The 140005-nt window shown below is 39.6% G+C and overlaps 5 protein-coding genes across 5 annotated transcripts in view; 4 read left to right on the top strand and 1 right to left on the bottom strand.

Moving 5' to 3' along the window:
- Positions 1–29: 29 nt before the first annotated feature.
- On the bottom strand, positions 30–3429 carry LOC134004359 (caspase a-like). Its single transcript, XM_062443589.1, has 9 exons — positions 3304–3429; positions 2683–2962; positions 2417–2503; positions 1798–1883; positions 1413–1586; positions 1049–1292; positions 681–851; positions 429–538; positions 30–251 (listed from the first exon to the last, which is right to left on the bottom strand). Exons 2-9 carry the CDS (start codon positions 2951–2953, stop codon positions 132–134), a joined length of 1263 nt encoding a protein of 420 aa, XP_062299573.1. The 5' UTR covers positions 2954–2962; positions 3304–3429; the 3' UTR covers positions 30–131.
- A 17862-nt stretch (positions 3430–21291) lies between these two features.
- Positions 21292–40624, top strand: LOC134004357 (NACHT, LRR and PYD domains-containing protein 12-like). Its single transcript, XM_062443588.1, has 14 exons — positions 21292–21396; positions 21739–22018; positions 22197–22412; positions 23191–23337; positions 24154–24367; positions 24587–24726; positions 24835–25144; positions 26664–26834; positions 29063–29233; positions 33642–33812; positions 34376–34546; positions 35109–35282; positions 38009–38182; positions 39231–40624. Exons 2-14 carry the CDS (start codon positions 21748–21750, stop codon positions 39241–39243), a joined length of 2343 nt encoding a protein of 780 aa, XP_062299572.1. The 5' UTR covers positions 21292–21396; positions 21739–21747; the 3' UTR covers positions 39244–40624.
- A 7825-nt stretch (positions 40625–48449) lies between these two features.
- LOC134004355 (NACHT, LRR and PYD domains-containing protein 12-like) lies at positions 48450–94591 on the top strand. The gene is made up of 11 exons (XM_062443586.1): positions 48450–48703; positions 82781–83082; positions 83904–84074; positions 84827–85110; positions 85745–85869; positions 86009–86322; positions 87225–89073; positions 91218–91388; positions 91873–92046; positions 92735–92908; positions 93950–94591. Exons 2-11 carry the CDS (start codon positions 82788–82790, stop codon positions 93960–93962), a joined length of 3570 nt encoding a protein of 1189 aa, XP_062299570.1. The 5' UTR covers positions 48450–48703; positions 82781–82787; the 3' UTR covers positions 93963–94591.
- LOC134004356 (NLR family CARD domain-containing protein 3-like) lies at positions 55132–66382 on the top strand. The gene is made up of 9 exons (XM_062443587.1): positions 55132–55166; positions 57487–57591; positions 58684–58913; positions 59040–59305; positions 59399–60146; positions 60225–60436; positions 60554–60996; positions 64086–64200; positions 66347–66382. Exons 1-9 carry the CDS (start codon positions 55132–55134, stop codon positions 66380–66382), a joined length of 2190 nt encoding a protein of 729 aa, XP_062299571.1.
- A 20277-nt stretch (positions 94592–114868) lies between the features above and the next one.
- Positions 114869–140005, top strand: part of ptpro (protein tyrosine phosphatase receptor type O) — a 39812-nt gene continuing 14675 nt past the window's right edge. Inside the window, exons 1-17 of the mRNA XM_062443585.1 lie at positions 114869–114898; positions 115641–115899; positions 116563–116718; positions 117395–117547; positions 119854–120354; positions 121921–122082; positions 122691–122887; positions 125046–125166; positions 125521–125714; positions 125876–125987; positions 126304–126467; positions 129458–129578; positions 130379–130512; positions 131224–131362; positions 133680–133800; positions 136788–136856; positions 139095–139178. Coding sequence (XP_062299569.1) covers positions 114869–114898; positions 115641–115899; positions 116563–116718; positions 117395–117547; positions 119854–120354; positions 121921–122082; positions 122691–122887; positions 125046–125166; positions 125521–125714; positions 125876–125987; positions 126304–126467; positions 129458–129578; positions 130379–130512; positions 131224–131362; positions 133680–133800; positions 136788–136856; positions 139095–139178 — 2717 coding nt within the window. The remainder of the gene's footprint in view (positions 114899–115640; positions 115900–116562; positions 116719–117394; positions 117548–119853; positions 120355–121920; positions 122083–122690; positions 122888–125045; positions 125167–125520; positions 125715–125875; positions 125988–126303; positions 126468–129457; positions 129579–130378; positions 130513–131223; positions 131363–133679; positions 133801–136787; positions 136857–139094; positions 139179–140005) is intronic.

Raw genomic sequence — 140005 nt, 5'->3', positions numbered from 1 at the left:
TATTTTATCTAACCACAAAGTAGAACCTCAAAAGGCACTGCAAGAATAGTTGAATGAAGGAATACATTTAAATGAATGAAGCATGGCAACAAAGTCCAATGACCAGTGTTGCTACAATGCTGGATCCTGTCTCAAAGGCCGGGAAAGAGGTAGAACTCCTTAAACAGACTGACTCTGTCTTTGGTTGGCATCTGTGTATCTTCTCCTCTCTTCTTGGTCCAAACTGAAAACTTCTCAAAGCGTTGCATGACCTGTGAGGTTGAAATAGTGTATGACATGAAGTAAGGCAAATAAAACCAGAACATTATTACTGCTTGCTTTTTTGTTGCGTTGCCTCACAGCTAGTGTTACTTCCCACTATATAAATTATATTCTACTCTACATGAACATTTTACACCCAGATAAGAGTTTGCACTTGCAAAACTTACTTTTCTGAAAAGTTTCTCAATGTGATCCTTATGTGCGAAGGTGTTCAGTATTTCAACGATACACTGGATAAAAACAGACCCAGTGACTGAAGATCTATATGAGACAGTACCTGCAGGAAAAACACACAGACAGTTCTTATTACATATGGTAATAAAAAACATAACTACTCTCAGCTGTTATCAATGTAAATGATTGAAGTTTATGTTCCTGAGCTGTAAAATAAGATTTGATAATATTTCAGACAGACTCACCGGGAGTGGAAGAGCGAAAACATATGAAGTGTTTTTCTTTGTGTGCATGTCGCAAAAAATCAGCCTGAATGTCTTCCTCACCATAAAACAGTGATAGGTATGGCTCTTGTGTATTATCACTGACCACAGCTGCTGTTGCTTGATCAGTAACAAACACAGATCCCTTCTCGTCTGCAATAAATGTGACAATACTTTAAATACAGATCACAAGGGCCTTGTCACTTAATTCTGCTATTGTCACATAACCATGACATTAGCAGACGTATAAAAGGCTGTATTATTATACAAAAAATAAAGCTATTAAATATACAGTAGGTCCTACAAGAATGTCAATGTTTGGTGTATCTGTGATAAAACAGAAGAATCACCTCCACTGCAGGCCTGGATGATGATGATCTTGGGTTTGTTCCTCAGCTTTGGACAATTCACTGTGTTCAAGTGTGTGAAAATGTTTTTAATGGGGAACTTCTGTTCTGTGTCCTGTTGATTCCCATTAATGTTGACACCATGGACAGTGTTCTGGTCCCCATGAGACATGATAACCACAAACACACTGTCTGTGTCTTTCAGATTTTTATGGTTGGAGAACTCCTTTACATCTTCTTCAATCTCCTATGAGAACACAAACAAGTCAGATGCTGGTTACTGTATCGCTCAATCAGACAACACATAGATAACATTTTTCATTTAAATACTAACATGAGAAAAATGTGTTTTTTTAATCAAAAGTACCTGACCAGTGCGGTTTCTTTTTCTCACAACCTCATAGTTCAGCGCTGTGAGCAGTGTCTCCATGTCCTGCTCATCCTTCTCTGCACCGCTTCTGTTTTCCATCTTCTCAAACTCTATGTTAGTGATTAGCAGAGCCACACGCTTCTGGATGGATTTTTTGGTCGCAGCGTAAACCTGAAACATTTACAGGAAAATGTGATGTAGACAGTATACTTAAAAAATTAAACTCAAAGAACACCATTTTATTTCTTGATAAATAATGTGTAAGAAATCTACTTCATGAGTGTTTGTGCATCAAATCATTTACCTAATAATTCCTATAAATACCTGAAGGTAAATTTATCAATAAAAACGTGATATATTTGATAATGCTTTTATGACTGACATCATCATTCTGTTTCTTCTTCCAGAAGGTTTCTGTTGTTGGGATGAGTGTGTTTGACCACTTCTGCTCCTTCAGGGCCACAGCAGCTGTGAATGGTGATAAATCACAGGTATGAGATCCTGAAGATGAATATAGCACTTAAAAATATTTACAAAAAGTGTCTTCAGGTCTACATTTGAAACTCAGAATAGGAAATTAATATCTGACATGAAAAATATAAGTATATGTTCCACATGGTTAAATTACACTGTAATGTTAAATAACGTGTCAGTGGTGGAAGGAGAGATCAGATCCTTAATTAAAATATACGTTTAGTTAAGTTACACGTTTTAGAGTGATATATCATCACATATGATGTTACTGGATTATATTAATGATGCATAAATATAAAGATGTCTGACTACTATTGTTACTTTGCAGTTTAAGATTTTACAAACATACATGATAAGTTTCACGTTATAATGTGAAGTTTCAGTATCACATTATAACGTGAAACTTATGACGTTATAATGCGATACTCATATTTGAATGAGGAAACAGTGAGAATGGATAAGAATGTGATTCATTTACACGATTTAAGTTGTAGTTAATGTTTGGGTTGAGACACATCATGACCAACCTTCTGCTGGTTGCTCTGGTTTACTCCCACCATCAGAAACATCTGTGTTAGGGTTGATACTCCTGTCAGTGCCACTGCCCACTGCTCCTAGAGTATAGGATGGGTCAAATGCAGAGTATCAACTTTGTTTTAATGTATTTGTTCTGAGAAATGACAATGCAGGAATCTTTATCTAAAATGATTAAAACTATATAAAGACACAGGCTGTTTCTCCTCAGATCTGATGTCTGGATGTGATGTCATGTTTGTCTCTTCCTGTGACTGACCTTCTGATCGTGAGCTGATGTTTGATAACTTCTTCACCAGATCATTCCTGTTGATGTTCTTTAAAACGCTCTTCATCACCTCCACAGCTCCAGCAGGTTCATATTTCTGCACCATCAGATCCACCACGTCTCTCCTCTCTGCTTTCTCCAGCTGGCTCTTTTTGATGGGTTCGATATCGCCCAACTTTTCTCTCTCCAGGTGCCACTTGAACTTCTCAAATTGATCATCTGTTAAATCTTCCAGAAGGTTAAGGAGGTCTGCCTTCCTCATCTTGGCTCTCTGTTAAAATCAGAGAACATTGATAAGAGAACAGTTGTGTTTCTGTCAGTCTGCCAATAGAAACTCATTGTGTGTTTGTACTGGATCTGACTCATTTGACAAACAGCCCAGTTTGGCTGCAGTCGTTTAAATGTCAGAGAAGCTCAAGAGGATCTTCAGTAAAAACATCTTACTACACATCTACTCAGAAGCTGTTCTGGAGCTTTCTATCACATCCAGTGTTCTCAGTTATAGACATGTATGTGTTAAAATGTTCTGTTTTCTGTCTTTAATGTTGAGAATAAAAACTAAAGTGTAATCTCAGCACAAGGTCCAGTTAGTGTTCTGCTTTCACAGCTCACCTGTTTGTTGTGGTTCAGTGAACTCTGGTGTCTTCACACGTTCTGATTGGTTCGTTAACGCTGGTGTGAAAACTGTCAACAGAGAGCTCCTGAAGATGAAGCAAAAAGGACAAAGCAGGATTTTAATAGTAGGATACATCTGTGATTTAGCCTTAATTGAAAATGAAACTACTGTTAAATCAACCTGAATTCAAATCTATCAAACGAATGTTACACGTGATCAGTAAGCCATCAGTTCCCCAATAAAAGTGAAACTGTCATGTCCAAGAAGACACGTTAAGTTATGTTTAGTTTTGTCTGTATCGTGACTTCCTGTTTTATTTTGAAATCTAACTCTCCTCTCATTTCAGGTAACTTCCTCCTTCCCCTTGTGTGTTTCCCACTGGTCTGATTGTCTGCCCTGCCCTGATTGTTTCCACCTGTTTCCCATTACCTTGTGTGTGTATATATAGTCTGCGTTTCCCTTTGTCCTGTACCAGTTTGTTTTGTCTTGTCATCATAAACCAGCCACGTTATCCCAGGTCAGTCAGGTTTTTAATTCTGTGTTATGTTTTTTGCTATAGTCTTGCTTAATATTATTGTGATACTTTGTCTTCGTGCTGTATCCTTGTTGGTTTTCCTCTCTGTGTGATTTTTATTTGTATACTTTGATATTAAAATATTGTTAATTTGTACTTTGTCTCGGAGTCGTGTATTTGGGTTCAAGTCCTAGTTCAGTTGTGACAGAAACAAGTGACCCTTCCTTTCCCCTTTCTCTTCTCTTTCTAACCAATTTTATTTATTTCTTCTTACTCATATTAATACTTTATTTTTACTATACTATAATTAACTTTATTTTATATTATTTAAACTGCCAGAGATAATACTGCCATTGTTTTTTCATTTATATTTAATAAAACTCACCAATCAGGATTCAGAGTTGTTCAGATGTAGAAAGATGAACGGTTAAATGATCTCATCAGCTCTTTAGTCACGCAGAGATAGTTTATCCACTGCTCACTTCCTTCTACCTGTTGAACTCTTACACCGCCCTTCCTGTTGAACACCCCTCCCCCACCAGCCTCTAGTATTTATATTTTATAAACAGTCCAGAATATTGTTGGATTACAGTAAAGAGGAAAAAATGATAGAAGTGAGACTGTTTGAGAAATGACGTATTAATACTTTGATGATCATTGTTCTGGTCTAGGGTCAACTTTGCCTTAAAAAGATCATGATGATCTTATCTATGAGCTTTAATATGCTGTCACCACATTGATCTGTTGTAAGTCAGATGTCTCACAGCTTGTTTGTGTGGATGAAATGAATGTTTTTTATAAGGAAAGAAGAAACAGAACATGTTATTCCAAGCTGTAAAGGTTGAAATATTGGACCTAAATTCAAGAAGTGGAAGCAGTCAGAAACAATGGAGTTATTCATTATCTAACAGGAAACAGATCTGAGAACAGATAAGTGTGCTGACAGTGGTGTTGTTATCTTTTTCATGTCCTCTTCTCTTCCTGCAGAGCTCAGATCTCATATTATGATAAGTGGCTGATCAAAACAGTCAGTGCTCAGAGTCACTCCTTCAACCTTTAATTTTTATGATTGATTGAGGCTAATCTAACAGTTGGGTTATTCCTGGTCTCCATGTGGTGCACCAAGTTAATAACAAGAATTGATCATTCTTAATTCCTTATTAATTATGAATAATTATTCATGATAATGAACTATTATTAATAACCAAACTCTCTTCCACTTTTACATGTATGGTTGCCTTGTAAGGAGGCTTCACTCCCAACATAATGGTTTCACCGTGGTGAGGCTATTAAGGCACAACATAGTGATAGTGCTTCTACTGTTACTGCTACTGAGTGTTATTACAGTAATATTACTGTTACTGTATGAAGCTGCACATGAACGTAATGCAGGTAGAAACCTTTGTATGAGAGAGAGAGAGAGAGAGAGAGAGAGGAGAGAGAGAGAGAGAGAGAGAGAGAGAGAGAGAGAGAGAGAGAGAGAGAGAGAGAGAGAGAGAGAGAGAGACAGAGAGACAGAGAGACAGAGAGACAGAGAGACAGAGAGACAGAGAGACAGAGAGACAGAGAGACAGAGAGACAGAGAGAGAGAGACAGAGAGAGAGAGAGAGAGAGAGAGAGAGAGAGAGAGAGAGAGAGATTTATTTCTCTTTACTCATATTAATACTTATTTTATCTTTATTATTTTATATTATTTAAACTGCCAGAGATAAAACTGCCATTATTGCCTGAATAGTTATTGTTTAAATAGAAAACGGAAAATTTAAATTCTATTTTTAAAATAAGTGAACCATGGTGACTGTCCTCCTGTAATATCTCACTGTTTCATCCAGTTTCATCCTTCCTGTCTGTCTCTACTTATGATCAACCAGCTTCTAGTCTGAATGATGCTGATAATAAGTTATTTCTCTTTGAGAAGATCAATAAACTCAGCAGGTTCACTCTGTGATTTTAGGATTGTATGAAGAGTTTTGAGAACTCAACACCTTTTGGAGCTTTTTCTGTTGTACAAATAAGAAACACAGTTCAGGTGTTCAGTGGCGGACTGGGGCAATAACTCAGGCCACTCTTTTCATGCAGACCATCAGACCTCTAATTTTGTGTTTTAACCCTATTTCTTGATTTAACGCTGAAAATAATTTTTGGGAGTGATCCGTAAGTTCTCCATTTGAAAACAGGTCTTTCATTGAAAACCCTGTATTCAAATGTTATAGCAATGGTTCACGAGGAATACAGCAGTCATAGGACACACAAATGTACGAGGAACAAAGACACAGAAAACAGTAAGCCCACATTTTGAACTGCAAGAAACACACTTCTAATTTATATTACTGATCCAGTGATCCTGAGGGGAAGTGCAGAGACAAAAGCTCCTGTATTTTCTCTTCTTTCATACTTTTCACAATAGTTTCCAAAAGTTTTAATACTTTTTTCCTGCTGTTAAAAATGCATCTTAACTGACAATGAATTATAGTCTGAGTATCCTCAGTACCAGAGGAACAGACTCATTTATTTAACTTTTTATTTTCATTTCCACTGATGGAAACAACTTGTGGATAATAATAATAATAATAATAATAATAATTATTATTATTATTATTATTATTATTATTATAATTATAATAATAATAATTATTATTATTATAATAATTATAATAATAATAATGATAATTTATAATAAACTTCCTAAGACATGAACAGCAAGGATTGTTCAGACCAGACTGGAGAAAGAAATCTTCCCAAATTCAATTCAATACATATCTAAGAATGTTATACTTGAACACATAAATATGTTTTTTCATTTATATTTAATAAAACTCACCAATCAGGATTCAGAGTTGTTCAGATGTAGAAAGATGAACGGTTAAATGATCTCATCAGCTCTTTAGTCAAACAGAGATAGTTTGTCCTCCGCTCACTTCCTTCTACCTGTTGAACTCTTACACCGCCCTTCCTGTTGAACACCCCTCCCCCACCAGCCTCTAGTGTTTATATTTTATAAACAGTCCAGAATATTGTTGGATTACAGTAAAGAGGAAAAAATGATAGAAGTGAGACTGTTTGAGAAATGACGTATTAATACTTTGATGATCATTGTTCTGGTCTAGGGTCAACTTTGCCTTAAAAAGATCATGATGATCTTATCTATGAGCTTTAATATGCTGTCACCACATTGATCTGTTGTAAGTCAGATGTCTCACAGCTTGTTTGTGTGGATGAAATGAATGTTTTTTATAAGGAAAGAAGAAACAGAACATGTTATTCCAAGCTGTAAAGGTTGAAATATTGGACCTAAATTCAAGAAGTGGAAGCAGTCAGAAACAATGGAGTTATTCATTATCTAACAGGAAACAGATCTGAGAACAGATAAGTGTGCTGACAGTGGTGTTGTTATCTTTTTCATGTCCTCTTCTCTTCCTGCAGAGCTCAGATCTCATATTATGATAAGTGGCTGATCAAAACAGTCAGTGCTCAGAGTCACTCCTTCAACCTTTCATTTTTATGATTGATTGAGGCTAATCTAACAGTTGGGTTATTCCTGGTCTCCATGTGGTGCACCAAGTTAATAACAAGAATTGATCATTCTTAATTCCTTATTAATTATGAATAATTATTCATGATAATGAACTATTATTAATAACCAAACTCTCTTCCACTTTTACATGTATGGTTGCCTTGTAAGGAGGCTTCACTCCCAACATAATGGTTTCACCGTGGTGAGGCTATTAAGGCACAACATAGTGATAGTGCTTCTACTGTTACTGCTACTGAGTGTTATTACAGTAATATTACTGTTACTGTATGAAGCTGCACATGAACGTAATGCAGGTAGAAACCTTTGTATGAGAGAGACAGACAAAGAGAGAGACAGAGAGAGAGAGAGAGAGAGAGAGAGAGAGAGAGAGAGAGAGAGGGGGAGAGAGAGAGAGAGAGAGAGAGAGAGAGAGAGAGAGAGAGAGAGAGAGAGAGAGAGAGAGAGAGAGAGAGAGATTCAGCTTCCTCTTTCCTTCTCTCAGCACCTGGAGAGAAACATGTGATGTGCCAGCATCTGGCAGACACTGTACCTGAATAACAAGAATAGTGAGAAACCCAGCTGGTACAGAACGCAGCCGCTTGTATCATAACCAGAACCCCCTCTATTGAAAACATCACTCCTGCCCTGCAGCAACTTCATTGGCTCCCTATCAAATCCCGCATTGACTTTAAGATTCTACTCCTCACTTTCAAGATCCTTCACAACCTGGCACCATCATATCTCTCTGAACTTATTCACATCTACACACCTTCCCCAACTCTCCGATCCTCCTCCGCCAACCAGCTCTTTGCCCCATCTGCCAACTTAACTACCATCATGGGGTCAAGAGCCTTCAGCCGATCTGCCCCCCCGCCTCAGGAACTCTCTCCCACCAGACATTTGCACTTCGGACTCTGTTTCTACCTTTAAATCCCGCCTGAAAACGCTCCTATTCAGAGCTGCATACTCTGTCTCACACTAACTATGCAATCATGTTCTTGTTTATTTATTGTACTGATGCTTTATAGTCACATTCATATTTATTCTTTATCTTTGCACTAAATGTTACCTGATTTATATTGTTTGATGTACTGTTGTCGTGTTTTATGAACCTTGTAAGGTGCCTTTAAATAAAATGCATTATTATTATTAAACCCTGAATGTGTGACACTCCACAGGTTAGTATAACTCATATGAACCAAGACAACAGGACAAAGTGAAGCTATTGTAAACAAGGCTGGTACATGCTTCTATACTTCAGAAATAAGTGTGGAAAAAGTTTCATGTGAAACAAAAATGCAAGTACTGCATTATTATCATAAAGCAAAAATATGGTTTATTATGCAGCTACTAAATTTGTGAGGTAAATGAGGTATAGAAAGGTTTTCATGATGGACCCCTGTGGTACAACACAACATTGTTAAGTTTCAGATATCCGCTGCATTACTACATAACTAATCAGAGAGAAATTACTAGTGTTAGATGAATCAAAAAGGATTGTGAAGGATTGTTAAGACTGATGTTTCTGATGTGTGATTATAGACAGAAACTGCTGTCAAAACAGGAATGAGGATGTAATTAGAAAAATAATAATTCTGTTTGTGTCTGGCAATAAATCAAGAATGTATTTGTACTACATTCTGATGGTAGGTGGGGAAAAACAATGCAACGCAATGAGGAAGTAAACATGAAAGGAGCTGAGGTGGTTGCTGTATTTCTGGTTTGTGTGTTCGTGTACATGGCGGTGGACACTATGTACTTTTTTCTGGCGATGGATGCTTTCTATTACTATTCTTCTTCTGCTGGGTTTTAAAAATGCAGTTTATTTTGGCGTTTTCTGTTGATGTCACATCCCGCTTTGAGAACACCTAATCAGGACAGAGTCAACCCCACCCAGGAGTTTTTCAGGGCTGCTCGGAGTACTTACCCCGGGGCAGAGACTCATTTAGCCCCTGTAAAAGTTCCGGGAGGTTGTCCTTCAGGATTCAGGATTATTCTTCCCCGAAAACGATCCCATTTGTGTTGGCCTAAACGTGCCTGAAAATTCACAAAACTTTGCACACATGACAGACCCGGTGAAATGTAATATTTTATGGTTTGTTGAAATCTACAGGGCCACCTAGCCAAATAAAATGAGCCCCTCATTCTAGAATGACGTAGAAGAACGGAATTCAGTACACATATGTATTAGGGTTGCACATCTCTCTGTGATAAACGATTCGATATGAATCTAGATACACAGGTTACGATTCAAAAACGATATCCTTTTATTACAGACCGATTCGATACAGTGTAAGAACGATACGATTTGATTCTACGGTTAATATTTGTTGTAGATATTTTAGAAGCAAATTATTTCAACAATGCTTAACACACAGTGACAAGTGCTTTATGAAAAAAATTAGAGAAAATAAATACATATGTATAAAATAAATCAAACTGCTGTTTTTTGACCTGGGAAAGGTAATCTGATCCAAAGTGCTGCCCTACATTTATATTCTCATATGGCAGTTAAGTCTAACTGATAAGTCAACAAGTAAACTACACAGTAAAGTAGTTCACTTACATTTTCCCTGTTGTCACATCCCAACCTGCAGAAAGTCATTTCAGCAGGTACCTTTCCAGTGAGGTTTCTGTATTTCACAACCTCATAGTTCAGCGCTGTGAGCAGTTTCTCCATGTTCTGCTCATCCTTCTCTGCACCGCTTCTGTTTTCCATCTTCTCAAACTCTATGTTAGTGATTAGCAGAGCAACACGATTCTGGATGGATTTTTTGGTCACAGCGTAAACCTGAAACATTTACAGGAAAATGTGTGTGTGTGCATCAAATTACATTTACCTAATAATTCCTATAAATAGCTGAAGGTAAATTTATCAATAAAAACGTGATATATTTGATAATGCTTTTATGACTGACATCATCATTCTGTTTCTCCTTCCAGAAGGTTTCTGTTGTTGGGATGAGTGTGTTTGACCACTTCTGCTCCTTCAGGGCCACAGCAGCTGTGAATGGTGATAAATCACAGGTATGAAATCCTGAAGATGAATATAGCACTTAAAAATATTTACAAAAAGTGTCTTCAGGTCTACATTTGAAACTCAGAATAGGAAATTAATATCTGACATGAAAAATATAAGTATATGTTCCACATGGTTAAGTTACACTGTAATGTTAAATAACGTGTCAGTGGTGGAAGGAGAGCTCAGATCCTTAATTAAAATACACGTTTAGTTAAGTTACAAGTTTTAGAGTGATATATCATCACATATGATGTTACTGGATTATATTAATGATGCATAAATATAAAGATGTCTGACTACTATTGTTACTTTGCAGTTTAAGATTTTACAAACATACATGATAAGTTTCATGTTATAATGTGAAGTTTCAGTATCACATTATAACGTGAAACTTATGACGTTATAATGCGATACTCATATTTGAATGAGGAAACAGTGAGAACGGATAAGAATGTGATTCATTCACACGATTTAAGTTGTAGTTAATGTTTGGGTTGAGACACATCATGACCAACCTTCTGCTGGTTGCTCTGGTTTACTCCCACCATCAGAAACATCTGTGTTAGGGTTGATACTCCTGTCACTGCCACTGCTCACTGCTCCTAGAGTATAGGATGGGTCAAATGCAGAGTATCAACTTTGTTTTAATGTATTTGTTCTGAGAAATGACAATGAAGGGATCTTAATCTAAAATGATTAAACTATATAAAGACACAGGCTGTTTCTGCTCAGATCTGATGTCTGGATGTGATGTCATGTTTGTCTCTTCCTGTGACTGACCTTTTGATCCTGAGCTGATGTTTAACTTCTTCACCAGATCATTCCTGTTGATGTTCTTTAAAACGCTCTTCATCACCTCCACAGCTCCAGCAAGTTCATATGTCTCCACCATCAGATCTACAGCACCCTGCCTCTTTGCCTTCTCCAGCTGGCTCTTTTTAATGGGTTTGATGTCGCCCAACTTTTCTCTCTCCAGGTACCACTTGAACTTCTCAAATTGATCATCTGTTAAATCTTCCAGAAGCTTAAGGAGGTCTGCCTCCGTCATCTTGGCTCTCTGTTAAAATCAGAGAACATTAATAAGAGAACAGTTGTGTTTCTGTCAGTCTGCCAATAGAAACTCATTGTGTGTTTGTACTGGATCTGACTCATTTGACAAACAGCCCAGTTTGGCTGCAGTCGTTTAAATGTCAGAGAAGCTCAAGAGGATCTTCAGTAAAAACATCTTACTACAAATCTACTCAGAAGCTGTTCTGGAGCTTTCTATCACATCCAGTTTTCTCAGTTATAGACATGTATGTGTTCAAATGTTCTGTTTTCTGTCTTTAATGTTGAGAATAAAAGCTAAAGTGTAATCTCAGCACAAGGTCCAGTTAGTGTTCTGCTTTCACAGCTCACCTGTTTGTTGTGGTTCAGTTAACTCTGGTGTCTTCACATGTTCTGATTGGTTCGTTAACGCTGGTGTGAAAACTGTCAACAGAGAGCTCCTGAAGATGAAGCAAAAAGGACAAAGCAGGATTTTAATAGTAGGATACATCTGTGATTTAGCCGTTAATTGAAAATGAAACTACTGTTAAATCAACCTGAATTCAAATCTATCAAATGATATTACACGTGATCAGTAAGCCATCAGTTCCCCAATAAAAGTGAAACTGTCATGTCCAAGAAGACACGTTAAGTTATGTTTAGTTTTGTCTGTCTCATGACTTCCTGTTTTATTTTGAAATCCAAAATAATACGTTTCAGGTAACTTCCTCCTTCCCCTTGTGTGTTTCCCACTGGTCTGATTGTCTGCCCTGCCCTGATTGTTTCCACCTGTTTCCCATTACCTTGTGTGTGTATATATAGTCTGCGTTTCCCTTTGTCCTGTACCAGTTTGTTTTGTCTTGTCATCATAAACCAGCCACATTATCCCAGGTCAGTCAGGTTTTTAATTCTGTGTTATGTTTTTGCCATAGTCTTGCTTAATATTATTGTGATACTTTGTCTTTGCCTTTGTCCTGAATCTTTGTTGGTTTTCCTCTCTGTGAAACGACACACTTCTAATTTATATTACTGATCCAGTGGGGCTGAGGGGAAGTGCAGAGAAAAAAGCTCCAGTATTTTCTCTTCTTTTCATACTTTTCACAATAGTTTCCAAAAGTTTTATACTTTTTTCCTGCTGTTAAAAATGCATCTTTCTGCTTCTTTAAAAATAAGTCTTAACTGACAACACTGAATTATAGTCTGAGTATCCTCAGTACCAGAGCAATGCACATTTATTTAACTTTTTATTTTTATTTCCACTAATGGAAACTTGTGGATAATAATAATGATAATGATGATTTATAATAAGCTTCACACGAGATGAACAGCAAGGATTGTTCAAACCAGACTGGAGAAAAATCTTCACAAATTCAATTCAATACATATCTAAGAATTTTATACTTGAACAAAGATAAACGGAGGATCAGCCAATCAGCAAACTGATTCAGTAATGTCAGTTATACAACAATATGTAACATTAGCTAACATTAATGCATCATTAATATGATGTGACAGTTTTGGTCATTAACTGCAGACATTAAGCTGATATTATATTGATCCATACTGAGCATCTTAATGGGGAAAGTCTTTTTTCTTCTTCAGTGGTTTAGTCCATTGACTCTGAGCTGCACATTTAAAACCTTATAACAACTTTATTATTCACTCTGAACTTCTTTCATCTCTTGCTGGTTTCAGAAATTATTTTATGATAAACTGGCTGACATATTGTTTTTAGGAGCCCTGAATTTATTTAATGAAGCTGAGGCTTTTTTTATTTCATTTATTTTTTTATAATTGTAAAAAAAGCATACATACAGTATACAAGAAAGACATTAGATAACAGATGAGCCAGGGGTAGTTACAATAATAAAAATGTTGTAATAGGTACAGATATTTAGCGTTTTAATAGCCTTTTGATTAGTCAAATTATCAAGTAACTTAAAATAATGCTCAATTTCTTTCTGAAAAACAACAAAACAAGGTTCTTATTAAATTTACTCTTATGGATATAAAACTTTGCCAGAAATAAAATAAAATCTATTAAGAAATAACATTTTTCTTCCTGCTTAGGATAATTATGGAAGTAGAAAAATCTTTGAAGAGATGATCAATAATAAATCTGCTGAGGTCTGCCCATCATTTTCTTTGTAAAGCTGCCAAAAAAGCTGAGACATTGTTCATGCAGCCCTCTTTGGAGGCAGGACTGAACCATTTCATGTAAACAGAGGGGGATCTTTGGGCACTACAGAGACTTTGGATGGTTAATTGTTTTGTCAAAATAGACAAAAATAAACCATTTTTTTAATGAGTGTATATAGTAAATAAAATATTATATTCATGTCTATTAATGATGAAAACAATTAAATAACATTCTAATAATTGTTTTAGGACCCTGTGAGTCATGGGTGCTTAGAATAGCCCTCACATTTCCTCCCTCCCTGGTATGACAACGTGTTTCAGCTTTTATATGCAGAAATATGATGTTAAAATGAACAGTTAATATCTCCTAATTTAAGTTATTTACATTAAGCTGTAAACACTGATCAGCTAATCAGATGTCTTTATAATTATAACTTTATTTAGTATAGCACCTTTCACAGGAATAAAATTCACAAAGTGCTTCACAGAATACAAAAAGATCATAAAAACATACAAACATCAATCAATCAGAAGCAAGAAAAGCAAAAACATAAAGACCAATAAAATAAAAGCAAGGCTTTAACACCTGTTTCGGTTAAACCAGTAACCGTGTTAACTGGGGACTTTCAGGGAAACATGTTGTGGTTAAAAACACCAACAGAACATGTTGATGCCCTATTAAAGTCCTAAATGTGGGTCAGGTCTGCCCATAAAACCAGATACCTGACCAGCTAGTCTCATGTGGTGATGTGGCTGAGTGATCAGGAACAGGAAGGAAGAAAATGTTCTAGCCTTTAAAAGTGATCTCTGAACATGTTTGATCAAATGTTTACATTTTAAGATTGTGAATTATTAATATTTTCACATCTTCATTGAAAAAGGCACAAAAACAAGTTAAATGTCGTTTTAATCAATTGTATTATAGTTTACTTTCTGCTGTATTTGTGTGTAAGACAGTAACACAATGTGTGTTTACAACCTTAAATGTTCTTTAAAAATATTTTCAGTGATTATCACTTACAATTTTGAAATTTTTCTTGTTTGGGTTCCTGGTGGATTTATACTTTGTCAAACTGACAGAATGATGAGTTGTGACAGCTAACAGTAACAGCTGAGAGAACAAAGATAAAACTTAATGCTAAGAAAGCTTCATCTGAACCAAAATGAAGCTGATCTCCAGGCGGTTGAAACTAAGAAATAAAGACATAAAATTCAACAATAAGAAGTTTAATATCACATGTTTTGTTCTCTCATCTGTTGTTGTTGCAGCTGAAAAGTCAGCCTGTCTAGTTACGTGATAATAAAGATCATTAAATACCAGAGATACATTATTTTCCTGCAGTCTAATTGCTTTTAATAAACGTACACATACAGTCTCTCTGAGCTCTGCAGGAAGAGGGGAGGAAATGAAAGAGTTAAAAAACAGTTTGTAGTTTCAGCCTCCAACCAAAACCACCATCAGAACACTTCTGTCCTCAGACCTGTTTCCTGTTAGACACGTGTCATAAAGGTTCTGTGCAACTTTCAGTTACTCCTAGTTCTCCTTTTCTCTTTTTTTAGTCAAGATCACCAGATAATATTTTCTGTTTCTTCTTTCTTTATTAAAAAACATTCATTTCATCCACACAAACACGCTGTGTAGGACTGTACAAAATGAGGACAAGAAGAGTTGTGGTTAGTGGAAGATGAACAGCTTTTGAGAGGAGGGGGAATTCAACTGTGAAAAAGAGTGAGCTGAGGTCAAACAGCATCTAACTCTATGACTAAGAGTTAGAAAAGGTTGTGTTTGGCGTGAGAGGAATCCCTGATGATGATTGTGGCTCTGATGACGTAGCATCCAGGGAAGGTAGTGGGAAGCCATTCACTTATTCTGCACATCTAATCACTTTTGTTTGTCTGCATCGAGCATCCTGCACATTAGCACTGTGATGCTGTATGTTAGTAGACTGTCTGTGGTTGTTTGGTTGAAGGCCGCCAGTAGCTTCCTCTTTGTGTTGTTCCTCCTCAGCACTCTCAGGAAGGGAAGTCTTTGTTGCTCTCTTAACAGTCACAGTGGTGTTTGATGACCAGGAGAGGCCCAGGAATTTAAAAGTCTAAAAAAGTCTTCCTAAAGTGCAGGATGAACTCTTTAGTCTGTGGTGTTTGACAGTCTCTGTATCTCGTCCCTGCATGCCAACTCCTCCCTTTCCTAGATCAGCCTAAAGACTGTTGTGTTGTCAGCAAATGTAATAACGGTGTTGAATGAGTGGACTGGAATACAGTCATAGGTGTACAGGGAGCAAACCAGTGACACCCATGTATATCTTTGCTTTAAAAGAAGTAACTGAAACATACAGAAGACATTTTAATTGGCTTTTTTGATGTCTATTAGGATTTTGATAGAGTTGAGTTGTTTAAGAAATGAAGTCAAAGAGGCGTGTCTGGCTGTGTGATAGGACTCCTGGCTGGCTGGTATGCCAATCAGAGCATTCAGGTAAAATAGGGCAGTAGAGTCTCCACCTACTTTAGCGTTGTTAATGAGGGAGGCTACTTTCACCAGCACTCTTTAACCTGTACATGAATGATTCATCTGAACTGTTAAAAGGCTGCAAAACTGATATGTAGAACAAAGGAGGACCTCAACTACTCAGACTCTTCTCCATCAGGGCGACTGCTTTCTGTTTGTAATTAAAAAAAAGATCCATAGTCTGGTGTTGATGACATGTATGTTCTCTCCCTTGCAGGTGGATGAGCTGGGCTGATTGCAGTTACTCATGGCACCTGGGCGACTTCTGGGTCTCATTCAGTGCTGATTGTCTCTCTTCTGCTTCACACCACAGACCGCAACCTTGGTTTGGTTTCCAGCTTCAGTTAGTTATTTTTGCTTTCTGCATCTCTCAACACCCACACAACCCCCCCCCCCCCCCCCCCCCCCCCCCCCCCCCCCACACACACACACACACACACACACACACACACACTCACACAAATACACACACAAAAACACACACACCTACATTACTTTTGGGCACAAGTTATAACTATGTTAATCTTAGGTAAAGTAGATATATTTTGTAATATTTGCCATAGTGTGTCTCCATGTAGTTGTGGCCATTTGAGCAGGTCATTATAAGATGTTATATTGTCAGGTCATTAGTTTCATTAGTGTTTGTGAACAGTCAGTAAATGTAGCTGCTTATGGATGTGAACCTGACAGCAGCAGATAGCAAAGAGAGGCAATATTGATCAGTTGAATATACTTCATCACTGTATTAATGATCATCCAAGCATTAATACAATAAGTCATTTCTCAAACAGTTCACTTCTTATATCACTTTTTCCTCTTTACTGTAATCCAACAATATTCTGGACTCAGTGTTTATAAAATGTAAACACTAGACACAGAAAAGAAATATTAAAAGCTCAGCAAAGTGTGTGTGTTGTGTTAGAGTGGTGATGTGGTGAATGACGAACATAAGCTTTTGAACATGGGGAGGGGGGGGGGAGCGAGGTTCAACATGAGGAAGAAGTGAGCTGAGGTCAGACAGCATTTATCTCTATGTGAGTAAGGAGCAGACACTTTTAATTAAATGATTTAACTGTTCATCTTTTCTACATTTTTTCCCTTTATTTGTAAGTACAGTAGTATCATAGAGGCCGACAGGAAACAGAGAGAGAAGGGGATGACATGCAGTAAAGGTCCTCTGCCGGAGTCGAACCAGGGATGCTTGGATTATGCAGCATGTGTGATAATCACTTGGCTACTAATACTCTCCCATCGTTCTACATCTGAAGAACTCTGAATCCTGATTGGTGAGTTTTATAAAATATAAAAAAAACATTTATCTGTGCTCAAGTATAAAATCCCTCTATTGTTGGTGTTTTAATTGTAAATGTGATTCTCTTTCTCTGCATTTTGATTGAATTTGAGAGGATTTTTTCTCCAGTCTGGTCTGACCCAGTGTACGAACTATATCACATCTTTTCGGGGAGCTAATAAGCTCTACGACGCTATAGGCATATATGATAATCAATCAATGAATACAGAAAATCATACATCACTGTATGATACAATACAGCTAAACATGTACTATATTCTATAGTCTATCAGCAGAAATAAGACACAGAGAGGTTTAGCTGTTGAGCTGTTACCTTCATCTCCTATTTAAAGCTGAATTAACTGGTTTAGGTGGTCGGGGGACAGACACAGTTTCTATATGTAATTGGGTGGGTAACTGCTCAAGTGAAAGCACAGAAGCGTGTAAGACTGCAGCTCTGTCTCCTAGTCTGGACTCTGGGTTGTCATGGATTCGGGTAAATAAATTCAGCCATATTTCTAGATATGAGAGCAGCTCCATCCAAAGTGGGATGTATGCCGTCTCTCCTAATCAGACCAGGTCTTCCCCAAAAAGTCAGCCAATTATCAATGAAGCCCACATCATTATCTGGACACCACCTCGACAACCAGCGGTTGAACGATGACATGCAGCTATACATGTCATCACTGATCAAATTGGGCAGGCGCCCAGAGAAAACTACGGAGTCCGACATTGTTTTAGCGAATATACCGACTCAACGTTCATTTTTGTGACCTCCGATTGGCGTAATTGGGTGTTGTTTCCACCGGCATGTATTATAATCTTACTGTATCTACATTTATCCTATGCTTCATGCTTCATGTCTGTGCTCACGTAGACTGTAACTGAATAAGGAACTAAGCAGGCTGGGTTTGTGACAGATGCATATCAGCTTTTTAAGGCTGCAGCAGGGGAATTCAACGGGAAGAAGAAAGTGAGCTGAGGTCAAACAGCATCTATCCCTACGTGACTAAAGAGCAGAAACTTCATCTGCAAACTGAAAGGAAACTTTTAGTTAGTGTCAGATTGAATAATTTAATTGTGTTCATTTTTCTACGAGATGCATTTTTAACAGCAGGAAAAAAGTATGAGGAGGACTGTACATGTGGTGTGATACAGGTTGCAGGTAGTGATGAAGACACAGTAAATGATTAGCACACTCTGCACTTCCTCTCAGCTCCAATCACACTTTTACACACTTTGAACTCATTGTGTTGCTTTGACACATTTAGAGACTTGCTGGTGAATAAAGTGGAACAGTTAAAGAGATTCATATTTATAGACGTGGACAAAGACACCACTCCAAACTGAAGCTAAGCTAAACTAGACCAGGTCTAAACCTCGTATGTCTGGACTGTGTGGTACAGATCAGGCCAGGTGTGTCTGAATATTAAATGATCATCTGTAGTGCTCCCAGTAATATGTGTTTATACTGGAGTAGCATCACATGAGCTGGTTAAACTATGTTTGAGTCAAAGGAAAAAAACAAGTTATAAATGCAGCTATAAGAACAAAACTTTCCACTCTTAGTTTTAGTTCAGTTATGAAATCCAAACGCACTGATGGTGTTTTCCCCATGATTGTTTTGGGGGCAGGTGGTAAGTCCCTGAAACTACTAGATTTGATGGTGGTCATGCAGGGTTTTCTCTGGTTTAGGAGAAAACATGTTCACTGATGAAGTAAGCGAGACGGCTTGAAGTCATTGTTAGATTTTTGTGAGTTGGAGAGAGCTAGATGCAGTTGAGAAGCTTTTAGCGAACTTAATTTGGATTTAATTTATTGATGTAGTTGCAGCTCCTCGTGTCATCAGGTAGGTCATTCCAATGAGTTGTGGCTTTCAGAGATAACTGACTGTCCAGATGTAGGGAGATGAAATGGTTTGGTCCAATCTGTTATAGAGGATAATCTGGAGGATGTAATAGAACGTACTGAGTGAGTATACACACAGCCACACAGTGCAGGAGCCAAAGCATTTAAAATGTTATAAACTAGACACATTTAAAAATTATATCAAATTCTTAAAATACATTTAATTCTATTTCTCCAGTAACAGTGATGGTGTTTTAATGTTGACAAAAAGCTTGTTAAAAAGTTTTATTCATCTTTTATTGAGTCCATTTTAACTTTTGCTTTGATCTGTTGGTTTGGTAACCTCAGCATTTCAAATAAGAACAATCTGAGGAATGTGGTCAAACTCTGCCAAAAAACAATCAGCATTAAACTGAATGATCTTGAATATCTGTATCAAGCTAGAGCCACTCAGGGGGAAAAGGCCATCCTGGCGAACCCTCTCCATCCTCTTCATGTAGAGTTTCAGCTTCTCCCGTCTAAGAGAAGCTATACTTTCCCCTGTAGCGCCAAATCAAACAGGTATCTTAAATCATCAAAATGGCATCTGCCATTAGGTTTTTAAACAAGCTGTAGGTGAGCTTGTTGGGAACGTTATACCCATTAAACTGTGATGACTGTATGTATTTATTTATTTGTATTATTTATTTATATTGTTATGTACGATTCATTGTGTTGTTGGCATGCTAGATATGCTTGTTGTTACTTCTGTTGCAAACCAAATTGCCCCTTCAGGGACATTAAAGATTTTCAAATTCAAATACAGGTTTGTACCAAATACCTTTATAACCATCTCTGAATGTAAATCTTTAATTGAAAGACAGAAGGTCTTTGAGGCAGTGGTTTCCAACCTTGGGCTCTGGACCCCTGAGGGGTCTCTACAGTCTGGATACTTTAACTTGTTTTTGGGCCATTATTAAAATGAAACACTCTGAGAGGTGAAATCACACTTTGGTTGGACTCAGCCATTGTAAACTGTGATAAGGAACAATTAAAGTTTCACAGTAACTCTTTGGGTGAGCTCTGAGTCCAAAGATGGAGGAAGCTATTGTAGCTTATTAACAATGATTCACATTTATTGAAGCTCCTCTGTCAAAGTAAAAACTGTTTGACAAAAGAGAAAATGTTTGCAGACAGTTATGAGACAGTCTGTGTTTCACATGTTTCTTTTGAATAAACTAGCAGACTGTTAGTAAGCTGGTTAACTCAGACAGCTTCGTTTTCCCTCTGCAATACATTTTATTAAACTTCAGTAAGAATGTGTCATGGTGAAATAAACCGAACATTTCATTCAGACTCCAGGCTACAGTCAGTGGAGCAAAAGTAGGAAAACATGACGTATAAAGCAGAGTAAGTGTTAATACCACATTACTATTAATGATTAAAGTCTTTGTCTCCATGTGGACTGTAGAGAGAAGACGACTGCTGGACACATTTCTGTGTTTGATTCTAAATACATTTTCACTGTTTACCAAACTACTGAGAGAATGTAAAACTTTCTGTTGACACATGAATAATGTTATAAAATGTATTGAGTGCTTCATGTTTGAGTGTAGAAGCAGATCTGTGTGAAGGTGGCAGAGTTTGAAAGATGTTTAAAGCCAAAGAGAACTTCCTGTTCTCTCATTACTGAATGTGACACTTGTACAGACTGTTTGTCTTTAATATTTTTCTCTGAGTTCAGAGTTCATGCTTTAATTGTGCTGATAATGGTTTATGGTTATGTTAATGACTCACTTCATTTTTCATTGAAATGTCTATAATTTATAACATCAGACTACATGTATTCATCAGACTCTTCAAATAAACTGTGAATTTACAGGAGATAAATATTCAGTTTTAGATAGAAAAAGAAGCACAGAGCTGATATTCAGACTTATTTAAACATGTTTATGAAAATGTTGTAAAAGTAGAATATGAGCTGATCACTTATAAGATCATTTTATTGCAGTTTTGAAGCAGATTGATTTAACAGTAGTTTAATTCTTAATGGTTAAATCACAGATTTATCCTACTATTAAAATCCTGCTTTGTCCTTTTTGCTTTCACAGAACATAAAAACACACAGCAGTTCACTGTGAGACTAGACCCTCATCTTCAGGAGCTCTCTGTTGACAGTTTTCACACCAGCGTTAACGAACCAATCAGAACGTGTGAAGACACCAGAGTTCACTGAACCACAACAAACAGGTGAGCTGTGAAAGCAGAACACTAACTGGACCTTGTGCTGAGATTACACTTTAGTTTTTATTCTCAACATTAAAGACAGAAAACAGAACATTTGAACACATACATGTCTATAACTGAGAAAACTGGATGTGATAGAAAGCTCCAGAACAGCTTCTGAGTAGATGTGTAGTAAGATGTTTTTACTGAAGATCCTCTTGAGCTTCTCGGACATTTAAACGACTGCAGCCAAACTGGGCTGTTTGTCAAATGAGTCAGATCCAGTACAAACACACAATGAGTTTCTATTGGCAGACTGACAGAAACACAACTGTTCTCTTTATTAATGTTCTCTGATTTTAACAGAGAGCCAAGATGACGGAGGCAGACCTCCTTAACCTTCTGGAAGATTTAACAGATGATCAATTTGAGAAGTTCAAGTGGCACCTGGAGAGAGAAAAGTTGGGCGACATCCGACCCATCAAAAAGAGCCAGCTGGAGAAGGCAAAGAGGCAGGGTGCTGTAGATCTGATGGTGCAGAAATATGAACCTGCTGGAGCTGTGGAGGTGATGAAGAGCGTTTTAAAGAAGATCAGCAGGAATGATCTGGTGACGGATTTGTCGAACATCAGCTCAGGATCAGAAGGTCAGTCACAGGAAGAGACAAACATGACATCACATCGAGACAGCAGATCTGAGGAGAAACAGCCTGTGTCTTTATATAGTTTAATCATTTTAGATTAAGATCCCTTCATTGTCATTTCTCAGAACAAATACATTAAAACAAAGCTGATACTCTGCATTTGACCCATCCTATACTCTAGGAGCAGTGGGCAGTGGCACTGACAGGAGTATCAACCCTAACACAGATGTTTCTAATGGTGGGAGTAAACCAGAGCAACCAGCAGAAACCCACGCTGACACTGGGGAAACATCTAAACTCATCACAGAGACGACCGGGGACAACAAGGGTTCAAACCCAGGACCTTCTAGCTGTGAGGCAACAATGCCAAACACTGAGACACCTCACTGCTCACACAGTAAGTATTTCGACAGTTATGCATTTTTTGTTTATAAGGCTCATATTCAATTTTAAGTACAATAACTGATTCTGCATTAAAGTTTCAGCATTACGTCAATATAGAAAGAACTGTGTGAGAGATACAGACTTTTTAACACAGTGTCCAAATTAGAGCTTTTCAACAGTAATGGGACAGATACTCTAGACTAAATGATTGTATAACTGTGTGAATCTATTCCCACCTTAAGTCTGATTTTTATCTCCACTGACCAACAGACATACAGTACTTCCTGCTGGATGGAGAACTTTGATTTCTCTGCCATGTAAACACATAACATGAACCAAAGACTGAATGAAAGTAGAGATCATTACAGTGAGTTATCCTTAAATTTAAAGTCCATCTAAAACTAACTAACACAAATGATCCTCTAGAAATCTAAATAATTTAGTTTCCACCACTTAACATTTGACTGTTTGTTGAATTCAGACACATTCAGGCTGTGAGGAAAAGTTCTGACTCAGACACACAGAGCAAAGCAGATAAAAAGTCAGGACTGATAAACGTCTTCTGTTACTAATACTGATAAAATAAGAAAGACATGCTTTGAGAATAAAGTCAGTGTAGAGGAGAAATCTGATCAGTGATTTGTTGCTTGTACAGATTGACAGTAACCAGTACTGTGCATGTTAACATGTTCCCTGATTACCCAGCTAACCTTTCTCTGAGTAACCTGCTTACATTAATACACGTAAACACACTGATAGATGCTCACATCGATATTTGTCTTCTCTTTCAGCAGAAAGTGGAAATCAGGAGGGTTTAGATGAACATCACATCATTCTGATAACGAGATGTCAACATCTGACTGAAGAAACTGATGAAGCAGGAAGGAAAATCCTCTTCAACAGCTCCTTCACTGAGGTCTACATCGCAGAGGGAAAGAGTGAAGAGGTTAATACCCAACATGAGGTGATGCAGCTTGAAACAGCTTCGAAGATGAAGACCCACCATGACGCTCCAATCAAGTGTCAGGACATCTTTAAAGTCTTACCTGACCAACAGGTAACTGAAGAGGTTAATACCCAACATGAGGTGAGGCAGCTTGAAACAGCTTCCAAGATGAAGACCCTCCATGACGCTCCAACCAAGGATCAGAACATCTGTGAAGTCTTACACAGAGTCAGAGTGGTTCTGATGAACGGTGTCGCTGGCGTTGGAAAAACCTTCACAGTGCAGAAGTTCACTCTGGACTGGGCACAGCGCTCCAACAACCAAGATATCTGTGTGCTGATTCCACTTCCATTCAGGGAGCTGAACTTGATCAAAGATGAGCCGCACAGTCTGCTCATGCTGATCCATGTTTTCTATCCAACATTACAGAAGCTCACAGCAAAGAAGCTCGCTGTCTGTAAACTTCTGTTCATCTTTGACGGCCTGGATGAAAGCAGACTTTCACTGGATTTCAACAACAGTGAGATCGTGTCTGATGTCACACAGAAGTCATCAGTCAGCGTGCTGTTGACAAACCTCATCAAGGGGAATCTGCTTCCCTCGGCTCTCGTCTGGATAACTTCCCGACCTGCAGCAGCCAATCAGATTCCTCCTTCATGTGTGGACAGGTTAACAGAAGCACGAGGCTTCACTGACGACCAAAAGGAGGAGTACTTCAGGAGGAGATTCAGTGATGAAGAGCAGTCCAGCAGAATCATCTCACACATCAAGACATCCAGGATCTTCGACATCCTGTGTCGCATTCCAGTCTTCTGCTGGATCACTGCTACAATTATGAAGTCAATATTGACTCCAGGCCAGAGAGGAGAGCTGCCCAAAAGCCTGACTAACCTGTATTCACACTTCCTGCTGGTTCAGACAAAGATGAAGAAGAACAAATATGAAGCACACAAGACAAAGAGTAAGAACTGTGAAGATGAGCTGACAGAGCCTGACAGGAAACTTCTTCTGAAGCTGGGGAGGCTGGCGTTTGAACAACTGGAGAAAGGAAACATCATGTTCTACCAAGAAGACCTGGAGCAGTGTGGTCTTAATGACCCAGACAACTCACTGTTAACAGGACTTTGTCCAGAGATCTTCAAAATAGAGAAACTCGAGAAGAAAGCAGTCTACAGCTTTGTTCATCTGAGCTTTCAGGAGTTTCTGGCTGCAGTCTACATGTACCACTGTTACACCAGCAGGAAGACAAAGGTACTGAAGGACTTCCTGGACTATGAGGAGGAGGTGGAGAAGGAGGAAGAGGAGGATGGTGACAGAGTTAATAGCCATTACTCTTCTCTGGATGACTTCCTGAAGAGAGCCATGGAGAAATCTCTCAGAAGTGAAAATAGCCACCTGGACCTATTTGTCCGCTTCCTTCATGGCCTCTCTCTGGAATCCAACCAGAGTCTCTTAGGAGGCCTGCTGGGTCAGACAGACAACAGTCCAGAAACCATCCAGAGAGTCATCGACAACCTGAAAGAGATGAACAGTTGGAATATCTCTCCTGACAGAAGCATCAACATCTTCCACTGTCTGATGGAGATGAACAACCGCTCAGTACATCAGGAGATCCAAGAGTTCCTGAAGTCAGAGAACAGATCAGATAAGGAACTCTCTGTGATCCACTGCTCAGCTCTGGCCTACATGCTGCAGATGTCAGAGGAGGTTCTGGATGAGTTGGACCTGAAGAAGTACAACACATCAGAGGAGGGACGACGGAGACTGATCCCAGCTGTGAGGAACTGCAGAAAGGCTCTGTAGGTCCAGATGTGATTAACATTATAAATCAGTGTAGATTAGTAGTTTAGTTCTTCAAATATAAATAATATACAATTCTTATTATTGGTGCCACGGGTGCGCAGCTCCGAGGCACTCCTACAGCAGTAATGCTGCAGAAGGCTTCGACCCGAGGCATCTAATCTTCGCTATACTTATTTTTTTAATTAGTGCCACGGGTGCGCAGCTCCGAGGCACTCCCTCTACAGCAGTAATGTTGTCGGGGAAATTAATGGGAATTTTTTGAAAAACCCACAAAATGTTAACTTTTTTCGGAGTCACCTAGCTCTTTCATACCTGTACGTAGAAATGTGATTCAAACTTAAAACGGAGGAAAACATGTGCTCTCTCTAAAACACCAAACTGTTTTTACATAAAATGTAAACTTTTCAAACTATGAGCAGTCAAACGAGGAGTGGAAATCACTTTTTCTTCAAAGTTAGAGTGGAAGCGTCAGTTAGCTTGAGTGCGAGAAGCAGTAAAAAATAACCTTCATTTTTATTTTTAACTCGAGCTCACGGCCAAACTGTAAAAAGGAGACAAATATTTTTTTGTCAAAATGTAGACATATGTGTTGGGATTCATAAAATGTGATGTTGACAGGCGTTGTCTGCACAATATTTAAACGGGGGGGGGGCCGAGACCGGCGGCAATACCTGTCTCGCTCCCCATTGACTCTAATGTAATTGTCTTCTTTTTTTTTTCCATAAGACTCACTCTGTCTTCGCACTGAGCTTACTCGCTCATTTTAAGGAATATCTGACTAAAATAAACACTGTCAGAATCTGCTGGCTTCTGTGTCTCTCACAGTGTTTTCGGTTTTTGGACAAAAGTTACGGTTTTCTCACAGTTTGCAATTGTTCAGGACCTTGTCAGAAGCCAAATTCTGGGGTATTTTGAGAATTTTTTCCAAGCAGATTCTCAAATCGCCGTAGCAACCCGTAGGGCCTTAGCTGTCCTTAGAAACCTGTTGCTGGGCAGAAACTGACCTACTTTTTTGTGATTGGCTAATTCCTGTCTGTCTGTTTTGCCAGTTAACCAAGCTAGCTCGGTCGCACTTACAAAGACACAACAGGAGTAAAATCTCCTGGTTAAATGTTGAATAATGCAGGGGTTATATTCTTAGTTATATATAATATTTGTGGATTACTGGATTTTAATCAACAGTAAGTTTTAATTTAATTTAATTTAACTAACAGTGGACCTTTTCTACACTTTCTTTAAGAATCAGTCATCTTTTATAACTACATACTAAACTTTCTACAGTAAAAAATGATGTGATGAAAATGTTTCTTTTCTTTCTTTGCTTCATTTGTTTGTTATTGTCTAGCACACATTTTTCCTCATCCATGCACTTCCCTACACTACTGATTCTATATGAGTAAATAAGTAACTTTAATAAATTATTTTTGTTTTTGAGATTCATACATGTGTTCTCCTTGTTAGTCTGAACCTTGATCCAGTTCATGATAATATGTTGTAATATATGTGTCATTACAGACTTACTGACTTTGGACTCTCAGAGACTGACTGTGAAGTTGTGACCTCAGCTGTGAAGTCCAACCCTCATCTGACAGAGCTGCACCTGAGTCTCTACAAACTGTCTGATTCATCAAAGAAGCTTCTGTCTGCTGTACAGGAGAGTCCACACTGTAAACTGAAGACTCTAAGGTGAGTTCACTGACTGTAGCTTTGATAAACTTCTTTTCTATCCATTAAATTAAAATCCTTCACTGAAGTTTCAAATGTTTGGTTCATAATTTTCAGGATTTGTTTGAATCCGCTGAATAGATGAAAAGAAAAAAGTTACAATATTTGTACAAGGTGCATAATCTAAGAGATGAAACAAAATAATGAGCATGACATTTTTTTCCAATGCACACTAAGAATAATAAACATATCATAAGCAGAGTATCATAAAAACAGAGTTCCATTACCAGCAGCGATGCTAACGGGCATGATGACTTGAACAGCTACCAATGTGAATTTGTCCAGTCTGCCCTGTTGCCATGATGGGCCATAGCCAGCAATGCTAGAGATCAGGACTAACTTGTACTTATTAAACTAGGCAGTAACATACAATGATGATTGAACTCAGAGATGATTGGAAGCTCCAAGGAGCTCAGCAGTGACCAAAGATTAGAGAGCAGCTAAAGAATGGTGAGACTAAACATGAAGCACCAACCACCAGTTATATGTAGAGCTTACCATAGCTGTTAGCTTTACACACCTTTGAACTGTCATTTATTGAAGAGCCGTCAGGATGCTGTAGATGACCAACAGCCTAGATGTTGAAGAGGAGCTGATAATGACCTCACATGTCTGCTGAATACATTACATCATTAATAAATAACCTGAGAGAATCTAAACGCTGTTAGAAGCAGTCGGTAAATCAACGTGCTCCTTCTTTTACTATCGTCTTTAGACCTTATTGAAGGATGAATAAATAGGTGAATGAATTCATCTTCACAAAGAAAAAGGGTCATTGTTAGTCCGTCCACCCTCGACAGTAACTATCCACCTGACTGTAATCAAAGGACACATCCACTCTATAGACCACATCACCAATCTACATCATATTGTCATAATGACAGTGACGCTAAATAAAATGTATTTTTGTTTGTGCTATGCTGCTGATGCATCTATATCATCTATATATTATTATTATCTATATATCTATATATAAAATAGAAACAGTGTTAAAGGCATGAGCTAACATAGCTGCTGCTGAAGACAGTGAGCTGAATGATGATCTGTATGAATAGTGATGAGTTACTGATGCTAAACGCTGATGATGATGCAGTCCTTACTGATGAAGTACTGAATACATTCACATTTGATGTGTTTGCTGACTGAGAAACTAAATGTAGTGTCCTCTTTGAGATGAAGAGTCCACATTAGAAAGCTGCCAATCCAGTTGCAAGACGAGTGTCAGGATGTGGCAACATGCTCTGAATTTTAGACTCAGATGAATGAAAAGAAACTAAACTCAAAGACGAACCATGAAAATAAGTGTTTGCTGTCCAGAATCATCAGTATCAGAGGAGCATGGTCAGCTCTGTGCAAATGTTGGGAATAACATACAACTCTAATACCGATCAAAGTCAATTAGGACAGCTGATCTAATCTGTGTGGGACTTGACTTTTGAACAAAGGCTAGGTAAAACTATTGCTGCTTGAAGAGAGGAAGTTAAAGTGATGCAGACAGCAACACAGATACAATATCTAGATAGAAATCCAAGTACTAGGCTACTAATATTTGCACACACGTTCCCACAGCAGCAGAGAGCAGTCACGCTGACTGAACACTGCTTCAATGAACAGGCTACAACTGATAAACATGCAGTGAGTACAACAGCAGACTGAGCTGGTTGGCAAAGCCTGATACTTGACATTTCTCCCAAGAGTCAACTACTTGAATCTGAATCATCCTGATATGCAGCAGCTCTGAAAGCTCTGAGCAGAGAGGGAGAAACATTTAAAAAGACAGCTGCAATATGATAGGCTGACAAAGAAGGTGTGTCAGCGTGCTATTGGTCAGATGTGAGCAGGTAATGTGAACAGCTGATGTCTTAATTGATGCCCCAGAAATGACAGAAAGGAAATGATGAGCTGTGAGAAAGATCAGAATGACTGAGGGATGAGAAATAAAACTATAGATGTGAGCATGTAAAAAAGATGCTCTTCCTGTCTGAACTTTCTCTGAGCTTCATTTTTACATTTAAGGAATAAAATGCATCAGAAAAAATAGATTTAAAAAAAGATGTGAACCACTGATGTGAAGAACAAATGTTCATCAAAATAATGAGCATCAAACTGTTTCATCATCAAATGCATGAAGTAAATATAAAGTGTCCTCTTTCATGATAACATATGTTGTAATATATGTGTCATTACAGACTTATTAACTGTGAACTCTCAGAGACTCACTGTGAAGTTGTGGCCTCAGCTCTGAAGTCCAACCCTCATCTGACACATCTGGACCTGAGCTGGAACAAACTCTCTGATTCATCAGTGAAGCTTCTGTCTGCTGGACTGGAGAGTCCAGACTGTAGACTGAAGACTCTGATGTGAGTTCACTGACTGTAGCTTTGGTAGATTTTTTTTCTATTTATTAAACTCAAATTCTTCAGTGAAGTTTCAAATGTTTGGTTCATAATGCCCTGGTAGAATGTGCACATGATCTGCATACACATCTTGTAACATGTGATTATGGCCTCTTGAATACAAATTTGGAGACAGTTTAGATGCCATTTTAACCTACAAAGAGATGTGAAAAGAGATGTTATGACTTTGTATGATTTTTCCTAATGGGAGCATATAAAGACTGAAAAGAAGTGGACCTAAAACTGAACCCTGTGGAACCCCACATGGAATATATGCTGGTGTGGAGGATGAGCTGCCTATGGAGATGGTATATTGTCTGTCTGAGATGTATGAGTGGAAATAGTCAAGGGCGGGCCCCAAGATGCCAGCCCAGCGGGTCAGGCAATCCAGGAGAATATTGTAGTCGACAGTATCAAAGGCTGCACTGAGATCAAGGAGAATTAAGACCACCTGCAGCACGGAGGAGGTCATTTGTCACACTTAGGAGAGCTGTCTCTGTACTTATGGTGTTCGTGGAACCCTGACTGGAACTTTTCAAAAATATTGTTTTGGTTTAAAAAAGGAAAAATCTGATTAAAAACAATCTTTTCGAAAAGCTTAGATAAAAAGGAAAGCTTAGAGATTGGCCGAAAGTTATTTGGAATAGCAGGGTCAAGACCAGGCTTCTTAAGGAGAGATTGAACAATGGCATGTTTAAAACAAGACAGGACTGTGCCTGTGGCTAGAGAACTATTAAAAATTGTCAATATGCTCGGGCCAACTATTAAAAAAGGCTGTTTACAGAGCCCTGTAGGGACAATATCAAGTTAGCAGCTGGTGGACTTCATGCGTGCGAATGTGCAATCAAGCAGGGATAAAGTGACCGGGTGTAAATTGTTAAAAGCAGGAGGGTCCTCAAGAGCCAGTGAGAAGACTTGTGTGAAATATTTGACTTAATGCGGTTGATTTTGTCTTGAAGATGGGTAGCTGGGTTAATTACGGAGTTAATGGTGCTAAACAGGATACTGGAGTTATGACTGCTCTTGATGATGATATGCGAGAGGTATTTGGCCTTGGCATATTTAACAGAAGCTTATATATTTCATAGGAGACATGCTGTCCATCTTTTCTCCATTTTCGCTCTGCTTTCCGACAATCCCTTCTGACAGAGTGAGTTGTTTCATTCATCCAAGTGTCTGTCTTAGTCTCCCTAGCTCTAGTTCTAAGACGGGCGATAGAGTCTAGGATAGACAGACAAGACTTACGGAAGATGTCTATTAGCTCATTTGTGTTTAAGCGGGAAGAAGATAATTCAATAACTGTGACTGCGGGGTCAGTACCATAGGCACTAGAGAACTGGCCGGGTGTCATGGAGTTCATTTTACAGGAGCGTGTTGAGGCAGTCAATTTCGGTATAGACAGAGGAAGCTGAAAGTATATTAAATAAAATAATCTTATGGTCAGGCACACAGATGTAATGAAGAACCAAATTATTGAGCATAAATCCAAAGGAGTGGACTAAGTCCAGGATATGATTTTTTACATGCGTTGGGCAGGTAACAGATTGCACTACATTAAAACAATCAATAAGATGTAAAAAAAGAAAAAAAAAAAGAAAAAAAGGTAACCAATGTATTTGTAGGACAGCCATGTATATTAAAATCATCTGAGATTAAAAGTCTGTCATATCTGGACATGACAAAAGAAAGGAGTTCAGAGAATTCACTGAGAAAGGCTCTGTCTGGATTTGGTGGTCTGTAGAGTTTAATGCACAATACAGGTAATTTATCATTTAGCGCATAGCCCAGATATTCAAAAGTAGAGAAGCCACCAAAGGAAGCAGGAGAGCAATTAAAAATATTTTTATAGATGACAGCCACCACTGCGACCAGAAAGCCTGGGCTGATGTAGATATGAATACTTAGGGTGTGTGGCTTCTATTAGTGGAATGATATCTGTATTTAGCCATGTTTCCGTTACAAAAAACATATCCAGCATAGTGGATGAGATAATATCCTGGCATATAAATGATTTGTTTGATAAGGACCTGACATTCAGTAGGGCAACTCTAGTTAAGGTTTGAAGAGGTAAACGGATTGGTTTAATTAGATTATCAGAATTGACACCTCTGATCAATGGATTGCCAAAAACAGACTTTGGGCGGAGGTGGGAACCAGGTTATGTACAGTCTGTGATGATGGCTGAGGCTCTGTTGAGATAGCGGTTACTGGTGATGTCATCAAGGGAGGGGAGAGAACAGCCGATGATTTTTTATTACCCTCTGCAGAGCCTTCTTTTCAATCGATGAACAGCCAGCATGCCAGACTGTGATGCAGTACACCAGTATGCTTTCAATGGAAGAACTGTAGAATACCACCAGCAGCTGCGTATTCAGACCATCTCATCTCAGAAGCCTCAGGAAATGCAGGCGTTGTTGAGCCCTTTTTACTGCAGCCGTGGTATTGACAGACCAGGTGAGGTTATTGGAGATGTGAATGTCAATAAATCTGAAGTTCTGACTCCTTTCCACACATAACCCTAACCCTATGAATAGTGGAAGATGTTCCCTGCTGCGCTTCCGGAAATCAATTATGAGTTCTATAGTTTTTTTTTGTGATTAGTATTAGCTGAGCATGACCTCACTAGCCCTTGGACCTCATCCCGGTATGCAGACTCATCTTCTCCTGATATTAGCCCCACTACTGTCGTGTCATCCGCAAATTTGATAATAGTATTTGTGGAGTGAGCAGGTGTGCAGTCGTGGGTGTACAGTGAGTACAGAGTTGGGCTCAGCACACAACCTTGTGGTGAGCTGGTGTTGAGCGTGATGGTAGAGGAGAGATGGGGTTCACGCTTGACAGTCTGTGTCCAGTTTGCTAGAAAGTCTTTAATCCAGGTGCAGGTGTGGTTGGGCAGGCCGAGGTCAGATAGTTTGTTGATCATTATATTAGGGATGATTGTGTTGAATGCAGAGCTATAATCAACAAATAGCATTCTCACATAGCTCCCACTATGTTCCAGATGGTTAAGCGCTGAGTGGAGAGCTATAGCATCTTCTGTTGATCTGCCCTGCCTGTAGGCGACCTAATACTGGTCGAAGGCTCGGGGGAGACTGGTTAGAAGGTGTTTCAGTACCAGTCTCTTGCAGCACTTCATGATAATGGGAGTTAATGCAACTGGCCTATAATCATTTAGACTGTCAATGGTGTGTTTCTTTGGGACCCTGATGATGACTGCTGATTTTAGGCAGGGTGGGATAATGGCTTGTGCTAGGGACAAGTTGAAGATGTTAGTGAAGACAGTGCAGAGCTGGTCAGCACATACCTTGAGTACCTTCCCAGGTACCCCATCAGGGCTGGCCGCCTTCCTCGGGTTCACCATGCTAAGTGCTCGTCTCACTTCATGTTCTGGTAAAGTGAGTGCTTGAGGCATTTGTGTTGGTGGGTGTGGCGCTGCTGCCCTTGTAGTTGGTAATGTGCTATATGCCCTGCCATACCCTTCTTGAATAACAATCCAGCTGTCTCCCTATTGGCTGGTGAAACACACTATTTTAAGCGCAGAGAGGGACATCATCCTTTAGTCTGAGCAGATACCTCAACCTGAGAGCACGTGCTTGTTCTGAGTGCATGCACATTAGATCTGAGCGCGTAGACTCTAGATTTTAGCGCGTGGACTTTAGATCTGAGCGCGCACAGGACGTATTTGAATGCGAGCGAAATGTTTGTGTCCAAGAAGAAGAAATGTGAGCGCAAGCATGTGATTTTTGAGTTCAAGCACACATTTTGAAAGAAAGCAGCAGGCATCTCAGTGCGAGCACAAAATCTGAGCAGGAGAAGGAACTGTGTCAATGAAAAGGAATAAAATCATGCTCTCAAACTGAAAATCTACACTCTTGAATAAAGATAGGATCATTCTTCCATACGGAAGAAGCTGGTGAGTCGGGTGTGCATGGTTTTTTGGCTATCTGTGAACGTCCCATGGTGCAGAGTCGGTTGTAACAGTTGTCAATGTAATCCTCAAGGTGATCCAGGTCTGCTTTATAATCCGGTTTGTGAAATTAGGGTGAAAAAATTAAAGAAAGATGAAAGATTAAGGCGGAAAGGAAGAAGAAGAAAAGTTTGTTTGTTTTTGTTGTCTAGCAGGAGGCTGCCATGATGGATCACGCATGATGGATCGACAGTTCAGGCTGCTGTTTTTTAATATCATTTGTACCCATGTGTAAAATAATCCTACTTCAGGGTAGGATTTGATTATGTTTCCTCCATCACTACAGGATAATACGTTCATATGGCTGGGCTAAGTTAGGAATAAAGACTGTGAGGGATCCATCGGTAGACACTATTTTTGCATCTTTTCAGCAACTAGTTAATTTGTTTTCATGTGTCATTACAGACTGTCTTGGTGTGGACTCTCAGGGACTCACTGTGAAGTTGTGGCCTCAGCTCTGAAGTCCAACCCTCATCTGACAGATCTGGACCTGAGTCACAACAAACTGTCTGATTCATCAGTGAAGCGTCTGTCTGCTGGACTGGAGAGTCCAAACTGTAGACTGAAGACTCTGAGGTCAGTTCACTGACTGTAGCTTTGGTAGATTTTTTTCTATTTATTAAATTCAAATCCTTCAATGAAGTTTCAAATGTTTGGTTCATAATTTTCAGGATTAGCTGAACACAAATGTGTAGAATTTAAATGTTTTCAGGAATTTAAAATCCACAGTCTTGTTGTGAGTAAAAATGACTTCCAGAGTTTAAACTAATATGAAGCTTCAGCAGTCTGAGTTCCACATATCAAGTAAGTATGTATGTGTTTCTTCAGCGTTTCCTTGCTGAGCTGCAGTGGAGGGATCCAAACTCAAAGAGGGAATTTAGTTCTAAATATTCAGTTTGAAACTGATCCAGTTTACTTGATGAAGGAGAAATAATTTCATTATTATATTCTTTAATGTGTTTTAATGAATAATGTCTGATTTGTCTGATTTAATAAAAAGATGATGTGAACCACTGATGTGAAGAACAAATATTCATCAAAATAATGAGCATCAAACTTTTTCATCATCAAATGCATGAAGTAAATATAAAGTGTCCTCTTTCATGATAACATATGTTGTAATATATGTGTCATTACAGACTTTCTGACTGTGGACTCTCAGAGACTCACTGTGAAGTTTTGGCTTCAGCTCTGAAGTCCAACCCTCATCTGACACATCTGGACCTGAGTCACAACAAACTGTCTGATTCATCAGTGAAGTGTCTGTCTACTGGACTGGAGAGTCCAAACTGTAGACTGAAGACTCTGATGTGAGTTCACTGACTGTATCTTTGGTAGATTTTTTTCTATTTATTAAATTCAAATCCTTCAGTGAAGTTTTAAATGTTTGGTTCATACATTTTCAGGATTTTCTGAACACAAATGTGTAGAATGTAAATGTTTTCAGGAATTTAAAATCCAGTCTTGTTATGAGTAAAAATGACTTCCAGAGTTGAAACTAATATGAGGCTTCAGCAGTCTGAGTTCCACATATCAAGTAAGTATGTTTGTTTCTTCAGTGTTTCCTTGCTGAGCTGCAGTGGAGGGATCCAAACTCAAAGAGGGAATTTAGTTCTAAATATTCTGAAACTGATCAAGTTTACTTGATGAAGGAGAAATATTTCTTTATTATATTCTTTAATGTGTTTTAATGAATAATGTCTGATCATTGATATTGATCCTTCAGAACACACACACACACACACACACACACACACACACACACACACACACACACACACACACACACACACACACAAAGATCAATGCAAGTGTTAAAGTTTGATTGGATTATAAATGGATTTTAATCTACATAATTTATTCTTTGTTCAGATTGAGGTGGTGCAGTATGTCCGAGTTCAGCTGTGATGATCTGGCCTCAGCTCTGAAGTCCAACTCCTCCCATCTGAGAGAGCTGAATCTGAGTGTCAACAACCTGAAGGATTCAGACGTGAAGCAGCTGTGTGGTTTTCTGGAGAGTCCAGACTGTAAACTGGAGGATCTGAGGTCAGTTCACTGATAACGTCCGCCGGCTTTTGCATATTATCTCTGATACCAAAAAGACAGGCTTCCCCGGTGGACTCCTATTTCTCGATGCGGAAAAGGTGTTTCAATAGCTTGATATGGAGATATTTGTGGAATGTTCTGGAAAAATTCAAATTCAGCCCACATTTTATTAAAATGATACAAGTATTATATTCTAATCCCTCAGCTAGGGTTGTCACAGCTGGGCACCTTTCCGATCTTTCCAGTATATGACGCGGTTCTAGACAGGGGTGCCCAGCATCTCCCTCCATCTTTAATTTGTCACTCGAACCATTAGCCCAATACATATGGAAAAGCACATTAGTTGCTCCATTTCTATGTACGCTGATGATACACTTGTTTACTTCTCTGATTTACGATGGTCCCTCCCAAATGTACTAAAAATCATAGAACACTTTGGTACACTGTCTGGCTACAAGACCAACTATCCCAAGTCGATTTTGCTGCTGTTGAACACAGATCTGAAGAATTTGAATATCCAATCTTGCATATCAGTGGCGAAAAAGGCAGTCCCTTCGTCAATGCCCGCCAGCTACATCAAAATGAATATTCTTCCATGTATAAACTTTATTAGCTCTATGCTCCCATTACCAACCCCAGCAGGGTATTGGCAGAAACTTGAATCAAAGCTTAAAAAGTTCATTTGGAATGGGAAGAAACTGCACATCAAATGGTCAACATTTCAACGGGATAAATTGCAGGGTGGATGGAATTCAAGTTGTATCATTGGGCATTTGGATTACGTTCCTTTAAATACTGGTTTGATGCAGAATTAGTTTTTCCTTGGAAAACACTATAACAGGAGCTGGTTCATCCCCTGAGACTTCAGGATGTGGCTTTCTCTGGACTAAAACATAAGAAGTGTATCCCAAGAAATTCACAGTTCCTCTACTTTAGGGTAAGGTCAGCACTTAATTCACTCAAGGTTCCCTGGGGGTCTGAATTGAGGACTCACCCTATAGTATCTCTCATGGAAAGAGTGCCCCGAAAGAAAACAGTCTCCTTCATTTATAGCAATCTCATTTCATACACCGCTACAGAATTACCCGGTTATAAATCATGGGAGGCAGATATACCTCTAGGAACAGAGATCATTGATTAGGAGGTGGTGTGGAAAAATGTATTTGGGTCTTCTAAAAATCAAAATCACCAGTTAATCCATTACAAAATCTGCCACAGTACTTATTTAACACCACGTAAAAGACATCTGTTGGGTTAAGCGCCCAATCCCTACTGTACATTCTGCAGTCAGGACATTATGGGTACATTGATGCATGTCTTATAGGAGTGTCCAGATATACAACGATTTTGGGTTAAAGTTGTGGATAGGGTGTTCGATCTGATAGGGAGGAAGCTCCCACTGGAAACTGCACTTCTTCTCTTAAATGGTGACTCCAGGCTCAAGATCGCTAAGATAGAACGTAAAATCTGGTTGGCTGGCATGACTGAAGCGAAGATTGTTCTGGGGTGGCTTCCACCGCACCAGTTATCAATAAAACATTGACTATAAGCTCTTCTCGAGGTGATCTACCTGGAGTGGTCATCAGCTCGTTTTAATAATGCTAAGCGCAATGGTGCCTAATCGTGCGTCGAGATTACATATAAAGTCAATGCAAAGACGCGATTAGACACAAATTCACGCCGGTTTTGAAGTTTTGAAGAAGAAAAAAAACCCAAAAAAAACCAAACTGGCTTTCCAGGCATAAAGTTACTGGTTTACTAGATTCAACAGTTAATTTACGTCTGTTTTTGTCAGTTGATATGTGTTGCAGGAAATGGAAGAGCCTCAGGGACACATATTAGAGAAAAGAGGAAGTGATCTCAGCCATGGTTGATGATTGAAGAAGCAATGTTGTTGTTATCTAGTGAAAATGGGCGGGCTCGCTACTCACGCGATGACGCAAATTTTACATTATGGTCACGCGTCCAAACTCGAGCTATAGCGCGACGGATTCTTGTTTGTCGCATTTGGTCTGAAAACCCCTTAAGTCGTTGTGCTCTTCTTCAGAAAGCGGCAAACAAAAAAACAACTTGCATACCATATGTTAAGGGTTTCACTGGAGTGTGCACGCCTTTACTGCAAATGGAGGATAAGCAGAACTTACTCGAATCATCTTTAGCCTCTTGGCATATTTATTTAACAATAAAGTGCGGACTGATGTGTTGTCATCTCATCATCATGGCTCACACAGAACAACCGGGGCTAACTGGGAACGTGGATCAAAGAAGCAGATTTAAAATGTATTCATAAACTCTACCTAACTCCAATAAAAATGCATAAAATCTCCAAAAATATTTCACCACTCTGCCCTCAGATGTAAAACAGAACACGGAGCTTTTATGCTCTTATTTTGGTAAATCATTAAAACATTTCTGGATTTCAGTTAATCATTTTACCAAATCAGTACTATGATTACAGTTTGATTTAAATCCACATAGATAATAAGAAATGCAGACTTTTAATAATTATATCATATTTTGCTAAAAATGTGTACTTATCCTATGGAGAAATGTATTATCTCCTACCTTTTAGATGTTTATAAGCCACCTTACAAAATGTTTTTCCTTAGAGACTGACATGTGAAGAGATCCGTGTTGAATTGTGGAGGCCTTTTTGTGTGTGTGTGTTTGTATACATGAATAAAAGGGGAAAGGATTTTAATCTTCATCATTTATTCTTTATTCAGATTGAGTTGCTGCAGTTTGTCAAAGATCAGCTGTGATTATCTGGTCTCAGCTCTGAAGTCCAACTCCTCCCATCTCAGAGAGCTGTATCTGAGAGGAAACAACCTGCAGGATTCAGACATGAAGCAGCTGATTGATCTTCAGGAGAGTCCAGACTTCAGACTGGAGACTTTGAGGTCAGTAGAGAGTTGGAGTCAGTCTGTGCTGGTTTCAGCAGTTTAGTATTAAACACAGTCAGTATCAAAGCAAAGATCCAGTATATCCTGGTGAACCTCCAACCTTCTCAGTGCTGCTTTCCTCAATGAAGCTGTGAGAGGAGAATGATGACAGGCTTCAGGATTGGACAGAAAGACAGACAGAGAGAGAGAGAGAGAACAGTCAGCCAATCAGATGAGCCAGAAGCTTGTTGCGATCATGTGTTTGAGTTGATGTGAAGACGATCTGTTGTTGTTGTTTTGATGTCTGCAGGAAATAAAGCTGGATTACAGCTGACGGCCTTACAAGATGTATAGAGACAGTGGTCCTCATCATCAAACTGTCACACCATCAAATCTGATCTAAAAGTGTTTGTTCTCTCATTTCAACACTAAACTATTGATCAGTTCATCTTTGTCACAGCTCTAAGATCAGTCTGACTGCAGCCTGCAAAACACTGGCTCTGATTTCACACAAGCATCATTACGTTTAGTAACCATGTGGTCTTTATACAGACCAGAACCTCTGCTGAAGTCCAGGAATCACAGCAGCTGTTTAGCTGAGAGCTCTGACTGATTGTCATGTGATGATTTAACAGCAGGAAACATCTTCAAATCCCACAGAGTCTGTAGCTTTAAACTTTGATAAGAGTTGACATGTATCAGCAGTAAATCCATCAGTAAACTGATGAGTGAATGTCTCTGTTTCTGCAGTAATGATGTGTTCATGACTCTCAGCACTTTATTTCCTCTGTGTACTTGAGTGAAATCTGCAGAGGAAACACACTTGATAGTAAAAGTGTGTGCAGGTGTGTGAGCTTGGAGCTCAGTGTGTTCACTCCAACACGTTAACATGAGAGCTGAAAGGAAGCAAGCTACGCTGCACAGCTGTTCCACTTCTGGTCTGAACAGGACTGAAGTCCCTGCTGCTCTTTATACTGGATGTGCTGCATCACTGACTGACAGCTGATGAAGTGAGTCTCACTAAACACTCATTTATCTCCTCTGTTCTTTCTTCTTCTCTCATCAGATGGAAGGATTGATCTCTGTCAGAGTGAGAGTGAACATCCAGGAGTGTTGAGAGGAAGCAGTTTGACTTCCTGTTTGTCTCTGATTGGCTGTGGATGAGCGAGCAGACAGCCAACAGAAAAGCTTTGATGAGCTGGATGAAGACAAATGGACATTTATCCAGATGTGTTTGTTGGTGTTATATTTTCTGCTCTTTCTGTTTGTTCCTTTATCAGTTGAAGATCTACCAGTTATTTAATTTTATGTGTTGTTCATCTTACATTTGAATCTTCTGAGTTTTCTGCTTTATTTTCTTGCTGTATGTTTGTTAGTTTTGGGTAAAGCGTTGTGTAACGTTGGTTTGAGGAGTTTTTCTAGGCACCTGAAGGGAGGCTGGTGATAATAAACAAAGACCAAATTCTGATAAACGTGTAAATAAATGAAGAGTCAGCACTTTTATCCTGCATGGAGCTTCAGCTTCATGTATAACAAATATTTTTACTGTAGTTCTTTTCTTTGTGAATAAATGGAAAATAATCAGAATAGTTCCACATTCTGTTTGATTAATCTGATAATCGCAGCAGCTCTAAAGAGGTGATTTATTTTAGTAAACTTACATTTGTGAATGTAACATTTTGTAATATTAAAAATATATTATCTTCCCAGACTTCTATCTATCATGGCTGATAAAACAAAAGGTTTAGTATGTTGTTACGACACTCTGAAACAGCTCGACCAAGAGGGACAAACGTAATTACCAGATTCAGATTTTCAGCCAAAAATAACCAATCAACAGTCTCCTATTAAAGCTGATGGTCCTGTCAAAATAAAGAAAAAGAAGGGAAAACACCCAGACCAGCACACATAGAGCAGTAGGATTGGGTCTCTTCCCTCTGACCTAAAAACAGATAGAAAAAAAACAACTAAACTAATAGAAGAAAAGCTGCAAAAACACGACTACTGGTCCCATCACACCAATAAAAAACTAACAGAATCAACACAGAGAACACAAGCTGCTGCTGGCAGTAAGAGAGAGAGATTCAGCTTCCTCTTCATTGGTCCTGCATCACTCGAAAACATACATGTGAATAATGTGATGCAAAGTTCTTTCCAGCAGGGGGCAGCATGTAACACTGTGTTGTGATCAGGTTAAGATGGCTCCTCTTTAGATCATGTTACACTCTTTATTCTGCTGCCTTGTGGGTCAGGCTTAAAAAGGAAAGCATGCAGAAGCTTCAGGTCGCCTATAATAACTACATGCAGATATTACTAAAAAAAACATTAGATGAGTTCGTGCAAGAAACTTGTTCTATAAGGCTGGAGTCAGTTTAGGTTCTACTGAGACACCTGATGTACAAATCTAACTGTAAACTGGATTATTCCCAGAATGTCATTATGGTCATGTTAATAAACCCATGTTGTGTTATACTGGTTGTGTTTCTGAGTATTTTACAGTTATCAGTGAATGCAGTAAAGTTATTACTACATGAGCAGCTTCTGTAAATCATATATAATCACACACTGTTTTTAACACTATGATTAAGAGTATCAAATAAGATCTGTTTCATTTTACAAAGAAGATTTCTGAAGTCAGAGAGAATTGCTTTCATCATCATTTTTTTTTTAAAGGTTTCTGAGACATTTCATAGTGAGCACGGAGGATCAGCCAATCAGCAAACTGATTCAGTAATGTCAGTTATACAACAATATGTAAAGTTTGCTAACATTAATGCATCATTAATATGATGTGACAGTTGTGGACATTAACTGCAGACATGAAGCTGATATTATATTGATCCGTACTGAGCATCTTAATGGGAAAGTCTGTTCTTCTTCGAGTCTTTGCAGTAGCAGTTACTTATTGACAATGTTTTCAGCGGAAAAACTCTGCTGCATTTCCATAACTTTGTTAAGTAAATGCATACAACCCGAAAATAACTGACTTTACAACCTTCAGGTTGTTATATGATGGAAATCAAATCTTAACCGATAATTCTATGGTTCTCTGCTAAGTGCCATGAGTTTAATATGTGTTTAATGATGTTCTCTTGGTTAACAGGAAGTGTGTTTGCCTGTAGAGTATTTTAAGAGTGTTTTTATTGTTTAGCAGTGAAGAAAGGAAAATGAATGGGATGTTTGTGCTAGAAAGAGAAACAAAGTGTGCGTGACAGGATTTGGCAAGAGTTCATACTGCAAAAAATCGGAACACATTTTCAAATCAAAAAATTAAATAGCCTACTGACTGATTATTTTGTTATTTGTTTTGAATCTAACACAAAAAAGAAAGAAAAATTGCTTTTCATATTTCAATTTTAGGCTCAGATCAATTATACGAAATGGAAAAACGTAAACCACTGTATTTGATTTTAGGCAAGGCAAGACAAGGCAACGCAGCTTTATTTATATTAAAATAAACATTTGACAGTGAGAAATTAGAAAAAAACGTAAAAACAAGGAATTTAAAGGATGATTAACCTTTCATTTGATGCTGGTTTGAATATTCTCACACAAATTATGCTAAAGCTGAGAATAGTAGTTCAGCGTCTGCTAATTTGTGAATTGTAGAATTGTTGAAAAATGTGCAAGCCAACCCCGGTCTATTCAGTGCATGCTGTAAGTCAGGTAAGCCCATCCACTTTATTAGCATTATCATTGCTTAACTTTTTGTTTGGGCTTAATGGACTATTTGGTTCCATTGCCACACAAATCACGCAAGAGTGTTCATGGCCGTTGCAACTACAGTACTTTCTGAGAAGGGGTGCGGATTTGGCGGGGTATGCCAATCAGAGTATTCAGGTAAAATGGGGCAGTAGAGTCAACACCTACTTTAGCGTTGTTAATGAGGGAGGCTACTTTCACCAGCACTCTTTAACCTGTACATGAATGATTCATCTGAACTGTTAAAAGGCTGCAAAACTGATGTGTAGAACAAAGGAGGACCTCAACTACTCAGACTCTTCTCCATCAGGGCGACTGCTTTCTGTTTGTAATTAAAAAAAAGATCCATAGTCTGGTGTTGATGACATGTATGTTCTCTCCCTTGTAGTCGGATGAGCTGGGCTGATTGCAGTAACTCATGGCACCTGGGCGACTTCTGGGTCTCATTCAGTGCTGATTGTCTCTCCTCTGCTTCACACGACAGGCCGCAACCTTCGTTTGGTTTCCAGCGTGCTGCTTCAGTTAGTCACTTTTGCTTTCTGCATCTCTCAACACCCACCTACACACACACACACACACACATATCATCCAGCACCTACATTACTTTTGGTACAAGTCATAATTTGGTTAATCGTGGGTTAAATAAATGTCTTTTGTTTAATGTTTGCCATGGTGTGTCTCCATGTTGTTGTGGTCACTTGAGCAGGAGCCTGTTTCAGGAAGCAGGTTGACCTAGTGATGGGACGTTTGACACTGACGCACCGAAGCTTGTGTCACTCCCTCGAAGCACACTGGTTCGAAACACCGTGTTGGAGCTTGTATCAAATTGAAATAAGCACGTGACTGATGACGTCCGAAGCTTTGAACGTCACTGAAACTCCGGAAGGGTTTGCTGGATTCAAATTTTTTGACGCTGCACCGATACCCGGTGTATAAAAGACGCACACACCCAGCGAAGTTTTGTTGTGTTTCATCGAGTAGACTTGCCAATTTCAGAGCCCGTTTACTATATTAGAAAGACAACATGGACAACACTACAACAAACGCAAGGAAGCGTTCAAGAGTGTGGGAACATTTCGACCTATTATCTCCGAATATGGTAAACGGTTACGTTTTATGGACTGTTGTATTATTAGGCCTATATGATTATTATTATTAATATCGTCAGTGTCATTCAGACATAATCTGGTTAACAAAGTAGATGCATGAAAGTAATTCAGATCCAATTGCCTATTCTTACATATCAGTCCAAGTTTTTATTTTATTTCAAAAGTCACACTCATTTCATTATTTTAAGGTTCAGTGTTTACTATGCCCACAAGAACTGGCATACAGTAATAACACCTCTTCAATGTTGAGGCACCTCCGTGCAAAACATGAAGCAGCAGCAGCAGCACCACCAGCCAATGCTCCCCCCAGCAACAACATTCAAGGCAATGTTAATTCTGGTCCTTCATTTGGTTTGTTTAATTTAGTTTCATTATTGTTCTTCATGGCTACATTGTTTGTCCCAAACACTGGCAGAATGTTTTCCTTTGATAAAGCTCAGAATTCACATTTAAACACCCAAAAAGCAACTGTCAGATTTCTTTACTTTTTTATTATTGATATACTTCCATATACATTTGCTGCATAATAATTAAGTAATGAACAACAATGACTTTTGTAATTTATGACTCTTTTTGTGACAGTGTCCAGAAAACAACAACTAGATGAAGCCTTGCTGGAGATGGTGGTGGTGGACTGCCAGCCACTGAGCATTGTAGAAAATGCAGGATTCAAGGCCTTCGTTAATCTCCTGGATCCCACATACATTATCCCTGGGAGGAAGACCTTGAAGGCAATGCTGAAGAGGAAGTACGAGGTCACCAAGGAGAAGGCTGTGGCTGAGCTCGGGAAGGCATCCACAGTTAGTTTGACTGCAGACATGTGGACCTCCCTACACATGGATGCCTACTTGGCAGTGACAGCCCACTACATCACTGAAGAGGTCAAGCTTGCCACTGTTCTTTTAGGAGTGAGGAAGTTCCCTGACACACACACAGCAGCTAACATCGCTGAAGCAAAGTCTGCCCTGATGACAGACTGGGGAATTACAGGGAAGGTGACAAGCTTGGTGACTGACTGTGCGTCAAACATGATCACATGTACTACTCTGTTACATCTCCGTCATGTCCCCTGTTTCGCACATGTTTTAAATCTTGTGGTGAAGAAATCCCTGACATTAACCCCTGAGCTGGAAGAAATGCGGTGTCGTGCACGCAGCATTGTACATCTTTTTAAGTGCAGCACAACTGCTAAAGAAAAACTTTGTCAAATCCAGCTACAAATGGGTAGACCTGTGTTGAAGCCAATTCAAGAGGTGGATACAAGATGGAATAGTACCTATGCAATGCTGCAGAGGATGTATGACCTGCGAGAGCCTTTGGGAGCATCTTTGGCTATTCTGAACACTGACATAACTCCATTTTCTGCAGAAGAGTTCGAATCTATTCAGCAGTGTCTGGTTGTTCTGAAACCATTTCACCTAGCCACTGTCGAACTGTCAGAAGAGAAACGAGTGTCTGGGTCCAAAGTCATTCCAATGGTGAAGATGTTAAGACATCATACAGGAAGACTTTGCACAACTATGGCAAACCAGTTGGCGCTGAAACTGGCCAGTAACATACGAACTACGCTGAATGATAAGTTTGCCAGTGTTGAAAAAATGACTGCTCTCAGCGTGGCAACTCTTGTGGACCCCAGGTAAAGTACTCTAAATGATCAATTTGGCATAGTCAGAAAAATGACTGCTCTCAGTGTGTAAATTTAAAATGACTGCGCTCAGTGTTGAACTTCTTTTGGACCCCCAGGTACAAGGAGATGGGGTTCTGCAGTGCAAACTCAGCTCAGGCTGCAGTGGACAGACTCGCCAGAGAATGTGCAAACATCATTCCACCACCATCACCACCACCACCACCACCATCCTCCTCCTCCTCCTCCCAGGTGTCTTCAGAGCAGGAGGACAATCTCTGGGGCCTGCTTGACAGCCACGTTGGCACACAACGTGTATGTAATTCATCAGCCAGTGCCATTGCAGAGGTCCAGAGGTATAGTGTTATTGGTGGTTTCCCTGCAGACATAAAAATATGTATAATGAAATAATTGTATTTTCCCTCTGCTTACAGGTATTTGAAAGACCCACATATACCAAGGTCGGAGGACCCACTTCAGTATTGGAAAAGCCACCAACCTATTTTTCCAAATGTCTTTCAAATAGCCATGCGCTGTCTCTGCACCCCAGCATCGTCAGTGCCATGTGAGAGGGTGTTCTCCAAGGCTGGGGAAGTAGTCAGCAGCCGAAGAAACCGCCTAAAACCAAGCACCGTAGAACACATCTTGTTTCTCAATAAAAATCTGGATATAAACCCAAGTACACAATAAGCATTCCCCAAACTGTCATTCACAATCCCTAGCCTACAGCACACCTTCCCCAAACGGTCATACGATCTCTGGTACAGCACAAGCACATTCCCCAAACCTCCTTCGTATACAAGCACCTGTATATGCATATACCTGTAACACAAGCACTTTCAACAAACCCCAATATGCTTTCTGAGTTGTAGTAAGCCTGTATAAAGCCTATGCTTCTGCTGCAAATGTATATTAGGCTAAGCCTATTGCTCAAAACGTGTTGCCACATGTCTAGGTTACTCAGCAATAATTGTTGTAAAATAACTGTTGCAACAGTTATAGCAGAATAAACTAGACGCGTATGATAAAGCTATTAGCACGGTACATCAGCTCCACATAACGGTAGTGGGAATCATACCTCAGTCATCAGATTTGCAATCCATATCGTTGCCTTTCCTCCGAGCAATGTTGCGAGACGAGATGAAATTACAAAGGCATGTGTAGGCATTCATAAGCTCCTCTCGCTTCTTGCCGCTGTGCGTGCTGGCCTGTTATAGGATTCATGGGAACGTCGCAGGGTTTATGAGTGTGGCTTGCAATTTATTTGATTAGCCTATTAATGGAAATCAGCCTTACATACACCTGTACGTAATTCTACATAGCGGTAGAAGGTGGCATTGTTGCTGCAGTTTATTGAATCCATAAAGCCTAATTTAACAACAAATCCTGGTCACAGTAGTTTATATTATTATATTATGTTATATGAAACATATAAAACATAGGCTATATATTTTTAATTCTGTCATGTCATGTTCATGTCATGTCATGCCATATGAATGCGTTCATTCTATGTTCATGTTGTGCTTCGTTCGGCGTGTCGAGTTTATAGCCGTAGTCATTTCTGCTGACCACCAGATGTCACTGTGTTGTATTCGATGCTTTGATGCTTCGGATCATTTTGCGACACAATCAGGAAGAAGCTTCAAAGGCTTCACAAGGCTTCGTTTGCCCATCACTAGGTTGACCAACTCTGAAGTGTCAAACTCTGAGTTTAGGTTTTCAGAACAGGTGATAACGGTTAGTTCAATCAACTCTGAGTCAAAGTAACTCTGAGTGAAGCTCATTCATGAGGAGATACCAAGCCTTCATCAATGGAGCACAGATAACATGAGTCACCATGGCAACAGGAGAAACAAAGGGCTCAGTCCTCCTACTTCTCCCCATTGGAGTTAGACATATTAATGAATGCAGATGATGAGAATATACTTAAGAAAACAAGCAATACAGTAGCAGCAGCAAAAGAACATGAGCTGATGTGGCAGAAAATTACTGACAGTCAATGTGTGAGTATTAATGAAAAAAAGAAAAGTTTTGTCTCGAGTGGGAGACTTATTCAACATTTATATTCTGTGTGTATGTGTGTGTTTGTGGCACATTTAATATTCATGCAGACCCCAACAGGTACAAAACGCAGGCCTACTTGGCAGCAACTGAAAATGAAATATAAAAATATAGCTCAAATAAGTCAGGTATCATTTCATTACAAGCGGCTGTGATGTTGTTTATCCTGCCCTCATTAAACAGCATTCAGAGGCTACATTCAACATGTGATATATTTCAGTACTTAGTGAAATCTTCTAAGCAAAAAAGAAAGTCAATTTTTCAGCCACCCCAACACTGCCAGTATTTAATGTTGGATATTTGAAAGTAACACCTAAATGCCTTTATACATACAACACTACAAAAGTGTAAATGTTACAGTGCAAGAGTCACATTTAGTTTTTTTTAATTTATCCACATTCTTGTTCTGTGTACTTCTATACATAAAACTAACACAATGCAGCTGCTGCAAACCAGGAAAAGAGATCATACTTCTCTAACTAACATACTTTACTCTACTCTACTCTACTCTACTCTACTCTACTCTACTTTAACCTATTTCTATCATCACTTCACTGGTTAGCTGTTTGTTTCAGGATTGATTTAAAGATTCAAGATGACATTTCAGAGTATCTCTGTGTGTACGTATTAAAGGTAGAAGTATCTAACTTTTATATCCTAAAATATGATGTCAAAGTAATTTGCTTCAGGCTGTAAGTAAACACTGATCAGGCAATCAGGTGGATTTAAAAATAACTATATAACCGTTAAACCAAAGCACCGTTTCGGTCTGATCATGTCTAACCAGCCATCATCTGCTGTATCTTTAAATATATCTCTCGCTCTCTGTTCTAGTCTGGCATGCAGCTGTTACACCTGCACCACCTCCTCCCCATCTCCACCCAGTCTCCACAGCAGTCCCATCACCTCATTGGCCATCATTCTCATCCCATGTGATCAACCACCACCGGTGCCTGGACTCCATTTTGGACTCTATCTCTGCTCTGGGAGTTCAAGTACCAAAGACTTTATGAATATCATTCCTATTCATATAACAAATGTATTTTGTTTTCATTTACTTGTTTCCTGATTGAACTGCCTTTAATAAATGTGTGCATAAGGCCTCTATGTGCTCTGCAGCAAGAGAGGAAGCCAGGAAACAGCTCACACAAACACTTTCTGCCTCCACCCAAAAAAAACGTTACCACAAGCACATCGTGTGCACATCACACTTCTCTGAACTCAGACCTGTTTCCTGTAAGATAATGAAAACAACTCCATATATGTTGTTTCTCTTTACAGCTTCTAGTTCTTGAATTTAGTTCTCCCTTTTAAACCATCACTTCTTCACAATCAGGGATCACCACGTGTCAGATCACATTTTCTGTTTCCTCTTTCTTTATGAAACATTCATTTCATCCACACAAACAGGCTGTCATAGATAAGGTCATCATGTTCTTTTTAAAGCAATATTGATCCGTTGAATATACCTTTAAACTGTATTAATGGTCATCCAAGCATTAATACAATAACAGTCATTTCTCAAACAGTTCACTTCTTATATCACTTTTTCCTCTTTACTGTAATCCAACAATATTCTGGACTCAGTGTTTATAAAATGTAAACACTAGACACAGAAAAGAAAAGAAATATTAAAAGCTCAGCAAAGTGTGTGTCTTGTGTTAGAGTGGTGATGTAGTGAATGACAAACAAGCTTTTGAACGTGGAGGGGCGGGGGGGGGGGGGGGTGTTCAACATGAGTGAGCTGAGGTCAAACAGCATCTATCTCTATGTGAGTAAAGAGCAAAAACTTCATCTGGAAACGTGAACATGTCGGATTAAATGATTTAACTGTTCATCTTTTTACATTTTTTTCCTTTATTTGTAAGTACAGTAGTGTCATAGAGGCCGACAGGAAACAGAGAGAGAAGCGAACGACATGCAGTAAAGGTCCTCTGCCGGAGTCGAACCAGGGATGCTTCTTTTATGCAGCATGTGTGATAATCACTCGGCTACTAAAACTCTCCCATCGTTCTACATCTGAAGAACTCTGAATCCTGATTGGTGAGTTTTATAAAATATAAATGAAAAAAACATATATGTACTGTAGTATAGTAAATCCCTCGATATTGTTGGTCTTTAAATTGTAAACATAATTCTCTTTGTCTGCATTTTGGTTGAATTTCTCCAGTCTTGTCTGACCCAGTGTACGAACTATATCATGTTTGGCGGGAAGCTCACATTTTCCGGGGGGCTGACAGAGCACTGACATCGTATATATACAATATGACCAAGCATGTACTATATTCTATAGTCTATCAGGAGAAATAAGACAGAAAGGTTGAGCTGTTGAGCTGTTACCTTCATCTCCATCGTTAGTGGCAGCTAAAGAGATTCCTATTTGTAGACGTGGACAAAGACACCACTCCAAACTGAAGCTAATGTTGATCAGTAGCTGCTGTATAAACTCACTGTGTGCTGCATGTTTGTTATAAACTTGTATTGTTGTTAAAGGTTGACTGCTGTAAGGACTGATACTTACTGTTGTCATTTTAATAACTTTATAATGAGAACAAACTGATGTGTAGATGTCCAACATGTCTGCATTGAGCTTTAGTGCATTACTGTAAATAAGTCATGGCACCAGCCCTGTTCTGCGACTCTGTTCGTTTGTCTTGGTGCGTGGGGCTGTTTATAGTCTTTTTATTGCCCTCAAGCATGTTTTTTAAAGTGCATTGAACTTCAGAATCAGAAATGCTGTGGTTAAAAGATTTAGTGATCGGACTCTTCCTGTGGTTGTTTTGGGGGGTCTTTTGGCCGAGCATGCGAGTCCAATGTGAAGGGGCTAGATACACTTACTGTACAACTCTGACCTACTGCAATGAAACGTTTGTCCCTGGATCTACCTGCTGAAATCAGGCCTGAAGAGACCTGAGAGGAGGCACACAAGTGAGGAATGGGCTGCGACGGTATAAACCTGTTTAACAGTGTGTAATTATGGGCAATGTGCAAGTAGTTCAACTTTTCACCTATCAGACATGTAGACATAAAAATTATATTAACTTTCTAATTTTTTGCTCCTATAATTGTAGTAATAACCATTGTTGGGGGTAACGTGTTACAGTAATATATTACGTTTAGGCAGTAACAGATGTGCACAGGTGTGCACAAGGGGGGGGGCAAGGGGGTGGTCGCCCCCCCTAGTTGCCCAATTGCTGAAAAACGCGCGCTAAGGTGCCCTCTTCAGTGGCGAGAATGTATGTGCCCTTTTTTTTTCTTTTCGCCCCTGCCCTTCAAATAGTCTGTGCACGCCACTGTGCGTTACTAACTATATTTTGGTAATATTATTACAGTTACTGAGTCCAGTAATGCCTTACAATCCGAGCTGTCACACAGGCGGAGGTTTCGAAAAAACAACCCAGGTGCAACAGCTGTAAATAAAGAGGAGAAGAAGACGGTTTGGTTTGGAGATGGCAAGATGACAACAACTGATAATTCAATGTTTTCTAAGTGGTTATACTCGCAGTATTTTGAAGACACATTTTATGTGCTGGTGGGAGGCAGAGGGAACTGTCTACGGCTGGAGAGAGAGCACAGTAACAAATATTGCGTGCCTTCATTTTGTAATGCCTTGTCCTAAATGTTTATTTTGGTGAAAGTAACTAAAAAGTAATGAGTAACTTATTACTCTACACAGAAGGTAATATTGTAAAGAAACGTATTACTTTCAAATGCAAGTAACTAGTTATATGAAATATATTACATTTTGGAAGTAACTTGCCAACACTGGTAATAACTAAGATGAAGAAGGTTTATGTTGCTGAAGCAGAAGGAAGCACATCTCCCTCCATACATGACAATTATGTTTTCTACTTGTTGGTCTTTTTGGAGGTTTGATGCTTCGTGTCTGTGATCACGTAGACTGTCACTGAATGTGGGAACTGAGCATGCTGCAGTGTACAAAACTGAAAGATGAGAAGTGATGGTTTGTGGTTTTAAGAGCGAGGGGTTCAACAGGAGGAAGAAAGAGCGAGCTGAGGTCAAACTGCATCTATATACGTGACTATAGAGCAGAAACTCAACCATAGAAACTCAACGGAAACTTTTAGTTGACGTGTCAGATTGAATCATTTAACTATTTTAATCTTTCTGCAACGTGCATTTCTTTCCACTCTCGCCTCTCAGACAGGAATCATAGTGACAATAAAGTTTGAGTTTGATTTTAAGGGAAATGTAAGCAACTAACAATCAGGATGTGATCACAGGGGAACCAGAGTTTAGTTCCTTTTAATAAGGCATGAGCTTCCCTGGAAACTTGATATATGAAATTTTGGGGTTTTTTTCCAAAATGTTGACAACATCTTCATCATCATGAATAATGTGTAAAATTAGGCTACTGTTGACATATGACTCATGCATTCACTTTATTAAAGGTACCATCATGAATACTATTCTTCCATCACCATTGAAGTGTGGTGGCACAATATGATAAACTTAACTCACTTTAGTTCAGAGGTAAGAAACCCCCCCCCCCCCAGCATATTTCACACCCTGCTAACAATAATGATGAGGTGACAGAGACAGGAAGTACAACATGTACTAAACATGTCTTCATGTGTGGTTAAACCTGTAAATATTCTCATGAGAAAGTTTCACTCTGCAAAGTGAAGTCAGATCTTTCTCTGCACATTATCAGCATCAGTCTGTGCTTCTCACAGTGTGCTGTAGTTCAGCTTTTCACCTATCAACCATGAGATGGACACTTTCTAACTTTCTGCTTCTATAACTGTAGTAATAACTAAGATGAAGAAGGTTTATGTTGCTGAAGCAGAAGGAAGCACATCTCCCTCCATACATGACAATTATATTCTGTTTTTTACTTGTTGGTCTTTTTGGAGGTTTGATGCTTCGTGTCTGTGATCACGTAGACTGTCACTGAATAAGGAACTGAGCAAGAGGGCTGTACAAAACTGATAGATGACAAGTGGTTGTGGTTATTAACAGATACACATATTCAACAGGAGGAAGAAAGCGAGCTGAAGTCAAACAGCATCTATCTCTATGTGAGTAAAGAGCAGAAACTTCATCTGGAAACTTTGAGTTGACGTGTCAGACTGAATCATTTGACTATCTTAATCTTTCTGCAACGTGCATTTGTGTGTGCAAGTGTCAGATTAAATAATTTAACTGTGTTCATCTTTCTACAACATGCATTTTTATCAGCAGGAAAAAAGTATTAAAACTTTTGTAAACTATTGTGAAAAGTATGAAAGAAGAGAAAATACTGGAGCTTTTGTGGTCTGTGTGATAAAGTCTCAGATGAGTTGAGTTGCATTTACCATGCAGGTGTTGAACAGCTGCACTGCTGAGAAGCCATGAGATAAATCATCATTAAACATATGTGTATCATTGACATTGTAATGTGAACAAAGGATCAGATGAGGACTGTACATGTGATACAGGTTGCAGGTAGTGATGAAGACAGTAAATGATTAGCACACTCTGCACTTCCTCTCAGCTCCAATCACACTTTTACACACTTTGAACTCATTGTGTTGCTTTGACACATTTAGAGACTTGCTGGTGAATAAAGTGGAACAGTTAAAGAGATTCATATTTATAGACGTGGACAAAGACACCACTCCAAACTGAAGCTAAGCTAAACTAGACCAGGTCTATAAATTATCATCTGCAGTGTTTCTGTAGTGCTCTCAGTAATATTTTTTTTATACTGGAGTAGCATCACATGAGCTGGTTAAACTATGTTTGAGTCAAAGGAAAAAAACAAGTTATAAATGCAGCTATAAGAACAAAACTTTCCACTCTTGGTTTTAGTTCAGTTATGAAATCCAAACGTACTGATGGTGTTTTCCATATGATTGTTTTGGGGGCAGGTGGTAAGTCCCTGAAACTACTGGAGTGGATGGTGGTCATGCAGGGTTTTCTCTGGTTTATGGAGGATTTAGCTGCTATGGTTGATTATCATTACAATATTGATCAAAGTCTCAACACAGGTTGACGTTGTTCAATGTGCACTGAGAGAAAAGTGAAAGGAACATGTTCACTGATGAAGTGAGCGAGACGTCCTGAAGTCATTGTTAGATTTTTGTGAGTGGGAGAGAGCTAGATACAATTGAGAAGCTTTAGGGAAACTTTTTCATTTGGTTTTAATTGACTGACGTACTGCAGCTCCTCGTGTCATCAGGCAGGTCATTCCACTGAGTTTGGGCTGATAATAATTTGATGCTGATGATCCAAAAGATGAAGTATTTCCTTATTTGTGAAACCGATACTAAAGTATAACTTCACAAGATGCTCAACATTCTTCATTTTAACGCAGAGGAAGAGTTCTCTTAAAATTACTACTTTATTCTCATAATATTATCACTTTATTCTCGTAATTTCCACACAAAAAAAAGGTTCCCCCTCTTAGTCTGGCCCTAATACTCCGTCGTAATTATCTGATAAGCCAGTGATTAAATAATAACTTAGTTATTCTTTCTAGTTTGTTTGTACATTTCAGAACAATTGGTGTACTAGAGCATTTTGCAATCCTAGTTGGGCAATATTAGTTGTCCTTGATGAAATTGATCTTTGATCATTTTGAGTCTTCCTCAGATTTATTCTCCCTGTTCATATTAAATGTTTGTACCAAACAGGAGAACAGTCACAAGACCTCACAAAGCTCTTAAATTAAATTCACCACTCACACACACACACACACACACACACACACACACACACACACACACACACACACACACACACACACACACACACACACACACACACACACACACACACACACACACACACACACACACACACACACACACACACACACACACACACACGTGACTTCCAGTAAAGCAGCGGGAACAAAAAGACAGGAAGTAAAAGTGAAAGTATTCAGACTGACTCCATTTTACAGTCATCAGAGCAGAAGGAGGAAAACAGAAGGTTGAGGCAGGTGAGATAATGATTACTGTCATTATTGATCAATCTGATGATTATTTTTCATATTAATTATTTAGTTTATGAGATTGTCAGTGTGACTGTTTGACATCTTCAAAGTCACTGAGTGAACCTGCTGAGTTTATTGATCCTACTTAGAAAAGTGTGGCTGGGTTTAAATACTTGTATCTGACAGAATAAAGACTAGACAGTAGCAGAGATGGATTCACCTTGCTGGAGGACCTGAGGACACTTCAATAAAACCATGAAGTTAAACCTAAAATACTCCCAAACCCTCTGAGCTGCCTGTTCCACCAGTACACACTGACCTCTGGTGGCTGTGCTGTGTACTACAACACATCACATCAGTACAGCTTCTCTGGATCAGTCAGTAAGAGCAATAGGAGCCTCTGTGTTTTTGATGGTATTAACAATCATATTTCTAAATACTCTGTAATACTTTGATACCAGCCAAACCTGATCTGGTGTCACAAATAACTCAAAGATAAATAATTTACTATCATCAGTCAGGAATGTTGAATTTGAGTGTAAATGACAGAAAGTATATATAAGTATGAAACTACAACACCAAAACATTTGAGCTCTTTTGTTTTTGGTGTCTTGTAGTAAATGTTGTTACAGGATTGGATCATACTGAGGGACTCTGCAGTATTTATAACATCTGGACTATAGTCCTTCTTCTAGGAGAACCAGTAAACATACTGTAGTACTAGTACTGTAGTAGAAACCTGCTTTAATCACTGATATATGATCTGGTTACAATAAGACCGTTATATATATTATTACTGATAAAGAACTAAATAATGGTGTCTGAAACAGATGTTTTCTTGTAGTTTGTGTATATTGAGGGGAGGAGTTGGACAGGAAGTGTGACAGTTGTTGCTGGCAGAGGAACATTGGTGACCCAGTCTGAGTGTTACAGTATTATGATCATCACTGTCAGAGGGTTTAGTTTAGTCTCCCTGTGGACTGTAGCTGCACATTTATCTGTTTGACTTCATCTGTTAACACAGAACACACCTTTACTGGAAAATAAGTATTTTTACTACAGTGAGGAAGTCACATATGGTTGTAGTTAAAGTCATGTAAACTAATAAGAAGCTACTAAGTTGAGAGGCAGGACTGGGTTCATTATACTGTGTATGTGTGTGTGACTCCAGTGTTACTGGTTTACCTCTCAGACTCCAGAAGATGAATGATTTGGAAGAAGAGGAGGACCGAGCAGAGTTAAATAAGAGGAGTGACTCATCCAACTATGAACCTCCAGACTTCAGTAATGAACCTGGACCATCAAACACAAAGTAAGAGACTGTTTCTACTGTGACAGTCCAGCATCAGGCAGCAGTTCCTTTTCCTTTGACTGTCAGAAAATAATCTGTGATATAAAAACCTCTACAAGAACTAATGATATGTGTAAAATAATTGTTGTTTCCACAGACACAGAGCAAAGTTTCCATCATCCAGCTGTCTGTCTATGAAGAGTGACCGGTCTGAACCTATACCTCCAGACTTCAGTAATGAACCTGGACCCTCAGACACAACGTAAGAGACTGTTTATATTTAAACTGACCTGAAGATGATTCAGGTTTTATATCTTATTTAATAACTTACATTACAACAATATTATTTTATAATTCTATTTGTTTCTATTCAGTCACTGATCTCTTTGTTGTTTGAGTTTTTACTGCTTTATTTCTTTGTTTATAGTTTTAATTTTGTGGAAAGACAGTTTGATGCTTGATTGTTGCTCTGAAATATTTATTAGTTGCTTCAATCAATATTTACAGTTTTTTCTTGATTTCTAAAACACATCTCTTGAAATAATTCTCCATTTCCTGAAACTCTAAACACAAATATATAACTTCACACTCATTTTTACAAATCTCAAACTTCTCTGTCAAAACCAAACTGTCGATTAAAAACCAGATAATCTTCATCTAAACTAAACGTTGTGTTTCATCATCACACAGCAGCCATCAAACACACAAACACTATAAACAGCTGTTACACACTGAGATCAACTCTGAACTCTTCTTCTTCTTCTTCTTCTTCTTCTTCTTCTTCTTCTTCTTCTTCTTCTTCTTTTTCTTCTTCTTATTCTTCTTCTTCTTCTTCTTCTTCTTCTTCTTCTTCTTCTTCTTCTTCTTCTTCTTCATCTTCTTCTTCTTCCTCTTCTTCTTCTTCTTCTTCTTCTTCTTCTTCTTCTTCTTCTTCTTCTTCTCTGCCTTTGCTGGTACATTGTTGTGCCTGTTTAATTACTTTTGAAGTAGAGAGAAGTCACAGTTAAGAAGCACACACATGTTTATCTGAAGTCTGTTTGTTGGATTTAAACCAGAGTCAAAGTTTCTCTTTGTGATGACTAGAAAACACACATGCTTGTAGTTAAAGTCATGTAAACTAATAAGAAGCTACTAAGTTGAGAGGCAGGACTGGGTTTATTATACTGTGTATGTGTGTGTGTGTCTCCAGTGTTACTGGTTTACCTCTCAGACTCCAGAAGATGAGGATGAGGGAGAAAGAGGAGGAAGAGGAGGAAGAGGAGGACGGAGCAGAGTTAAATAAGAGGAGTGATTCATCCAACTTTGAACCTCCAGACTTCAATAATAAACCTGGACCCTCAGACACAAAGTAAGAGACTGTTTCTATTTAAACTGACCTGAAGATGATTCAGGTTTTAAATCTTATTTAATAACCTACTTTACAACAATATTCTTCTATAATTATGTTTTTTAATTCAGTCACTGATCTTTTTATTGTTTGAGTTTTTACTGCATTATTTCTTTGTTTATAGTTTTAATTTTGTGGAAAGACAGTTTGAAGCTTGATTGCTGCTCTGAAATATTATTAGCTGCAAAGACACATTCCTTTAAATGATTCTCCATTTCCTAAAACTGTAAAAACAAATATATAACTCCACATTCATCTTCACATACTTTAAACTTCTCTGTCAAAACCAAACTATCCACTAAAAACCAGGAAATCTTCATCTGAACCAAACGTTGTGTTTCATCATCACACAGCAGCCATCAAACACACAAACACTATAAACAGCTGTTACACACTGAGATCAACTCTGAACTCTTCAGTAAAAGCTGTCAGTGTAATGAATAATGTTGTTTATGATTTTCATCCAGAACATCTTTACATGATGAACTCAATATAAAGACACAACACTGGTAGACTTTGACTTTATTTAAAATCCTGAATGTACTTTGGTACATTAAACTAATATTGAGTGAAAAAGTAAATGTACTGTAAATTATCCAGCTGATACATAAAGAACATAAATACAGTAAAATCATTTCCATGTATTTACCAACATGAACCAATGGAAAAGACAGTTTGTACATAAAGTAATAAATCACATTTATTCTTCTTATCATTCATTTATTCTTATTATTCTTTGTGGATCAGTTGTTCCAGAACAAGGTAACTGACCCACGGTAACCTTTGTTATCCGTTGATGATACATGTGTAAGCAATTGAGAAAAAGGTTAATACAGGTTAAATAGCAGAGGACAGATTGTGTTTGTTTTCTAGACAGGAACAAGTTCATGTGACAGTCCAGCATCAGGCAGCAGTTCCTTTACTTTAACTGTCAGAAAATAAACTCTTATATAAAAATCATTTGTTGTTATTTGGTATTTTCACAGCTCACATCAGACTTTGTGTTCTGAAACATTTAGATGTTAAAACTCTTTAAAATAATGGATCCAGTTTGCAGCTGTAGATAAAATGTTTAGAACATGTAGAAGCAGATATGAACACAACTATTTATTATTATTATTAAATCATGAACCCTTGATGTGTTTCATGTTATCTGATCTTTACAAGAACTAATGATGTGTGTAAAATAATTGTTGTTTCCACAGACACAGAGCAGAGTTTCCATCATCCAGCTGTCTGTCTATGAAGAGTAAATGGTCTAATTATGATCCTCCAAACTTCAGTAATAAACCTGGACCCTCAGACACAAAGTAAGAGACTGTTTCTATTTAAACTGACCTGAAGATGATTCAGTGAGACGCTTTCATTAAGGTTGTAGTGTAGATATGAAGGAAACACAGTGGAAAGAAATAATGAAGTAGCTTCCATTCAGCTGTAATCTACAACAGATCTTCATGTTCATGTTAACCAGAGACAGAGACAGGGCTGGTATTGCTGTTTGATTTTCCAGTCAATCAATGTAAAGTAGCAGCAGGTAACCCAGGGTGATATTTACTAAGGATTTACTAACAAGTCAAACTGTGTCTGTCCTTATTTACTAAAGGACTGCAGCAGCAGGTACAATGTTTGGTCTCATGTAATACAGACTGTGGGAAGAGGTCATGTAAATGTATAGAAACAGCCTGCTGCAGCTGATTTATCACTGCAGACTGACCACTGCAGCAGAGGAAACTGAGTCTGACATTTAACGTTTGGGAAAAGTCAAATGTGTCAAACTGTTGTATCACACTCACACAGAGGGAGAGAGACTATAGCAGAAACAGAGAGAAAGAAACACTAATGAAAAGATGCATTATGAAGATATTTAGCAGAGCTCTCTGTTCAGCAGCACAACACAAAAGAGCAGCAGTCTGTTATTTTTCAGTAGTGGACTTTTCTGTTTGGCTCAGTTTCCTCCTGCTTATTGTTCCTGACTTTTAATGTCTCAGAGTAGCTTAAAGGAGCCTGTGGAGTTTTCTTGTTAACAGACTAAAGTCATGTTCACATTGACTTACTTACCAAAACACATTGTGTGTCTCCTTGTGGTCAAACTAATGTGTTGAATCCACTTCCCTCCTCATCAAACATCTATTTTAAATCCTGCATTGTTTACATGTTTACTAGCTTGCAGTCTTCTTCTCTGCCTTTGCTGGCACATTGTTGTGTCTAGTTACTTTTGAACCCATGTAATTTTAGTATGTATTATTTTATTTCAAATTAAAAGAGGAACTATCCAAATACTAACAGTCTGGACTGTTTATGTGGGGAAAGAGCTGCATGCAGCTTGTGAGCTGTCGGTTGGCCTCCACTAATGTCATGTGTCATAAAGAATGTGTTCATGTCCACAGAGAGAGTAAGAGGAGGAAGAGGAGGGCTGTTTCTGTGGAGGAGCTGCTGTCCTGCTGTTCTTTGTGTCAGGACGTCCTGAAGGATCCAGTCTCTACCAGCTGTGGACACTGGTTCTGCAGACAGTGCATCACCTCATACTGGGACCAGTCTGCTTCATCAGGAGACTCCTCCTGTCCCAAGTGTGGAAAAAGATCCAGAACCAGACCTGGACTGCAGATAGACAGTCAGACCAGCAATGTACAAAGTAAGACTGAGGATCTGTCTGCTGATGTCATCATCTCTGAAAACAGGAATCTACCTCCTCTATCCTGCTGAACATTAACAGTCACACTGATTTCTGTTTCATTCTACCTTTTTTCTTCTCTTTCAGCAGAAAGTGGTCTGCAGGAGGTTTTAAATGAACATCACATCAGTCTGAGCAGCACATGTGAATGTGTGACTCAAGGAACTGATGAAGCAGGAACTAAAATCCTCCTCATCAGCATCTTCACTAAGGTCTACATCACAGAGGGACAGAGTGAAGAGGTTAATACCCAACATGAGGTGAGACAGCTTGAAACAGCTTCCAAGATGAAGACCCTCCATGACGCTCCAATCAAGTGTCAGGACATCTTTAAAGTCCTACCTGACCAACAGGTAACTGAAGAGGTTAATATCCAACATGAGGTGATGCAGCTTGAAACAGCTTCCAAGAGGAAGACCCTCCATGACGCTCCAACCAATGATCAGGACATCTGTGAAGTCTTACACAGAGTCAGAGTGGTTCTGATGAACGGCGTCGCTGGCGTTGGAAAAACCTTCACAGTGCAGAAGTTCACTCTGGACTGGGCACAGCGCTCCAACAACCAAGATATCAGTCTGCTGATTCCACTTCCATTCAGGGATCTGAACTTGATCAAAGATGAGCAGTACAGTCTGCTCATGCTGATCCATGTTTTCTATCCAACATTACAGAAGCTCACAGCAGAGAAGCTCGCTGTCTGTAAAGTTCTGTTCATCTTTGACGGCCTGGATGAAAGCAGACTTTCACTGGATTTCAACAACAGTGAGGTCGTGTCTGATGTCACACAGAAGTCATCAGTCAGCGTGCTGTTGACAAACCTCATCAAGGGGAAGCTGCTTCCCCGGGCTCTCGTCTGGATCACTTCCCGACCTGCAGCAGCCAATCAAATCCCTCCTTCATGTGTGGACAGGGTAACAGAAGTACGAGGCTTCACTGACCCCCAGAAGGAGGAGTACTTCAGGAGGAGATTCAGTGATGAAGAGCAGTCCAGCACAATCATCTCACACATCAAGACATCCAGGAGCCTCCACATCATGTGTCACATCCCAGTCTTCTGCTGGATCACTGCTTCAGTTCTGGACCACATGTTGACTACAGACCAGAGAGGAGAGCTGCCCAAGACCCTGACTGACCTGTACTCACACTTCCTGCTGATTCAGACAAAGAGGAAGAAGAACAGGTGTGATGAGGGACATGAGACGAGTCCACAGGAGCTGACGAAGGCTGACAGGAAACTTCTTCTGAAGCTGGGGAGGCTGGCGTTTGAACAACTGGAGAAAAGAAACATCGTGTTCTACCAAAAAGACCTGGAGCAGTGTGGTCTTGATGTCACAGAGGCCTCGGTGTTATCAGGAGTTTGTACACAGATCTTCAAAACAGAGAATCACCAGAAGACAACAGTCTACAGCTTTGTTCATCTGAGCGTTCAGGAGTTTCTGGCTGCAGTCTACATGTACCACTGTTACACCAGCAGGAAGACAAAGGTACTGAAGAACTTCCTGGGAGAAGACTACAAACACAAGGAATCAAAACCAAAGTCTTTCCTTGAGAAAATGTCAGCACCTTTCAACTGTAAACCATCTCTGGATGACTTCCTGAAGAGAGTCATGGAGAAATCTCTCAGAAGTGAAAATGGCCACCTGGACCTGTTTGTCCGCTTCCTTCATGGCCTCTCTCTGGAGTCCAACCAGAGTCTCTTAGGAGGCCTGCTGGGTCAGACAGAGAACAGTCCAGAAACCATCCAGGGAGTCATCGACAACCTGAAGAAGATGAACAGTGGTGATATCTCTCCTGACAGAAGCATCAACATCTTCCACTGTCTGATGGAGATGAACGACCGCTCAGTACATCAGGAGATCCAAGAGTTCCTGAAGTCAGAGAACAGACCAGAGAAGGAACTATCTGTGATCCACTGCTCAGCTCTGGCCTACATGCTGCAGATGTCAGAGGAGGTTCTGGATGAGTTGGACCTGGAGAAGTACAACACATCAGATGAGGGACGATGGAGACTGATCCCAGCTGTGAGGAACTGCAGAAAGGCTCAGTAAGTCCAGATGTGATTAACATTATAAATCAGTGTAGATTAGTAGTTTAGTTCTTTAATATAAATAATATAAATGTTTTATTATTGTTACAATAGTGAGCACGGAGGATCAGCCAATCAGCAAACTGATTCAGTAATGAAGTAAAACTCTCAGCTGTTTTCTCTCTTGTTGGTGTAGAGAAGAGTAGTATCAGGAAATGCACAGAGGTCTGATCAATATATAAATTATATATTGCTGCTTATGGATGTGAACCTGACAGCAGCAGGTAACAAAGAGAGATGATCTTTATCAACTGGAACTGTTCACTGAGCTGAACTGAGTCTAAATATCCTGCAGTCACATTAAACATAGTGGACAGTAAAAGTGGTTTTCTAATCAAGATGTCCTCATGTTAACTTTGTGGAGACAGACATGGGATCAGATCACACAGACACACTGTGCACATTATGAAGCCTCAATGTAACTCCATGTTCTCTCCTTCATCTGCAAGATTAAAGCAAAACAAAGATTAAAAGTTTGCAGGTCTGAGAGAGAGTGATGAGAATGATTGTTTCATTCAAGCACAGTGAGACCATCAGCTGAACTGGGAGTGTTCTGGTAGCTTACTGGTTAAGATGCTTCCAGTATAACTGCAGCATCCACTGATCTCTCTCCTCTTGTTTCCTGTTTATCTCTCAACTGTTCAATTAATCAACTTCACATTAAAGGAATAAAATGAAAAAAAGATGTGAAGAACAAATGTTCATCACAATAATGAGCATCAAACTGTTTCATAATCAAATGCATGAAGTAAATATAAAGTGTCCTCTTTCATGATAACATATGTTGTAATATATGTGTCATTACAGACTAAAGTACTGTAAACTCTCAGAGACTCACTGTGAAGTTTTGGCCTCAGCTCTGAAGTCCAACCCTCATCTGACAGATCTGGACCTGAGTGGAAACAAACTGTCTGATTCATCAGTGAAGCGTCTGTCTGCTGGACTGGAGAGTCCAAACTGTAGACTGAAGACTCTGATGTGAGTTCACTGACTGTAGCTTTGGTAGATTTTTTCTATTTATTACATTCAAATTCTTCAGTGAAGTTTCAAATGTTTGTTTCATAATTTTCAGGATTAGCTGAACAAGTGGACTTATACTAATAATGACTTCATTTAAAACATGTAAATGTTTCCTGATCTCCATGGTAACCCAGAGTAAATGTAATATTTAGAACAATTGTATTCCATTACCTTTATTTAATATAAAGTTATAATGTAAGATCATGCCAAACTAGTTGATATGGTGTTTTATTGACTATTTACTGTTTTTAAGCAAGTTTAATTATTTGGTACAAAGTTTTTATGGTTACACCACTTAGACATTTTTGCCATAATCCTCTAATATATTCTCTCTAAATGGATTAAAAGCAGAAATTTGATGCTGGGTCCACAAAAAAAGAATGTGTGCAAGTTATTCATACGTTTATTTTCACATTTTAACCCTTTAAATTTAAATAAACCACATGATGGAAGGAGCCAAGTAACAGAGATGTCAGTCATTGTTTCAGGGGGCGGTTTGGAAAATGGGATAAGACAATCCTGCTTTTCCTCCTCGTCTTCCTCCTCGTCTTCCTCTGCTGACAGCTGCTGTTATTGATCACTGATTTTGACTTCAGGGTTAATCTGTTGTCAACGAGGCTCAGAGACCTTTAACCTTTTATTTAAATATTGAAGAATTAGAGTTATCAGTGTGATGGAGGAGAATTCACCTCCTCCTCCTTGTTCTTCAGTGTATCAGACTGTTCACCAATAATCATGTTAACTTCATCTTAAAATATAACTGTGTTTTATTGTAGAAAATAGAAAAATCACCTGACGACAACAACTCATAACTTGTCTTATATTGTGAACACAGTCTATAAAACTTCAGTCTGACCATACAAATTTTGGATAGTGTATCTTTAAAATATGTGTGTGGGCAGAGAGAGAGAGAGAGAGAGGAACTTGTTCCAGTCCTACTTCATGAGTTCAGAGGTTCTGGATCAGAGATGATGTTATTATATTATAAAGAGGTTATTAAGAGGATATTTGAACCCCTTTAAATTTGACTAAACCACATGGACACACAAAAAGTACTGTCACGTCATTTACCCATAAACATTCACACACAAACAGACACAGACAGCAGCAGGTAGCAAAGAGAGATGATCTTTCTCAACAGCAGCATTTTATCACAACATATATCAGTATGTTACAGTTATCAGTGAATGTAGTAAAGTTATTATTACATGAGCAGCTTCTGTAAATCATATATAATCATACACTGTTTTAACACTATGATTAAGGGCACGCCCGGTTCGTTTGACCAGTGTGATCGCTCCGAACCGTGCCCGGATCAAGAGGTGGGCTCTGGCACAGAAAGTCGAACATGATGTCAATTATGCGACTGTCGCCAATAGCAACAAACCAGCATAATAATGGGTCTGGGTCTCACATTGTTGATGAACGTGAATTGTAGTCAGTGAGTAAAGATGAAAATACCTCCCTCTACATCCACTGCCTCTGTAGAAATCTTCATATAGGCCCAAAACGACTCAAAGTAAGCCAAAAGGAGTAAAACGGTTAACTCCATTGTACTGTGTGACAGCTGTTTAACCAACACAAATATCCTGTGACGACGAAAGCATGCCTGGGCCCAGATCGTTATATACAATGTGAGCGCAGGCCAGCGGGGGAGGGGAGGGAGGGGGGACAATCGTGCTCCAGCACGATTCAAGCCAACCAGGCCTAGTGTGAGTGCGCCCTTAGAGTTTAAAATAAGATCTGTTTCATTTTACAAAGAAGATTTCTGAAGTCAGAGAGAATTGCTTCATTGCATCATTTTGTTCTTAAAGGTTTCTGAGACATTTCATAGTGAGCACGGAGGATCAGCCAATCAGCAAACTGATTCAGTAATGTCAGTTATACAACAATATGTAAAGTTAGCTAACATTAACCAACATTAGCCTCCGTAAACTACTGGTCATAGAGACTAAACCCCTGAGTGTGTTGAACCGAGCAATGGAGCCTTTTATTTCTCATCAATTGTAATATATGTGTCATTACAGACTTTCTAACTGTGGACTCTCAGAGACTCACTGTGAAGTTGTGGTCTCAGCTCTGAAGTCCAACCCTCATCTGACAGAACTGGACCTGAGTCTCAACAACCTGTCTGATTCATCAGTGAAGCGTCTGTCTGCTGGACTGGAGAGTCCAAACTGTAGACTGAAGAGTCTGATGTGAGTTCACTGACTGTAGCTTTGGTAGATTTGTTTCTATTTATTAAATTTAAATTCTTCAGTGAAGTTTCAAATGTTTGGGTCATAATTTTCAGGATTAGCTGAACACAAATGTGTAGAATGTAAATGTTTTCAGGAATTTAAAATCCACAGTCTTGTTTTGAGTAAAAATGACTTCCAGAGTTGAAACTAATATGAGGCTTCAGCAGTCTGAGTTCCACATATCAAGTAAGTATGTTTGTGTTTCTTCAGTGTTTCCTTGCTGAGCTGCAGTGGAGGGATTCAAACTCAAAGAGGGAATTTAGTTCAATCAGGAGAGACCAGAGAATGAAGTAAAAGAATATTTATTATGTAGATGATATTAATGATTAGGTATTGTCAAAGTCTTTGGCACTTGGACTCTGCAGGGAGAGTTTTTGAATGGAAGAACATTAGTCCTGATCAGCAGCATGATAGATCCCCCCATGGAGCCCAGGCACTGGTGGTGGCTGATGACGTCGAACCATCAATCTCTCGCCAAAATCACATCAAAAGTCATCTTGAGGCACCTTTCATAAGGAGCAAGACTGTATTCACTGTTTAATTTACAAAGAGACCCAACATTCCCACATGAGCACTGACAAGAAATAACTGCCCTCAGACAGAACCGGATTCTAGGTGGGCGGCCATCTGCCTTGACCAGTTGGGGTTAATGGGAGAGAGAGACGGAAAGAGACAGAAGGAGAAGAGAGAGAAAGGGACAGAGTAGAAAGAGCACAGAGACAAACGATACCAATCCGACTCCGCTGAGATTGATCAGCTGATGAGGTTGAAGTGTTGCATTGAGGAATCTCAGGACTGGGTGGTGATGGGGAGGTGGTGGGTCGCGCAAAACAGCATCAAGACAGCACTAAGCAGAGAAGGAAAACATTTAAATAGACAGCTGCAATGTAGGTGTGTCACTGTGCTATTGGTTCGACTTGACCAGGTGATGTGAACAGCTGATGTGTCAATTGATGCTCTAGAAATAATAGCAAGTAAAATATGAGCTTTGACAGAGATCATTATGAGCTGTGAGAAGGATCAGAATGACAATAAGGGTTGTCTCGGTTGTAGCATAACACAACTGGAACTGTTCACTGAGTTGAACTGAGTCTAAATATCCTGCAGTCACATTAAACATAGTGGACAGTAAAAGTGGTTTTCTAATCAAGATGTCCTCATGTTAACTTTGTGGAGACAGACATGGGATCAGATCACACAGACACACTGTGCACATTATGGAAGCCTCAATGTAACTCCATGTTCTCTCCTTCATCTGCAAGATTAAAGCAAAACAAAGATTAACAGTCTGCAGGTATGAGAGAGAGTGATGAGAATGATTGTTTCATTCAAGCACAGTGAGACCATCAGCTGAACTGGGAGTGTTCTGGTAGCTTACTGGTTAAGATGCATCCAGTATAACTGCAGCATCCACTGATCTCTCTCCTCTTGTTTCCTGTTTATCTCTCAACTGTTGTTTTACATTAAAGGAATGAAATGAAAAAAAAAATATCTGAACCAGTGATGTGAAGAACAAATGTTCATCAAAATAATGAGCATCAAACTGTTTATTCATCAAATGCATGAAATAAATATAAAGTGTCCTCTTTCATGATAATGTGACCACTGTGTTGTGTCTTCTGCTTAAAAAGGAGCTGCTCAGGGTCGTGGTAACAGCAGGTTTATTGTTCTGCATTTGGAGCAAAGGAATACAATCAGCAATCGTCTTGTCTTGTGGGTATACAGCGCATGCTCTGTCTGGAAAGAAGCATGTGTATAACAGTTAGCTAACTGTGCTAAGTTACTGGCGATAAAACATAAAAAAACACAGGGGGTAACTTACAAAAAACATGGCGAAATTAATGTAAGACAAATGATATGCAAATAAATAAATTGTCTAGGTGAATCCTCTGCTGCTTTGAGGATTACCCATGATCCCTTGTTATTACTCCCTAATGCAGGTAAATAATTAACAGCAGATGGCGTAGTTGTCCCATTTAGTGGGATTTAACCTGAACCTTTTTAACCATGTTACAATAACATATGTTGTAATATATGTGTCATTACAGACTGTCTTGGTGTGGACTCTCAGAGACTCACTGTGAAGTTTTGGCCTCAGCTCTGAAGTCCAACCCTCATCTGACAGAACTGGACCTGAGTCACAACAAACTGTCTGATTCATCAGTAAAGCTTCTGTCTGCTGGACTGGAGAGTCCAAACTGTAGACTGGAGACTCTGAGGTCAGTTCACTGACTGTAGCTTTGGTAGATTTTTCTATATATTAAATTCTAATCCTTCACTGAAGTTTCAATTGTTTGGTTCATAATTTTCAGAATTTTCTGAACACAAATGTGTAGAATTTAAATGTTTTCAGGAATTTAAAATCCAGTCTTGTTGTGAGTAAAAATGACTTCCAGAGTTGAAACTAATATGAGGCTTCAGCAGTCTGAGTTCCACATATCAAGTAAGTATGTTTGTGTTTCTTCAGCGTTTCCTTGCTGAGCTGCAGTGGAGGGATCCAAACTCAAAGAGGGAATTTAGTTCTAAATGTTCTGTTTGAAACTGATCCAGTTTACTTGACGAAGGAGAAATATTTCTTTATTATATTCTTTAATGTGTTTTAATGAATAATGTTGCGGCTGACTGACGATCACTATAAAACCGACACGCCGCAGGAGGCTAAACACGGGAGATAACTATTGACATGCCCATAAATTAATTCACATTCAATCCTTTGACTCAATTTATTGCTCTTTATTATCATATCACGACGCTGTGCAGCTAATACATTTCAACAGATGCTAACACATGCGCTAGTGCAAGGTAAAAATGCAAATAAAAAGGTCCATAATGTCATGTTAAGCGGTCAACAGAAAGTTTCTCTCCTGACTCACACTCCTTCGTGGACAAAACCAGAACAGAGCACAGGTGAGCATAAGTATCTGTAATCAGAGTACACCGCACAGTGACACACCCACCACCCAAGCACCAATGGCGTGTACTTACCCACATCACATCGACATCCAAACTTACCAACATGACACACACACACACACACACACATATGGTTCCTAAAAAATAATGTCTGATCATTGATATTGATCCTTTAGAACACACACACACACACACACACACACACACACACACACACATACACACACACACACACACACACACACACACACACATACACACACACACACGCACACACACACACACACCATCACCCAGGATTTTAGGCCCTATGAAAAGATATCCCATTGGGCCCAACCACCAGACACAAGCAACAACAACCAATGTGTAATTCGTGTAACCGCACTACTAACTGTGCAGGCTTGCAACTCTTTTGTAGTTAAATACTAACCGTACAATATTTACTGACACTGATGAATGATGATGAGTTACTAAAGAAAATCCCTAATGCTCCAATGTTTTAGGCCCTTTGTCAGTCATGGGCTCTTATCCCTCTAACTTTTCACACCTTTATGGCTCCTGGTCACACATACAGACAGCAGCAGGTAGCAAAGAGAGATGATCTTTATCAACTGGAACTGTTCACTGAGTTGAACTGAGTCTAAATATCCTGCAGTCACATTAAAAATAGTGGACAGTAAAAGTGGTTTTCTAATCAAGATGTCCTCATGTTAACTTTGTGGAGACAGACATGGGATCAGATCACACAGACACACTGTGCACATTATAGAAGCCTCAATGTAACTCCATGTTCTCTCCTTCATCTGCAGGATTAAAGCAAAACAAAGATTAACAGTCTGCAGGTATGAGAGAGAGTGATGAGAATGATTGTTTCATTCAAGCACAGTGAGACCATCAGCTGAACTGGGAGTGTTCTGGTAGCTTACTGGTTAAGATGCTTCCAGTATAACTGCAGCATCCACTGATCTCTCTCCTCTTGGTTCCTGTTTATCTCTCAACTGTTGTTTTATGGAATAAAATGCCTCAGAAAACAAAGATTTCAAATATTCAAAAAGATGATCTGAACCACTGATGTGAAGAACAAATGTTCATCAGAATAATGAACATCAAACTGTTTCATCATCAAATGCATGAAGTAAATATAAAGTGTCCTCTTTCATGATAACATATGTTGTAATATATGTGTCATTACAGACTAAAGGACTGTGGACTCTCAGAGACTCACTGTGAAGTTTTGGCCTCAGTTCTGAAGTCCAACCCTCATCTGACATGTCTGGACCTGAGTAGAAACCAGCTGTCTGATTCATCAGTGAAGCTTCTGTCTGCTGGACTGGAGAGTCCAGACTGTGGACTGAAGACTCTGATGTGAGTTCACTGAGTAGCCATACTGTTTGAAACTGATCCAGTTTACTTGATGAAGGAGAAATATTTCTTTATTATATTCTTTAATGTGTTTTAATGAATAATATCTGATCATAGATATTTATCCTTCACAACGCCTGTTTATGTTAAATCTAAATAATTCAAATGGATGGAAATTTTATATGCAATTGAAATACATAAATCTTATGAATGATTTCTGTGAGTGTACCTGATGTCATCACCGACCTCATGTCTGTCTCCTTCACCCCTTGCCTGTGTTCTTTTCCACTAAGTCATATTGTCAAACAAGCATTATTTAATAGCTTTGAATAAATTACACATCTTGCTAATGCAATTTTTCAATATAAATAATATTTAGAAATTAATCACTTGGTATCAACTGGCTGTCCTTACACTTCCACCTAATATTAGACCAACCTGTCGCCTTCCCCTGTGTGTCCTGATTCTTTCTTTCCATCCTCACACCTGAATGACATGAACTTTGTGTTAAGGAGGTTTCAAAAATACAGCAGTCAAACCACATATAAAACACATGAAATATTAATTTTAAATGATATCCTTATTGGATATCAGTTACTGATTGGACGCTGCATCTGATCAGACTTATCAGATACAGTCTCCGACTGGAGACATTAAACTCAAGTGTATCACTCCCAAGTTCTATAATTTATCTGTTTTATGATTCACGATTTATGATGTTAAAAAAATTATAACTGTCTGAACAACAAAATAACCACAAACAAGTTCTTGTTCATGATCTGTTATATTGTAAATACTGATCAGTTGCAAGACAACAGTAACCTGTCGTTTTACTAGTAGCTTTAGCTAACCTGAATATTTACAAGCCTCCTCTTGATACACTGACATAACTTACCTACTGTCTTTCAACCACTTTGAAAAGCTTTTTTTCATCCCTACGAAATCTTTCCCTTTCTCCCTCTTCCGTTTTCTGTTTTGTGCCCCCAAGAGCTTTATTTTACTCCTCTCCATGTTATTAGGTCCCTGTCATCAAATGACAACACGATTCAAATGAAAACACTCCTGCTCCAGCGCATGCTCGAGGGGGCGCGCACCGGAGCGCCTGTAGTGTGGAGAGGTGAACGGAGGGGAGGCGGAGGGGCGCCTAATCAGTGACGTGCCTCTGTTATTGATCATATCATTTACTACACATGCACAAACACTGTTATATACAGAGAATGCCGACTCGAAATAATTTTCCCCCCATCGATTTGGCACCCCTATGCGCCGCATATAGTGCATACCCACTTTTTGCGCCACTGGTCCTCATCATCAAACTGTCACACCATCAAATCTGATCTCAAAGTGTTTGTTCTCTCATTTCAACACTAAACTATTGATCAGTTCATCTTTGTCAGAGCTCTAAGATCAGTCTGACTGCAGCCTGCAAATCACTGGCTCTGATTTCACACAAGCATCATTACGTTTAGTAACCATGTGGTCTTTATACAGACCAGAACCTCTGCTGAAGTCCAGGAATCACAGCAGCTGTTTAGCGGAGAGCTCTGACTGATTGTCATGTGATGATTTAACAGCAGGAAACATCTTCAAATCCCACAGAGACTCTGTAGCTTTAAACTTTGATAAGAGTTGACATGTATCAGCAGTAAATCCATCAGTAAACTGATGAGTGAATGTCTCTGTTTCTGCAGTAATGATGTGTTCATGACTCTCAGTACTTTATTTCCTCTGTGTACTGTGAGTGAAATCTGCAGAGGAAACACACTTGATAGTAAAAGTGTGTGCAGGTGTGTGAGCTTGGAGCTCAGTGTGTTCACTCCAACACGTTAACATGAGAGCTGAAAGGAAGCAAGCTACGCTGCACAGCTGTTCCACTTCTGGTCTGAACAGGACTGAAGTCCCTGCTGCTCTTTATACTGGATGTGCTGCATCACTGACTGACAGCTGATGAAGTGAGTCTCACTAAACACTCATTTATCTCCTCTGTTCTTTCTTCTTCTCTCATCAGATGGTGGCCACCTCTGTCAGAGTGAGAGTGAACATCCAGGAGTGTTGAGAGAGGATCAGCTGGATCCTGATGATCCATCTGGAGTCTGGATCTGGATTTTGTCGTCTTCACTTAAGTCTCTTAACTGACTACAAACTGAACAGTTATCTCTGGATTTAGCTGAAGTCACTTTACAGATTAGTTCTACATGAGCTGTTTGATGCAGAAAAGATAAAAACAGGTGTTATAAGTCAGACTGTGAGCCTGGGCTCATATTTATCAAGCGTCTCAGAATCACACTGAGAGTTAACGAGGACTAAAACTAATGAATGAAGCAGAAGTCATCAAGCGTTCCCAAAACATCTGTCCTCTCAGGGAATATCTCTGCCTGAACTCTCCTGCAGCTCCTAAATATCAGCACACACAGGAATCATTTAACAAGTGGAAATGTATAAAACTCTTTTCCTCTAAAAGTAGGAGCAGAGATGTGTCACTCTGATCATTTTTGGACAGTTAGGAATGATTGCCTGCTCAGAGACGCTTGATAAATACGAGCCCAGATGTGACAGATGTGACAGACTCATTTCATTCAGTTAAACTCTGAAATAATTTCTCATTGGTCAGAAAACCTTTTTATTTTTTAGCTCGATGCTCTTACTTTCTTGTCTTGGAGGCGTCTAACTCTTGTTTAACATTTACTTGTATATAGATGTTTGTGTTGAGGCTGTTTGTCATGTTAAGAAATATTATTATAAATACTGAGACTGTTGTTCAGGATGAAAGAAACCAACAAATGAAGAAATGTAAATGAACAGACAAGAAGCTTCAGATGGTTCATCTGACAGAGGCAGGAGCTTCACTTCTGATAACAGAGATAAAGTGAATCAAACGGCTCATTGGTCGCAAATAAGTAACATCACACCCACAATGTGTGAACAGACTATTTTTACTATTTACTCAAAGCTCAAATCCTGCTAGCAGTTGAGTATTGATTATATTGATTGTAGATTTTAAAACATTAGTGTCTTAATTAGTCTGTAGTCTTTCAGGCTAATTTTTCAGAGTTGATAATAAGTTGCATCCTTTATATTTTTTGAGCATTTGTTTTCTTATTTTTAATGATGATGCAGTGTTCTATGAGAAGTTATAAGCAGTGCCGGTCCTGGCCTCTCTGGGGCTCTAAGCAACATTCTGCTAAGGATGAAGTAGAAACAATATTTATTGAATATAAGAAATATAAAATGTAAACAAATGTTCAAATAAGAAATCTGATAACATATAACATATTCTGTTCTTATTTACTGTGAGAGATGTGCATCCATATTGCCTAACTATTAACTTATTAACATTTTGAAATTAATATTTAACCAATAGTCATTGCTCCAATATCCTCCTTTATCCAAAGTTGTAACTAACTTAAGTTAACCTCGACTGAGAATAGATCATTCTCTTGTTTTTAAATGATGTGCAAATTATTTTTGTGCACTTCATATCAAATAAGCCTATTCTCTGGAGCACAGATGTTGCTTGATGCAGCCTGAGTTTAACTTCTATTCAAGGTGCAAGCGTGCTGGTGGATGCAAACAAATGCACCTTTCTTTCCAAGCTGCAATTCACAGTTGCTTGTTCGCATTCATCAAATAAATACAGTGTATCCCCAAGCAGTTTTGGCCACTTTTTGCTCTCCTCACATTTTTTTCACTGGTGGTTGGTTCATTTTTCACTGCACATGCGTCCTGCATGTCTAGCCAGCAGTACAATCATGACTAGAGGTGCAGCCTGTGTAGTCTGCGTCTAGACAGGACCGGCTCTGGTTATAAGTGTAATGTCTATATGTATATCTTTAATGGACTAGGCAGAATGTATTTACCATTAGTTAAAGACCACTGATGGATTGTTTTTCACATCTAATGGACTTAAGTATGATAAGCATATTTACTCTTTGATGGTTTTAAGGAGACTTAATATTGACTGTTTTCATGATTTCACTCATTTATTCCTCTATGAAAGATTATGTATATAGCGATTGAGCCTGAAGCTGGGGATTGATGCTCTTTTCATTTTTTACTGTCCACTTTGCTGCTGCTATAATGTAAATTTCCCCACTGTGTGACTAATAAAGGAAATATTATCTTATCTTATCTTGCAGTCAGGAATTATCTGAGGTGATCAGATTTTAAATCTCTTCTTAAACAAACTTTTATCGAAGAGCCTTTCCTGATTTTATTTGAGTTTTATCTTTTTATCCATTTTTTTTAATCTATCTAGTTTTATCTTGTATTGTAGAACCCCTGTTTGCAGGGTAAAGGACTTTGAAACACTTTTTTAAAAAGTGCTCTGTAAATAAATGAAGATTTTTTATCTTATCTCATCTTATTGAAATGGTTTAAAAAGAGGCTGCAACAAAAGTAATGAAAGATCAAATAGATAGATCTTTTTTTTCAAGTTTGTGGAAGTCAGGTCATTGTTGTGGTTATTTGTCTGTAATCATATAAGCTGATATGTTTGACCAATCACAGATCATTTCCTTGTTATTCAGAAACTATAATAGATTAGATTTGTTTGTTAGTTTTGTGTAAAGCATTGTCTAACTTTGGTTTGAGAAGTTTTATACATGTCTGAAGGGAGGCTGGTGGGATGAAGCTGATAATAAACAAAGACCAAATTCTAACAAATATGTGGAAATAAATGAAGTGTCAGCGTTTTTGTCCTGTGTGGAGCTTCAGCTTCATGTTTAACATCTATTTTTCTTGTAGTTGTTTTTCAGTCTTCGTGTATAAATGTCATATTTTATTAACTTCACTGTAATCTTATGTTTAATTGTATTCATTGTTTTATTTTTCTTCTTTTTACCTTCCTAATATTGTTTTGTTGTTGATGTTTCTTGACACTGTTGTAAATGAGGATTCCTGCTCAGTGATCTTTGGAGGTAAAATAAAGCTTAATAATAATTGAATCTGTGTTCTTTGTTTTAGATCTGTTAGATTTTCTTGTCTAACCAGAGGGACACGATATCTGAGTTAATGTCACTTTATTTTAAAGCTCCATTATTCTTATCATTTATTATTAATTTCTATTAGTTTCAGGAAAGAATAGTCTGTGTAATTTGGTGATATTTATAGATTTACATTTCCACCATTTCCGTCATTTATTATTGGAACCTTTATTCTCATATAAGTTGAATTATATATTTGCATGTTTGTCTGAGCTGCTGTGAACTGATTGAAAGACTTTAGCTTCTGTTAGCTTAGCAACCTGAATTCATTCATATGAAGTGTCTTTATTTGACCTGTAAATGAGTTATAAAGTATTTGGTTCTTTGCAGGATATTGACTCACTTTAGATCGTCTGTTTTCTTTATTCTTTGACTTTATAGCTGGAATCAAAACACAAACAAGGAAACAGCAATCCTTACAGCCTGAACACACAAATAGGAGAAATAAATACATGAAAAAAGATTTTTTAAAGTAGGAGAAGATTGTCAGTTTAGTTAGAAATGTCTCTATGAATAATTTTATCTTTGAATATTTAAAAATAGAAAAAAATGAAGATTAAGAGTGAAACTGGTTTGCAGTGTGTGTCCAAAACTTCACATCCACAATAAAAGAAACAAACACTAAAAAGAAAAAAGCAATCTATGACAGAGTCCACACATGGCACACATCCTTCATAAAATACACAAAACTACTACACAGCAGCGTCCAGCAGTTCTCCTGGAGTACAAAGATTCAATGTGAGAGAAGACACAATGCAGCCCAGAAATATCCACAGTACCAAACTTTCCACTCTGCAGCTCTGACTGCAGTACTGCTGTGAGTACTACGAGTGTTTATGTGCAGGACACACACACACACACACACACACACACACACACACACACACACACACACACACACACACACACACACACACACACACACACTAATAATAAAAAAGTCACAAAAAGAAGGAAAAGCACTTTTACTTCACTGTAAATAGAAATGACAGTTACAGTAATCAGCTGCTTACACGGATCAAGAAGCTCCAGACAGAATCATTCTTATACAAATGCTGTTTAAACAATTCAATCTTTTGCCCTTTTTAGTTATGACTCCTTCATATTCTTCATAGTTTCATCAGCAGGTTTGTTCAATGCTGAGAGGAACACTGCTCTAGCTTCTGCTTCTTTTTCTGACCTCGTATCTTCTTTTCAACAATCGACTATTTTAGTCTCTTTATGTTCTCTGTGCATGTTCACAATGTAAGATTATTAAAGTCTGGATAAAGTTAGTGTTAGAACCATTTTACTTTATCATGATTTACTTTATTATATTATGATATTATTGTTTGATTAATTACCTTGATGGGTGTAAGAGGACTCACCTAATTATTATGATATTATTTATAGATATGTATGGGTGAATGGGTTTGTCTCCCCCTGCTGGTCTTAATAAGTATTGCATGTGTGGTAGAGAGGTGGGAGTGACAGATCCTATGAATGAAAGAGTAATTAGAGACAGGTGAGTTGAACTCATGATGAGAAGGGGAGATCAGTGAAGTCTTTTCAACACACTCGAGCTCTTTAGATATTTTTATAAGGAGAAAGTTTAAGTTTATGTTTTGTGATACTGAACGCATTACGGAAATAAATGGATGTGACGCAACGTAACAGAGATGTCCGTGATTGGTCGAAACAAGGAGTGGTGAGTCAGAAACCGCTGACAGAGGAAAGTGTTTTTATTCCTTCATAATACGCTGAGAAGACTCTACAGTTAGCTTTGATTAGAAACGACTCAATCATGTTAGTTGAACAGTTTGAAGTTGACGTTAATTCAAGCTGATCTATTTTAAGTAAACTCAGCTTTCTTTATCTGTGTTGATGTAAAACCCCGCTGATATCCATCTTTATATTTATCTATTATATGTTGAAGTTTGGAGTTTCTCTGTGGATATCAGCTCTGATCAGTAACAATCAGTCACAGTGTATGATGAGAGCAGAAAGGTAGAAGAGATGGAAACACAACACACACGTCCGTGAAGATATCTAATACCAATATCAAGACTAAAAGTGATGACTAATAAATCTTTAGTTTGACAGTAACAGTGAGACTGGTGTGTAGTTTATTACAGTGTTTTTCATGATGTGTTATTTTTAGTGTTAGTGATGTAAAACAGGAAGCTGCTCTGCTCTCAGCTCACCACACCATTATTTAATCAATCTCATTATATTATTTAATCAATCTCATTATATTATTTAATCAATCTCATTATAATTCTTGCAACGTTTTACATCCATAAATGTAAATTTGCCAAAGTAAAACCTCTTTTCTGTGTATTTATGAAAGAACTGGAATTGTATTTTAAGTCAATATCCTCTTTAAAAACAAGAAAGCTATCAAAACTATGAGACTGTGCTCCCACTTCAATATCTTTAATTCAATTTAATGTTTCTTTACTCGTGACCCCTGGCATATTTTTAATTTTGTAATATTTATTTGTTTGTCATTTATTATTAATGTAATGTTTATCCTTTTATTTGTATGTTTACTGCACTGTTACTGTGTATGTTTTATAAGTTAGTGATGAATAAAGTTTATTTTGAAAGAAGAAGAAAAAAAAGCACCCAGCAGTGAAGTTACACAGAGAGCTGCAATGACACGCTTCAGCCAGCAGGTGGCAGCACAGGTGTCTCTCAGATAGTTTCAGGCTCAGAAATAATTCAATATCAGCAGCATTTATGTTCTTCTCTATTAAAGCCATTTCTTTTCTTCTTTACTACGTTTATTTTCTTAGTTCTCCCTCAAACTGTCACCACAAAGCTACAGAATGAAGTAAGAATCCTTAAAATGTCATTAATGGATCCTAAACACCCCTAAATATTTGTTTGTTTGGTAGCCAGAGTTGCCTTTATTTATCCATTAATTTACATTTACAAATTAATTTTACATATTTGACAAATTACTTGATTGTCAATTTAAGGTAAATTTTCAAGAAAACCTTTAAAAGCTGAATCTTATGCTTTTTTAGCTCAATCCATTAATTAATTTATGATAATAGTAATTTGTTTATTGTGATCATGTACAGTGTTTAACATAAATCTTAACATTTGATGTACTGTACCAGAATTAGCTCATAGTTAATTTTCATTTGCAGTCTTTTCATTAAGTCAATATTAAAACAGCTAACAGCTCAATGACAGAGAGCACAAAGTAGCCTGGATCTACCACACAGGGAATCTGATCAAGTACCTTTTTTGTTGTTTTGTTTTAGTTGGGTTTCACATAAATAGTCACACTCTCTTGATGTTGATTATTATTGTCGTGTGAAGAACTTAAAGTCTCATAACTGTTTCATTTCTCAGTTTGACAGCTGGGAAAGTGATGATTGGTCAGCAGGTCACACTGTGGTTAGTTTATCAGCTGGTGTGTGGGGAAATGATCACTTTGCAGAAAATGGGCCGTGCCAGCTGTAACCAAAAGCCCCGTGAAGATGCCAAAAGAAAGAAAAAAAGGAAGAGAAAGAAGTGACTGCAATAAAAAAATCCCTTGAATAAAGTTGTATTCACAGTAAGGAGACTCGCTGACTTTGCTAAGGAAAAAAGAAGAATCTCTAACGGTAAGAACCATTATTCTGTGTGTGCATTTAATAGTGATATATATATTGATAGATAGATATTTATATAGACATAGATATATTATATAGATATAGATATATATACCGTGTGGGGGTTCTAATCCAGCCTTGAGTACAAAGTAAAAAACAAAGAGGACACATACACAATACAAAGATACAGATAATATGACATCACATACAATGTAGAGTCAGTGCTTACAGAGCTGAGAAGCTTTTAACAGACTTTTTAATTTGGTTTTAAGCTCCTCGTGTCATCAGGTAGGTGAGATGAAATGGTTTGGTCCAATCTGTTATAGAGGATATTCTGGAGGATGTAATAGAATTTACTGAGTGAGTAAACACACAGTCACACAGTGGAGGAGCCAAACCATTTAAAATGTTATAAACTAAACACACATTTAAAAATAATTTAAAAAATTATCTAAAGTCAGTAAATGGTATTTCTCCAGTAACAGTGATGGAAGTTCACTGGCTAAATAGAAAGGAAAGGGACTGTGATCATTTCAGTTAATTAATGGAATATCTGCATCATTTACAGGTTTGTACCAAATACCTTTATAACCATCTCTGAATGTAAATCTTTAATTGAAAGATAGAAGGTCTTTGAGGCAGTGGTTTCCAACCTTGGGCTCTGGACCCCTGAGGGGTCTCTACAGTCTGGATACTTTAACTTGTTTTTGGGCCATTATTAAAATTAAACACTCTGAGAGGTGAAATCACACGTTGGTTGGTTGTAAACTGTGATGAGGAACAATTAAAGTTGCACAGTAACTCTTTGGCTGAGCTCTGAGTCCAAAGATGGAGGAAGTTGTTGTAGCTTATTAACAATGATTCACATTTATTGAAGCTCCTCTGTCAAACTAAAAAATGTTTGACAAAAGAGAAAATGTTTGCAGACAGTTATGAGACAGTCGGTGGTCCACATGTTTCTTTTGAATAAACTAGCAGTCCACCAGTGTTAGTAATTTTGTTTACTTTTTCTTTACACAGACATTTTCAAATAAATACATAACACATAGTCTTTTGCATTTATATATTACACTTTATTTCATTAGACAGGTTTTTGTTTTCTAATTTGGGTGCACAAAATTTAGTTAACATTCTGTCTTTTGGGTCTTTTTGTTGTGAGTAAATACTTTCTTTGTTCTCCTGAGCTCCTGGCAAAGGGCCGGAGACCTTTGTATACCTGCTTGGTCATGGTGAAATAAACTAAACATTTCATTTCAGACTCCAGGCTACAGTCAGTGGAGCAAAAGAGTGAGTGTTAATACCACATTACTATTAATGATTAAAGTCTTTGTCTCCATGTGGACTGTAGAGAGAAGACGACTGCTGGACACATTTCTGTGTTTGATTCAAAATACATTTTCACTGTTTACCAAACTACTGAGAGAATGTACAACTATATTTTAACTCATGAATGAATAAAATGTATTGAGTGCTTCATGTTTGAGTGTAGATCAGATCTGTGTGAAGGTGGCAGAGTTTAAAAGATGTTTAAAGCCAAAGAGAACTTCCTGTTCTCTCATTACTGAATGTGACACTTGTACAGACTGTTTGTCTTTAATCTTTTGCTCTGAGTTCAGAGTTCATGGTTTAATTGTGCTGATAATGGTTTATGGTTATGTTAATGATTCACTTCATGTTTCTGTTGTAGACTCAGGGTGAACTTTGATTTCTCTGGAACTGTCATCAGACCAGTCCGACCACATTCTTTGATGCTGTTCACAGTAATCTTTCATCCGTAAAGTTATGAGCAAACAGCAGCCTGCACACACACAGTCTGATTAGCAGAGTTTAGCTGTGTGTCTCAGTGAGCAGCAGACCAATCCACTGGAGGTTCAGTCCTTCACAGTCCCCTTTTTATACTAAGTGTTTTTACTACAATGAGGAAGTCTTTGTGTCTGTTTTTACCAAACAGCAGACAGACAGTCAAAAAGCGTCACAAATATCATAAATGACAGTCATGTGACTTCCAGTAAAGAAGAAGGAGGAGCAGACAGGTAGGGTGTGGAGCCAGTCAGATGCCATTTCACAGCAGAGCAGAAGGAGGAAAACAGTCTGAGGCAGGTGAGTGTTAATATCAGGACTGTAGATAATGATTACTGTCATTATTGATCAATCTGATGATTATTTATCACATTCATTGTTTAGTTGATTAAATATGAAATGACAGAGTTTGAGGTGTTCAAACGTTGTTTCCTGTTGTTGTTTCCTGGTTTGTTCGTCCTCACAGCGATGTAACGTGACTCACTGCTGCCTCTAAATAGAGAGAAGTCACAGTTAAGAAGCACACACATGTTTATCTGAAGTCTGTTTGTTGGATTTAAACCAGAGTCAAAGTTTCTCTTTGTGATGACTAGAAAACACACATGGTTGTAGTTAAAGTCATGTAAACTAATAAGAAGCTACTAAGTTGAGAGGCAGGACTGGGTTTATTATACTGTGTATGTGTGTGTGTGTCTCCAGTGTTACTGGTTTACCTCTCAGACTCCAGAAGATGAAGAAAGAGGAGGAAGATGAGGATGGAGCAGAGTCTCTAACATCCAGCTGTGTTGATGAAGAGTGAGCAGTCTGATGATGATCCTCTAAACTTCAGTAATGAACCTGGACCCTCAGACACAAAGTAAGAGACTGTTTCTATTTAAACTGACCTGAAGATGATTCAGTGTTGAGATGTCATTTAAAAACAAACACTGACTGACAACACACTCTCTACTAAAGCATCTCCATCAGTTATTAGTTTAGTCTGAAGATCTTCTGTAGCAGGTTCAGCATCTTAATATAAAGAGTCAGCTGATGTGTTTATCAAAGCTGTGCAGCTCATAGACATGTGTGTAAATGATTCAGTCAGACTACATGCATGCTTCAGACTCTACAAACACACTGTGAGTTTACAGGAGATTAATATTCAGGATGTGTCATATTCATTCACAGTTTACACATTTACAAGTTCAGATCTCTTTATTCTCACGTCTTCAGCTTTAGATACAAGAAGAAGCACAGAGCTGATATTCAGACTTATTTAAATGTGTTTATGAAAATGTTGTAAAAGTAGAATATGAGCTGAAATGATGAAGGTCTTAAGGAGGATTATAATGCGTAATAGTTTAATCAAAAATAAAAAGGCTGTGAACCATTTATCTTACCTGACAGTTATGTTTCGTATTGTATTTCAGTGGACTAAGGACACCAGTCAATGGTTTGGCACCCAGTATAGTGGAGGAAGAGACTGAAAATTGTGACCCGTCTTCTATTCACGATTCATCATATCATAGCCTCTCCTCAGGTAAGGGTTCGTATTGTCTTCAAGACTTGTTTTTTGAAACTGAGAAATTACACAGAACAAAGTTTCTGACTTACTCTTACCAGTTTTAATGCATCTGACATAAAGGTTAGTCTATATTGTATGTATGTTTATATAAATTCGGGTGTGGCTGGTTTGACTACATACGCACAGTGTGTAGGAAGTGGCGTAAATAAATATAAAATTTGCTTGAATCCCAACAGGCTAGTTACATTTTAAAAGCCACATTAGCTGATTTTGCAGGCAAACGTATCCTCATCCTCTTTTCGTACAATATCGTACAAATTTAAATATATGCAGTAACACGAGTGATCAGTGTGCCAGCGCAACCAAGTCTCACAGCAGTTCTTAAAATAGCTCAGAAATTGTATCTATTCATTCATGTCCACAAATCCACAATATTATGACCATCAGTTTTAATTATTTCACCTTCGATTGTGAGAAATACGTTTTGTTTCTGCTGTTTCTGACATTAGTGGGAGTGGCTACGTTAGCCTACCCATGACCCTCAGCGAACGTTACTTGTTGTGAGGAATAAAAAGAGTTTGTGTCTAAAATCTTCTGCTCATAGTTGTGTATCATCATCAATTCATACACTAAGAGGATAATAATAAGGATGTGAAACAAGAGTTTATATCATTGGGCATTTCCAGTAATGTCATGCGCTGCCAGAAGTGAAAACCCTCCGTCCCCTCCCACTTTTTTATATTTCAATGAGAAAATTTGGGACAGGAAGTACGTCACTTTGTCTCCTTCATCACTCCACGAGCTAGACCCACAGCGACACCACGAGTGTCTTCATTGAAACTACATCTTCATTAATTTAAACTTGGATTATAACGTTTAGACCAACAGTCTCACAGCAGGTGGTGAGATGTTCATAAAACAGTTCATATTCTGACCTTTCACAGCATGGAGCGAGTCATTTTTGACTTAAGTATTACTTTATAATTAGCCCCTACGGATTTTTTCATATCTCATTAGTTGCTATGGTGGTTGTTAAGAACTCAACCCGGTTATAACGTGCAAATCCTGTTTTCGCTGTAATATCTGGAATAAAGAAACTTACTTTTTCTTAACACAGATCATCTTGATGCAGTGCAATTATTAATTCGGCTGTAGTAGATACTTGATATATTCAACCTATTTTACAACACAACTTCGCAACTGGGAAGAACTACCGTCTTCAAAACGTCATTTCTGGAATACTACCTAAGGTAGCAGTTGTAAAGCAACATCTTTACTTTTTTTTTACACAGATCATCCAGATACAGAGTAGTTACTGTTATGGAGAATTTGTTTGTCAATGCTGACACAAATGTTTTTTTTCTCTTTTTATTCATCACAACAAGTTACGTTCGATGAGGACCATGGGTAGGCTAACATAGCCACTCCCGCTAAAGTCCAAAACAGCAGGAAAAAAAACGTATTTCTCACAATCGAAGGTGAAATAATTAAAACCGATGGTCATAACATTTACACAGCATTTCATTGAGTTATCCAAGACACTTTCTTGTTTTTGTGTTAAGAAATGTTGAAGATATAAATAAAATCGACAGTGAATTATCTGGTCTTCCAGGGACATATAAAGACACAACAAGGGTAAAATCTCCTGATTAAATGTTGTTTAATCAATAACGTTTGACAGAGTTATTGAACAAGATTGAATGAATGAATGAATGTTGTGCTTTTGATGCGGTGTGCGGAGGCCGGATGAGGGATATGCCGCAGCGCCCGGGCAGCGACGAACCCCCTAGGAACCTAAGCGAAAGGAGAGAAGAACAGAAAGAGAGAGGGCGAGGGGGGGGGGACTCGAATACGAGAGCGAAAGAGGGGGCAGAGGGTTAGGTCTGTTTATATAGGAGGAGGAAGGGGTGTAATTGGTGTGTTTTCCCGCTCCTGAAACTGCGCTTATCAAGCTTCGAATAATTTAGCAGTTATATTTTCAAAGTACTATATAATACATGGGCTATTTTATGAACTGCTGTGAGACTTGGTTGCGCAGGCACACTGATCATTCGTGTTACTGTATGTATTTAAATTCGTATGATATTATACGAAGAGATAATGAGAATGTCCTGCACATGCAACTGAATTAGAAACCTGCTGCCTGGGTGAGGAGGCTAGCAAATGAAAAGATAATATGTTCTCTGACCAGCATTTATAGCAACTCCACTACAATAAGTAACAAAAAAAAAAAAAAAGCAAACAGGATCTGACGCTAAACAAATAAACTCTGTTTTGACTGGTGTTTGGCTAGTTCTTCTGAATGATCTTGTTTTTAATGTCTGTTTATCTCAGATCCATCATGTCAGCCAAAGACTCAGTAAGAGGTAATAAAAGTGCTTTACTGAGGATTTTGTGTGGAGACCGCAGGCTAATCCTCAACAAGGTTTATGAGAAGAAGATTATAACCCAACGTGAGTACAACAACCTTGAAAGCATAAACAAAGAAGATGTAGAAGGTCATGTTGATGCACTTCTGAAGAAGATCATCAGGAAAGGAGAGGTGACCTGTCAAGCCTTCCTGAAGCTCCTGCAAACTGATGAAGAAATTAATTCGACTTACCCAGAGTTGAAGAACATGCAAATGAACACCTGTGGTAGGTTAGCATACACAATATTAGCTGCTAGCATTCGTCAAATAGAAGCCCAGTGTGTTTCACATGAAGTTAGCAACTTTAAGCTTCATCAAAAGTTGTTTTATATTATTAGTATATATTATATTTGTGTGTAAGTGTAATTCTGTTTTACAAACACTCATACATTCCCCTTGACCGGAGGAGCAACAAGTCAGTTATGCAACCATTTTGTGTAATTATATCTTAATATATACAATAATATTTAACTCAAATCATACATTGTATTACTACATAATAAACTCTGTTACAGTCACCCCCTAGAATTACACAAAATTCTGGATAGTAAAACAAGCCACGTTCACAAACACACTGGCCTCAAAGTGAACAAAATCACAACAAAGTGGGATGAACTAGCAATATGAGCTTCCTAACTAAAGGATCAGAGGGCAAGAGACTTGCTCGGTGCCTAGCAAGAACTCGGTACCAGGACACAATGGAAGACATCTGTCAATTTTGCATTGTGGCGCAAGGTCACAAGTCTCTTTGTGGGAATGAGGATCTTCATAGGACCCAGTGATCTCCCCACATGGGTACCACTACCCGCCCAGTGGCCCAGAGAGTAGACTGCTAAATCTAAATGTTGTGGATTGTTTGATTGATTGATTTTGAAGTTGTGCCTTGTATTTATCTTGTACTGCCTGAGCCTGTATGTTTCCTTGCTGTATGTTGGCTGTCTTGTGATGGGGTGACATTCAATTTCCCCTCTAGGGGATTAATATAGTACCCCTTATCTTATCTAATGTTATCTTATGTTATGTTATCTTATCTTAACCTTAACATAGATGCTACTGATGGCGCGAGTAAACCAGAGGGCCCAGCAGAGGCCCAAGCTGTCATGGGGGAAACATGCAAACTCATCAAAGAGAGGACTGGGGACAGCAAGTGTTTGAACCCAGGACCTTCTAGCTGTGAGGCAACAGTGGCAACCATTGAGGCACCTCACTGCTCACACAGTAAGTATTTTGACAGTTATGCATTTTTTGTTCAATTTAAAATAAAATAACTGATTCTACATTAAAGTCTCAGCTATAATTTTAGCAAATGTATATACAGAAATGTTTGGAAGTTATTTTTAACACACAATGTACAAATTACAGCCATTCAACAGTAATGGGACAGATACTCATGAAATCAGACTAAATGATCATATAACTATGTGAATCTATACCCATATTAAATCTGGTGATATCTCCAACAGTCAGTTTTTTGTTTTGTTTTTTGTTTTCTATTTTTTTCTGGCTTCTCTATCTCCCGGTGTTACCATTAAACCAAATTTTAATCTGAGCATTTACGTGAACAAGTGTGCTGAAAACTCTTCCAAGCCAATTAGGTATAGTTCAGCAGCACTTCTGGACATCAACAACAACATGCCGAACTCACTCCCACCGGAGCTCAGGCCAGCACTTGGCAGACTGCAGCTCCTGAGAACAGCTGACTGGCGTAGCAGACAACTGTGGTTCAGAAGCAAGCAGAGGCGGTGTGCAAGGAAGCAGAAGAGAGGCAGGAGGGCCGGCCTGCTGGCCAAACTAAAGGCTGATGCTAGTAGATCAGCTGTTCCATCACTCTTTCTGGCCGACGTCCGTGCACTGGATAATAAAATGGATCTACTAGGGTTGAGATTGATTCACTGTGCGATAATGAACTGATGCTCTTGTTTTTGCTGACTCAGTCTTCTAACTTGATGGGCTGCTTCTCTTTCGGGCAGACCGTAATCGTCTGTCAGGGAAAACTAGAGGTGGTGAACCCCTCATTTATATTAACAGAGGTTGGTGCAGTAACTGTATTCTGGTTAGCAGCGACTGCTCTGAGGCAGTAGAACACCTAGCAGCGAAATGCCAGCCACACCACCTGCTACGTGAGTTTACAGCTGTGTTTATAGTTGCTGTTTACATCCCTCCTAGCGCTAATGCTAACGATGCACTCAAGGAGCTTCATTATGGCATCGGCTCACAAAACAAACACCCAGAGGCCCTCTATGTGTTTTTGCAGGTGACTTTAACCATGATCATCCGCGAAACATCCTACCATCAACACGTTACTATGGCACACTTGATCATACAGAAACAGAAAGGGGACATACAGAGCCATTCCACGCCCCCTTCTCGGCCTCTCTGATCACATCTCCATCATGCTGGTCCCCCTGTGTTAAAGTTCAGGAAACCAGCATATAAGACCATAACTGTGTGGCCCAGCGACACTGCCCCCATGCTTCAGGACAGTTTTGAATTTTGAATGCACTGACTGGCAGATATTCAGAGAGGCAGCATCAAGTGAGGGAAATGTGGACCTGGAGGAATATGCGTAATCTATCATCAGCTACATTAGGAAGAGTGTTGATGATGTTACAACCACCAGAACAATCACTATCCATCCTTACCAGAAAACCCTGGATGGTACATCCCTGCTGAGAGCCTGGGTCCAGTGATGCTCTGGCACTTAAAGCAGCAATGAGAAAGCTGGTGGAAAGTATAAAGAGGACAAAATCCACCTATGTTCTCAAAATCCAAAGTCACTTCTCCAGTGACCCACGGAGCTTGTGGCTGGGCATTAAGAGCGTCAGGCAGAGTGTCCCACAAACCTGTCTCTACCTGATGCTCTTAACTCCTTCTATGCTCGTTTTGAGGCATCCAACACCACTCCCATCTCCAGGCTCACCCGTCCACCAGGTGAGCTGCCCCTCATCATGATAGAGGCAGATATGAGGAGGACCCTGCAGAGAGGGTCAACTCCCGCCAAGCTGCTGGCCAGGCAAAATCCTGGGCAGAGCCCTCAGGGACTATGCACAACAACTCTCGGAGGTACTGGCAGACACACTCAATACCTCACTGTCCCAGGCAACTGTCCCGACTTGTCTGAAGACTTCCACAATTGTCCCTGTTCCTAAAAGCTGGACACCACAATCATCAATCACCTCCGTCTACAGGTGTGTGGTGGAGAGCATCATCACCTCCTGCATCACCGTGCGGTATGGCAGCTGCCTGGCTGCAGAGAAGGTATCACTGCAGCGGGTGGTTAAGTTGGCACAGGGAACTATCGGCTGTAGCCTGCCCACCATCACAGACATCTACTGGCCTCCTGCATCATCAGAGACTCCACCTACTCTGCATATGACCTGTTTGCCCCCCCTCCCCTCAGGCAGGAGGTTGCACAACATCCGGGCAAGAACCACGAGGCTGAAGAACAGCTTCTTCCCCGGATGCTGTAATACTGATGAACTCTGCTCCACACTTCCTAGTTGTAACACCACATACACACTGAGCTACATTTCATTGCTGCTGTAATGCCTCTCAGTATGTGAAGATTTTCTGACTGCACACCTCTATTTTAGGCTGTTCTTATTTTATTGATATTTATTATAGATGTTCTTATTTTATCTCATATTTGTGTATGCATGTATACAGATATGTAGTATATGTTTATACAGTATGTATATTAATATATGGGTATGTGTATATACATCATTGATATGTTAGTATATGAATGTGTATGTGTATATATTGATATATGTTTAATTCAACGGGACCATAGTACTGTAATTCGTTCTTTCTCTAGATAGACAAATAGATCCTTTATTGTCATTGTCACAAGTACAACGAAATTTAAAGTGCTTATTGAAATATTTTGGATGCAACTGTGGAAAACATGGATGAACTCTTGTCAGGTGGGCATTGATGTAATTCTGACAGGTGGTCCTACAAAGTAGTGTTATTGGTTACTGTTATCAAGGTTGTAGATCAGAGAATCTTCAGATTCGCTATAAATGAAAACTGTGGTACGAATTCATTTTTATTATTTAATTAATTTTATTGTTTCCCCAGGTAAATTTGTCCTGGAGAATGTTGATTTCACCACCATGTAAACATGTAACATGTAATGAACAAAAGACTGTAGAGCAGCTCAGAGTGACAGCAGTTGAGTGAAAGTAGAGATCATTACTGAGTGTGAGTGATTTCTCCTTAAATTTAAAGTCCAACTTAAACTTAAAAAAACAAAAAATATCCTCTAGAAGTCTATATAAATTGGTCGCCACCACTTAACATTTTACTGTTTGTTGAATTTAGAGACATTCAACATTTTAAATCTATATTTGTCTTCTCTTTCAGCAGAAAGTGGAAGGCAGGAGGGTTTAGATGAACATCAGATCATTCTGATAACAAGATGTCAAGATGTGAATGAAGAAACTGATGAAGCAGGAAGGAAAATCCTCTTCAACAACTCCTACACTGAGGTCTACATCACAGAGGGGCAGGGTAAAGAGGTTAATACCCAACATGAGGTGATGCAGCTTGAAACAGTTTCCAAGAAGAAGACCCTCCATGACGCTCCAATCAAGTATCAGGACATCTTTAAAGTCTTACCTGACCAACAGAAACGCATCATCAGAGTGGTTCTGATGAACGGCGTCGCTGGCGTTGGTAAAACCTTCTCAGTGCAGAAGTTCACTCTGGACTGGGCACAGCGCTCCAACAACCAAGATATCTGTGTGCTGATTCCACTTCCATTCAGGGAGCTGAACTTGATCAAAGATAAGCAGTACAGTCTGCTCATGCTGATCCGTCATTTCTATCCAACATTACAGAAGCTCACAGCAGAGAAGCTCGCTGTCTGTAAAGTTCTGTTCATCTTTGACGGCCTGGATGAAAGCAGACTTTCACTGGATCTCAACAACAGTGAGGTTGTGTCTGATGTCACACAGAAGTCATCAGTCAGCGTGCTGTTGACAAACCTCATCAAGGGGAAGCTGCTTCCCTTGGCTCTCATCTGGATAACTTCCCGACCTGCAGCAGCCAATCAGATCCCTCTGACATTTGTTAGCAGGGTAACAGAAGTACGAGGCTTCACTGACCCCCAGAAGGAGGAGTACTTCAGGAGGAGATTCAGTGATGAAGAGCAGTCCAGCACAATCATCTCACACATCAAGACATCCAGGAGCCTCCACATCATGTGTCACATCCCAGTATTCTGCTGGATCACTGCTACAGTTCTGGAGGACATGTTGACTCCAGACCAGAGAGGAGCGCTGCCCAAGACCCTGACTGACATGTACTCACACTTCCTGCTGGTTCAGACAAAGATGAAGAAGAACAAGTACAATGAGGGACATGAGAAGAGTCCACAGGAGCTGAAGAAGGCTGACAGGAAACTTCTTCTGAAGCTGGGGAGGCTGGCGTTTGAACAACTGGAGAAAGGAAACATCATGTTCTACCAAGAAGACCTGGAGCAGTGTGGTCTTGATGTCACAGAGGCCTCTGTAACATCAGGAGTTTGTACAGAGATCTTCAAAAGAGAGAAACACCAGAAGACAACAGTCTACAGCTTTGTTCATCTGAGTGTTCAGGAGTTTCTGGCTGCAGTCTACATGTACCACTGTTACACCAGCAGGAAGACAAAGGTACTGAAGGACTTCCTGGGAGAAGACTACAAACACAAGGAATCAAAACCAAAGTCTTTCCTTGAGAACATTTCAGCACTTTTCAGCCGTAAACCATCCCTGGATGTCTTCCTGAAGAAAGCCATGGATAAGTCTCTCAGAAGTGAAAATGGCCACCTGGACCTGTTTGTCCGCTTCCTTCATGGCCTCTCTCTGGAGTCCAACCAGAGTCTCTTAGGAGACCTGCTGGGTCAGACAGACAACAGTCCAGAAACCATCCAGAGAGTCATCAACAACCTGAAGGAGATGAATACTTGGTATATCTCTCCTGACAGAAGCATCAACATCTTCCACTGTCTGATGGAGACGAACGACCGCTCAGTACATCAGGAGATCCAAGAGTTCCTGAAGTCAGAGAGCAAACCAGAGAAGGAACTCTCCGAGACTGAGTGCTCAGCTCTGGCCTACATGCTGCAGATGTCAGAGGAGGTTCTGGATGAGTTGAACCTGGAGAAGTATAACACATCAGTGGAGGGACGACGGAGACTGATCCCAGCTGTGAGGAACTGCAGAAAGGCTCTGTAAGTCCAGATGTGATTAACATTATAAATCAGTGTAGATTAGTAGTTTAGTTCTTCAAATATAGATAATATACAATTCTTATTATTGTTAAAATAGTGCTCTACTTGTTTATAGCTGAAATAACATGTCTGTTATATTTTGTCTCAGATGATCTTGAGCTGTTTAAATGTTGTTTGTTCATTGTGTTTATACTGAATCAATTAGTAAGTTGAAAACCGAATGTCATGCAGTCATCTGTCATGTACATCTAAATATTGTCAGGTCATTAGTTTCATTAGTGTTTGTGAACAGTCAGTAAATGTAGCTGCTTATAGATGTGAACCTGACAGCAGCAGGTAGCAAAGAGAGATGATCTTTCTCAACTGGAACTGTTCACTGAGTTGAACTGAGTCTAAATATCCTGCAGTCACATTAAAAATAGTGGACAGTAAAAGTGGTGTTCTAATCAAGATGTCCTCATGTTAACTTTGTGGAGACAGACATGGGATCAGATCACACAGACACACTGTGCACATTATGGAAGCCTCAATGTAACTCCATGTTCTCTCCTTCATCTGCAAGATTAAAGCAAAACAAAGATTAAAAGTCTGCAGGTATGAGAGAGAGTGATGAGAATGATTGTTTCATTCAAGCACAGTGAGACAGCATCAGCTGAACTGGGAGTGTTCTGGTAGCTTACTGGTTAAGATGCATCCAGTATAAATGAACTGTCCACTGAATTGAAAATTCCTCAGAATTGTTTTTAAAGATGATCTGAACCACTGATGTGAAGAACAAATGTTAATCAAAATAGTGAATGTCAAACTGTTTCATCATCAAATGCATGAAGTTAATACACTGCCTGGCCAAAAAAAAGTTGCCACAAAGAAAAGGTCACACCCTCTAATATTTCGTTGGATCGCCTTAAGCTTTGATTACGGCTCGCATTCGCTGTTGCATTGTTTTGACAAGCTTCTGCAATGTCACAAGATTTATTTCCGTCCAGTGTTGCATTCATTTTTCACCAAGATCTTGTATTGATGATGGGAGAGTCGGAGCACTGCGCAAAGCCTTCTCCAGCACATCCCAAAGATTCTCAATGGGGTTCAGGTCTGGACTCTGTGGTGGCCAATCCGTGTGTGAAAATGAAGCTGCTCCTCTTTCACTATTTGAGCCCGATGCATTGTCATCTTGGAATATGCCCATGCATGCCCATATTAAACATAGCCCTGAGTTCTACTGTTGTTTTTCTACGATTTGATTTCACCAAACGTTTAAAAGCAACAGTAGAACTCATGGCAATGTTTAATAGTGAAAGTAAGAGCATTTCCACACGCACAATGCAAAGGGAACTCAAGGGATTGGGACTGAACAGCTGTGTAGCCTTAAGAAAACCACTAATCAGTGAGGCTAATCGGAAAAAAGGCTTCAATTTGCTAGGGAGCATAAAGATTGGACTCTGGAGCAATGGGAAGAAGGTCATGTGGTCTGATGAGTCCAGATTGACCCTGTTCCAGAGTGATGGGCGCATCAGAGAGAGGCAGATGTAGCGATGCACCCATCATGCCTATTGCCTACTGTACAAGCCTGTAGGGGCACGGCTATGATCTGGGATTGCTGCAGTTGGTCAGGTCTAGGTTCAGCAACATTATGTGCCCAAAGAATGAGGTCAGCTGACTACCTGAATATACTGAATGACCAGGTTATTCCATCAATGGATTTTATCTTCCCTGATGGCACGGGCATATTCCAAGATGACAATGCCAGGATTCATGGGGCTCAATTTGTGAAAGAGTGGTTCAGGGAGCATGAAACTTCATTTCCACACATGGATTGGCTACCACAGAGTCCATACTTGAACCCCATTGAGAATCTTTGGGATGTGCTGGAGAAGGCTTTGCGCAGTGGTCCGACTCTCCCATCATCAATACAAGATCTTGGTGAAAAATGAATGCAACACTGGACGGAAATAAATCTTGTGACATTACAGAAACGTATCGAAACAATGCCACAGCGAATGCGTACCGTAATCAAAGCTAAAGGTGGTCCAACGAAATATTAGAGTGTGTGACGTTTTCTTTGTGGTGACTTTTTTTTTGGCCAGGCAGTGTATAAAGTGTCCTCTTTCATGATAACATATGTTGTAATATATGTGTCATTACAGACTTTCTGACTGTGAACTCTCACAGACTCACTGTGAAGTTGTGGCCTCAGCTCTGAAGTCCAACCCTCATCTGACACATCTGGACCTGAGTGACAACAAACTGTCTGATTCATCAGTGAAGCGTCTGTCTGCTGAACTGGAGAGTCCAAACTGTGGACTGAAGACTCTGAGGTCAGTTCACTGACTGTAGCTTTGGTAGATTTTTCTATATATTCAGTTCAAATCTACTGAAATGTCAAATGTTTGGGTCATAATTTTCAGGATTTGGTTGAGCACAAATCTGTAGAATTTAAATATTTTCAGGAATTAAAACATTTAAAATCCACAGTCTTGTTGTGAGTAAAAATGACTTCCAGAGTTTAAACTAATATGAGGCTTCAGCAGTCTGAGTTCCACATATCAAGTAAGTATGTTTGTGTTTCTTCAGTGTTTCCTTGCTGAGCTGCAGTGGAGGGATCCAAACTCAAAGAGGGAATTTAGTTCTAAATATTCTGTTTGAAACTGAGTTTTTATTGGTGCTCTTTCTGTTTATGCTATCCACTTAAATGTTAAGGAATTTTATGAAGACATAGTAATGTTGAACTTTTCATTTATTACACACATCTGATTGGTTATATAAATGAATTTAAATCTACATCATTTATTTTTTATTCAGACTGAAGAGCTGCAGTTTGTCAGAGATCAGCTGTGCTTCTCTGGTCTCAGCTCTGAAGTCCAACTCCTCCCATCTGAGAGAGCTGGATCTGAGCGTCAACAAGCTTCAGGATTCAGGAGTGAAGCTACTGTGTGATTCTCTGAAGAGACCAGACTGTAAACTGGAGACTCTGGGGTCAGTTCACTGACTGTCTGTTACTATTGTTGATCTTAATGTTTAACAACTGAACCTAATTTATGTTCATACATAACTTACACCATGAAGTTCATTTGTTTCCATATTTTCATTTTTTACTGTACAAAGTTTAGTGTGTAGTAATAAAAGATGACTGATTGTTAAAGAAAGTGTAGAAAATGTCCACTGTTAGTTGTTAAAGTCAATGAATGTTTATAATTGTTGGTAAAGAGTCACATCTGTATACAGAAGATCCTCTCAACTAATATCTGTTTGAAACTGATCCAGTTTACTTGATGAAGGAGAAATATTTCTTTATTATATTCTTTAATGTGTTTTAATAAATAATGTCTGATCATTGATATTGATCATTCAGAACACACACACACACACACACACACACACAGACAAACACACACACACACACACACACACACACACACACACACACACACACACACACACACACACACACACACACACAGATCAATGCAGGTGCATTTGGATGATGTCTGTAGAAGGCTGACATTATGATGATCCACAATAACACAATGACAAAGTCATTGCTCATTTTAGAGAAAAGCTCATTGATGAGGACATAGTAATGTTGAACTACACATTTAAAACCTGAACACATCTGATTGGATTATAAATGGATTTTAATCTACATCATTTATTCTTTATTCAGATTGAGTTGCTGCAGGTTGTCAGCGATCAGCTGTGATTATCTGGTCTCAGCTCTGAAGTCCAACTCCTCCCATCTGAGAGAGCTGGATCTGAGCTACAACAAGCTGCCGGATTCAGACATGAAGCAGCTGATTGATCTTCAGCAGAGTCCAGACTGCAGACTGGAGACTCTGAGGTCAGTAGAGAGTTGGAGTCAGTCTGTGCTGGTTTCAGCAGTTTAGTATTAAACACAGTCAGTATCAAAGCAAAGATCCAGTATTTCCTGGTGAACCTCCAACCTTCTCAGTGCTGCTTTCCTCAGTGAAGCTGTGAGAGGAGAATGGTGACAGGCTTCAGGATTGGACAGAAAGACAGAGAGAGAGAGAACAGTCAGCCAATCAGATGAGCCAGAAGCTTGTTGCGATCATGTGTTTGAGTTGATGTGAAGACGACTGTTGTTGTTGTGTTGATGTCTGCAGGAAATAAAGCTGGATTACAGCTGACAGCCTTACAAGATGTATAGAGACAGTGATCCTCATCATCAAACTGTCACACCATCAAATCTGATCTCAAAGTGTTTGTTCTCTCATTTCAACACTAAACTATTGATCAGTTCATCTTTGTCAGAGCTCTAAGATCAGTCTGACTGCAGCCTGCAAATCACTGGCTCTGATTTCACACAAGCATCATTACATTTAGTAACCATGTGGTCTTTATACAGACCAGAATCTCTGCTGAAGTCCAGGAATCACAGCAGCTGTTTAGCTGAGAGCTCTGACTGATTGTCATGTGATGATTTAACAGCAGGAAACATCTTCAAATCCCACAGAGACTCTGTAGCTTTAAACTTTGATAAGAGTTGACATGTATCAGCAGTAAATCCATCAGTAAACTGATGAGTGAATGTCTCTGTTACTGCAGTAATGATGTGTTCATGACTCTCAGCACTTTATTTCCTCTGTGTACTTGAGTGAAATCTGCAGAGGAAACACACTTGATAGTAAAAGTGTGTGCAGGTGTGAGAGCTTGGAGCTCAGTGTGTTCACTCCAACACGTTAACATGAGAGCTGAAAGGAAGCAAGCTACGCTGCACAGCTGTTCCACTTCTGGTCTGAACAGGACTGAAGTCCCTGCTGCTCTTTATACTGGATGTGCTGCATCACTGACTGACAGCTGATGAAGTGAGTCTCACTAAACACTCATTCATCTCCTCTGTTCTTTCTTCTTCTCTCATCAGATGGAAGGATTGATCTCTGTCAGAGTGAGAGTGAACATCCAGGAGTGTTGAGAGGAAGCAGTTTGACTTCCTGTTTGTCTCTGATTGGCTGTGGATGAGCGAGCAGACAGCCAACAGAAAAGCTTTGATGAGCTGGATGAAGACTAATGGACATTTATTCAGATGTGTTTGTTGGTGTTATATTTTCTGCTGTTTCTGTTTGTTCCTTTATCAGTTGAAGATCTACCAGTTATTTAGTTTTATATGTTGTTCATATTACATTTGAATCTTCTGTGTTTTCTGCTTTTTTTTCTTGCTGTATGTTTGTTAGTTTTGTGTAAAGCGTTGTGTAACGTTGGTTTGAGAAGTTTTTCTACACACCTGAAGGGAGGCTGGTGATGATAAACAAAGACCAAATTCTAATAAATGTGTAAATAAATGAAGTGTCAGCACTTTTATCCTGCGTGGAGCTTCAGCTTCATGTATAACATCTATATTTACTGTAGTTATTTTTATATCTTTGTGTATAAATGGAAAATAATCAGAATATTTCCACATTCTGTTTGATTAATCTGATAATTGCAGCAACTCTAAAAAGGTGATTTATTTTAATAAACTTACATTTGTGAATGTAACATTTTTGCAATAATAAAAACTAAATTCATAAAACAAGAGTCATTCTTTCTTAAATCTGTTTGCTGTCTCAGGTTTGTTATGATTCTGGTTGTAATGTGTTGGTTTGGACAGCAGGTGGCGCTGCTGCATCAACAATGAGCTGAGACTCGAACATACAACAGAGTGTTTTTACGAGCTGGGTTCAAACCTGTGACATGGAAACAACTCCAATAAATATATATAAATATCAGCTGTGAAACGGGAAGCTTTGACACTTTATTAAACTCTTTTAATCCAGTTTCTACTTTATATTTCACCTTCAGGAGGTTTAAGCTTGTAAAACTGCAGCAGCTGCATTAGATTCAGTTTCAGATCTTTATTTCCATTTATTTCAGACTATAATATAATCATCAGGTAGTTGTATTTCACCTGAGTACACATTTAATTCTACTTTATACTTTTTACTCCACTTGGTTTTGGTGCAAAGTGTGAATGATGTCATGAATTAAAACCAACAGATATGACAGGTGTGTGTTATTCAGATAAAATATATTAAAATATATTAAAATATTAGCAACAGAAACAGTTTATTCTGTATTAAAATGTCACAAAAACATCAATACGTTTTTTTTACTGAATGTTTGAGCTGCTGTTGTTTTTATGTAATGACTGATTTCCACCACCAGGGGGCAGAGTGAACACGTGTGATCAGAAACCTGAAGAAAGAAAGTAAATATTCTGGTATTTCATCCTTAAATATTGATCTGTGAACACATTGAACATGTTTATAGTTGCATAACTTCAGATATTTAAAGAAGAAAAACTCAAAATTCTCTGATTCAGCTTCTTAAATGTGAATATTTTCTGTTTCTTTATGACAGAAAAAAGATCTTTGACACATTTGAGGATTGAGAAACTGATCAACGTTTTCTCAACCAAACAACTAAATGATAATTAAAATAATAATTAGTTGCAGCTTGAATATAAACTAACACTCTCAGCTACAAATATGAAAATATTCATGAATTTAAAGTAAACAGAAGTTTGTGAAGCTCAACACAAGACGAATAGAAATATAAGATACATAAACATAATGATACGGATGTATGTTGGACAATATGCAAGTTTCAATTAAAGAGGTGAAGATGATTCAACTAGTAGATTGAAGGAATAATCAAATATTTGGTATAATAATAATAATTTAAGTCATTTTTAAAGGAAAAGTGTAAAATATTCTCTGCTTCCAGACTCTTAAAGGTGATAAATTGTTTCCTTTCTTGGTCTTTTATTAATATAAATGTGATATTTGTGAGTTTTTTGGACAAACTGTTGACTCCAGGATGTTATGATGGACAAATGTTCAACATGTTCTGTAATCCAGTGTTTATTAAATAAGAACACAAGACCCAGATAGTTAGTTTAGTCCAGTGGTTCCCAACCTAGGGGTGGGGCCCCTCCAAAGGGTCAGCAGATAAATGTGAGGGGTGGTGAGATGATTAATGGGAAAGAAGAAAAAACTAAGTTCTGATACACAAATGTGTTTTCAGTTTTTGGACTTTTTCTCTAATCTTTGATTTTTGCTGAAATATTGGATCATTTGAACATTTATTGAAATGAAACTAAATGTTTTGGCTGAAAATCAACTTAATGTATAATTAACTTTTAACTTTTAACACAAAGACAAAACCTTTAAGATAAAGTGTAAAATTAATATATTCCCTTGTTAAATACATCTTCTTCTTCACCTCTGGCTGATGATGATGAAGAGGAGGAGAGAGCAAGAAGAGGAGGTTCAGGATGATAATGGTGGAGGAGGAAGAGGGTGATGATTAAAAGGAGGGAGAGGAAGCAAAAGAGGAGGTTGAGGAAGATAATGGAAGATATAAGGAGGAGAAAGAGGAAAATGAGGTTGGTGAGGAGAAGGAAGAATAGGAGGAGGAGGAAGAAGAGGAGGAGGGGGAGGAAAAGGAGGAGAAGGAAGAAGAGGAGGAGGAGGAAGAAGAGGAGGAGGAGGTGGGGGAGGAAGAAGAGGAGGAGGAGGAGGAGGAGGTGGGGAGGAGGTAGAGGAGGACGTGGAGGAGGAGGATAAGGAAGGAGAGGAGGAGGAGGTAGAGGAGGAGGAGGAGGAAGAAGAAGAGGAGGAGGTAGAGGAGGAGGAGGAGGAAAAAGAGGAGGAGGAGGTAGAGGAGGAGGAGGAGGAAGAAAAGGGGGAGGTAGAGGAGGAAGAAGAGAAGGAGGTGGGGAGGAAGAAGAGGAGGAGGTAGAGGAGGAGGATGAGGAAGAGGAGGTAGAGGAGGAGGAGGAGGAAGAAGAGGAGGAGGTGGGGGAGGAAGAAGAGGAGGAGGAAGAAGAGGAGGAGGTAGAGGAGGAGGAGGAGGAAGAAGAGGAGGAGGAAGAGGGGGAGGAGGAAGAAGAAGAGGAGGTAGTGGAGGAGGAAGAGGAGGAGGAGCAGTGTGTCTGCAGGGAGCGCAGGGCGGGGCTTCTCCGTGCAGCAGCAGCTTCATCACCGACCTCCTGCTCGTCTCCAGGCCGGGGCATGGACGCCGGAGCCCGGCCTGTTCTCTCTGAATCACAGCCGGTCCGGTTCGAGCTGCGGTCGGTGCGGATGATAAGAGTATCGATGATGATGAAGAAGAAGATGAAGATGATGATATATTAAATGATGAAGATGATGATGGCGTGCATGTAGAGAAAGAGAGACACACAAGCAGCAGACTGGATCCGATCCGATGCAGCAGAAAAATCGCCATTGTTTGGATTTGCAGCAGACTGAGAGGAAAAAGGCCGAAATCACTGCAGCTGTTTGAGCCTCACACATCATGCTTCCCCCGCTGCTCCACGCCGTCTGTCTGCTTTGCTTCACCCAGGTAAGGACGCCTTTCCTCGGAGGAAATATCCCGCTTTACAGCCTCCTGCTGCTGGATGAAGAGGAGGAGGAGTGTGTGGCTTTGTTTAGTGAAAACACACAACAGATAAAAAATGTGTTTATGAGGACAAGAGGAGTTATATAAGAAGTGGATGATGAATATTTGAGTGTGTGTGTGTGTGTGTGTGTGTGTGTGTGTGTGTGTGTGTGTGTGTGTGTGTGTGTGTGTGTGTGTGTGTGTGTGTGTGTGTGTGTGTGTGTGTGTGTGTGGAGATGGACGTGTTGTGGCACCGCAGGTCGGGCTGTGAGGCAGCCAGCAGCAGCTCGTTTTGTCCTGCAGAAAGTGGGTCAGTGATTCCCTGCATGTGTGTCAGCATCACACACACACACACACACACACACACACACACACACACACACACACACACACACACACACACACACACACACACACACACACACACACACACACACACACTGATGCCTGCATCAACACAAACACACCACAGGAACCTGGTGAGCAGCTCTTCATCAGTGTGAACAGCAGGAATCAGAAGAACATCAGTATTGATTATTTCTGCAGCTGTATGAAGGTGTTGGTTCTGATTGGTCAGAAGGAATATTCTAGATATCAGCTCTGTAACTATTCTCAATTTATTTATTTGTATGTTTTTTTTGCACGTAAAGATATTAAACATAAATCAGAATCATTGGTGACAAACCATTACATTAATAACCAGCTAGTTTTATAATTAAGTGCTTTGAGTCATTTTTTAAAGTCGAAAAATGTCCTCAATCTTTGTCTCAACTTCTTAAATATGAATATTTTCTGCTTGTTTATTCTCTGTGACGGTAAACTGAAGATCTTCGACACATTTGATGAAACTCTGATCAACATTTTTCACCATTTTCTGACATTTAATAAACCAAACAACTAACTGATAATGAAGATAATCATTATTTGCAGCTGGAATATAAAAACAGTCTCAGCTACAAATATAAAACTGTTCATGAATTTAAAATAAACAGAAGTTTGTGAAGCTCAACACAAATTAGAAATATATAAAACAGATAAATGTATATAATGAGAGATAGAAAGAAGTTCAAGAGAAGAATAAAGATGATTCAACTAGTTGACTGAAAATCATTAAATATTTAGTTTTAATTATCATTTGAGTCATTTTTCGAGCAAAATTGCCAAATATTCACCGATTCAAGACTCTTAAAGATGATAAAATGTTGCTTTTCTTGCTCCTATGTTACTGTAATGTGACTTCAGGATGTTGTGATGGACAAAGTTTGACTGTTTCTGATGTTTTATTGACCAAATGATTGATTTATTGATCATTTAATTGTTAAAAATAAACAGCTGCAGCTCTGCATGAAACAGCTTCTGTAACTACATGAACATTTATCCAAACTGAAGTTTAATCTGCTGAATGTTTATTTTGATCATATTTTAAACATTAAACATCATCAGCAGCAGTCAGGAGAATCTGAGTTAATTAAAAACAGAGAAACGATCAGTACGATGCACAAAATGATGTTTTATTCTCAGACTTTTAATAAAGCTGCAACTAACATTTATTGTCTTTATTGATTTAATAAACCAGTAATGTTGCTTCACTGTTAAAATGGTAAAAAAAAGAAGAAGAAAGCCAATAAATCAGCTGGTTCAGATCAGCTGATAAAGATCAACAACAACAAAATGAAGCTAATCTTATCAGAAATGTTTATTTATGTTACAGAATATAAAACATAAAGTAAAGCTCTAAAATATAAACGTGAGTATCAGACTTATTGATCTGATCTTTATCCTGATCAATAGTTTCCTGAAGTCTGAACACTCAAAGATATTTATCAGTTTATTTATAAAGAAAAACAGAAGATCTGAAGACGTTTGAGATCAGAACCGAACAAACAGAATCTTCTTCTTTATTACATTTAATAAGATATATTTAATATATTTCTCTCTGTTTCTGGTCTCAGGTCAGTTTTATCTGATTCAGTTTCTCATTTCCTGTTTTTATATCAGTCAGGATTGAAATCTCACTGATGAAAACATGAAGTCACACAGAGAGAAAGAAGCAGAGACTCCTCCTCCTGAACTATGCCACGAATAGTTAAACCAACAATTACTGTAAGAAAAGACACAAGACCTCGAGTCAAGGAAGGAAGGAAAGAAGGAAGGAAGGAAAGAAGGAAGGAAGGAAAGATGGAAGGGAGAAAAGATGGAAGGATGGAAGGAAGGAAGGAAGGAAGGAAGGAAGGGAGAAAAGGAAAGAAGGAAATGAGGAAGGAAAGGAAGGAAGGACGGAGGAAAAAGAAGGAAGGAGGGAAGGAAAGAAGGTAGGAGGAAGGAAAGAAGGAACGAGGGAGGGAGGAAGGAAAGAAGGACAGAGGAAAGAAGGAAGGGAGGAAGGTAGGGGGGAGGAAAGAAATAGAGAAGGAGGGAAGGAAGAAAGAAGGAAGGAGGAAGGAAGAAAGAAGAAAGAAAGGAGGGAGGAAGGAAGGAAGGTAGGAGCGAGGGAGGAAGGAAGAAAGGAAGGAAGGAAGTAAGGAAGGAAGGAAGGAAGGAAAGAAGGAACAGTCAAAACAGACGGGGTCAATTTGACCCGGGAGGACGACACAAAGGTTAATGATGTCATGAAGCACTGTGGGATTATGGGAGTTGTTGTTTTCATCCGTTTCTCTCAGGATGACGTCATCGTTCAGGTTAAAGATCTACAGAGTTTTCTTCCTCTAAAACAAACATCTGATGGTTAAAACCAATAAAATCGCTGAATGAAGCAGTTTCATGTTTAATAATCAGAGTTTCTAACGTTTGTTCAGCTCGTTTCTCTGATGACTGAAGATCCAGATGTCACATTATTAAAATCCTTCATCTGGTTAAAAAAAGATCAACTTAAAAACAACAGAGAGTTAAAAGTTTATTATAACAATGTGGATTAAAACTGGATAAAAGTCAATGTAGGAGTTTCTGTTAGAGATGAGTCACTAAAACTGAATAACTGAGTAATATTTCACTGAGCTTTGTAGTTTAGTGTTCAGGTTAAATCAGGTGGGGAGTTCCAGTCCTCTGAAATGAGGCCAACCAGGAAGTAACTTAAAACTGCATTCTATCAAAAGGCCACCAGGGGGCGACCGTTTTGGTGTCAAAAGGACTTCCGTCTCTATACAAGTCAATGGAGAATTCACCAACTTCTCACTTGATTTCTAACCTCAGTAAACGTTTTCAAAATGTGTTTATGGTCTCAATCGCTAGTTTAAAGCCTTCTTCAATGCAGTATGATGTTCATTTGGGACATTTTGGCCTCCCTGATTTTATATGTGACGATAAAGCAGGGTATGCATTAGGGCGTGGCTACGTGGTGATTGACAGGTTGAATGGTTCACAGGTTCAGTAGGGCGCCTCATGCGTCCATTATATATACAGTCTGTGGTTCATTAGCAGCTGCTTTCAGCCAGTAGGAGGAGCTCTAACAGTCTAACAGAGTGAATAACTGCTGCTCTTGGCTGCTTTGACCCGGTAGTAAGTTTTCCTGCTGACTGGTTGAACTTGATGCAGACGGAGACACTGGAGACAATGTCCAGCTTCAAGTTATTTTTTGACTCATTATCTGTTTAGTACGACGGAGTATTAAGGCAACATGATGAAAAACATTGAGACGAGATTAAACTCAACATGACGACTTTAATCTCAGCGTGTCGACATTTAAGCCGACATGAAGAGATTAAAGTCAAAATTTCGTCAATAAAGTTGAAATATCATGCTGACTTTAATCTGGACAGTTTAACCCGTCTGTGCTGCAGGTTAACCATCGATATCTTTGCATCTGCTCGGTTACAGCTGTTTCAGTTTGCAGGAATGAAGCCACTGTGTCTGGTTTATGCTTCTGATAAAACAGTTTTCAGCTCAACCTTTTCAACGTTCTCACACTGATGATAACATCGTGTTTCTGAAAGAGCGAGAAGTTCTTTGTTGCTTAAACCGGTTCTTTTTATTCATCTACACAAGACGCTTCTGTGGGTCAACCGATTGAGTCTGAGGCCAACTGTCCGGATTCAGCATCTGAGGAGCGATTCTTCCGAGTTCTGTCTAGATTAAAGTCGGCATGATATTTTAACTTTATTCTCGACATTTGTCATGTCGAGTTTAATCTCTTTTTCCCTCATCTGGCCTTAATACTCCGTCTTAATTTAGCCTTTGTGAATGTCATCATGCAGCGACTATTCAGTTAATCATCAGTTATACCAACCATGTTAATTACAACACACAGTGGAAAGTAACTAAGTACAGTTTGAGGTACTTGTACTTTACTGTAGTACAGTTTGAGGTACTTGTACTTTACTGTAGTACAGTTTGAGGTACTTGTACTTTACTGTAGTATTTCCATGTGACCATACTTAGTTTTTTCTTCTTTCCTCTCCCATTAATCATCTCACCACCCCTCACATTTATCTGCTGACCCTTTGGAGGGGCCCCACCCCTAGGTTGGGAACCACTGGACTAAACTAGCTAACTGTATATAAACTTCTTTCAGTCTGTTGACGCAGCAGGAAGCAGTTTTCTGACATGTGACAGGCTGCATGTTGGGACTCTTACTGAGCGCTGCGTAGCTCAACAATGCGCTGAGTGTCCTGCAGTGGGATCCCTGCTGCTGCTGCTGGTTTTTATGGTGATTAGTGAGATAAAGATCTTATTACCACCATGTGAGCTCATTAATGCTGTTGGGCTGCTGCAGGGTTTAACTCATCTCCATATGAAGAGCAGAAAGAGTCATTAAACAGCAGCCAGGATGCAGATATGTGATAATGAGATAATTAATGTAATAAATCCAAACGCTGAGTCTAATGTAAAGTATTGTATGAGTCGGGTAGATATGCAGATCAATGCTCTCATGTGTTGTAACAGGAAGAAGGGGTGAGCAGCTGTTTAATCTCAGACTCTAGTTAACATCACAGCTTCCATTGGTTTGTTGAATCCTGTTTTGAAAACCTGAATTTAGCATTTTGACGTCATCATCTTGAGATTTTGGAGCCATATTTGGACGAGTGGTGGAGATTTGTAGCGCAACTGAACACTGAATGAAACTTTTTCCAGGCATCCAAAATATTCTAATTAACTTTTAATGAACTGGAAACACACTTAAAGCTGCAGTTGGTAACTTTGAGGAGAGAGAGGACTTAACATCAAATTTGAAGAAGTACAACTTTCAGATCCCTCCCCCTCCCTCTCCGCTGCACTCCTGCTCTGCCTCCAACGTCCCTCCCCCAGAGGAGGCTGACGTGCTGTTGTTGGTAACGGAGGTATAGGTAGTTTTGTCCATTACTTTCTCTACGCTCCTGAAGCCCTCTCCCGAGCTGAGGAGGAAGGGGGAGGGGCTGTGTGCGTGAGCAGTGATTGACAGCTGTCAGACACTCCATCAGACACCATCCTGGCTCTGATTGGTTCTTGTTGTCCGTCGTTTTAAACTTTATTTTTGTAAAGCCATTGATTTTACAGTATACATGAAAGAAAAGAGAAAAAAAGGAAGGAACAAACTAAAAAACAAAAACAGAAAAAGCACAGCTGTAGTGGAAGATGAACCATAAACATGTGTACACTTTAAGAGATAGATCTAGGTCCTGTCAAGCACAGACCAGCTGGACTCAAATGCAGAGACACAGGGACAAAGGGATGAAGAGTTCTCAATAGTTTAATCGGTCCAGAAGTCAAAAACCGGGAAATCCAAAACACAGGGCAGAAGTACAAAATCACGAGGCAAGACTCAGGATCCAAACGGCAAAACTGGTCGATAACACTAGAAGATATAACAAGGTATGAACGCCGGAACTCTGACAAGAAACTGACAAGACGATCTGGCCCAGAAAGGAAAGAGCACCTCATATAAACCCTGCATAACAACGAGGCACAGGTGTAATACATTAGGGGAAGGGAGGCAAACAGGAAGTAGACAAGACAAAAACTAAACCTACAAAATACATAACAACACTCCTGGGCCCTGACAGGTCCAGGGTTTAGAGACATTTCAGTCCTTTAGTTCCACTTGTGGAGAGGATTCATTTCTGATGGCTAATCTCTGGCTAATCTCCAGAAGCATCACGTGAAGGTTTGAAGGGTTTCAGTCTCTGCTGAGTGTGACGCTTGTTATCTGTGAAGCTTCTCCTCTGATCTCTGGAAGAAGAAGAAGCTCCCTCTCCTTCCTCTCTGTTTACTGTGTGTATAAAGCGTCCAGTCATTGGTGCAGTTCTGCTTAATGACCTGTTTGGGCTCATTAAGCTTCCTGGCAAACACAGAGGACTGAAGGTCTGAGGCAGCGGAGCCGAGCTGGCAGCTTTCTGTCAGCTTCGTTAGAGATGAGACTCTCTGGCTGCTGGAACCATGTTTTTATAGACGGATGTAAATATGAACCGTTATATAAAAAGATAAGAAAGGCTGAATGTGTCAGTTTACTGCTAATAATAACAAATCAGCTTCTTCTTCTTCTTCTTCTTCTTCTTCTTCTTCTTCTTCTTCTTCTTCTTCTTCTTCTTCTTCTTCTTCTTCTTCTTCTTCTTCTTCTTCTTCTTCTTCTTCTTCTTCTTCTTCTTCTTCTTCTTCTTCTTCTTCTTCTTCTTCTTCTTCTTCTTCTTCCCCCCTTCACTCCTTTCCTTCCTTCTTCCACCCTTCCTTCCTCCCTCCTTCTTCTTCTTCTTCTTCTTAACCCTTTACATACTGTTCATATTCTATCCTCATAAAAAGTGTTTATACCAAACATTGAAGCACAGATGTGTTTAGAAAGCATCAATAGTCTCACTGACTGATCAATAAATGTGATTAAACCTTGATTCATGTGTCAGAGAGCAGAGAGAGTGTATTTTTTAGCTTTTACACCACTAAACATCCTATCACACAATATCATGTCCTATTTTACCTCAGACATGAAAATATAACATAGCAATAATGATGGAAATGTTATTTTATTGGTAGTTTTGAGTCTCTTTAGTCACTTTATCTCATAGTTACCATGGTAACTAGATGGCAGCTGTCACTCAAACTAACTGTAGGTTGTTTTTAGTCATTTTTATGTCTCTTTTTGGCCGTTTTTAAGATTTCTTTAGTCAATTTAAGTCTTATTTAGTCATGTTCTCATCTCTTTTTGGTGGTTAAATGTTATTTTATTGGTAGTTTTGAGTCTCTTTAGTCTCTCCATCTCATCTGTTTTCATCTCTTTTTGGTGGTTAAATGTTATTTTATATGTAAAGTATAAAATGAGCAGAGCTTTATGGAGCTGTGGGGTTTATTGTAGAACCATTAGAGCCATCAGTCTTCTCTGCTACATCATAACAATACAGCCTCATAACTAAACAGTCTCATGAGGCTTTTTAGGACCAATACTGATCAATACTGTGATGTGATTAGTATTGATTGATTGATAACGATCTGAACTTCCTGTGCTTAGAAAGGGAGTGATGACATCATTCAGATTAGTGGTAGAAAAAGCAGCAGAAGATGAAATAATATCACCAATAATCAATCAATAAATATTAGAAATGAGATTAAATGTTTGTTTCCTTCATGATCAGTTTCCACTAGAACAGGAACGATCAGAGTTATTGATCAGCTCAGAGCTTCCTGCTGGAGTCAGAGCTGTGGTGGGGGGGGGGGGGGTGTTAGGGTTAAGGTCGGGGGGGTTAAGCAGTCATTGAGTGTGTTGACGGGGGGGGGGGGGGGGGTGGTTGGTTTATCCTGGTGAAGACTCGATGTGGGAGGAACAGTGTGACTCCTCTGTGTTTACTCTGATTAAATGCCAAAGCTGGTGGTGTGTGTGTGTGTGTGAGTGTGTGTGTCAGTGTGTGTGTGTTTGCGTTAGTGTCTGTGTGTCTGCGTATGTGTGTGTGTGTGTGTAATTACCTCCCCTTCCCTCCTCAGTTTTCATTAATTAAAACATTGTTTTGTTCTCAGGAGGAAAATATTTTGTCAGAAAAGGAAAAAAAACACAAATCTGAAACATCAGCAGAAATGAAAAAAAGCAGATTCCTCATTTTTTAAATTTAGACTGTTTCCTGTCACATGATCAATAATCTGCATAATTATAGTTGAAATGAGTCATATATGAACATTTTGTGTTTTTGTGTATTTAAGTGTGTGTGTGTGTGTGTGTATTTGTGTGTGTTTGTGTATTTGTGTGTGTGTGTGTTTGTTTTGTATTTGTGTGTGTTTGTGTGTCCTTCCTCTGCGTGCTAAACTCAGATTAAACTCGTGTGAGTATCAGCTTTAATCATCGCCTCAGTGGGAAACTTCTCCATCTGTTGGTGCTCAGACTATTATTAGAACATGTTGATGATATCAGATTATTAATATATATAAATTGACTATTATAATTCATTTTCGTGACGTTCTCAGTCGGGACCATAGACTGTATATATAATGGACGTAACATCCGTGACGTCACCCATTGGTTTGTGGACTGCTGCTCGGAGGCCAATAGTATCGGATCTGAGCAGCGCCATCTTGAAAATTTCAGGTGCATGCTGGGAAAAATAAAAACAGGGATTCTACTTATATGGGCATCAAGAGGAGCATGAGGCGCCCTCCTGAACCTGTGAACCAATCAACCTGTCAATCACCACGTAGCCACGCCCTAATGCATACCCTGCTTTATCGTCACATATAAAATCAGGGAGGCCAAAATGTCCCAAATGAACATCATACTGCATTGAAGAAGGCTTTAAACTAGCGATTGAGACCATAAACACATTTTGAAAACGTTTACTGAGGTTAGAAATCAAGTGAGAAGTTGGTGAATTCTCCATTGACTTGTATAGAGACGGAAGTCCTTTTGACACCAAAACGGTCGCCCCCTGGTGGCCTTTTGATAGAATGCAGTTTTAAGTTACTTCCTGGTTGCCTCATTTCAGAGGACCAGAACTCCACGCCTGGTCGGGACAAACTTTCCACTTTAACACGTTAACTTTCATCATCTGCAGATGAATTGATAGTGAAAATAATAAGTTTATCTACTGTGTGATGTATTTAACATTCTGTTTATTAAATGAAGCTTATTGTTCGGTTTAGTTGCATCAGTGATATGAAGTGCTGGTTGGAGGGAAAACTGCTTTCCTTCAGACTCCACTGAGAAAAGTTGACATTGTGTTTCTCTGCTGTTATTGAGCCAGTGTGAAGTCACTGTTATCACTTTTAATCTTTATTATCGTGAAACTTCCTGAAAGCTGAGTTAACTTCTTTAAATATCAGATGTGGTAGAAATCAGAGTAGTTTCATCTTTATAAACACAGAAGCTTGATTCATGTGTGTGAAAGTTACATTTTGACCTTTTAAATAATCTATAAAATCATCCAATGAGGAAAACTGAGAGGTGGTTAAAGCTAGTAAGTAGACTTTGAGTTCAAGGTTTTGTTCTGAATGAATGAATGAATGAAGGAGAGAGATGTCAATCATCTGATGTAAAGTAATGAAATGAAGAACGAGGGTTTTTAATCTCATCAAACTTCACTGAGAAAAAAACTGGAAAATTAGGAAGAAAAATGTTGTTAAGTTTCTCCACAAATACCAAAATTCACTTTTCACTGCTTGTAAATTCTCAGTTAAAGTGACTTTCAGATTTACATGGAAGCAAAGGAAGCAGGGAGGAAATAAGGAAGGAAGGAGGGAGAAAGGAAAAGAGGAAGGAAAGAAGGACAGGGGAAAGAAGGGAGGGAGGAAGGACAGACGGAAGGAAGAAAGGGAGGAAGGAGGAAGGAAGAAAGAGAGAAGGAAGGGAGGAAGGAAGGAAGGAAGGAAGGAAGGAAGGAAAGAGAGAGGAAGGAAAGAAAGAGAGAAGGAGGGAAAGGAAGGAAGGAAGGAAGCAAGTAGATTTATGCTTTTAGGAAAACAGTGAGATATGATGAAAGCTCTGGAAACAGGAAGTAGTTTTAATGACTGTAAAGTAACTTCAACTAAAGAGAAAGCTTCTTCAGACTTCATTGAGGAAAGTGCTGATTCTGCAGCCTCGTCCCCCCCATCATGCCCCCCCCCACACACACACACACAAACACACACACACATCATGCCCCCCCCCCCCTCTGCCCCCCCATCGCCTCCTACACAGAAGGAAACAAAAACGGTGAATGTTTGCATGATAATGTTGCAGCTGCCTGAGGGCGACGCCTCCCTGCCCCCCCCCCCCCCCCCCACACACTCATTCACAGGGTCACACACTCCTTTCATTCAGCAGACTACACACACACACACACACACACACACACACAGTCGTACTTCTGTCCTGTTAGAAACCAAAACGAAGGAGAGAAATAATGAAAGTTTAGTTTGAGCTCAGAATAAAAGACGTTGAGTCATGAAGAGAAACTCAGACTAAACAAAGCAGAAGTAAATACATGTTATTTATCCAGACTTCACTCTCTGAGACCAGCAATGAACATTTAACCCAAAGTCAGTCCTGTAGTCAGACATTCAGACAGAGACTCAGACTCAGCAGAGGATTCTTTACTCAGAGGAAGCGGCTGCATGTTATTAAAGAGACTCACACATATAGTATTTAAAGTAAATTCTGTTTTAAAGTCAGTTTGATATTTAACAAGATTTCCTAAAACATACAATGAATGACATAAAACAGATTCATTCATGACTTCACAGCAGATGATTGACAGCTCGCTCCTTCATTCAGAAACTATGTGGAAGCAACATTTATTTATTTATTTAAATTATCTCTTAAGAAACCAGAAAGATCAAGTTTAGTGATCATATAAAACAAAGACAGGGATGAATAATAAAGTGGTTTAAAAACAAGGTAAACCTCTCTGAATATACTTAGATAGATACTGTAGCTCTTTAACTCAGTAGTTTCCATGATCACAAATTAACTTCCAATCTTTACAAAATTAAAAGTTTCTGAATAATTAAATCTCTCAAATGTGACTTCATGACTATTTAAGGCAAGGCAGTTTTATTTATATAGAGCATTTCATACACAGTGGCAACTCTATGTGCTTTACATAAAACAAACATTCAACAGAAAAAATTAAAAAACAAAAACATGGAATTTGAGAAATAAAAATAAAACCCAATCATAGTAAACACATACATACCCCCCCCCCCCCCCACACACACACACACACATAATAAAAACAAAGTACAGAAACATAGAAAGAGAGAGAAATAAAATACTAGAATAGAGCATTAAAATAAGATTGCAGCATAAAATCATTAAAAGGACATAGAGTGCAAATGAAAGATTAACATTTAAAATGCTTTGAAATAAAGAGTTCAATCATAAGCAGAGGAGAAAGAGACGTGTTTTTAACCTGGTCTCAGTTCAGCTGGTAGTTTGTTCCAGTTGTGTAAAAGCTGCTTCACCATGTTTAGTCTGAACTCTGGGCTCCACTATCTGACCTGAGTCAGTAGATCTCGAGCTCTACTGGGTTTATATTCATGTATTCTGGACCTAAACCATTCAGTGATTTGTAGACCAGTAGCAGAACTTTAACATCTATTGTATAGCTGACTGGGAGCCAGTGTAAAGACTTTAGAACTGGAGTAATGTGCTCTGATCTGTTTGTTCTGGTTAAAACTCGACCTGCAGCCGTTACAGTAGTCGAGTCTACTGGAGATGAAAGCATGAATCAGCTTCTCCTGGTCTGTTTGGGACATAAAACCCTTCACTCTGGATATGTTGTTAAGCTGATAGAAGGCTGTTTTGTGATTGATTTGATATGACTGCTGAAGCTCAGATCTGAGTCTATCAGCACGCAAGGTTTCAGACTTGGTCGCTAGTTTACTTTTGGTATTTGGGAACAAAGTGGACACTAAACAGCTCTTCCAGCATTTCTCTGTCCAGTGTTTTAGGGTTTATATAAAGTGATGATGAGGTATGAAGTGTTTTAAAGGTTTATATAAAGTGTGATGATGAGGTATGAAGTGTTTTAGGGTTTATATAAAGTGATGATGAGGGTATTGAAGTGTTTTAGTGTTTATATAAAGTGATGATGAGGTATGAAGTGTTTTAGTGTTTATATAAAGTGATGATGAGGTATGAAGTGTTTTAGTGTTTATATAAAGTGATGATGAGGTATGAAGTGTTTTAGTGTTTATATAAAGTGATGATGAGGTATGAAGTGTTTTAGTGTTTATATAAAGTGATGATGAGGTATGAAGTGTTTTAAAGGTTTTATATAAAGTGATGATGAGGTATGATGTGTTTTAGTGTTTATATAAAGTGATGATGAGGTATGAAGTGTTTTAGGGTTAATATAAAGTGATGATGAGGTATGAAGTGTTTTAAAAGGTTTATATAAAGTGATGATGAGGTATGAAGTGTTTTAAAGGTTTATATAAAGTGATGATGAGGGTATGAAGTGTTTTAAAGGTTTATATAAAGTGATGATGAGGTATGAAGTGTTTTAAAGGTTTTATATAAGTGATGATGAGGTATGAAGTGTTTTAGTGTTTATATAAAGTGATGATGAGGTATGAAGTGTTTTAGTGTTTATATAAAGTGATGATGAGGTATGAAGTGTTTTAAAGGTTTATATAAAGTGATGATGAGGTATGAAGTGTTTTAGTGTTTATATAAAGTGATGATGAGGTATGAAGTGTTTTAGTGTTTATATAAAGTGATGATGAGGTATGAAGTGTTTTAAAGGTTTATATAAAGTGATGATGAGGTATGAAGTGTTTTAAAAGGTTTATATAAAGTGATGATGAGGTATGAAGTGTTTTAGTGTTAATATAAAGTGATGATGAGGTATGAAGTGTTTTAGGGTTAATATAAAGTGATGATGAGGTATGAAGTGTTTTAGTGTTTATATAAAGTGATGATGAGGTATGAAAGTGTTTTAAAGGTTATATATAAAGTGATGATGAGGTATGAAGTGTTTTAGTGTTTATATAAAGTGATGATGAGGTATGAAGCTGTTTTAAAGGTTTATATAAAGTGATGATGAGTATGAAGTGTTTTAAAGGTTTATATAAAGTGATGATGAGGTATGAAGTGTTTTAGTGTTTATATAAAGTGATGATGAGGTATGAAGTGTTTTAAAGGTTAATATAAAGTGATGATGAGGTATGAAGTGTTTTAGGGTTTATATAAAGTGATGATGAGGTATGAAGTGTTTAAAGGTTTATATAAAGTGATGATGAGGTATGAAGTGTTTTAGTGTTAATATAAAGTGATGATGAGGTATGAAGTGTTTTAGTGTTTATATAAAGTGATGATGAGGTATGAAGTGTTTTAGTGTTATATAAAGTGATGATGAGGTATGAAGTGTTTTAAGTGTTTATATAAAGTGATGATGAGGTATGAAGTGTTTTAGGGTTTATATAAAGTGATGATGAGGTATGAAGTGTTTTAAGGTTTATATAAAGTGATGATGAGGTATGAAGGTGTTTTTAAAGGTTTATATAAAGTGATGATGAGGTATGAAGTGTTTTAAGGGTTTATATAAAGTGATGATGAGGTATGAAGTGTTTTAGTGTTTATATAAAGTGATGATGAGGTATGAAGTGTTTTAGTGTTTATATAAAGTGATGATGAGGTATGAAGTAGTTTTAGTGTTATATAAAGTGATGATGAGGTATGAGTGTTTTAAAGGTTAATATAAAGTGATGATGAGGTATGGAAGTGTTTTAGAGTGTTTATATAAAGTGATGATGAGGTAATGAAGTGTTTTAGTGTTTATATAAAGTGTTGATGAGGTATGAAGTGTTTTAAAGGTGAGCAGTTAGTGAAAGTGAACAGAGGAACATTAACATTCAGGCTGCAGGCGCTCCGCTCCGTGTCCATGGTAATCCTGGACTCAGACAGACATAATGAGCATCTCCTCCTCCACCCCAAATGTGTCTCTCCTTTCATCTCGGTTGCCGTGGCGACGGCCGAGCAGCAGCAGCGGCGGCGGCGATGAATGAAACTGGTGTAGATTATTTTCTCTCTCGCTGAGCCTCAAAGGAAGAGATCAGGTGTTCATCCGCTGCTGAAAATAGTCCCTCAAAATACTCATAATACTGCAGTACTTTTACTGTAATACTGCAGTACTACATCACTCATAATACTGCAGTACTTTTACTGTAATACTGCATACTACATCACTCATAATACTGCAGTACTTTAACTGTAATACTGCATACTACATCACTCATAATACTGCAGTACTTTTACTGTAATACTGCATACTACATCACTATAATACTGCAGTACTTTTATTGTAATACTGCATACTACATCACTATAATACTGCAGTACTTTTACTGTAATACTGCATACTACATCACTATAATACTGCAGTACTTTTACTGTAATACTGCATCACTCATAATACTGCAGTACTTTTACTGTAATACTGCATACTACATCACTATAATACTGCAGTACTTTTATTGTAATACTGCATAACTACATCACTATAATACTGCAGTACTTTTACTGTAATACTGCATACTACATCACTATAATACTGCAGTACTTTTACTGTAATACTGCATCACTCATAATACTGCAGTACTTTTACTGTAATACTGCATACTACATCGCTCATAATACTGCAGTACTGTTACTGTAATACTGCATACTACATCGCTCATAATACTGCAGTACTTTACTGTAATACTGCATACTACATCACTATAATACTTTGAATGATATCCAATTTTCAGATGTTTTATCATTTTAATTGATAATAAAAGACAAAATATAAAATAATATCAGACTGGTGCAGCAGTGGTTCCTCCTGGTCGTCTCCTCTCTAATAAAGCTCAGTGTAATTTAGCAGAGAGGCGGCTGACATTTAAAAAGGCTGAGAGAGAGAGAGAGAGAGAGAGAGAGAGAGAGAGAGAGAGAGAGAGAGAGAGAGAGAGATGAGAAGAGAGAGATGAGAGAGAGAGAGAGAGAGAGAGAGGAGAGAGAGAGAGAGAGAGAGAGAGAGAGAGAGAGAGAGAGAGAGAGAGAGAGAGAGAGAGAGAGAGAGAGAGAGAGAGAGAGAGAGAACCCATAAAACATTGTGAAACGTAAGATGTTTTCTTTTCATTAATGTGTTTGAGTAAAGAAACAGAGGCTGATTATCATTTAAATTAATACTAGTTTGTGCAGTTAAAGCTTGTTCAAAGTTATTTTTTGACACATTAAGTATTTAACTCTTGTGAATGTCGACATGCAGCAAATATTCAGTTATGAGTCATAAACACCATGAAAACCTGAGCTGCTCATTCATCACAGACACAGAAACACTGACAGATAAGACCGAGGTCAGCTGGTGCAACACTGATTCATTCTGAGAGATAAACACAGAAAAACAAAGAGCTTCATGTTTTTACCTTGGGACTCATTATAGAAAAACAGAGCAAACATTTAAGGTTTATTTCATCACTTTGAGCAGATCTTCATATTTCAGAAAGATCTCTTTAAAAATAATCTGTGATGTTTCAGATTAGAAATGTGGGTCACAGATTATCTGATGAATAAAAGTCTTTATGAATCTTTGAGATGTTTAAAGCTGATTCATGTTGATGTGTTTCTATTTTAATCTGATCATAAACCAGCCTGTAAAACACATCAATGTGCCGTCAACAAACAAACAAACAAACAAACTGTCATGCTCTCAGGTTAAGAACTACACTTCCCAGAATGCTTTGGAGTTAAAAACAGGACATGTAAACAACCAGAGCCCTGATGTCTGTAGAGCAGATTAGTTCATATTTGGGGCTTTTCCATTATACAGTTCTAGCTCTATGCGACTCTACTGGGTTTGGTACCAGGTTGTTTTCCATTACTTCATAGTTCCTCCTCAACATGAGTGAGGTCGTCATAGCAACGTTGCACGAAACATATATGGCACTTTTCCAATATACAGTTCCAGCACGAATCGGCTCGACTCTACTGGGTGTTTTGCGTCTCCATCGGGGATAGTACCTGGTACCTGCTGCTCCTCCATCAGGGATAGTACCTGGTACCTGCTGCTCCTCCATCAGGGATAGTACCTGGTACCTGCTGCCCCTCCATCGGGGATAGTACCTGGTACCTGCTGCTCCTCCATCAGGGATAGTACCTGGTACCTGCTGCCCCTCCATCAGGGATAGTACCTGGTACCTGCTGCTCCTCCATCAGGGATAGTACCTGGTACCTGCTGCTCCTCCATCAGGGATAGTACCTGGTACCTGCTGCCCCTCCATCAGGGATAGTACCTGGTACCTGCTGCCCCTCCATCAGGGATAGTACCTGGTACCTGCTGCCCCTCCATCAGGGATAGTACCTGGTACCTGCTGCTCCTCCATCAGGGATAGTACCTGGTACCTGCTGCTCCTCCATCAGGGATAGTACCTGGTACCTGCTGCCCCTCCATCAGGGATAGTACCTGGTACCTGCTGCCCCTCCATCAGGGATAGTACCTGGTACCTGCTGCCCCTCCATCAGGGATAGTACCTGGTACCTGCTGCTCCTCCATCAGGGATAGTACCTGGTACCTGCTGCTCCTCCATCAGGGATAGTACCTGGTACCTGCTGCTCCTCCATCAGGGATAGTACCTGGTACCTGCTGCTCCTCCATCAGGGATAGTACCTGGTACCTGCTGCTCCTCCATCAGGGATAGTACCTGGTACCTGGTACTTTTTTAGTATCTGGAGGCGATGATGTACTTGCTGCTGTCCAGGGTGTCATTAACAGTGGTGTGAATCAGCAGCTCCTGTGATGATCTCTGAGATACTGAAGATGATGGAAACATGAAGGTTCTCTGGCAGCTTCAGTTTTCTCTTTCTGAGCAGATTCATGGAGGTTTATTGTTGGTGAATCAGAGATAATGAAACCATCAGGATGTGAAAGTCACTCTGAATAACTTCTATGTGTTTAATATCTGTGTTCAGATTTTTCGGAGTTATGCTTTAAAGAAGAAAGACGAGTTTAAACAAACATGATAAAACCTCTCTGAGCCCTTTAACTCAATACTAAGCGCCTGTGGCGTGCTGTGATGTCATCGGTCTCCTCGAGGGCGGACAGATGACGGCCGGCGAGGCGTCGACTCTCCTGCTGTGAGATTTAATGAAAGAACAGCAGAGACTCACCTGAGCTGCAAAAACACAGATCAGCTGATGTCAGAGAGGCTGAAACTGTGTCAAGAAAGATAAATCAGAGTTTATATTGATTAATGAGCAGATGTCAGCTGAAGGAGCGTCCAGGGACTGTGGTGCAATTCCAGTAAATACACAAAGCCAGTGGGGAGTTCAGTAGCTTACTGAGTACAGTAGTGATGACTTACATATCAGTAAATACACAGAGCCGATTGTTAGTTAAGTAGTCCATGGAGTGTAGTCATGTCTTCTCTCCAGTAAATACACAGAGCAAATGGTTAGTACTTAGAGTATAGAAGTGATGGCTTTTCTCCAGTAAATACACAGAACCGGTTTTTACTTTGTGGATTATAGTGGTGATGATTTTCATTTCAGCAAATACACAGAGCCAACTGTTAGTTAATTATGGAGTATGGTCGTGATGTCTTTTCTCAGGTAAATACACATGACCGGGTTTTAATTCATCTAGTACAGTAGTGTTGACCTCTGTTTCAGTAAATACACAGAGCCGGTTGTTTAGTTCTTAGAGTATAGCAGTGATGGCTTTTCTCCAGCAAATACACTGAGCCGATTGTCGGTTCATTGACTATATATGTCGTCAGAGTCGGTGGTTAGTTCATTAGTTTATGGAGTAAAGTTATGATGTTTTGGAAATGGAGATGAGTGTTGTGGCGGTGTAGTGTATGTAACGGCAAGTTTTTCATTATGAAGAATATTTAAAGCGTGTTGTGTTACTATGACAACCGGTAGTCGTGTTCAGCATATATCACGGTCTGGGTGAATACTCTATTCTGATTGGCTGCATGGTGACCATTAACTCCTGATAATGGTCACTCTATCTATCTATCTATCTATCTATCTATCTATCTATCTATCTATCTATCTATCTATCTATCTATCTATCTATCTATCTATCTATCTATCTATCTATCTATCTATCTATCTATCTATCTATCTATCTATGAATGATTATCTATCTATCTATATCTATCTATCGTGCACTTCAATCAACAGTAAAATCATAACTTTTGCTTCATTTTTAGTTTTAAAACTTTCTGATGTTGATTCGAAGCAGATATTTGATGTTTGTGGTTGTAATAAAGATTTTAACCCTCAGCAGGTCGTCATGTTTTCATGTCTTCATGTTTCCTGATGAGACTTCCTGTCTGGTTTTCAGAGCGTGGCGTTCCAGGCGACCCTGAGCGATGGCGGTCTGACGGTGGTGACGTTGGAGCATTCAGACCTGCAGGACAACGTGACGGCGTATGCGGTTCAGGTCTCTGCAGGACCTCGACTCAGCGTGGTTCAGTTTGTGAACGTCAGCGAGCCGCTAGTCCTCAACACCTCGTTACACGGTCTGTGCTACAACCTGGGTCTGATCCTCCTACAGGGACAGTCCTGGTCCAGACCCGTCAAGACCGTCTCCGTCCTCACAAGTAAGAAACCAGGCCAGGCCAGACCAAACCGAACCGAACCAGACTAAAACAAACTAGACCAAATCGAACCGGACCAACCGAACCAGACTAAACCGAACCAGACCAAACCAGATCAAACCAAGCCAGACCAGACCAGATCAAACCAGACCAAACCAAACCAAACCAAACAGTTCAAACTAAACCAGATCAAACCAAGCAAGACCAAACCAGACCAAACCAAACCAAACCAGTCCAATCCAGACCAGACTAAACCAGACCAAACCAGACCAAACCAGACCAAACCAAACTAAACCAGACCAAACCAGACCAAACCAAACTAAACCAGACCAACCAAACCAGACCAAACCAGATCAAACCAGACCAGACCAAACCAGATCAAACCAAACCAGATCAAACTAAACCAGATCAAACTAAACCAGACCAGGTATCTACAGTCTATCTGTGTAATAATTAATAATGATGAGCTGTGTTGTTATTGAACAGTAATTCTCTCTGAGGAGGAAAATCAAACAGCTCAGAGTTCATTATCATCTTCATACTATAGAACTCTCAGTAAACTCATTAATAATGAATTATTATATTTAAAGTATTTTTAATGTGAATTTAAGGAGAAATATTTAACTGTTCCAGATGTTTGATGTTGGTCCTGTTTTGTGTCTTCAGAGCCGCTGCCGCTTCACAGCGTTCACATATCGGACTATAAAGAGTCTCCAGAGACCGGCGTTGTGTTTGAGATCGAGCCTCCAGCCGGAAACGTGTTCAGCAGAGTCAACATCAGTTACACCGAAGGACAGGAGAGACGCTCCATGCTCTATAAAGGTAAACATGCTCCAACATTCATTATTCATGTTTCTTTATGTCTTCAATAGTTTAGAATTGTCCTAAATGTTTTCATGCCTCAGGCATAAACTTTCTTATATTGTTGTCTGACCCTCAATATACTGACTATGAAGTTATTACTAAAGATTTCTGAGTATAAAACAGTTATTAATAATGTTTCCTTTGTTAATCAGAACTCATTTCCCTCCTTTATAAAACCTCTTAAATCACAGAGAAAATCTATTAAAAACTCCTTAATATAATCCAACATATGAATTTATGTGAAGTCTGTGAGCTTTTTTACTTTTTCATGTAAAAAATAAACTTTAATTAAAATTTGTATCAAACTTAATGTGTTACACTGTTTAGATTAACGTGTTTTTAGACATAATTGAAGGATAATCATGTCATTTACTGTATAAAAAGTCTAAAAAAATGGTGTGTTTTGGGGTTTTTTCACTTAATAAAAAATGTTATTCAACACCAATATTACTCTCGTACATAATGTTACTATTTTTTACTACTATTATTTTTATTGCATGTGTATTTATTGTTCTTTATTCTTTTTCTTGATGCACTTTCTATTACTACTGTAAATGTACTAGTGGGACTAATGAAGGAATAATCACACAGATTCTTTACTAAATATATTTCTGTGTATTTTGTGTGTTTGTAGATTTCTATAAGGGGAAAACGGTGTTCAAGCACTGGTTACCCGGCATGTGTTACCGAAACATCACCTTCCAGCTGATCTCTGAGGCCACCGTGTACCAGACCGCCATGGTTACTCAGAGTGATGTCACACACACACCTCTGCATCACCGCACAGGTAACACACACACACACACACACACACACACAAAGTTCATCAAAATTAATTTTGGCATTTTGGTCGTCAAAAGAACTCTGGTTCAGTATTTTGTTGTGATAAAAGTCGGATGTTCAGTTTTTCCGATAACATTTTGTTTTAAAAGTTTTCGGTCTATTTTTCATCTATAAATGACAGGAACGACTGTCTGTTATTCGCTCATCTCTCGAACCGGTCATCCGATTGATGTCAAACATGACATGTGTCTGGCTACGGTCATGAGTAAGTGCAGTGCCAAGTTTGACATTGTTTGGATAAGAAATGTAAAAGATATAGATAAATATATCAGTAAAAGAAGCACACATTTGCTCTGAGGGGTTGACTCAGTTTTGGAGGGAGCCCCCAAGTGGCCGTTCAAGGAACTGCAGTTTTTGGCACTTAAGCCCCGGAGGTCGCTCCTCTGGGTAAAAATGCTCTTTAAGTCAATTTGGCTTCTTGGTTGCCTGTAAAACTCGTTGTTCAGTGATTGGTTGTGATAAAAGTCGGTTGTTAGGTTTTTCCGGTAAGAACGTTTTATTTTAAAGGTTTGACTCACTTTTTGAGGCAGCCCCCAAGTGGCCATTCAAGGAACTGCAGTGTTAGGCGCCTCTTTCCCAGAGTTCGCTCCTCTGGGTAAAAACACTCTTTAAATAAACTTAACTTGATAATTAATGTTTTAATTTGAGATATTTGGCGCTACAGACGCAGCTCGTGATCCTCTGAGTGAGTCGTTTATGTTTGTCTCTCAGAGCTCGTTCATCAGTGTGAGAACAGTAATGAAATGTCTGCTGGTGTTTATATCATATCAATAATGCAGAACCCAGCGGGGGAGGGTGGGGGGGCGGAGGACTCTTCTCTATGAGTCAGAGTCTCATTAGTGTGCTGATGTTTTTATAATGACGCTCCGCTGAGAGGATGACATTTTATAAAACATAAATCAGCAGTTTATTGTGATGATAACATTTCCAGAAAGTTGTTTCCATCAGCGTCACATAGAGTTTATATTCAAGTATTAAGCAAGAAAAACAACACAATGACAAATACAGGTGAGTTATGTGATGAAAGTGTCAGTATGTAAAACTCAAACAGGAAGTCGTTGTATTAATAAAGTCATGACACGACTCCATCTTTCAGTAAAAGTGGATTTTTGGAGACTTATTGAATATGAACTGTTCTCCATACTTCTTGGATCCATATATTATATGTGTGTGTGTGTGTGTGTGTGTGGTCCAGTTCCATCCATCTAATGGTTTTACATTTTATTGCTGCTGTGAATAATATATTTAAGAGGAATGTCTCGGCTTCCTGTCTATACGCTGATCGGTATTAATACCGCTGCAGGACTTTGTGGAACATCAAGCTTGAAAACGTCTTTGAGGGAAACAGATATCATGTTCAACTTCTATCTGTGGAGCTGCGCTGCTTGTATGAGCACAATACAGCAAAATGTGTTTTTATCAACTGGTATTTCTATCAATGGTTAACCTGGATGGAACTGGTTCAATGACTCAAACTGGGGTGTGACGTCTTTCCCAGTTAGGTAAATGGAAAGCAGTACTAACTGAAGCAGCTTATTGTGCAACATTATTAGTGTTTTTTTATGCTAGTAATATCTCCAGAATAGACTGAGCTAAGAACACAGCCAGAATAAATGAGTGTGAGTGTAAATGTTCCTCCAACATGAACTAGGATGTGTTGTCTGGTTATTTTATGGTGTTCTGAAAAATCACAAGACGAGCATTTTGTCTTTATTAACCTTCTGGACTAGAAACAGTTTTAAAATATAGTTTTTATTTTAATATCATAACTCAACTCTCGGGCCATGACACATACAGGAGTGGACACAACGGCTGGTGGTTAATTTAAAGGTGTTTATTGTAATAAATAGAGAGTCGGTCCAGGAATCTGAATCTGGTTGAATACTGAAAGTCTGATCAGCATGAAAAATGTGAATTATCAAGTTAAATTTACACATTGATAAATAAAATGTGCTTCACAGAGAAATGTAAGATCCAGTTAAACATTATCCTTCGTGTCGTCCTCCTGGGTCAAATTGACCCCGTCTGTTTTGACTGTTCCTTCTTTCCTCCCTTCCTTCCTTGTTTCCTCCCTCCCTCCTCCCTTCCTTCCTTCCTTCCTTCCTCCTCCCTTCCTTCCTTGACTCGAGGACAACAGGAGGGTTAAAGCTTTTATTTGTTTCTGTCGTCTCATTGGTTCAAGCAGCTCCATATTTTACTATTTGTGTCACTCACAATATATTTTACATATCCCCTGTTCCTCCTCCACAGTGCCGTTCCCCCCCCTCAACATTTCCCATAAGATCGTGGACCTGAGCCAACGGGCGGCGCCGAGCGAAGCCCACCAGGAGAGCCGGCGCTCCTCCCGCCCGGCCCGCGACGTCCCGCTGATGGAGGAGCAGGTGGAGGAGGAGGAGACGCACACAGAGGAGGGCGAGGAGAACATGTCTGAGGAGGCGCTGGGAGACGCCACCCAGCTCCCCTCCAACCTGACGGGCAGCGCCGACAACGCCACCCAGACCACGGAGGCCGACCCTCGGAGCGCGTGGCTGGAGCCCACCGAGGAGACTCTGGTGGACAAAGACGACGAGTTCGTGAACGCTGAAGTCCCGGAGTACGAGGACTCCAACGAGCCCGGCTCAGCCATGGGCGTCCTCCCCGAAGCCTCGGTCCTGCCCACCAAGCTGCCCCCCATCCTGCTGGAGCTGCGCTGGCTGCCACCCAGACCTCCAACCAGCTACGATGGCTTCAACATTTACATCTACAGAGACGGTGAGCAGAGAGGAGGAGATACTGGTGGTTCATAGTCATATTAAAACTGAAATAAAACATCACATAGAACTCATATGGCGCTTTTCCACTATACAGTTCTAGCTCTACTCGGCTCGGTTTGGTACCAGGAACCTTTTCCATTACTATAGTTCCTCCTCAACGTGAGTGGGGTCGTCATAGCAACGCTTCATTAAACTCATAAACACAAACAATGGAGGACATGGAGGCGATGGTGTACTTGCTGCTGTATGAGGCTTTCTGTCTCACACAAAGCAAGAGAAGAGAAACAAATCTCTGTAACGCTGTTGTTGGTATTTAAAAATGCCGGGTTTGATTCTTGTGTGGGACGGCTCATGACTCTTCCAGTGACTATCGGCTCGGCTCGCTTGGAACCTCGGCAGAGCAGATACTAAAAAAGCAGCAGGTACCAGGTACTATCCCTGATGGAGACCCAAAATAACAGAGTGGAGTCGAGTCGTGCTAGAACTGTGTAGTGGAAAAGCGCCAATACCTAACAACACAGAACTCATAAACACCAAAATGCAATAAATCAACTCGTGCAATATTACTGTGAAATGTGCAAATGTATCTATGTTGACACTCTTTGCATGACTGAGTATGTATGTGTGATGTAGTGTTGCTCAGGGTAGGCAGGCAGACTCAGGCTGTTGTTTGAATAAGTAAAAACTGATTTATTCAGCCTGAACAGGTGCACATAGCTACACAATCATCCTCTAAACCTACACCTCTCCCCTTAAATAGCCCCTCCTCTAAATTAGGCCGAACCATTACTGCAGGGGTGTCCTCTCCCTTTAACCAATTGGCTCTCAACAATGCTACTTGTATCAGTCAACACTGTTTACCAGCCATCATTCCCAACATTTCCATAAGCCAAAACAAGAATAAATCAAAGACCTGAAAACCCTTTAACTTAGTAAAATAAATCCCCCATGCTTAGCCCAACCCTCTGACATCACCAGTGTATAAATACAGGAAGTAGTTGGGCGGTTCTTCCCTTTGTTTGTTAAGCACATGGTGGCTTTGGTAAGTAACAAAGAAACACAATGCATAACTTATGAACTCAGAACTAAACCCAATAAAGATTAACCTTAATACATGTCTGTCTTACTTTGACCAAATGTGTGCTGAATGTAAATTGTAACCAAATAAAATGCAAAACAATCTGATAACTGGTTTAAACAAACAAGCAGAGTAACATTAATAAGTTAACTGGTGTTGATGGTGAAAGAAAAAGGTGATAAATGATGAGTTTCACCCACTTTGTCACAGTATGTGTCTGATTGTGTGTGTTTAGTATGGTTTTATTTTACCTGTTATTATTTTACTATATTACTTTTAAATGAGCTCCGTTCTCTGCCTTGGGTTTTGAGTTTCGTTGTATTCTGTACAATGACAATAAAAGGAATCTATATCAAATATAATCTGCAATATTTAGATGGTAGAGTTTCAGTATCAGACTGTTGGCATGTTGTTGGTTTCAGGTGATTGAGTGAGTTTTAACATCAGAACCAAAACCCATTTTTTTCTGTATTTTGTGTTTTTCAGGTAACTCGACAGAAACGGCCACCGTGGATGAAAACACTCACGAGTTCTTCACCGAGTTAACGGAGCCGGGAACGTACCGAGTGCAGGTCACCACGCTCAGCTGGTCCGGAGACTGCGAAGCCCGAGAGAGCGGCGCCAACACCGGCTTCACCTTCTACCTCAGTACGTACAGCATCTGACCAATCAGAGAGCAGCTAGTGTTCCCAACAGCGGGCCAATCAGAGAGCAGCTAATGTTCCCAACAGCGGGCCAATCAGAGAGCAGCTAATGTTCCCAACAGCCGGCCAATCAGAGAGCAGCTAATGTTCCCAACAGCGGGCCAATCAGAGAGCAGCTAATGTTCCCAACAGCCGGCCAATCAGAGAGCAGCTAATGTTCCCACCAGCCGGCCAATCAGAGAGCAGCTAATGTTCCCACCAGCCGGCCAATCAGAGAGCAGCTAATGTTCCCAACAGCCGGCCAATCAGAGAGCAGCTAATGTTCCCACCAGCCGGCCAATCAGAAATCAGCTAATGTTCCCCCAAAAAATCCTTAATTTACAACTTAACTGCAACATTAAGGTGCTTTTAAAGGTACAAATAAAGAGATAGAAAAGTCCTTAATCATACAGAAATATTAAACATTAAAAACCTGTTAATAAAAACTACTGTTACTCTTTCAAACCCTTTAACCTAAAACCCTCCTGAACAGATCAGACAGTATTAAACATCCTTTACATTTCCCAGCTGTTATTTTCCATCTCTATCATAATCAGTATTAAATGGTTCCAGGTCCGGGCGGCGAGCTGCTGGAGGAGCTTAGTGAGCGTCCTCAGGCCGTCAGCATCAGACTGTTGGACTCGAGCACCGCCACCGTTTCCTGGGCTTCGTCCTCAGAGAGACACAACGGCAGCTTGGTGTCCGTCGTCTCCACAACCTGCTTCAAGCCGAGTCTGAGCCAGAGGATGGAGAACGCGTACTGCAGCGAGGTAACCAACATCTGAACATCTGGAATAGGGTCAAATAACATCTGCAGCATCAGGAGCTTTTCCTTTATTTAAACTATTAAACCTGTTTTCCTGCAGCCTTAACCTTCCTGTCGTCCTCCCGGGTCAAATTGACCCTGTCTGTTTTGACTGATCCTTCCTTCCTTCAGTCTGTCCTTCCTCCTTTCCTTCCTTCCTCCCTCTCTCCATTCCATCCTTCCTTCCTCCCTTCCTTCTTCCTTCCTCCCTTCCTTCCTTCCTCCCTACCTCCTTCCTCCCTTCCTTCCTTCCTTCCTCCCTACCTCCTTCCTTCCTTCCTTCCTTGGCCTAACATAATATAAACCTACCAGCATGTAAGATGCTTATTACTGATGACAGCAGCTGATGTGTGTGTGTGTGTGTGTGTGAGTGTGAGTGTGAGTGTGTGTGTGTGTCTCCAGCAGTGTGTGTGTGTGTGTGTGTGTGTGTCTCCAGCAGTGTGTGTGTGTGTGTGTGTGTGTGTGTGTGTGTGTGTGTGTGTGTGTGTGTGTGTGTGTGTGTGTGTGTGTGTGTGTGTGTGTGTGTGTGTGTGTGTGTGTGTGTGTGTGTGTGTGTGTGTGTGTGTGTGTGTGTGTGTGTGTGTGTGTGTGATGTAAACAGCCCAGCAGCCATCTGACTGGTTGCTTTTATTTCACCTCACAGATTAAATATGTTCATACAAGCATTAAAAAAACGGAGCAGTTTATTTACTAAATCGTCTCTGACTGACTGTTAAAGTCTCGCTGCTGCTGCTCTGACTCATAACTCGTCTAATCTGAACACATATTTTTAGATTCACAGTGACTTATATTTCCTCAGGACATCATTAATTTTGACATTTGAGTGTGACACAAACTGCAGAACCTGCCTGAGAATCATCATGTTTTACTGCATAGAAAAGCTTTAAATGACTGTTAATGGAGACTCATTATAGGAACTGATAATTATAACGCTTAACAAATTCATTTGATTATTTTAAGCTACAAATTCAGTGTTTTCTTGAGGTTAAAAGTCGATTTTTAAGGTATTTTCATCCTTTAAAATTCTTCGTAGTTTAACTTTTAAAGGCTAAAGCATTGTGGGAAGTGTAGTTCTTCATGATGAATGAGGTCAGACAAAATATGGAAGTCAACAAAGATTAATTTGATTATTTTAAGGTACAAATTCAGTGTTTTTTGTGGTTAAAAGTAGATTTTAAAGGTATTGAAAATCCTTCCTAGTTGAACTTTTAAAGGCTAAAGCATTGTGGGAAGTGTAGTTCTTTGTGATTTTCCCCTAAATTGAAATGAGAAATATGAAGAAGAAAAAGAAGAGTGTTAAAAATGTATAAAACAAACCAGCAGCTGACAGTTAATGGTCTTAATGGAGTTAATGGTTCACTGCTGAATCTTTACTGTGTTTTCTGTGAATCATCGTCGGCTGAAGTTTGGAAAACGTTCCCGGCAGGAATCATCGGATCGGACTCAGCTTATGTTAGACTGTGAAAACACAAACGATGGTGTGAAGCCGCCGGCTGGCTGAACAGACTCTGTTTGTAGTGATTCAGGGATCAGGTGTGATCCAACGCTCGCTGCCTCCGATTCACAATATTTCACTTTTTATTCAATTAAAACGTCAAAAAAAGAAACATTAAAGGCTTCATGAGCAGACAGGAGACAGTGTAGACTGCTGGTGCCTTGCTCTGAGGCACTGCTGCAGACAGGAGACAGAGTAGACTGCTGGTGCCTTGCTCTGAGGCACTGCTGCAGACAGGAGACAGAGTAGACTGCTGGTGCCTTGCTCTGAGGCACTGCTGCAGACAAGAGACAGTGTAGACTGCTGGTGCCTTGCTCTGAGGCACTGCTGCAGACAGGAGACAGAGTAGACTGCTGGTGCCTTGCTCTGAGGCACTGCTGCAGACAGGAGACAGTGTAGACTGCTGGTGCCTTGCTCTGAGGCACTGCTGCAGACAGGAGACAGAGTAGACTGCTGGTGCCTTGCTCTGAGGCACTGCTGCAGACAGGAGACAGAGTAGACTGCTGGTGCCTTGCTCTGAGGCACTGCTGCAGACAGGAGACAGAGTAGACTGCTGGTGCCTTGCTCTGAGGCTCTGCTGCAGACTGAAAGAAGCACCGACTGATTTTCTGAACGACTTGTTTTGCAGGAAAACACGACCAGTGCCATCATCACTAACCTGACCCCCGGCGCTCAGTACAGAGTGGTGGTTTATCACACCAACGGACCGCTGATCAGCCCTCCGTCTGAACCCGTCATCATCGATATCGGTGAGTGAGAGCCGCCTCACATATCCACATATACACACATATCCACATATACACACATATCCACATATACACACATATCCACATATACACACATATACACATATACACACATATACACTTATACACACATATACACTTATACACACATATATATATATATGTGTGTATAAGTGTATACAGCTTTTCATTTTACCCTCCTGTAACATAATGTGTGTGTGTGTGTGTGTGTGTGTGTGTGTGTGTTACTGTGTGTGTTACTGTGTGTGTTACTCTTTGTGTGTGTGTGTGTGTGTGTGTGTGTGTGTGTGTGTGTGTGTGTGTGTGTGTGTGTTACTCTTTGTGTGTGTGTATCAGAGTTCACAGGTGTGAGGGAGCTCTCTGTTTACCCTCTGAGCCCGACGGCCGTCATCCTGAGCTGGCAGCGTCCGTATCACGTCGCCTTCCGTAAATACATCCTGCAAACCTTCTTCTTCAACCCCATCACCTTCGCCTCCGAGTGGACCACATACTATGAGATCGCCGCCACTGCCTCCGTCATCGCATCCGTGGTAACACACACTCACACACACACACACACACACACACACACACACACACACACACACACACACACACACACACACACACACAGACCTCATAGGAGGAACTAAATCTATGAATATGAACTTTTTCACCAACGCTGACTTTTTTGTTCTGTGTTTTTTCTCAGAGGGTGACCGACCTGCTGCCGGCTTGGTATTATAATTTCCGCGTTTCCATGGTGACGTGGGGCGACCCGCCACTCAGCTGCTGCGACAGCTCCACTGTCAGCTTCGTAACAGGTAGGAAGACTTTTCATCTTCTGGTTAAACAGTTCATCTTTGATAAGCTGTCATTTAGTGTCTGTGGTAAGATGATGAATTCATAAATCAGTTAAACTAGATTTACTGTTTTTAAGCAAGTTGAATTATTTGGAACAACGTTTTTATGGTTACACCACTTAGACATTTTTGCCATAATCCTCTAATATATTCTCTCTAAATGGATTAAAAGTAGAAATGTGATGCTGGGTAAATGTTACAGTTCCACAGCCATGTTATTACAGGATATTTAAAGCAGGTTTGTAGTGATGTAACTAAAGTCCTCTCCTCTCTGAAGCTCCTGAAGCTCCTCACATCTCCTCGGTGGATTATTCTCACGGCGTTCTTTACGTTCGATGGACGTACGGCGAACTCTTCATCGCTCTGTCTCACTCCAAGATGCTGCACTGGCAGGTCGTCGCTGTGGGGAAGAAAGGCCCTGAGAAGAGCTACTCCATCGATGTGAGTCATACATCCATCCATTCATCCATCCATCCATCCATCCATTATCATCCATCTATCCATTCATCCATTCATCCATCCATCCATCCATTATCATCCATCCATCCATTATCATCCATCCATCCATCCATCCATTATCATCCATCCATCCATTCATCCATCCATCATCATCATCCATCCATCCATTATCATCCATCCATTATCATCCATCCATCCATCCATCCATCCATTATCATCCATCCATCCATCATCATTATCCATCCATCCATCCATCCATCCATCCATTATCATCCATCCATTATCATCCATCTATCCATCCATCCATCCATCCATCCATACATCCATCCATACATCCATCCATCCATCCATCCATCCATCCATCCATTATCATCCATCCATCCATCATCATTATCCATCCATCCATCCATCCATCCATCCATTATCATCCATCCATTATCATCCATCTATCCATCCATCCATCCATCCATCCATCCATCCATACATACATCCATCCATCCATCCATCCATCCATCCATCCATCCATCCATCCATCCATCCATCCATCCATTATCATCCATCCATTATCATCCATCTATCCATCCATCCATCCATCCATCCATCCATCCATCCATCCATACATCCATCCATCCATCCATCCATCCATACATACATACATCCATCCATACATCCATACATCCATCCATACATCCATCCAGCAGCTTTTTTAGTATCTTGTAGTAACTTCAGTCTTCAGAAAAAGACTCAGCAGCTTCGCCCTAAAAATTGACTTATTTCATAATTAAGGGCTCTGGAAATGAAGGTGGTATCTGTCTCTTCTTGTAGTTTCTTTAAAAGTTTTTGGTTTGGGAACATTTAGAAACGTTCTGGTCATTTTTCATCTCCTCCGCGACCGTGTCCTGGACGTGGATCTGAAGGTCCGTCAGGTTCTTTAAGTGGTCTCACAAACACAGTAACAGCGGTTAGGTGAGGTTAGACTCTGCAGCAGCAGCTTGTTATTTCGGGGTCGGGCCGAGCAGGTATTGATTATCTCCTCTGGGTCCGTTCAGTGGTCTAATTAGCAGCAGAAGGACGACCTGCTGTCTGTGCTGCTGGAGACGCAGCTCATCTTCTCCTCCACGAGCCAATTATCATCCGGCAGAGACTGTTCCAGGGTCAGAGGTGCTGTCTGAGGTTTAATTGGCGCGACTGAAGACACCCACACTCCCACAGACACCACTGGACTTCAGTTCAAAAGGAAAACTATAAAATAACTATAACTGTAAAATATAACTACAAAATAACTTTAACTATGAAATATAACTATAAAATAAGTACAAAATAAGTATAACTGTAAGATAACTACAACTATAAGATGTAACACAGATGATTTTGAGGCGGTTGCTATGGGAAGAGTTTTGGGCTTTCCAGTTTTTGCAGGCATTACTAACTGGTTGCTAGGCGGTTGCTATGTAGTTTTTGGCAGTTGTCATTAACAGGTTTTTACTGGGGTTGTTACTGGTTGCTATGGTGTTTCAATGTGGTTGCTAGGATGTTCTGGATGGTTGCTAGGGTTGCAAGAGTGTTCCAAACGGTTGCTATGGCAGCTGTGACTGTGATTTTGGCGGTTGTTATGTCTGTACAAGGTGGTTGCTATGGCATTTTTGTCTGGTTACTCGGGTGTTCCACATTGTGGGTGTTGCATTTTTTGGTGGTTGCTATGTGGATGTGCGCTGACTGGCGGTTACTAGGTGGGTATGAGGTGGTTGCTATGGTGTTTCTTGATGGTAGCTATAGTATGTTTTGCTATGTCAGTAACGGGTGTAACTATGGATGTTGCTGGTTGCTATGGTGTTTCTATGTGGTTGCTATGGTGTTTCTATGTGGTTGCTAGGGTGTTCTTCGTGGCTCTGATAGGTGGTCTCCAGAGTATTCCTAATGGTTTCTATAGAAGCTGTAACTGTGTTATTGATGGTTGCTAGGTCTGTACAATGTCTATTTCTAGGTCTGGTTGCCAGGTGGTTGCTGGTCAGTAACAGGTGTAACTAGGGTTGTTGCTGGTTGCTATGGTGTTTCTGTTTGGTTGCTAGGGTGTTCTTCGTGGTTATAATAGGTGGTCTCCAGGGTATTCCTTATGGTTGCTATGGCAGCTGCAGCTTTGATATTGGCAGTTGCTAGGTGGGTGTGAGGTGGTTGCTATGGTGCTCGTGGTGGTTGCTAAGGTGGGATAAACATTGATGTTAATTTAACAGTAATGAAACCTCAACAGTCGTCTCAGTAAAGCAGATTTGATTAGATTATTAGTTTTTTATATAAAGTGGATTATTCCAGCATCTTTTGTCTCTTTACATTTTCACTGAATCATTTAATTTCACTTTAATTAATAAATCATGAATCTTAGTTAATAAGCTTTTAAAAGCCTCTGTAACGTTTTCCTCTTCAAGCTGGAGATGAAAGTTTTAATTGATTGTTTTTGTCCTCGAGCTCTTTCTAACATGTTGAGCACATTTCTCTCATTAAACAACTTTAATAAGAAATATTTAAAATGCTGCTCAAAGAACAAACTGAACATCGCTGCTGTGATCTGATGATGAAACATGCAGATCAGGATTTACACACAGCTATTTATAGTCTGTGTTTTCAGGAGGGATTAAGTCATATGTTGGGAACAGTTGCATCATTTCATGTTTTTTTTCTTTAATCAGAAGCTGAACTGCATCTTTGAACCTTTTAAACATGAAATTAAAACGATAAACATTAAACAGTAAAGATGAAGAGAGGAAATTAAAAGGAGACATTTTGGGATCTTTTGGGAAATCAGATCCTAAGAGAACAAAACTAAAGTAATAAAAGCAGTAACACACATCAGGCTTCAGATGCTGTAATAACTGTGTGTGTGTGTGTGTGTGTGTGTGTGTGTGTGTGTGTGTGTGTGTGTGTGTGTGTGTGTGTGTGTGTGTGTGTGTGTGTGTGTGTGTGTGTGTGTGTGTCAGGTGACTCGTAACGTGATGCGGGCCAGCCTCCCTCTGCCTCCAGGTGACATCTACAACCTGACGGTGACGGCGTGTACCGAGTTCAGCAGGAACACCTCCATGCCGAACATCATCAAACTGGGTCAGCACATACACACACACACTACACACACACACACATACTACACACACGCACACACACACACTACACACATACACACGCACATACACGCACACATACAGACACTTTCACACTCACACTACATACACACGCACACATGCACTACACATACACGCTCACACACACACACACATGCACACACACACACACATGCACACACACATGCACACACACGCACATACACACACACACAAGCACACATACACACACACACACACACACACACACACACACACACATGCACGCACACATAAAAAAAATTAGCAGAATGATCCTTTAAAGTGGAAACCATGACGACTGATCCTTTAGAGAGGAAGAGCTCTCACTCTGTCGCCGTCTTTGTGACGACAGAAACTCTGCTGTTACAGAGTGGAGCGTCTTCCCTCAGAGAGGATCTTTGAGTTACAGACTGATGTAATCACTGAGTCTCTGACAGGTTTAATGAGTGACAGCTGATTGTTTATGTTTCAGTCTTCATGTTCAGGTGAGATCAGGAGGATTTAACCTGCAGTAATAATCTCTCTGTCCTCTGCACTCAGTCTCATGCTGATCAGCTGTTTTCACTCAACATGAAACTTCATTTTTTCTACTTCCTCTTCTGAGCGTGCTTGTTTATTTTTATCCTGAGAGGAAGTGTCAGTGCTCTGCGGCTCGGCTCCGGACCGACCTGGTTTCAGACCTGGTTTCAGACCTGTGGCTTCCAGTCTGTGAGTTTCATAGCAGCTCAGATTGAAGCTTTGTGTCTGTGCTGTTTGATGCAGATCCGGCGCCTCCCAGGTCTCTGTACGCTGTCAACGCCACACACTCGTCTGTGACTCTGCTGTGGAGCGAGGAAGGAGTGGTGGACTACTACCAGATCCTCTGCAAGCCCAGCAAACCCAGCAAGGAGCTGAAGGTGAGCTGATCTCTGTTCATGCGGTTATAATTATAATAAAGTGAGATTTCATATTTAACACGCAGCTCAAAGCGCTTCAGTCATTCCTCTCAGCTCTGAGCAGCTTCCTTTTTTTTGTGGTTTATCATGTTTGACTTTCACATCGTTATTAAATGAATCCTTCACTTTTCTTGCTTTTATCTCAGCTGTTTTCTCCATTTTCACATTTTTCGGGGGTCGTAACAATAGAATATAATATAATAGAATATCCTTTATTGTCATTATGTCACAACGGGATTGGTACGGGGTTTCTTCCCGTGGTGCAAAATAGTCAAAATAAAAAATAAAAAATAGTGCAAAATAAAGTCAGAATAAAGATAAAGAAGTCTAAATAAATGTAACTATTATACATAAGAAACACACACAGTCACAGTCTATTGCACATATTGCACTTATGCCTATGTAACCTGAGGTAGGTGTTGAATACTGTACTGTATAAAGGGTGCTGAGTAGAGGTGCTGTTCAGGAGCCTCATAGCTCAGGGATAGAAAGTGTTTTTGAGCCGGTTTGTGCGGCAATCTGGTTTAGTGCTGCAGGGTTCACTGATAACAGAGTGTAAAAAATGCATGATATATCAGGTATTATTATTATTATTATTAAAGCTGGACTCCTCAGTAAAAAAGTCAGGCTCTGATTGGTCCGTTCTGTGTGATGTCATCTCGTCTCCTTCAGGCTCGGGAGCCTCAGACGTCGAGCTCTCACGTTGTGACTATTTCTGGTTTGGCGCCGTCGTCCAGCTACAACTGCACCGTCACCAGCTTCAGCTACAGCACGGCCAGCAAGCCGGCGCACATCAGCATCACCACCGTCGGTAGGGGGCGCTGTTCATAGTCTGACATAGTCTCTCTCTCTCCTATCCTTCCTCTCTCTCCTCTTCCTCTCTCCTTCCTCTCTACTCTCCCTCCTCTCTCCTCTCCTTCCTCTCTCTCTCTCCTCTCCTTCCTCTCCTTCCTCTCTCTCTCTCCTCTCCCTCCTCTCTCCTCTCCTTCCTCTCTCTCCTCTCCCTCCTTCCTCTCCTCTCCTTCCTCTCTCCTCTCCTTCCTCTCTCCTTCCTCTCTCTCTCCTCTCCTTCCTCTCTCTCTCCTCTCCTCTCCTTCCTCTCTCTCTCCTCTCCTTCCTCTCTCTCTCTCCTCTCCCTCCTCTCTCCTCTCCTTCCTCTCTCCTCTCCTTCCTCTCTCTCTATCCTCTCCCTCCTCTCTCCTCTCCTTCCTCTCTCTCCTCTCCTTCCTCTCCTCTCCTTCCTCTCTCTCCTCTCCCTCCTTCCTCTCCTCTCCTTCCTCTCTCTCCTCTCCTTCCTCTCTCTCCTCTCCTTCCTCTCTCCTTCCTCTCTCTCTCCTCTCCTTCCTCTCTCTCTCCTCTCCTTCCCCTCTCTGTCCCCTCTCTCCTCTCTCCTCTCCTCTCTCCTTCCTCTCTCTCTCCTCTCCTTCCTCTCTCTCTCTCTCCTCTCCTTCCTCTCTCTCTCCTCTCCTTCCTCTCTCTCTCTCCTCTCCCTCCTCTCTCCTCTCCTTCCTCTCTCTCCTCTCTCCTTCCTCTCTCCTCTCCTTCCTCTCTCCTTCCTCTCCTCTCCTTCCTCTCTCCTTCCTCTCCTCTCCTTCCTCTCTCTCTCCTCTCCTTCCTCTCTCTCTCTCCTCTCCCTCCTCTCTCCTCTCCTTCCTCTCTCTCCTCTCCCTCCTTCCTCTCTCACTCTCCTCTCCTTCCTCTCTCTCTCCTCTCCTTCCTCTCTCCTCTCTCTCTCTCTCTCCTCTCTCTCCTCTCCTTCCTCTCTCTCTCTCCTCTCCCTCCTCTCTCCTCTCCTTCCTCTCTCTCCTCTCCCTCCTTCCTCTCCTCTCCTTCCTCTCTCTCTCTCCTCTCCTTCCCCTCTCTCCTCTCCTTCCTCTCCTTCCTCTCTCTCCTCTCCTTCCTCTCTCTCTCTCCTCTCCTTCCTGTCTCTCTCTCTTCTCCTTCCTCTCTCTCTCTTCTTCCTCTCTCTCCTTCCTTTCTACTCATCCTTAATGACGAGGGTATTCTACTTATTTATGAACAAAAACACAGTTTAATGGTGCAGCAGAACATGTTTGAATGCTGATTTTTGAATTTCTTAATAAAAACAAGTCACATTTTGACATTTTCACATACAAAAATGTGAATCAGCTGCACAAGAATAAAAAAAAGATGCATTTTATTTCCCTGTTTTTATATTCAGAGTCACATTAGGAAGAATCCACCTAGAGGAAATGTGTGTGTGGTGTTTTTACAGCTCTTAAATGGGTTAAATTAGACTCTGAACATCATGTAAAGGTTAATTATTATGTTTATTCTCATCAGGTTTGTTTCAGGTCTGGTATGAAATGTTGAACCTTTATAGACTTTAAATAATAAGTTATACTTCATGTTATAATCTGATATTTAGCTGATAGATTAAATGCTAGCGTGTGATATGTAACAGTCATTTTTAGCCTCGTTAGCAGCTCGAGTCTTTACTGTAAACAGGAAGTGAGATAAAATGCTGCTGTGAGTTAAAACCTGCAGATATGAAACATTTCTATAAACTAACATCTAAACTCATCATGTTGGTTTTAAGCTCTTAAATATTCTGATTTAAAACTGATCAGTGATGAAGGTTTAAGCCTCCTGTCGTCCTCCTGAGTCAGACCCCGTCTGTTTTGACTGTTCCTTCCTTCCTTCCTTCCTTCCTTCCTTCCTTCCTTCCTTCCTTCCTTCCTTCCTTCCTTCCTTCCTTCCTTCCTCTCACCCTCCCTACCTCCTTACTTCCTCCTTTCCTTCCTCCCTTTCTTTAATTTTTCCTTTACTTCCTTTACTTACTTCCTCCCTCCCCCCCTCCCTCCTTACTCCTTTCCTACCTCCCTTCCTTCTCTCCTTCCTTCCTTCCTCTTTCCTCCTTTCCTTCCTTCCTTCCTTCCTTCTTTCCTTCCTTCCTTCTTTCCTTCCTTCCTCCCTCCCTCCCTCCCTCCTTACTCCTTTCCTTCCTTCCTCCTTCCTTCTTTCCTTCCTCCTTTCCTTCTTACTCCTTTCCTTCCTTCATCCTTACTCCTTTCTTTCCTTCCTTCCTCCCTTCCTTCCTTGACTGGAGGACAACAGCAGGGTTAATCAGTGGTCTCCTCTTCATCGCTCTTTCTGTGTCTCTGCAGCTAAAGAGATGAATCCCAGCGTAGCGGCCATCTCTGCTCTGGCCGTTCTCAGCGTGCTGCTGGCCAGCCTGCTCGTCCTCTTCCTGCTCGTCCTGAGGAAGAAACACCTGCAGATGACCAGGTAGGAAACTAACTGTGTCATCAGAGCCTCAGACTGGATGAACATGTGCAGCAGCTGATCTGAGTGCAGCTATGAAAAAAAAAAAGGCGAAAAAAGTCCAGCAAAAACAAAGAAATAGAGAAAGAATAGACTTTACGTTTATTGATATGATACATAATCAGTTATGAATACAGTTGCACCACTTCAGAAAATCACCTTCACAGTCAGCTGTTAGTAACTTGGTTTGATCCTGATACTCGGGTCAAGCCTCCGCAGGAAGTCGGTTTCATTCTCTCTTTTTTTTGCCTGATTTTTCTTGTGCCGTCAAACTGTGTGATGAGTCACTTTAAAGGTTATATAATAATAATAATAATAATAATAATAATAATAATAATAATAATAATGATAATAATAATGATAATAATGATAATAATAATAATAATAATAATAATAATAATAATAATGATAATAATGATAATAATAATAATAATAATAATAATAATAATGATAATAATGATAATGATAATAATAATATAATAATAATAATATAATAATAATAATATAATAATAATAAAAATAATAATATAATAATAATAATATAATAATAATATAATAAAAATAATGATAATAATAATATAATAATAATAATAAAAATAATAATATAATAATAATAATAATAATAATAATGATAATAATATCATTGTGTGTGTGTGTGTGTGTGTGTGTCTCTCTCTCTGTGTGTGTGTGTGTGTGTGTGTGTGTTTCTCTGTGTGTGTGTGTGTGTGTGTGTGTGTGTGTGTGTGTGTGTCTCTCTGTGTGTGTGTATGTGTGTATGTGTGTGTGTGTGTGTGTGTGTGTGTGTGTGTGTGTGTGTGTGTGTGTGTGTGTGTGTGTGTGTGTGTATGTGTGTATGTGTGTGTGTGTGAGGTGCAGCTAACGCCCGTCTGGTTCCTGCTGTCATGTTTTATTCTCAGAAACTGACACTTTATATATTTATGAACTTCCTCATTTAAACGGCGGCGTGGAAAAAACCTCCCTGAGCTCAGCGCTGCCTGGAGAGTAACAACATGTCTGCCTTCAAACCTTAAACAATACAACTCAGATATAAGTTAGTTTAGACAGATCAATTAACATATATGTTACTAGTTTTAAAAGCAGCAGGTGTTCAACATGACTAATAATAGATGATCTGTTATTAGTATGAACAGGAGGAACATGAGGCAGAGATAATAAGTGTTGGTAAGATGATGAATTCATAAATCAGTTAAACTAGATTTAAAAGCAGCATCTGAGGCTGTAAACAGTGTATTTATACTAATAATGACTTCATTTAAAACATGTAAATGTTTCCTGATCTCCATGGTAACCCAGATTCTCTCCTTCTCTCCTTCTCTCCTCCTCTCCTCTCTCTTCTCTCCTCCTCTCCTCCTCTCCTTCTCTCCTCCTCTCCTTCTCTCCTCTCCTCCTCTCCTCCTCTCCTTCTCTCCTCTCCTCCTCTCCTTCTCTCCTCTCCTTCTCTCCTCTCCTCCTCTCCTTCTCTTCTCTCCTCCTCTCCTGCTCTCCTTCTCTTCTCTCCTCCTCTCCTTCTCTTCTCTCCTCCTCTCCTCCTCTCCTTCTCTTCTCTCCTCCTCTCCTTCTCTCCTCCTCTCCTTCTCTCCTCTCCTCCTCTCCTTCTCTTCTCTCCTCCTCTCCTTCTCTCCTTCTCTTCTTCTCTTCTCTCCTTCACTTCTCTCCTCCTCTCCTTCTCTCCTCCTCCCCTTCTCTCCTCCTTTCCTTCTCTCCTCCTCTCCTTCTCTTCTCTCCTCCTTTCCTTCTCTCCTTCTCTCCTTCTCTTCTCTCCTTCACTTCTCTCCTCCTCTCCTTCTCTCCTCCTCCCCTTCTCTCCTTCTCTCCTTCTCTTCTCTCCTTCACTTCTCTCCTCCTCTCCTTCTCTCCTCCTCCCCTTCTCTCCTTCTCTCCTCCTTTCCTCCTCCCCTTCTCTCCTCCTCTCCTTCTCTCCTAATTCTCTAATTTTAATAGTTATATTATCTCAAACCATTTACAGTCCTACATTTGTATAATTAATATTTAATCCTGTAATTCTGCCCTCTTGCTGTTTCCTGTGCTTTTTGGCCACTGCTAAAATATCAGATAAGGGGATTAATTACTTTATTGTTTGTTTCCTATAAATATGTGGTCATATGTGTAATAAGAATGCATCCCAGCTGGAAGACAGTTGACCCTGAAGTGTAATTAAATAGGTAGATTCTTGATGTTGACTCGTCCCAATTGTATAGGTTAAAGGTTTATTAACAGGAGATCGGGGTGAAACAGTCAGTCAGAGCCCTGACCATCCTGTGTTAAACGATGCAGAACTAACCTGTAAAACCCCCCACAGGAGGTCTGGTGATTGTGTAGTTTCAGAAGAAGGGGGTCACATGGAAGTCACTATTACGCCTGTTTAAAGGAGGTCACAGGAAAGTCACATATCCTGGAGTGTGAGAAGATGGAGGATGGAGTCAGATCAACAGCCAATCAGGAGACGACAACACCTCACACATTGCATAAACATTCTGTATTTTTGTATAAATGGGTCAGGGAAAGGATAGGAGTCAGACTTCATGAACTGACACACACTGTTGTTCATCAGGGACAGGAAGATCTCGACCCAGAGCTCTGTATGTTTTATTCATTTACTGCTAAATAAAATAGCTTGTGAGACCGCTCATCTTCTCCTATCCTTTCATTTAACGAACACACGGACTGAGCTAACACATAGCGTATGATTTAGCAAGTAAAGATAGCTCAGATCCAAACAGTGTTAAATGAAGCTTTACTGTGTGAATGTGCTTTTAATGGAACAATAAATTCTGATTAAACAGTTTTCAGCTTCCACTTATTCTCTGTGGTTCTCACATTAAGACTCACTTCCTCTAATTTAGTGATTGCTCAGCAGATAATTGACTTCCTGTCTCTCTGCAGCGTCTCATCACGTTTTATTAAACATGTTTCTGTCTTCTTTGTTTCAGAGAGTGCGGCGCTGAGACTTTTGTCAATTTTGCTTCGTTTGAACGAGACGGGAAGCTTCCTTACAACTGGTACGATCCTTTAACCCTTTTCTTCTTCTTCTTCTTCTTCTTCTTCTTCTTCTTCTTCTTCTTCTTCTTCTTCTTCTTCTTCTTCTTCTTCCTCTTCTTCTTCTTCTTCTTCTTCTTCTTCTTCTTCTTCTGATAAATAAAATAAAATGCTTAAACGACATCGCAAAGTCATGAGCTTTGAGTTTGGGCCTGAAAGTTAGAGACTGAAAACTTTTAGAACCTGATAATGTAATAACTCCTAATAAGGTCATTACTTCCCAATAATGTAATAATCTCTGTAGCGATGATGTAATAAATTATTACATTACTGGGTTCAGCTTATTTTTGCAGAACCTAATAATCTAAAACCTCATAACTCAATAAACAAGTTATAATGTTTATTACAATATTGGGAAATTATTACATTATTAGGTTCTGCAAAAATAAGTTGAACCCAATAATGTAATAACCTGTTAATATTAAGTTATTACATCATCGCTACAGAGATTATTACATTATCAGGTTTTATTACATTATTAGGTTAAACTTATTTTTGCAGAACTTAATAATGTAATCATTTCCCAGTATTGTAATAAACATTATAACTTGTTTATAGAGTTTTGAGGGTTTTATAACATTATCGGGTTCTGCAGACTATCGGAGCAGATTATCGGCCCGGCGGAGCAACGACGAGGCAGATTTTAGGGATTTTAGGGATTTTAGGGATTTTTGAACATGAAGCTGTTTACTTACCAACAGATTTAAAGTCGTCTGTCGCTTTAAACAGCGTGAGACGAAGAGGATGATGATGATGATGATGATGATGATGAGCTTAGCCTCCCTGCCTGCTTTGTTTGGACCAGCTGAAACAGTGTTTGATGAAAGCTCAGGATTTCCCTTAATCTCAGATTAAAGGGACTAAAAAAAAACAACAACAACAAATGATTGTTAAAGTTGGAGCATCGAAGCAGAAACATGAATATGTGATTAATATATAACAGCTGAAAGACGGTCAGTTAAGGCAGAACCTCGGCTTCCATCTGCTGTCGTATTTTACCTTCATCACTAAACATGTTCATCAGACTGTCTTCCTCCAGATGTGAGAACGCTTCCACTGCATGTCAGCTGACTTCCTCTTCCTCTTCTTCTTCGCTGTTCGGTGTGTTTTATTACAGCTGTGAGAGGAAGAAGAGAGGAGGAAGGGAAGAGGAAGGGAGGGGGGTGTGAGGAAGAAGAGAGGAGGAAGAGAGAAGGAGGAAGATAGGAGGAAGGGATGAGGAAGAGAGGAAGAGAGGAGGATGTGAGGAGGAAGAGAGGAGGATGTGAGGAGGAAGAGAGGAGGAAGAGAGGAGGAAGATGCGAGGAGGAAGGGAAGAGGAAGGGAGGAAGAAGAGAGGAGGATGTGAGTAGGAAGAGAGGAGGATATGAGGAGGAAGAGAGGAGGAAGAGAGGAGGAAGATGCGAGGAGGAAGGGAAGAGGAAGGGAGGAAGAAGAGAGGAGGATGTGAGTAGGAAGAGAGGAGGATATGAGGAGGATATGAGGAGGATGTGAGGAGGAAGAAAGGAGGAAGTGACGTCAGCACAGATGCAGATAAATGTAAATATTTAATATAACAAACAGAGAAATTAAAACTCAGGCAGCAAAATACACAAATCATTATTGTGAAATAAGAGATTTTTAGATTTTCATTAAAAATAATAGAAAGCATCAGTTTGGGGTAAAGAAGATCAATAATGACTAAATAATTAGTTAAAATAAAAGTTTTATCTGCATCAGTGGAGACGCTCTGAGCTCATCAGGTTCATCACAACCTGACGTCACCACCGAATGACACAATGTGGACTGTTTTACACACGATTGGGGGAGGGGGGGGGGCTGAGTGTTGCATTGTGGGGCGGGATGGGGGGGGGGGGGCTGAGTGTTGCATTGTGGGGCGGGATGGGGGGGGGGGGCAGGGGGACGGCATGATGTCACAGACTCGGGGCTGAGGGCTAAATGAGAGACAGAGCGGGCATTGAGGTCCGGCAGGGAACAGACCCGGTCTTGTGGTCGTCAGGGACAACGGACTCTGTGAGCGGCTGCATGATGCATTAACTCTGTGTTCAGCACTAATGTGAAGCTCTCCACGCTCTGAGCCTCTTTACTAATGGAGCACCATGTTCTGTCCCCTACCTATCGCCCCCTGGTGTCTGTTCTTTTTATTTCTTGTGTGTGTTTTTTATTATTTTTTTGTGTGTTTTTATTTGAACCCCCTTCAGGCGAAGAAGCCTCTTTGCCTTCCTTACCCTACTGCCATCCTGCCTTTGGACTGACTATCTTTTGGCTTTTTATATTAATCCTTGGTAAGTAAGCACTTTGCTGGCCAAAACACTTCAGCGGCATGACGGAGCAGAGCCACAGCCCACAGTATTGATCACAGACATTGTTCTGATGTTCTATATTTTCTCTTATTGTCAACAAATCCCAAAGAAAAGACCAAAGAACTACGAAACCAGTCCAGGTTCGCTTAAAGTGACGCTGATACCAGCTGAGTCCTTCAGTAGATAAACATCATGAAGATAGAAGCATTAAATACTCCTCACTAGAGCAGATCATAGACTGTATATAAAGGACGTAACATCCGTGACGTCACCCATTGGTTTGTGGACTGCTGCTCGGAGGCCAATAGTATCGGATCTGAGCAGCGCCATCTTGAACATTTCAGGTGCATGCTGGGAAAAATAAAAACAGGGATTCTACTTATATGGGCATCAGGAGGAGCATGAGGCGCCCTCCTGAACCTGTGAACCAATCAACCTGTCAATCACCACGTAGCCACGCCCTAATGCATACCCTGCTTTATCGTCACATATAAAATCAGGGAGGCCAAAATGTCCCAAATGAACATCATACTGCATTGAAGAAGGCTTTAAACTAGCGATTGAGACCATAAACACATTTTGAAAACGTTTACTGAGGTTAGAAATCAAGTGAGAAGTTGGTGAATTCTCCATTGACTTGTATAGAGACGGAAGTCCTTTTGACACCAAAACGGTCGCCCCCTGGTGGCCTTTTGATAGAATGCAGTTTTAAGTTACTTCTGCGTTGGCCTCATTGCAGAGGACCAGAGCTCCCCGCCTGGAGCAGATGAGAAATTCAATCAATCAATCTTTATTTGTATAGCGCCAAA

This window comes from Scomber scombrus, chromosome 22, assembly GCF_963691925.1.
Source record: "Scomber scombrus chromosome 22, fScoSco1.1, whole genome shotgun sequence".
Classification (NCBI taxonomy): domain Eukaryota; kingdom Metazoa; phylum Chordata; class Actinopteri; order Scombriformes; family Scombridae; genus Scomber; species Scomber scombrus.
This window is presented reverse-complemented; position numbering and strand designations above follow the sequence as displayed.

Excerpts from the sequence above, each read along its gene's own strand:
- LOC134004357 (XM_062443588.1), top strand. The coding sequence starts at position 21,748 with ATGACGGAGGCAGACCTCCTTAACCTTCTGGAAGATTTAACAGATGAT. Across the intron at positions 22,019-22,196 it reads CATCAGCTCAGGATCAGAAG|GAGCAGTGGGCAGTGGCACT; the intron begins GTCAGTCACAGG and ends CCTATACTCTAG. Across the intron at positions 26,835-29,062 it reads TGTAAACTGAAGACTCTAAG|ACTTATTAACTGTGAACTCT; the intron begins GTGAGTTCACTG and ends GTGTCATTACAG.
- LOC134004359 (XM_062443589.1), bottom strand. The coding sequence starts at position 2,953 with ATGAGGAAGGCAGACCTCCTTAACCTTCTGGAAGATTTAACAGATGAT. Across the intron at positions 1,587-1,797 it reads AGAAGAAACAGAATGATGAT|GTTTACGCTGCGACCAAAAA; the intron begins GTCAGTCATAAA and ends TAAATGTTTCAG. Across the intron at positions 539-680 it reads TTTTCGCTCTTCCACTCCCG|GTACTGTCTCATATAGATCT; the intron begins GTGAGTCTGTCT and ends TTTTTCCTGCAG.
- LOC134004355 (XM_062443586.1), top strand. The coding sequence starts at position 82,788 with ATGTCAGCCAAAGACTCAGTAAGAGGTAATAAAAGTGCTTTACTGAGG. Across the intron at positions 83,083-83,903 it reads CATGCAAATGAACACCTGTG|ATGCTACTGATGGCGCGAGT; the intron begins GTAGGTTAGCAT and ends ACCTTAACATAG. Across the intron at positions 89,074-91,217 it reads AGGAACTGCAGAAAGGCTCT|ACTTTCTGACTGTGAACTCT; the intron begins GTAAGTCCAGAT and ends GTGTCATTACAG.
- LOC134004356 (XM_062443587.1), top strand. The coding sequence starts at position 55,132 with ATGAACCTGGACCCTCAGACACAACGTAAGAGACT. Across the intron at positions 60,147-60,224 it reads GAACAGGTGTGATGAGGGAC|TGGAGAAAAGAAACATCGTG; the intron begins ATGAGACGAGTC and ends CGTTTGAACAAC. Across the intron at positions 60,997-64,085 it reads AGGAACTGCAGAAAGGCTCA|ACTTTCTAACTGTGGACTCT; the intron begins GTAAGTCCAGAT and ends GTGTCATTACAG.